General features: G+C 46.8%; 1 protein-coding gene across 1 annotated transcript; it reads left to right on the top strand.

The window, feature by feature from the left end:
- Window positions 1-330: 330 nt before the first annotated feature.
- SLC25A20 (solute carrier family 25 member 20) lies at window positions 331-85,779 on the top strand. Its single transcript, XM_082266594.1, has 9 exons — window positions 331-543; window positions 10,411-10,503; window positions 14,581-14,708; window positions 30,905-30,995; window positions 45,806-45,923; window positions 63,883-63,955; window positions 69,086-69,195; window positions 71,444-71,568; window positions 85,515-85,779. The coding sequence occupies exons 1-9, from the start codon at window positions 439-441 to the stop codon at window positions 85,575-85,577; spliced, it is 906 nt and encodes a 301-aa protein (XP_082122720.1). The 5' UTR covers window positions 331-438; the 3' UTR covers window positions 85,578-85,779.
- Window positions 85,780-120,376: the final 34,597 nt, after the last annotated feature.

The raw sequence follows: 120,376 nt of genomic DNA on the forward strand, positions 1-120,376 counted from the left end.
TCTGTACCATGTGACCGGTCACATGGTCTACTGACATCACCAGGGTCCTCCTACTGGGCAGGAACTAGCCGCTACCTATGAATGGCTGGGGCTCACTCACTGCTGCGGGACTACAGAAAAATGTCTCCTGTGTACGGGACATTGAGAATAAATGTCACTTACACTCTAGTGATGAGAACACGAAGATCTTACTCTAGATGGGCGGGGTCTAGGGGAGATGAGTACGTTGATAGGTGGATATGACTGTCACTGGAAGATGGGGGCGGAAATAATGGATGGCGGCGCTGGTGATTGGTGGAGTGTTGTTTGTCAGCCTGTGTGGTGATTGGTCAGCTTGGGGTAGTGTAGTAAATAGGGCAAAGGTCGGCCGGGTAAACCTTGTCCGGGGAGAGATCTCGGCTGTCAGTCCCGGCCACACCGACCCCTCTCCGCCTCACCATGTCTGACAATCCGCAGGCCGTCAGCCCGCTGAAGAACTTCTTCGCTGGAGGGTTCGGAGGTGTGTGCCTGGTGTTCGCCGGACATCCTCTGGACACCATCAAGGTGAGACCACTGGGGGAGGGGGTCCTGTGTGATAATGGGGGCAGTGTGGGGGAGGTGGGTCCTGTGTAATAATGGGGGCAGTGTGGGGGAGGGGGGTCCTGTGTAATAATGGGGGCAGTGTGGGGGGAGGTCCTGTGTAATAATGGGGGCAGTGTGGGGGAGGGGGGTCCTGTGTAATAATGGAGGGGGGGGGGTCCTGTGTAATAATTGGGGGCAGTGTGGGGGAGGGGGTCCTGTGTAATAATGGGGGGAGGGGGGTCCTGTGTAATAATGGGGGCAGTGTGGGGGAGGGGGTCCTGTGTAATAATGGGGGTAGTGTGGGGGGGGGGGAGGCCTGTGTAATAATGGGGACAGTGTGGGGGGAGGGGGGAGTCCTGTGTAATAATGGGGGTAGTGTAGGGGAGGGGGTCCTGTGTAATAATGGGGGCAGTGTGGGGGGAGGGGGTCCTGTGTAATAATGGGGGTAGTGTGGGGGGGGGGAGGCCTGTGCAATAATGGGGACAGTGTGGGGGAGGGGGGAGTCCTGTGTAATAATGGGGGCAGTGTGGGGGAGGGGGTCCTGTGTAATAATTGGGGGCAGTGTGGGGGAGGGGGTCCTGTGTAATAATGGGGGTAGTGTGGGGGGGGGGGAGGCCTGTGCAATAATGGGGACAGTGTGGGGGAGGGGGGAGTCCTGTGTAATAATGGGGGTAGTGTGGGGGAGGGGGTCCTGTGTAATAATGGGGGTAGTGTGGGGGGGGGGGCCTGTGTAATAATGGGGGTAGTGTGGGGGAGGGGGTCCTGTGTAATAATGGGGGGCAGTGTGGGGGAGGGGGTCCTGTGTAATAATGGGGGTAGTGTGGGGGGGGGGGGAGTCCTGTGTAATAATGGGGGCAGTGTGGGGGAGGGGGGTCCTGTGTAATAATGGGGGCAGTGTGGGGGAGGGGGGTCCTGTGTAATAATGGAGGGGGGGGGTCCTGTGTAATAATTGGGGGCAGTGTGGGGGAGGGGGTCCTGTGTAATAATGGGGGGAGGGGGGTCCTGTGTAATAATGGGGGCAGTGTGGGGGAGGGGGTCCTGTGTAATAATGGGGGTAGTGTGGGGGGGGGGGAGGCCTGTGTAATAATGGGGACAGTGTGGGGGAGGGGGGAGTCCTGTGTAATAATGGGGGTAGTGTGGGGGAGGGGGTCCTGTGTAATAATGGGGGCAGTGTGGGGGGAGGGGGTCCTGTGTAATAATGGGGGTAGTGTGGGGGGGGGGGGAGGCCTGTGTAATAATGGGGACAGTGTGGGGGAGGGGGGAGTCCTGTGTAATAATGGGGGTAGTGTGGAGGAGGGGGTCCTGTGTAATAATGGGGGGCAGTGTGGGGGAGGGGGTCCTGTGTAATAATGGGGGTAGTGTGGGGGGGGGAGTCCTGTGTAATAATGGGGGCAGTGTGGGGGGAGGGGGGTCCTGTGTAATAATGGGGGCAGTATGGGGGGTCCTGTGTAATAATGGAGGTAGTGGGGGGAGGGGTTCCTGTGTAATAATGGGGGCAGTATGGGGGTCCTGTGTAATAATGGGGGGCAGTGTGGGGGAGGGGGTCCTGTGTAATAATGGGGGCAGTATGGGGGTCCTGTGTAATAATGGAGGTAGTGGGGGGAGGGGGTCCTGTGTAATAATGGGGGCAGTATGGGGGGTCCTGTGTAATAATGGAGGTAGTGGGGGGAGGGGGTCCTGTGTAATAATGGGGGCAGTATGGGGGTCCTGTGTAATAATGGGGGCAGTATGGGGGGTCCTGTGTAATAATGGAGGTAGTGGGGGGAGGGGGTCCTGTGTAATAATGGGGGCAGTATGGGGGAGGGGGTCCTGTGTAATAATGGGGGTAGTGTGGGGGAGGGGGTCCTGTGTAATAATGGGGGTAGTGTGGGGGAGGGGGTCCTGTGTAATAATGGGGGTAGTGTAGGGGAGGGGGGTCCTGTGTAATAATGGGGGTAGTGTGGGGGGGGGGGGAGTCCTGTGTAATAATGGGGGCAGTGTGGGGGAGGGGGGTCCTGTGTAATAATGGGGGCAGTGTGGGGGAGGGGGGTCCTGTGTAATAATGGAGGGGGGGGGTCCTGTGTAATAATTGGGGGCAGTGTGGGGGAGGGGGTCCTGTGTAATAATGGGGGGAGGGGGGTCCTGTGTAATAATGGGGGCAGTGTGGGGGAGGGGGTCCTGTGTAATAATGGGGGTAGTGTGGGGGGGGGGGAGGCCTGTGTAATAATGGGGACAGTGTGGGGGAGGGGGGAGTCCTGTGTAATAATGGGGGTAGTGTGGGGGAGGGGGGTCCTGTGTAATAATGGGGGCAGTGTGGGGGGAGGGGGTCCTGTGTAATAATGGGGGTAGTGTGGGGGGGGGGGGAGGCCTGTGTAATAATGGGGACAGTGTGGGGGAGGGGGGAGTCCTGTGTAATAATGGGGGTAGTGTGGAGGAGGGGGTCCTGTGTAATAATGGGGGGCAGTGTGGGGGAGGGGGTCCTGTGTAATAATGGGGGTAGTGTGGGGGGGGGGAGTCCTGTGTAATAATGGGGGCAGTGTGGGGGAGGGGGGTCCTGTGTAATAATGGGGGCAGTATGGGGGGTCCTGTGTAATAATGGAGGTAGTGGGGGGAGGGGTTCCTGTGTAATAATGGGGGCAGTATGGGGGTCCTGTGTAATAATGGGGGGCAGTGTGGGGGAGGGGGTCCTGTGTAATAATGGGGGCAGTATGGGGGTCCTGTGTAATAATGGAGGTAGTGGGGGGAGGGGGTCCTGTGTAATAATGGGGGCAGTATGGGGGGTCCTGTGTAATAATGGAGGTAGTGGGGGGAGGGGGTCCTGTGTAATAATGGGGGCAGTATGGGGGTCCTGTGTAATAATGGGGGCAGTATGGGGGGTCCTGTGTAATAATGGAGGTAGTGGGGGGAGGGGGTCCTGTGTAATAATGGGGGCAGTATGGGGGGTCCTGTGTAATAATGGAGGTAGTGGGGGGAGGGGGTCCTGTGTAATAATGGGGGAGGGGGGTCCTGTGTAATAATGGGGGCAGTGTGGGGGAGGGGGGTCCTGTGTAATAATGGGGGCAGTGTGGGGGAGGGGGGTCCTGTGTAATAATGGGGGCAGTGTGGGGGAGGGGGGTCCTGTGTAATAATGGGGGCAGTGTGGGGGAGGGGGGTCCTGTGTAATAATGGGGGGCAGTGTGGGGGAGGGGGGGTCCTGTGTAATAATGGGGGCAGTATGGGGGGTCCTGTGTACAGACAAGTGCAAACATTATAAAATGTTCCACATGAGTTTACAATAGCACCGCCATATACAGGAGAGCATCAATACACAGCCATTCATGTTAATGACAGACTGTCCGCTGCACCTGGGCTGCCCTGGCAGAGCGAAGATGGCTGCCCGTGTACAAGAGCCCATAGGGGTCACTGACATCCCATATATAGCTAATGAACCAGGGGTTACCTCTTGGTGAGTGACTGCTTGTGAGGGGTTCCCTTTTGGCCCTCCTAGGAGAAATGCCTTGGACCGGGAATCAGGATCTGGGAAATCCTTAAGGCTCCGTTCACATGTAGGCGTTTTTGGGGCGTTTTTCTGCTTTAGGATCAGCTCTCAAAACGCCCAACAAGACAAATCCTATTCATTTCAATGGCCCCTGTTCACATCTGAGCGTTTTGAAGCTGTATACAAAACGCCCAACGCTCAAAAAAGTACATGAGCTTCTTTTTGGGCAGATTACAGGCGTTTTCCATTGATCTCTATTGAATCTAAAAACGCCTGCACAAAAATCGCGGTAAAAAACGCCGCAAAAATCGCGGTAAAATCGCGGTAAAAACGCGCGAAAAACGCTACGCTCAGGTGTGAATGTAGCCTAAAGGATAACTTCACCTTTTCATGAAAAATGAAGAGGGGGGCTGACTGCAGATACAGCGCATCCAGAAAGTATTCACAGTGCTCCACTTTTTCCACATTTTGTTATGTTACAGCCTTATTCCAAAATAGATGAAATTCAATATTTTCTTCAAAATTCTGCAAACAATCCCCCATAATTACAATGTGAAAGAAGTTTGTTTGAAATCTTAGCAAATTTAATAAAAAAAGAAGAAATCCCATGTAGATAAATATTCACAGCCTTTGCTCAATACTTTGTTGAAGCACCTTTGGCACCAATTACAGCCTCAAGTCTTTTTGAGTATGAGGCTACAAGCTTGGCACTCCTATTTCTGGACAGTTTCTCCCATTCTTCTTTGCAGGACCTCCCAAGTTCCATCAGGTTGGATGAGGAGCGTCGGTGCACAGCTATTTTCATATCTCTCCAGAGATGTTTAATCGGGTTCAAGTCTGGGCTCTGGCTGGGACATTCACAGAGTTGTCCTGTAGCCACTCCTTTGTTATCTTGGCTGTGTGCTTAGGGTCATTGTCCTGTTGGAAGATGAACCTTCGCCCCAGTTTGAGGTCCAGAGCGCTCTGGAGCAGGTTTTCATCAATGTCATCTCTGTATATTGCTGCATTCATCTTTCCCTCGATCCTGACTAGTCTCCTAGTTCCTGCAGCTGAAAAACATCCCCACAGCATGATGCTGCCACCACCATGCTTCACTGTAGGGATGGTATTGGCCAGGTGATGAGCAGTGCCTGTTTTTCTTCAGCTCTGACACTTGCCATTCAGGCCAAAGAGTTCAATCTTTGTGTCATCAGACCAGATAAGTATTTTTCTCATGGTCTGAGAGTCCTTCAGGTGCCTTTTGGCAATCTCCAGGAGGGCTGTCGGGTGCCTTTTACTGAGGAGTGGCCACTCTACCATACAGACTGGTGGGGTGCTGCAGAGATGGTTGTTTTTCTGGAAGGTTCTCCTCTCTCCACAGAGAAATGCTGGAGCTCTGTCAGCTTGATTCTTGGTCACCCCACTGACTAAGGCCTTTCTCCCCCGGTCGCTCAGTTTGGCCAGGTGACCCGGTCTAGGAAGAGTCCCAGGGGTTCCATTTATGGATAATGGAGGCCACTGTGCTCATTGGGACCTTCAATGCTGCAGAAATGTTTCTGCACCCTTCCCCAGATCCGTGCCTCCATACAATCCGGTCTCGGAGGTCTACAGACAATTCCTTGGTCTTCATGGCTTGGTTTGTGCTCTGACATGCACTGTGAGACCTTGTATAGACAGGGGTGCGTCTTTCCAAATCATGTCCAATCAACTGAATTTACCACAGGTGGACTCCAATCAAGTTGTAGAAACATCTCAAGGATGATCAGTGGAAACAGGATGCACCTGAGGTCAATTTTGAGCGTCATGGCAAAGTGTATGTATATATATATATATTTGTACATTCACATCAGTCCCTACACTCATGGAATTTCCAATCTAAGGTCCCTAACCCACATTCATTCATTCAGTCATACATACATATACTAGGGCAGGCCTCGACAAATCCCGGGCGCCAGGTCGCATTTGCGACTAGAATTAGCGACCTGGCGCCTGGGGTGCCCTGCTTGAGCTGTCCTGTCCCTTTTGCGCCCCCCACCTCCTCTTCGAGTTCACGGACTTCCACGCCGTCCAGAAATTTAGTCCCCGGCTTTTCGGCCTTCTTCTGTGAGATGAGAAGCTAGGGGAACTGGCGCCCTCTTGTGGTGGCCGGGAGTAATGCATGTTCTCAATGCCTTTTCTTCTCCTTCCAAAGAGGAGAAGAGAGGGAAGTTTTTTAAGGCTTCATCTCTCTGTCCAGTTACCTTTGCTTAAAGGTAAGTGGACAGGGAGTGTGGTTATTATTAATTTATTTTTTAAATGTAAAAAAAATAATTTTTTCTTTTTTTTTTTTAATTATTAAAAAAAAAAATAAAAAAATGTTTTCTTTTTTTTTCTTCAATTCTTATTAAAAAAAAATATATATATATATAAATATATATATATATATATCTTTTTTTTTTTTTCCTCATCGCCGTGCCACAGCCAAAGGCCCCTTTCACACGGGCTGTCTGATCAGGTCCGCCTGTCAGTTTTTCAGGCAGACCTGATCGGACCGTTCAGTCTCCTCTATGGAGCGGTAATCTGCCGCCATCTGACCCTGCCCGCCAAAAACAGACGGATGGTGGTTCTATTTTCTATCCATCCCGTGGATCCGATCAGATGGCATCGGATGGAAAGAGACAGACAGTCTGTTTCCATCCAATTGCGCTATATAGGAGAGTGGGGTTCTAGTCGTATTTATGTGTAAATCGGATGGAAAGAGACAGACAGTCTGTTTCCATCCAATTGCGCTATATAGAGTGGGGTTCTAGTCGTATTTATGTGTAAATTTAGTATCACCAAAAACAGACGGATGGTGGTTCTATTTTCTATCCATCCCGTGGATCCGATCAGATGGCATCGGATGGAAAGAGACAGACAGTCTGTTTCCATCCAATTGCGCTATATAGGAGAGTGGGGTTCTAGTCGTATTTATGTGTAAATTTAGTATCAGTTTTATTAAATAAAGCTTGGTTGTTAGTTTAAAAAAAAAAAAAAACTGGCTCCTAACTTTTTTAGCTGGCTCCTAGATTTCAGGCAAATTTGTCAAGCCCTGTACTAGGGCCAGATAGACAGGATCTAATTATCCTACCAGCATGTCTTTGGAGTGTGGGAGGAAACCCATGACGGCTCAGGGAGAACATGCAAACTTTGTGCAGGTAGTGCAGTGATTGAGATTTGAAACGATAACCCCAGTGCAGCCAGGCAGAAGTGCTAACCCAATCTTTCTCAACTATTTCCAACACAGAGGAACCCTTGAAAGACATTTCCAGTTTCACAGTGGAAAGTGATCACAGATGTCATGTGATCCTGCTATATAGGATCACCTGTCTCTGTGATGACTTCTTAAGCCACGCCCCACCCCACAGTTAAAATCACACCCTTAGGGTCACATTTAACCCCTTGATCACCAATATTGTTAACCCCTTCCCTGCCAATGTCATTAACAGTGCATATTTTTAGCACTGATTACTGTAGTAATGTCATTGGGGGTACCAAAACTGTCAAAAATGTCAGTTAGGGGTCCGATCTGTCCGCCACAATGTCGCAGTCCCGCAAAAAAAAACGCAGATCGCCACCATTACTAGTAAAAAAAAAAAAAACAATAAAAATGACATAAATCTTTCCTTTAGTTAGTATATGCAACAACTTTTGCGCAAACCAATCAAAATATGCTTATTGCTTGCTTTTTTTTTTTTTTTTCTACCAAAAATATGTAGCAGAAAACAAATTGGCCTAAAATGTTAAAACATTTTGATTTTTAATTTCTTTATTTTTTTTCTTTGAGAGTTTCATATAAAAGAATGTGAAAAATATTATAGCACTGATTACTGTAGTAATGTCATTGGTACCCCCAAAAGTGTCAAAAATGTCAGTTAGGGGTCCGATCTGTCCGCCGCAATGTCGTCGCAGTCCCGCAAAAAATCGCAGATCGCCGCCATTACTAGTTAAAAAAAAAAACGATAAAAATGACAAATCTTTCCCGTAGTTAGTAAACGCAATAACTTTTTTTTTTTTTTTACCAAAAATATGTAGCAGAAAACAAATTGGCCTAAAATGTTAAAAAAAAATTGATTTTTACATTTTTTTTTTTTTTTTGAGCATTTCATATAAATAAAAATGTGAAAAATATTGTTATTTTTTCAAAATTGTCGCTCTTTTTGTTTATAGCGCAAAAAAATAAAAATTGCACAGGTGATCAAATACCACCAAAAGAAAGCTCTGTTTTTGGGAAAAAAAGGACGTCCATTTCGTTTGGGTACAGCGTCACAGGACTGCGCAGTTGTCCGTTAAAGTCACGCAGTGCCGTATCGCACTCGGTCTTTGAGCAGCCAAATCCTCCGGGTCTGAAAGTGGTTAAACCAGGCAGTGAGGAGGCAACATATATCGCCTATGAAAAGCAATCAGCAGCTGATTGCTATTTATAGGGGCAGCAAGGGCTATGGTGCATGTGATTGAGCCCTCACACTGTACTTGATTGAAGAGAACAGCCTAAGGTGACGAATGTTTGGAGGTTTGTGTACAACTCAGAAAGTAACAAGTCGAGAGTAACCGGTGTATCCACCAGATGGTACATGAAAATGATCACCTGAACTGCAGATGGGGGGATGGAAGTATTCCAGAGCATGCAGAACATGTTCATTATCTGCAGCATTAGTGAAGCCGGTTTTACGTGTTCCGATAGCTTTGATCTTGCAGCTAAAATTACAGGAACAGCTGACCTGCATCTTGGCCCTAAAAGAACCAATTCAAAGGTGACCCCTGCAGTGTGGCTGCTGTCCTGCAGGGGGCAGTCATGTGAGTTTACACCCTCTAGTACATGTGGCTGCTTTACAGTTCTCTAGGTGAAAGGTGAAGGGTGCTGAATATCAGACTTGTCAGCATATAGAAACATTTCTAAGATAAAGGTACGATCGCTCTGGAATTGCTGCAGTGCTCAGACATCGGTTGCTTATCTGTAACTGGGTCATCTCTAGCCAGTTAAGCCCCGGAAGATTTTACCCCCTTCCTGACCAGGGCCTATTTTGCGATTTGGCACTGCGTGACTTTAACTGACAATTGCGCGGTCGTGCGACGCTGTACACAAATGAATTTGATGTCCTTTTTTTCCCACAAACAGAGCTTTCTTTTGGTGGTATTTGATCACCTGTGCGATTTTTTTTTTTTTTTTTTTTTTTTTTTTTTTTTTTTTTTTTTTTTTTTTTTTTTTTTGATCATGCGCTATAAACAAAAAAAAAAAAAAGCGACAATTTTGCAAAAATAACAATATTTTTCACATTTTTTTTTTTTTATATGGAATTCCCCCCCAAAAATGTAAAAATCTAATTTTTTTTATTTTAGGCCAATTTGTTTTATGCTACATATGTTTGATCGCAAAAAGCGTATTTTGATGGGTTTGCGCAAAAGTTATTGCGTTTACTAACTAAGGGAAAGATTTTTGTTGTTGTTTTTTTTTTAACGCGTAATGGCGGCGATCTGCGATTTATTTATTTATTTTTTGCGACATTGCGGCGGACAGATCGGACCCTTGACTGACATTTTTGACACTTTTTTGGGGTTACCAGTGACATTACTACAGTAATCAGTGCTATACATATGCACTGTTACTGTAAAATGACACTGGCAGGGAAGGGGTTAACTTTTTTGGAGAGGGAGGGATTAAGTGTGTCCCTAGGGGCGTGCTTCTAACTGTGATTGGCTGCTGCTTGAGGTGTAGGAACAGTGATCAACGGTCCTACATAGTAGAACCGTATGATCACTATTCCTACACAGGGGAGAATGACAGGCGGCTTGTTTACATTAGCCGCCTGCCTTTCTCCTGCTCTAACGGACGATCATGAGTGACCGGCGGACATCGGGTCCGCCTGGCACATGCGCAGGGGGGGGGGGGTCCGTGACCGCAGGGGAGCGCGCCTCCGGCGGCCCGCGCTCGCTCCCTAGACCCTCACAGGCTAGCGACGTACCCCCTACGTCGCTTTGCCTGTGAGGGGCTGACCGCCGCCGTAAATAGTCGTGCGGCGGTCGGCAAGCGGTTAAAGTTCTAATTGCATCCTGAATCCGTGGAATGGCAGGCAGCAAATCTCATAGTTCAATGATTTGTTCTGTGGACTCGTCAGGGAATAAATATGCAACGTTCTGTTCTGCGTGTTTATGCACGAAGCATATGATCCTGGCACCAGCTTATGGGCTCCTTCCCAGCAATGGGGCGGATGTGTGTTGCCCTATGCATAGACCTGGCAAAAAAAAAATGTTTCAATTAAGTTTATAATAAAAAAAAGAGTCTACATTGTGGGGGGGGGGGGGGGGGACAAGTGATTAGTTTGATGCCTGGAGTTTTGCTTTTAATATTTATTATTTATTTCACATTTCTGTAATTATGTCTGCTCATTTCACAGGTTCGAATTCAAACCCAACCAAAACCAACACCAGGAATCAAACCATTATACTCCGGAACCTTCGACTGCTTTAAAAAAACACTTGTAAATGAGGTGAGCGGGTTTGTTTGCTAGTTTTTCTGTTCTGGTAATTTTACAATCCAACATCAATATGGCGCAGTGTGTCACTAGCATTAAAGAGGAGGTAAACTTCCCCCCCCCCCCCCCCCAAACAAAATGTAAAAAACAAACCCTGTAAGACAAAGGCATAATGAGCTAGTATGCATTGAATACTAATCAATATTGTTATTTTTTCAAAATTCGCTCATTTTTTGTTTATAGCGCAAAAAATAAAAATCGCACAGGTGATCAAATACCTCCAAAAGAAAGCTTTGTTTGTTGGGGGGGGGAAGTAAATTTCGTTTGGATACAGCGTCGCGCGACCGCGCAATTGTCCGGTAAAATCATGCAGTGCCGAATCGCAAAATAGGGCCTGGTCTTTGAGCAGCCAAATCTTCCGGGGCTAAAGTGGTTAAAGTGGGTTTACCACCACTTGAACACTTTTAACTTTTTCCTGTCGGTCCTGGAAAAAGCACATTTTATATATATATATATATATATATATATATATATATATATATATAAAAATAAATACATTTTTTTTAAATGGATACTATTATTAAGAATTGCATGTATTGTTCTGTTTATGAGATAGAGGGTAGCACCACTGTTGCAAGGTAGAGCTCTGTAATTATATGGTATGTGCACAAATTAAATAATAAAGAACGTGAAGTACCTAGATTATTTTTAACACACTGTGTTCCATAAGACAAAACAATTTTACAGTATTTAGGGATAAACTGATTATTGGCAAAGTAGATATATCGAGGGCCGATATGCACTTTTCTCCGATATATCGGAATCGGCCCCTGAGATTACCGATATTGCCGATATTTCGGGAAAGTGCTTGTACCGGAGTGATGACTGCAGCTAGAGGCATCATCCTGGTACCGGCGTCCAAAGCAGATGGTCGCCTGTCTTGTAATGACAACGGATGCGGCTGAGAAGCCGCTCGGCTGTCATTACAAGGAGTGGGAGGGGCCTTCCGCGGCTCGCCCGGGTCTCCCGTCCCACCCGGAGACTTGGGCAACCAGCCTGCACGGCCACCGAAGACCCCCATCAAAGCCGAATTTGGCTCTGATCAGCTCTCCATGCAAAAACCCGGAAGTGATGTCATGACATCCGGGTACTCAGCGCCAGATTTAAAAAATGGACAGCATTCAAAACTGCCAAACTTGGCGTTTTTAAATGCTTTTAAGTGCAGAGGAGGGGTTGGGGGTCTTTTAGACCCCCAGATCCCTCCACAAGAGTACCTGTCAAGTGCTAAAAATAAAGATATTCAATGGCCAAAATATCGGTATCTGCAACGGAAAACCGATATTTGTCGATCACTAGTATTAATCATAAATTGGTCTGAAAATAAAATCAGCCAGGCTCCCTTTCATTGGTCAGTAACTACAAATAAGGCTGGGCTCTGAACACCATTGCAAGCATGTATATGTAACCAGTCAGGTGCGTTTTTTTTTTATTTTTTTTACACTGGAGCGCCTGTTTAGTGTTCTTCCTTCCCTTTCATTGGTGGCCATTGGAGAATTGACTCCTTCATTGGTGTTCAGTGAAGGGTCTCCTTACATTGTGGTCAGTGGAGGAAGTGTCCCCTTTCTGGTGGTCATTGAAGTAGTGACCCCCCACACATAATTGTCAGCAAGAGTGCCGCCTCTTTACATTTATGTTTAGAAAGAGGACAACACCCCCTATGTTGGTGGTTAGTGGAAACAATGTATCCATCATTGTGGGGCAGTGAAAAAAACACCCCGTACATTGGTGGTCAGTGGGATGAATGGAAACCTTGCCTCAGCGGTGGTCAACGTATGCGCTAAAGGGGGCCTCAAATGTGGGCCCTGACATCACCAAAGGGCCACACATAATGTTTAATATATGTAATGCTGGAGAGGATTGTCAGACACTGCAGACCTAATAGAGGAATGGAGGGTCAGAGAGTGTGGACAGGATACATTGTTGGCTGGGGATATGCTACAGAAGACAATACAAATACATGAGGCTAGTAGAGATCAATGCAATCCATGAGGCTAGTAGAGATCCATGCAATACGTGAGGCTAGTAGAGATCCATGCAATACGTGAGGCTAGATGAGATCCATGCAATACGTGAGGCTAGTAGAGATCCATGCAATACGTGAGGCTAGTAGAGATCCATGCAATACATGAGGCTAGTAGAGATCCATGCAATACGTGAGGCTAGTAGAGATCCATGCAATACGTGAGGCTAGTAGAGATCCATGCAATACGTGAGGCTAGTAGAGATCCATGCAATACGTGAGGCTAGTAGAGATCCGTGCAATACGTGAGGCTAGTAGAGATCAATGCAATACATGAGGCTAGTAGAGATCAATGCAATACATGAGGCTAGTAGAGATCAATGCAATACATGAGGCTAGTAGAGATCCATGCAATACGTGAGGCTAGTAGAGATCAATGCAATACATGAGGCTAGTAGAGATCCATGCAATACGTGAGGCTAGTAGAGATCCATGCAATACGTGAGGCTAGTAGAGATCCGTGCAATACGTGAGGCTAGTAGAGATCAATGCAATACATGAGGCTAGTAGAGATCAATGCAATACATGAGGCTAGTAGAGATCCATGCAATACGTGAGGCTAGTAGAGATCCGTGCAATACGTGAGGCTAGTAGAGATCCGTGCAATACGTGAGGCTAGTAGAGATCAATGCAATACATGAGGCTAGTAGAGATCAATGCAATACATGAGGCTAGTAGAGATCCATGCAATACATGAGGCTAGTAGAGATCCATGCAATACATGAGGCTAGTAGAGATCCGTGCAATACGTGAGGCTAGTAGAGATCCGTGCAATACGTGAGGCTAGTAGAGATCCATGCAATACGTGAGGCTAGTAGAGATCAATGCAATACATGAGGCTAGTAGAGATCAATGCAATACATGAGGCTAGTAGAGATCAATGCAATACATGAGGCTAGTAGAGATCCATGCAATACATGAGGCTAGTAGAGATCAATGCAATACATGAGGCTAGTAGAGATCCATGCAATACATGAGGCTAGTAGAGATCCGTGCAATACGTGAGGCTAGTAGAGATCCATGCAATACGTGAGGCTAGTAGAGATCCATGCAATACATGAGGCTAGTAGAGATCAATGCTATTACCCTAATCAATGTTCCCACTTCAGACTGCCACTGCACAAGGAACCTTTAGGCTGCATTCACATGTCAGCGTATTGATCGCGGGCAGAATCGCTGCGATTCCGCCCATGATCCGGAAATCATTGCAAATCGCAGGACGCATGTGCGTTGCCCGTGATTTGCAATAGCACCCCAAACGCTGTGCGATGTTGCCACGATTTCCGCCTGCCGAATCGCGGTAACATCACGCAAAAAAAATTGCGGGACGCATTACGCTCCAAAGAAGCTCTTGTACTTTTTTGGGCGTAATGCGTCCCGCGATTTTTTTTTTTTTTTTGCGCGATGTTACCGCGATTCGGCAGGCGGAAATCGCTGCAACATCGCACAGCATTTGGGGTGCTATTGCAAATCACGGGCAACGCACATGCGTCCCGCGATTTGCAATGATTTTCGAATCACGGCGATTCTGCCCGCGATCAATATGCTGACATGTGAATGCAGCCTTAGCAACCTCTTTAGGAGCCCTAAAGCCGGCTAAAGGTTGCCGAGATTGGAACCATGTATGGGCAGGCTGAGTGTACCCTAGTCAATCCATTGATCAACTTGGATAAAACCAGCATGTCCGTTTTTTACGATGCGATTTAATGCCGTAATATTAATCCTTGTGTTCTCTCACCTGGGGCGGCTCCCCGCCGGGAGAACCCCAGAGCTCTGCTGGAGGACTTCCCCCATCAACACTGACTGTGAATGGAGTGATTTTCTTTCGGGTAACCTATAGTTCCAGGAAAGAGAACTCATCCTAGCTGCTCTATACTGTTTGTTATCCTCCTGCAGATTATTAACACATTCAGTTGTGTCTGCCTTTTCATTTCTCTTCATACTAACAGACCTTTAAAAGGAACTACCCTTTTATTATCAAGGTGTCATGCTTATTGCTTTGTATGTTGCAGGGCATCAAGGGTCTCTACAAGGGGATGGCAGCGCCCATTATCGGAGTGACTCCCATGTTCGCCGTCTGTTTTTTTGGTTTCGGCTTAGGAAAAAAGCTCCAGCAAAAACACCCGGAGGAAGTATTAACGTAAGTGCTGTACACAGAGCATTCTGCAGATGTCTCCATCTTTAGACCACAGAGTGGACAGACATCACTACGCTGCCACTTGCAGATTAAAGAATGAAATCAACTTTACATAAAAAAAAAAAAAAATGAAGAAATTTAAAAATAAGATGTTTTTGTTTTCTACCTGGGTGAAGTATTTTTAACAGTGCAGAAAATGAATAATAATTTCTCCAGTTCTGGTGTGGTGTATAAGAGAACATATCCTGAAACCCTTTAGTTGTGCATGATTATGCCTGCATGGGGATTAGGGGGCTGTAGGCATGCAAAGCTTTCTTTTAAAGAACCATTACTGCAAACTTTCTGTAATGTCTTCTCATGCTTAACATAGTGGATCTTTTTGATGCTCTAACCAAAACCAAAAAGTTATTGGTAAAGCTTACTTTAGTTGCTTACGGTTCTGGAATGATGGTTATAGGGAATAGCCTGAGCCATTTGCTCTGTTAGAGCGCCCAGGGCATTCCTTTATCTAAATGTTTAGACCTACCTTTTTTCATTTTTTTTTTTTTTTTTTGTCCCAGGGCAATCCCTAAAATCTTCTGTTCTGAAGAAACACTTACTACAGCTACTTAAAGTGGTAGTATTCTCCGCTTTTTAACTTTTACCGTATATACTCGAGTATAAGCCAAGTTTTTCAGCACATTTTTTTGTGCTGAAAACGTCCCCCTTGGCTTATACTCGAGTCAAGAAAAAAAAAAAGTCCCTGGCCGTTTCGACGTGCTTAAGCTTTAGAAATGGCGCCGCCCGGCGCATACATGTCACCACGCACGCGCCGCCGCCGCTCCGGAGAGGCGAAATAGCCGAAAGTATACGAGCGGCGCGTGCGCAATGACATGTCGGCGCCGGGCGGTGCCATTTTTAAAATGAAGGCGCCTCTGGAACTGGTAAGTGAAACAGCTGCACTACCTGCCATTATGCAGGGCTGCGGGCATACTACAAGGGATGCAGTGCTGTGGGCATGGTCCACCTGGACCATGCCCACAGCACTGCATCTCCTGTAGTATGCCCACAACCCCGGATCCTCTTGTACCATGCCAGTACCCTGCATTCTCCTGCACCATGCCAGTACCATGGCGTCAATGGCTTACATTGGTGGTCAGTAGGAAAAATCCAACGGTTAGCCTTGGTTCACACATATGCGATACAGGACCCAGCGTGATTCTAGGGCATGTTCCCGCATTTCATCTGCCCTCTGTAAAACACTGTGGGTGTCAATACAAAGTTAATGGCGCCCCCAGATTGGTTCGCAGTGCGAACTGTGAATTCGGAGAGGAATTGGATCGCATGGGTGTGAATACCCATGCAATCTGACTCCAGTGCGAGGTGAAAAAAGGTTCCTACACCTTTTTTTTTTTTTTCTCCAATGCGAGTTCAGCCATACAACTGTGCGCAAATTTGAAGCATGACATGTTGGGTATCTATTTACTCGGCATAACATTATCTTTCACATTATAGAAAAAGGAATTGGGCCAACTTTACTGTTTTTTGTTCTTATTTTTTAATTAATAGTGTATTTTTTCCCAAAAAACTGTGTTTGTAAGACCGCTGTGCAAATACTGTGTGATAAAAAATATTGCAACAATCTCCATTTTATTCTCTAGGGTCCGTGAAAAAAAATATGTGATGTTTGAGGGTTCTAAGTAATTTTCTAGCAAAAAAAAAAATTATTTTAACTTGTAAACAGCAAGTGTCAGGCCCTAAGTGGTTAACAGTTAAGGTCAGAATGCAACGCTAATGGATAGCTGAAAAAATAATGGTGTCTTGCTGTTGGCTTTACCAAGTGGTGTTGGCCCGAAAACTATGCAGGCATTCTATGCAGGAACGATTGCAATTATCAAGTTTTCCAGGGTGACTTGTTTTGTATTTTCAGGACTGAGCTCAGCAAGAGCAAACATTTTTGAGCTCATCCTTGCAACAAGCATATACAATATATTGCACTTTGTCTGTTTCAGGAGTTAGGGGTCCTTTTACACGAACTATCAGATCTGCCTGTCAGTTTTTCAGGCGGACCTGATTGGATGCTCCATGCATCCCTATGGGGCAGCGGATGTCAGCGGAGACCTCTCCACTGACACCCGCTGCTATCCAATTCGGATCCTATCCATAAAATCCAGACCGATGGAAAAGCCTATTTCTCTTACGTCCTCCGACAGTCGCCGCCGCCTCTAAGTCATCACTATTGGGTATTGACTTCCGCTCCGCAGGAGTAGCTAGGCATAAGACTTAGTCAAAAAGAACAAAGGCATTTGCATATACACACCCTTGGGGGCTGTCCCACTAGGTCAATACCCCCCTGCAGTGACCACTCCCAACTCAGTTTCTTTCTGCCTAGCATCAGGCGTAGTTAGGCTTCCCTGTGCTGGGGCTACAGTCTCAGCCTTTCTATTCTTTTTTTTTTTTTTTTTTTTTTTTTATTTGATTTTCTTTAAAAATGTCAGTTTTTTTTCTTTGATTTACTAGCTGTTTATTTGTCACCTTTAGTTTAGTCGACTCTTCGGATGAAGATGGATTCATGCGGAGCTGGGATTCGGACTGACCGCCCTGGTTCTCCAGGGCAGGAGGGTCAGATGGACCCCCAGCCCGCCATCGAGCGTTCAGCCATGGTTCGTCTTGGCATTATGAACGACCCATCCCTGCTCGCAGCAGGGATGCAGCCGTGAGGTGGCTATCTCACTGGACACATCTGCGGTGCTGCAGTGTAATGTCCCTGGCTAACGACATTCCCTGTCAGTTGAGGACAGCGGCTTTCCGTTCTGAGAGGCTCCCCACGCCATCTGGTACAGGTAAGTACTTCTGTGTGGGGCCTCTGTTTGGGGTGGCAGTCCTGAGTTGCTGTGTGTCCCCCATGTCTGTGCCGGTGTGGGCCTCCCTGTTTGGTGATCCCTGTGGGGTCTGTTTGCACATACACTGCGACGCTGTGTGTTTGTGGGAGCCCTTTTCCCTGTGTCACTTAGGTGTTTTCACTGGGGGTGCAGACTGCGTGTGTGGCGACCGCAGCGGGTAAAACCGCGCTCTTCGCCATTTTAGGTATGGGCAAGCATGTTTGGCTTCACTATGGGCATTACTTCATGCTGTTTTGGCGCCATCCGACGCCATCTTGCGGTGGCAAAACGTTCGGTCCGACCGCATGTTCGGCGGCCATTTTGCCGGAGCCTTCCATTCAGTCCTATGGAGCAGCCATTTTCCCTGAGTCATTGCAGCTTATAATTCAGCCTTTTTCTGACATCACTTCCTTTTCCTCTGAGGCAGCGACATCGGTGGTAACACTCTGCGGGGCTCTGCAGACTATCTCTCTCACCCTTCTGTATTGTTCATTTCTGGCTCAGTTTTTTTCTCCTGTTTGGGGGTCTTTTGTCACTGTACCTGTAGCGGTGGGCTGCGCATTCCGCAGCGGTTTTAAAGGGGCAGTACCAATTTTTTGCACTGTTTCGTCTTGGGCAATGGATTCTCAGGACAGCAAATTCCCCCCAGCCTTGGTGGGGGGCCCCGGTTCTCCTGTGGCCCCTCTGAAACCTGATTTGGCCGCTGTAGTGGTGACCTTGGTGTCCAATATGGAGGTGCTGATGGCTGAACGTGCTGCTAGGAAGAGGCCCAGATTGTCTCTCTCCTCTGATTCAGATGGTGATATGGTTGCTGCGGCGAGCGTGCCCTTTTCAGGGTCTCGCTCATCCTTGGACCCGCTGGGGTCTGAGGGGGAGGTGGAGGGGGTTGATACCTCCTCCCCGTGGTCGCCTGCAGAGCGCGCGACCATGGATGAGTTGATTGTTTCTGTAAAGGAAACACGGCATTTGGTGGATGAGCCCAGTCCTCCGGGCATTGTGTCCTCCTTTGGGACACACAGGACCCGCAAGGCGGCTCAGGTCTTTCCCTGTCCCGCTGAGTTTCATTACACTGTTAATGAACTGTGGCGCACTTTAAAACGTCCATTCGTGGTTCCTAGTCGGTTCAAATTGCTTTATCCTTATGCGCCGGCTACGGAATCACGATGGTGTGTGCCTCCGCAGGTAGATCACACTGTGGCCGTCTTAAACAAGGCTACCTTGGTTCCTTCGGAGGATACCCCGGTTTTTCGGGATCCCACAGACCGGCGGTTAGAGTCTCTAGCCCGCCATTCCTATACGGTGGCGGGCTCGTTGCTCAAACATATTTTCGCGTCCGTTTTGGTGGCTTAGGCGGTGGCTGATTGGATTAAGGTGCTTAGGAACAACCTTGTGTCTGATGCTGTTCCACGTGCCCGGCTGGATATGGTGGATCAAATTAACCAAGGAATCATGTATTTGTGTGATGCGGCCTTAAATGAGGCCCCTTTGGCAGCGAGCCTATATAGTGTCTCAGGGCCTAACCGTCGACTGATCTGGCTGAAGAGCTGGTCGGCTGACCAGTCCTCGCGGAAAACGGTTGCCGATTTTTCCTAAGCTGGTTCTCGCCTTTTTGGCGACGCATTGGATACCCTGGTAAAAGGCGTCACAGGGGGCAAGAGCACAATGCTGCCCCAGAACCCGAAGACCAAGTCCTTTCGTGGCAAGCGGGGTTCTGCGTCTCGATCCACTCAGGGGTCCTTTCGTGCCTTTCGAAAACCAATCGAAGGGCAAGCCCTTCAAGGGCCAGGGTAGTCAGAAGAATCCCTGGACGGGCAAGCAGAAGTCAGGCAATGCCGGCTCGGCGGGTCCATCCGCCTGAAGGGGCGCACTCACCCAATTCTGGGGTGGGGGGACGTTTGCGCGGTTTCCTCCAACCTTGGCTGCTCCGGATTTCGGACAGGTGGGTTCAGGAAATCTTTCGATCGGGGTACAAGATCGAATTCCTATCCCGGCCAGGGAACAGATTTTTTGCCTCAAATCTTCATTTGCCTCCTGGGCGCCTGCAGGACCTGCACCAAGCGGTGCGGGACCTTCTTGCTCAGGGGGTGATCGTCCCGGTGCCTCATCGGGACAGATTTCGAGGATTTTATTCAAATCTGTTTACTGTGCCCAGGAAGGAGGACAAAGTACGTCCTATTCTGGACTTGAAAGCGCTGAACCTTATTTTGTCTTTAAAGGATAAGTTCACCTTTTGTAACATGTTACATTCATGTTACGAACAGACCGGCCCCCGTACCTCCCTGACCTGACAGGTAGCGGGGTTCTTTCCACTTTCCCCCCTCCCGCTAGTTGTCACAATTCAAAAAAAGAAATTGTGGCTGGAAACTGGTTAAAGTGAGTCTACATGTTTTTCATCTTCATGCACTCTCTACATTAAAGTAAAAAAAAAAAACATCCTCCATCTGCCCCCCTCACCCCTACCCTAAACACTTGACTCCATGTCACCGCTCCAGCACAGTCTCGGGCTCCCCGCATTTCTGTTTTCACAGAAGAAATTGAGGGCAGATTAGAGCCATAGGCTCTAACTGCCATCAAACTCCTGTGAGGAGGTAGTGGCTTACTTGTGCTGTTTGTGGCTATGGACGCACACAGCCCGGCTTTGGAGTGCACATGCGTGGGTACCATCTTAACACCCGACATGCTATAGGAGGCACTCGAAAGATGAAGGAGCAGACCTTACTGTCAAGGACTGCCAGAAGAGGAGGCAAGTGAAGTATTAATATCACCTTAGCTATGGTGGCTGCGTTGTTTTTTTTTTTTTTTGTTCCTATTTTGACCCGGTAATCCTGCCAGTAACAAACTTCCTTTCTTAGGGTGAGAACACTCAGACAATGCATTGTATCTGTGGATCAGCGTTGTTTTCACACTAGAACAGGAAGTGTGAGGACTACAAGTTACCCTTCCCTCTCCTCTGTAACATGGGTGGGGTATTTTGTAGTCCATGGCTGGGAACGATGAGGACTGGTAACAGCCAGCACAGGTAGAGTGAATTGTTAGGTTACAAGATGCTCACTGGAATTCTGGCAGGATCAACAGGTATTTTTTTGGAATTTTCATCAGATGTAACAAAATGTTTCCAGGTATTTTTTAAAAAAGAACAAATAATTGTTGTTTTACCTACACTTCTTCAAAAAATAAATTTATATTTTTTGACTCTTCCTATGATGAATAAAGAAACAATGTACTAAAATAATACACATTTACTTTTAAGTGTTCTGCATTGTTTTAATATGTCAGGGGTGGAGTTGGCCTTTAATGTATTGATATATTGGGTTGCCCCTTTGTCATGTGCTAACTAACCTGCTCTTTTATACAGCAAGTACTGGAGGGAGATATTGCTGCAGGCTTTTCCCACTGAGGTGTGTGTGCCCGGCAGTGTACATTGACATGGTGTAAGTGTTATCGTACCTCGGTCAGTGTGTCACCCATCCTCCCATTGTTCCCAAACCTTCTGACTAAGTCTGACGCCAATGCAGTACTATGTTGATGTATTATGCTAGCCACACATGCGTCAGTTTTTCTTCCATCCGATCGAAATGTTTCTGTATCAGGGGTACCCTCCATCCCCTCCATTGGCCACCCATGTCCTTGTGTTTGTGGATCCAATCAAATTTTGATAGAAAACAGCAATCACTGTTGAAGTACCCAGAGGTTCCTCTAGAGGTTGCTGGGGTAGGAGGGGGAGCCTAAGTTTACTCTAGAGCAGAGATGTAAAACTAAATACGTCCTCCGACAGTCGCTGTCTCCTCTAAGTCATCACTGTTGGGTATTGACTTCCGTTCCGCAGGAACAGCTAGGCATAAAGACTTAGTCAAAAGAACAAAGGTATTTGCATATACACACCCATGGGGGCTGTCCCATCTGGTCAATACCCCCCTGCAGTGACCACTCCCAACTCAGTTTCTTTCTGCCTAGCGTCAGGAACAGTTAGGCTTCCCTGTGCTGGGGCTACAGTCTCAGCCTTTCTAATCTTTTTCTTTGATTTTCTTTGAAAATGTCAGTTTTTTTCTTACTTTACTAGCTGTTTATTTTGTCAGCTTTAGTTTTAGTCGACTCTTCGGATGAAGATGGATTCATGCGGCGCTGGGATTAGGACTGACCGCAATTGTTCTCCAGGGCAGAGGGTCAGATGGACCCCCAGCCCGCCATCGAGCGTTCAGCTATGGTTTGCCCTGGCATTATGAATGACCCATCCCTGCTCGCAGCAGGGATGCAGCCGTGAGGTGGCTACCTCACATGGACGCATCTGACCTGCATGCAGTGCAATGTCCCTGGCTAACGGCATTCCCTGTCAGATGAGGACAGCGGCTTTCTGTTCTGAGAGGCTTCCCCACGCCATCTGGTACAGGTAAATACTTCTGTGTGGGGCCTCTGTCTGGGGTGGCAGTCTGTGTTGCTGTGTGTTCCCCATGTCTGTGCCTGTGTGAATCCCTGGTGCGATCCCTGCGGGGATCGCTTGTACATGCACTGCGGTGCTGTGTGTTTTTGGGGGTCCCTGTCCCTGTGTCACTTCGGTGCTTGGGGTGTACAGACTGCGGTGCGGCGACCGCAGCGGGAGAACACCGCGTGGTCCGCCATTTTAAGAATGGGCAGGCATGTTGGGCTTCTTTGTGGGCTAACTACATGCGGTTTTTGGCGCCATCCGCCGCCATTTTGCGGTAGCCGAACGATCGTTCCGACCGCATGTTCGGCGGACATTTTGGAGGAGCCTTCAATGCAATCCAATGGGGTAGCCATTTTCCCTGAGTCGTGCAGCCTCTACGTTCAGCCTAGGACATCGGTGGCAACACTCTGCGGGGCTCTACAGGTTATTGCTCTCAATAATTTTTTCTGTATTGTCATTGTAGCTCAGTTTCTCTAGCGCTCATCGACAGACGTAGTCCTCGGTGATACACCACCTTCGGGTTATGTTACCTCCGCAGGAGCAGGACTAGACAGGAAATTAAAAAGCTCTGGCCACACCCTAGGGGCAGTCCCAGAGGGTATATCCTCTCTCTCTCTGCCTCAGCAAATCAGTTATTTTCTGTCTAGTTAGGAGTAAGGACCTAGATACCTTGCTGGGATCTTAGGTCCTGGCAAGAATTTTTTTCTAAAAGGATTTTTAGACAGCTTTTTTTTTTCTCCAGTGTTCCTGTGAGATCTTCAAGCAAGAAAGCTGAACTGGGCGACGGGCTGGATGTTGAGATCCGGTGGTCACCCCAGTTCAGCCTACGAGCGCGTGCAGGCCATAGCTCCGCGCTGGGTCGGCCGCGACAAAGTCCCATTAAAAGGACTGAACCCGCGAGTTAAACGTCTCGCTGAAACGCCAAAGACCATGAGTCACGGCGTCCGTATCGGTCGACAGCCCTCCCGCCCCGGTGGAGAGGGGTACTGTCAGGAGTTGGTGCCCGCCTGGTTCCGGTATGGTGAGTAGTATGTTCCCCCTTTTTCCCTGACGGGTTTTGTGGTGAACGCGGGCCCCTCTCTGTATGGTAAGAAAGAGTTCTTTCTATCCTATAACATGTCACAAATCCTCCTACTTTGAGTGTGATTTTATGTGTGCAAAAAGCCAGGAGGCTTGGTTTGGGAGCTAACAATCTATTGTATACATGTTTTAAAGATGTAATCTGTGGCATTCTGGGACTCTTATGGGTTAAGTATAAGCTACCTACCAGTCAGAAGCCAGGGACATGTAGACTGCCTTCCAAATCAGATCTCCAGCTATTAGCAGGCCTCCCGAACGGCCATGCGGTCCGCCAGGGCCGGTACCGCCAACCACGCCATATCCCCATGCAGAGAGAGTGTTGTGTGCCCTGCAGCACACCGCTAGTCAGCACAGGCCGCCGCCATTTTTTTTGCTGGATCGCACGAGCCGCCATTTTGGCGTAGCCTCGTGTCTCCAGCATGGGGGCGGCCATGTTTGAGGTGATCCTACACCTCGTGGAGCTTGGGGGAGGCGCCGGAAGGCGTGCAGAGGGGCGGAGCCGCCTCCCTTCTTCCTGGGCAGCCAGCCAAAAGACTTCCTGTTTGTCAAGACAGCGCTGTAAGCTGTTGCAGTTTAACTCTGAGCATCAAGTGGTGAGCCTGGGGGTCTATCTCTCTCTCTCTCGATCGATAGGGATCCCTAGCAGGTAACACTAAGGGGTTTTTTGTGGCGCTGGGGGTCAGAAAAAAAAAAAAAAAAAGTTTTTTTCTTTTGAATTATATTATCCAGGAAGTAACTGGAGTTATTATGGACCCTGCCACACATATTCCCCCACCTGTTTCCCTCGAGGGGGCCTCGGGACCCGCCGGTGCACAGAGTATAGAATCATTTACAGCAATTTTGGAGTCTATGGTGGCTCGGGTGGAGGCGGCCTGTCAGGGACGGGGGTCAAGGAAGCGACCCCCGCCTACCCCTATACCATCTGACACCTCTGACTCAGATTCAGAGATGGTCACGGCAGTTGCAGGTTCCTCTGCAAGGGCTGTTATCCCAGGTAAAGCCCCCTCAGACAGTGAGGAGGACGCTTCTTCTCCTGCTATAATTCAGGAAGAAGCATTGGTGGACGCACTAGTTGTGGCAGTGCAAGAAACCTTAAAACTTGAGGCTTTACCGGCAGAGGCAACTGAAACAGAGAGGCCTTTCGGTACTAATAAGCCCATCAAGATGGCGAAGGCTTTTCCGGTACCTAAATGTTTGGGTAATCAGATTAAAGGAGAATGGGAGCATTCTAAACGTACCTTTACTATTTCCAAGCGTATTGCTAGACGCTATCCGTTTGAGGAATCCATCATTAAGAAATGGACGGTACCACCAGTCGTGGATCCGCCTATTTCCAGGCTGAATAAAGCCACGGTTATCCCAGTGGAGGACACTTCGTCCTTTAAGGATCCGGTGGATCGAAAGATAGAAGCAGAGTCCCGCACTATCTTTTCTCTGATAGGGTCAGCATTTAGACCAGTAATTGTTATTGGTCTAGTTTCCCAGACACTTACGGAATGGGCGAAAATGGTACGCCAAGATCTTAGGGGAAAAGATATTCCCCAGGAGACATCTGATTTGATGGAACAGATCATACAAGGGCTACGGTTTATCTGTGACGCAGCCTTGGACACAACTCCCTTATTAGGGCATGCATCTAAGTTAGCAGTGATCCTCAGACGTGTGCTGTGGTTAAAATGCTGGTCAGCTGACCTAGGTTCCAAAAAGACCTTGACCAATCTCCCTTTTCAGGGGAATCGTCTATTTGGGGCCAACCTAGATGAAATCATTAAGGATGCCACTGGGGGCAAGAGCACTTTCTTGCCACAGGCTGCAAAAGCTAAGGGACCTCGCAACAAGCGAGGACCTTTCTTTACCGCCCATAAAGGGCGCCCGGCTGGTACTAGCGGGAAAGGCAAGACTCCTCCAGGAGGGTTCAAGAAGGGGACCAACCCAGCCAAACCCGAAGCAAAGGAGTACACAGCCTGAAGGTGCGCCCCCACCCGGTTTCAGGGTGGGGGGACGTTTTCACCGGTATTCAGGACATTAGATCGAGCATCAACCACTACTACCGGTGCGATTCTTCCCTTCCAACATTTAAGTACTACAGGAAGCGGTAATTACCGTTCCCTGAAAAGATCTTTTCCTTTACCTTTTCCTAAGATTAGTCCCGATACCTCACAGGAATCGGATCTGGTTGAACAGATAGGCCAAGTAGCCTCTAGTCGGGTGACTTCGGTCCCTGAGGTTCAACCAGAAAAGATCACCTTTCCTGATAACTATCAGGTATCTGATAAATGTGTGGAAACAGAAAACGACCAGACTTTCTCGGATGGTCGGGGCCAGATAGCTCTAGGGACGCCTGGTTCAGATCCAATCAGCGCCAGTGGTCCTAGAAATTCTAGGCTGGCCTCCTCAAGCCGGCCTGGCCGACTTGGACATGCTAGTCGCAGACGTTCCGTGGGAACTTCGTCTCAGGGAGTGTCTGTGGTCTCTAGGACCAAGTTACCTTCGTGCTTTACAGTCGCTGGTTTTAATGGCCTGGCCATTGAGACCCAAGTACTGAAGGACAGAGGTTTGTCTACTTCTGTCATTCCTACCCTTATTAAAGCAAGGAAAGCGACTTCCAGCAAAGTCTATTATCACACATGGAAGACTTATATTGCGTGGTGCGAATCTTTAGGATTTCCTCCACGTACCTATTCGGTGTCTCGAATATTGGCCTTTTTGCAACAAGGGGTTGAGCAGAAGCTAGCCTTGAGCACCATCAAGGGTCAAGTTTCAGCATTAGCAATCTTCTTTCAGAAGCCGTTAGCTACCAAATCCTTGGTGCGGAATTTCATCCAGGGGGTGCGGCACCTGGCTCCTCCAGTCCGCGCGCCCTTACCGCCCTGGGATCTTAATTTGGTTTTGTCGGTTCTACAGAAACCTCCTTTTGAAAACATCAGGGAGATTCCCTTGCTTACTTTATCCCAGAAGGTGGCCTTCTTGGTGGCTATTACTTCTGCTCGCAGGGTGTCAGAACTGGCTGCATTATCATGCCAGTCCCCATACCTAGTGATTCATAGGGATAAGGTAGTACTTCATCCTAAGCCATCTTTTCTTCCTAAGGTGGTTTCAGATTTTCATCTGAATGAAGATATTGTACTACCTTCCTTGTGTCCTCAGCCCAAGCATCATCGGGAACATGCGTTGCATTCCTTAGATGTGGTTCGGGCAATCAGGGTATACCTGAAAGCTACGGAATCATTCCGTAAAACGGATTCACTTTTTGTGATCACGGATGGCCCCAGAAAGGGTTTGCCTGCATCTGCCGCAACCATTGCCAAATGGATTAGACAGATGGTGGTACAGGCTTATTCTATTAAGGGTCAGAGTCCTCCGTTCCCTGTTAGGGCGCACTCCACTCGAGCGCTCAGTACTTCCTGGGCCTTTCGCCATCAGGCGTCAGTGGTCCAGGTATGTAAGGCGGCCACCTGGTCGTCGGTACATACCTTTACAAAATTCTATAAAATTGATGTGACGGCATCGGCGGATGCCTCATTTGGCCGCAAGGTTTTGCAGGCCGCAATTTGAGGAGACCGGTGGTCTACCTCGAGGGTTTTTTTCTGTTTGAAAATTTTTTTGTTGAGTCTCATCATTAAGGATGAGCATTGTAAACTTCTAGTTGGCACCGGTTGGGCCTTCTAGATTGGGATTTGATTTCCATTTTCCCACCCCTCAGTTGTGATACTGCTCTGGGACGTCCCGAAGGTGGTGTATCACCGAGGACTACGTCTGTCGATGAGCGCTAGAGAAAAATGGATTTTTGTAAAATCTTACCGTAAAATCCTTTTCTCTTAGCTCATCGACAGACGTAGTCCCCGCCCCTCTGTTTTGGAGTTGGGTTGGGTTAAATTCTCTAAGCACTGCTTTTTCACATAACTGATTTGCTGAGGCAGAGAGAGAGAGGATATACCCTCTGGGACTGCCCCTAGGGTGTGGCCAGAGCTTTTTAATTTCCTGTCTAGTCCTGCTCCTGCGGAGGTAACATAACCCGAAGGTGGTGTATCACCGAGGACTACGTCTGTCGATGAGCTAAGAGAAAAGGATTTTACGGTAAGATTTTACAAAAATCCATTTTTTTTTGTCTTCTCCTGTTTGGGGGTCTTTTGTCACTGTAGCTGTAGCGGTGGGCTGCGCACTCCGCAGCGCTCTTAAAGGGGCAGTACAAATTTTTTCTTTTGCACTTTGTTTGTCGTTTGAGCAATGGATTATCGGGACAGAATATTCCCCCCCCAACTCTGGGGGTCCCCAATTCTCCTGTGGCCCCTCTGAGACCTGTTTTGGACGCTGTAGTGGCGTCCTTGGTGTCAATCATAGAAATGCTGATGGCTGAACGTGCTGCTAAAAAAGAGGCTCGGATTGTCTCTCTCCTTTGATTCAAATGGTGATATGGCTGCTGCTGCGAGCGTGCCCCTTTCAGGGTCTCGCTCATCCTTGGACCCGCTGGGGTCTAAGGGGGAGGCAGAGGTGGAAGGGGTTAATACCTCTTCCCCGGGGTCGCCTGCAGAGCGGGCGACCATGGTTGATTTAATTGTTTCTGTTACGGAAACACTGCATTTGGAGGATGAGCCCAGTCCTCCGGGCGTTGTGTCCTCATTTGGGACGCACAGGACCCGCAAGTCGGCGCAGGTTTTTTCCTGGCCCGCTGAGTTTCATTACACGGTTAATGAAATATGGCGCACGTTAAAACGTCCATTCCTTTTGAGATCGCGTATCAGCCAGGACCTAGTGCGCGATCTGTCCGCCACGGTACAGGCGCTCCAGTAGTTCGGATGGGCCATCAACGTTCAGAAATCGACGTTGTCTCCATCAGTTCATCTTCCCTATCTGGAAATGATTCTGGACTCTGCTCAGGCAAAGGTGTTCTTGCCGGAGGAAAAGCTCCGGACCTTGCAGGACGAGCTCCAGTGAAAGTAAATGATGCAAATGACTTTGTTCTTTTGACTAAGTCTTTATGCCTAGCTGTTCCTGCGGAACGGAAGTCAATACCCAACAGTGATGACTTAGAGGAGGCGGCGACTGTCGGAGGACTCAGAGAAAGGAATTTTACAGGTAAAATTTTACAAAAATTCCGTTTTTATCGCAGGTCGTATCGGCATTATGGCCGTGCTGAAAGGGCCAATTGTATCTGTGAGACTAGATGTCCAGAACACCCCCCCCCCCCTCCTTTTACATAACAGTGCACCCCTTTTACCATGTGCTTCTGTTGGGTAGCAGCTGGAGGCAGTGCTGGGAAGCAGAAAGTGCAAGGTCTGGAAGAGGACCAGAGGAGGGCTGGGGATGAGGTGGTGCTGCGGCTGCACAGAGAGGTGCAGGATCTGTAAGAAGAGTTCTGACCTCCTCTTTGCTGCTGACTGTGGAGACGAGGGTGCCAGAGCCACATGAAATGGCCTGGAGGGCTGCATTAGGCCTGTGGGCCTTTTGTTTTACACATGTGCTCCTAGTGGTTGCTGGGGTAGGAGGGGGGACCTGAGGGTCATTTTAGAGGTTGCTGGGGGGGCGGGACCCTGGGCTTCCACTAGAGGTTGCTGGGGGACCCTGGGCTTCTTCTTCTAGAGGTTGCTGGGGAGGGAGGGGGGGAGGAGACCTGAGGTTCCTGTAGAGTTTGCTGGGAGGGGGGGGGGGAGGGGGAAACCCGAGGTTCCACTAGAACAGTGGTCTCTAAACCAGCCCTTAGTTTGCTTTTAATCCGGTCCTTGAGGCACTATTTCATCCTTTGACACCAACGATGGGGCATAACTCCTCCCACTGACACAAAGGATGGGGCATCATTTCTCCCAATGATACCATCGATGAGGCACAATTCCACCCAATGACACCAACAATGGGGCACAGTTCCTCCCAGTGACGCCATAGATAGGGCATGAGTCTTCCCATCCTTTGACACCAAAGAAGGGGCAAAAATCCATTCACCGACACAAAAGATGGGGCATTGTTTACTCCCACTGATGCTGGACATTTTCTTCTTCCAATGGCTGCAGTCTGGCCCACCCTAAAGCCTAAAGTAAACTGTCCCTTTGTTTATAAAGTTTTGAGACCTTAGAGGTTGCTGGGGGGACCTCTGCTTTAGAGGTTGCTGGGGGGACCTTGGGGTTCCTGTAGAGCACATGTGTCCAACACCAGGCCTGTGGGCCGAATCTAGCTTTCCAGACCATTTCATGTGGCCCTCGCACCTTTCCTAAAGCTGCAGTAGAGCTCCAGCGCTCCTTCAGGCCTCCTCCCAGACCCGGCACTTTCTGCTTCCCAGCTCTGTCCCTAGCTTCTTCCCAGCAGCAACACAAGGTAAGGGGGTGCACTTTGATGTAAGGGAGGGTTGGGAGGGACTCTTGACATCTGACGTAAGGGGGTTGGGATACTCTGGACATCTAGTATTACAGATACAACCAGCCCTTTGGGGGCATCCATAATGCTGATGTGGCCCTCGATTAAGTTGAGTTTGACACCTCTGCTCTAGAGGTTGTTTGGGGGGGGGGGGAAGCCTGGTGTTCCTCTAGACCAGGGTCTCTAAACTTTCTAAACAAAGCCCCAGTTGACTGTACTTCAAACTTTAGGGGAGCCAGACTGTGGCCATTGGGAGTATAAAATGTCCTGGCGACCAGTGAAAGTAAATGATGCCAAATATTGTCATTAAACCGTGCCCCATAGTTGGTATCAATGAAAATAATTTTGCCCCATCATTGGCCTCAGTGGGAGGAGTTGTTCCCTTTCGTTGGTGTCAGTGGGAGGAATAGTGCCCATTAATAATGTCAGTGAGAGGAATGGTGCCCTATTGCTGAGGTCAATGGAAGGAATTGTGCAGCATCATTAGTGTCAGTGGAAGGAATTGTAACCTTTTGATGGTAACAGTGGTAGAATAGTACCCCATTGTTTGTGTCAGCAACAGGGATTATGCCCCATTGTTGGTGTTGGTGAATGGAATGGTGCCCCAAGGGCTGGAGAAAGACCAGCAAAGGGCCGAAGTTTGGAAACCACTGCTCTAGACATTGCTTGGAGGGTAACCCTGGGGTCTCTCTAGAGATTTCTAGAGGGGGAACCTTGGGGTTCATCCAGATGGTACTGGGGTTCCTTGAGAAGCACTATGATCTACAAACTCTTACCCTCTTTTGGAGGAACATCACAGGTTGCTCAATAAATACTCATTATTTAGCAGGAACCCCAGAGCTTGATTATTAAGTAAACCATATTCTTTACTCTTCTATCAAACTCTTTACATCCTACCGATCATATTACTGCACCATGAGCTGCAGGTCCAATAGTTTAAGTGATGGTTTCCTGAGACCTAAAAACTATTTCAAGGGTTCCTCCGTGGTTTAAAAGTTTGAGAAAGGCTGGTTCAGTGTGTAGAAAGTGCCATCCCAATTGCCAGGTTCTCCATAGTCCTACAACTATTCTACCATTGAATGATACATTTTGTACTGTTAACATATAATAATCCAGGGTTCCGGCAGATTTAACCCACGTTTTTTTTTAGGAGTAAGAGCTTGACCTACTCTGTCCAAATCTTAAAGGGCACTTTAAGGCCACATTCACACTGACTACATGTGAGAACCCCAGTGGGTGTTCCTGGCGATTTGCTATGGGAGGCTGCCGGCTCCTGCAGCTAATTGTGGCCGCTCGCATGTAACTGTGCATGCAGCGATTGGCTGCGAGTGATCAAAAAACAACTGGGAACTTTTTCAGCTTGATTGAGGATGATTTTTCTTAGATTTGATTGGATCAGCCTGACGTTGTAGACCCTTTACATTAGGCACATCTGTCCTGCTTCTCTCTCCTTTTATACATCTAAGTTTTTTTATATATTTTGTTTGAAGGTATCCGCAGCTATTTGCAGCAGGTATGCTGTCGGGAGTTTTCACCACTGGTATCATGGCCCCCGGGGAGAGGATTAAGTGTCTATTACAGGTAAGGACACAGACCTAAGTACAGGATCGAAGGAATCTCTTGTCTTTTTTTTTAATGTTTTTAACCACTTAAGCCCCGGAAGATTTTACCCCCATTCCGACCAGGGGGTATTTTGCGATTCGGCACTGCGTGACTTTAACGGACAATTGCACGGTTGTACGATGCTGTACATAAACGAATTTGGCGTCCTTTTTTTCCCACAAACAGAGCTTTCTTTTGGTGGTATTTGATCACCTGTGCGATTTTTTTGATCACGCGCTATAAACAAAAAAAGAGCGTCAATTTTGCAAAAATAGCAATATTTTTCACATTTTTTTATATGAAATTCCCCCCAAAAAAAATGTAAAAATCAAAATTTTTTAACATTTTCGGCCAATTTGTTTTATGCTACCTATGTTTGGTAAAAAAAATCGCAAAAAGCGTATTTTGATTGGTTTGCGCAAAAGTTATCGCGTTTACTAACAAAGGGAAAGATTTTTGTCATTTTTTGTTGGTTTTTTTTTAACGCGTAATGGCGGCGATCTGCGTTTTTTTTTTTTTTTTTTTTTTTTTTTTTTTTTTTTTTTTTTTTTTTTTGCGGTACTGCGACATTGCGGCGGACAGATCGGACCCTTGACTGACATTTTTGACACTTTTGGGGTTACCAGTGACATTTCTACAGTAATCAGTGCTATATATATGCACTGTTACTGTAAAAATACACTGGTAGTGAAGGGGTTAACTTTATTTGGGAGGGAGGGGCTGTGTGTGTCCCTAGGGGCGTGCTTTCTACTGTGATTGGCTGTGGCTTGAGCTGTAAGGACACTGATCAACGGATCTACATAGTAGATCCATGTGATCAGTGTCTTTACAGCGAGGAGAATGACAGGTGGCTTGTTTACACAAGCTGCCTGACATTCTCCCTCTCCCCCGCCGATCGCCGAGTGGCCGGCGGACATCGGGTCAGCTGGTCACACGCGCGGGGGGGTCCGTGACCACGCGGGGGCGCGCGCTCGCTCCCTAGACCCTCACAAGCAAGCGACGTAGCCCTACGTTAGTTTGCCTGTGAGGGGCTGACCGCCGACGTAGATAGTCGTGCGGCGGTCGGCAAGTGGTTAAGATTTGCATGTGACACATCTTTAAAGCAGACCAAACAAAAATAAGATAAAAATGAAGAGCCCATTAGAAGGTAAGAATACAAATACTTTTTGCTGCAAAATTCACCTATTTATTACTGAGGTTCCCCTGCTACTAGGTGTCATCTGACTGAAGATCAGTATCATTCAGCCCAGGTCCTCCTATACCTCCTTTAGCCTGTGACTGGGCAGTGAGAGCAGAAGTAGCACAGTGGTGAGCTCATATGTCACTCTGCTCTCCCTTCCTATCTGCATGCTGCTTATAACTACATAAACAGGGTTTGACTCCTTGTACTGCTTATTCCTTAAGTGCTCAGCCCCTGTTGTAAAGCGGTTGCAGGAAGTTGATACCAGGCTAAATTCAGATACTTCTGATTTCATGAAACATTAGGTCATGAATATTTACGTGAAGTCATGGAAAAGTCATGGAATTTTATTGGTGAAAATGTGTATGAACCCTGTAACAAGCACATTTAGGAGCTCACGTAACCCCTTGATCACCCCCACAATTATCCCTTCCCTGCCAGTGTCATTTATACAGTAACAGTGCTTATTATTTAGCACTGATTACTGTAGTAATGTCACTGCCCCCCAAAAAGTGTCAAAAATGTCAGTTAGGCGTCCGATCTGTCCGTCGCAATGTCGCAGTCCCACTAAAAATCGCTGATCGCTGCCATTACTAATAAAAAACCCCCCAAAAAAATGAAAAGTCCAAAATTGTTAAAGTATCGCAGTGCCGGATCGCAAAAAATGGCCTGTCATTAAGGGGGTAAAAGCTTCCAGGGCTTAAGTGGGTAAAGAAAGAGGGGGGTAAAAAGACCTACATATATATAGAGCATACCTGAATGCTATCAAATAATTAAAAAAATTACATTTGACTTTGCATTTGGGCCCCACTTTTTTTTTTTTTTTTTCAAAATCTTGATTCTTTATTAAAAGTAAGAAACGGCAGATACAAACATGAGGCATACTCAGCATAAACCAGCATATGGTAAGGTACAAAATCGGAAGCATTAAAGTAAAGCAACAGAATACAAACAATAAGTGCTCACTTAACCGTACATAGAGAAAGGCATGTCAATGGCAGATACCACTATCAGGGTAGCAAATCTCAGAACAGTGGCACAAGATCAAAAGCGTTATCTTAAAAAAGTACAACGGTGTGCATGGAACACAAAACCAAGCATGTATATGAATGCAAAATATGATTGCCATAGGGAAAATAGATGCTTTTTGCTGTATAAGGAAGGGGGGGAGCATAGGGGGGGCAGAGAGACCAAAGCGGCCACTGGAACGGGGAGAGAGGACAGAGGGGGAGAGAAACCTAGACAGGGGGGCAAGAAAATGGGCGTCCCGTACGGGTGACCCCATGACCGATCGTTCAGCAGTCATCAGCAGGACCAGCACTCAGGGTCTGGCCCTCATCCGAGAGTACAAACAAGTTCCAACACTCCCAAGTTTTGGTATATTGTTCCCTTCTACCCAGTGCGGTAAGTACCAGGTCCTCCAAGTCATTGATCGATTTCACCCTTTGGAGCCACATAGAGATCGTGGGCGGGGTTGTGGCCTTCCAAGGGAGGCTAATACATGATTTAGCAGCATTTGTAAGGTGGCAGACAACAGAAGTCTTTTATCGTGTTGGTGAGCTTGCGGAGCAATGGAGCAAGAAGAAGGCAGGGCCGTCAGGGATAACTTATGGCACTTTTCCACTGCAAATACCGGCTCCGCTCCACTCGGCACTTCTTGGCTCGGCTCTGTTTGCTTTTTCACTGCGTGGTACGAGTCGGCACCTTTCGGCACTGTATAGGCTCTACTCAGCTCGGTTTGCTTTTCCACTGCGTGGTACGAGTCGGCACCTTTCGGCACTGTATAGGCTCTACTCAGCTCGGTTTGCTTTTCCACTGTGTGGTACGAGTCGGCACCTTTCGGCACTGTATAGGCTCTACTCAGCTCGGTTTGCTTTTCCACTGTGTGGTACGAGTCGGCACCTTTCGGCACTGTATAGGCTCTACTCAGCTCGGTTTGCTTTTCCACTGCGTGGTACGAGTCGGCACCTTTCGGCACTGTATAGGCTCTACTCAGCTCGGTTTGCTTTTCCACTGCGTGGTACGAGTCGGCACCTTTCGGCACTGTATAGGCTCTACTCAGCTCGGTTTGCTTTTCCACTGTGTGGTACGAGTCGGCACCTTTCGGCACTGTATAGGCTCTACTCAGCTCGGTTTGCTTTTCCACTGTGTGGTACGAGTCGGCACCTTTCGGCACTGTATAGGCTCTACTCAGCTCGGTTTGCTTTTCCACTGCGTGGTACGAGTCGGCACCTTTCGGCACTGTATAGGCTCTACTCAGCTCGGTTTGCTTTTCCACTGCGTGGTACGAGTCGGCACCTTTCGGCACTGTATAGGCTCTACTCAGCTCGGTTTGCTTTTCCACTGTGTGGTACGAGTCGGCACCTTTCGGCACTGTATAGGCTCTACTCAGCTCGGTTTTGCTTTTCCACTGTGTGGTACGAGTCGGCACTGTATAGGCTCTACTCAGCTCGGTTTGCTTTTCCACTGTGTGGTACGAGTCGGCACCTTTCAGCACTGTATAGGCTCTACTCGGCTCGGTTTGCTTTTCCACTAAAGTAGTAAGTGGGTGGGATTACAACTATTCTCTGACCAATCATTGGCTAGTAGTGACAAACAATCAAGGCTGCATGCAAAGGATTGTGGGATATGGTATAGGTACGGAACGCTTGGAACCACAACCGAGGTGGTACTGTTTAAGCGAGCCGTACCATGTAGTGGAAAAGCGCCAAAGCGAGCCAAACCGATCCGTTCCATGCAGTGGAAAAGCGCCAATATTCGGTCATCAGTTGGATAATTCTGCGGACTTCTTGGGCCACACTTTTAATAAAATTAACAATACGACTATATCTTAAAGGGCCTTGAAACCTCAATACCGAACTCGCATGATCAAGCCAAGCTGACCAAATTGCATCAAACCTCTTTAGAGTTAAACCTACAAATATATTGTTTTATCCCCCTGATATTCTCTCTCTTCTCCTTCAATGATAATTTCAGCACTGTATAGCTTCCGTCAGCCTTTCTCTCTAGTTGGGCCAAGACCTACAATCACAAAACAGGGAATGACCCCGGCACTTTACATGAGGTGAGCATGTGGGGTCGGCAATAAAAGATAGATGCAAAGAAATAAATATAATGAATCACAGTTTATTGAAGTGTAAACCGTAACATCATATGATGATGGCACAAGAAAATGTCATAACGGTAAACATGATTGGAGTAAAAGTACTGATAAAAAATGAATACAATCTCATTTACAAGGCATGTTGATCATCAACAGGAGTACATACATAGTAGGTTACATAATTGTTGCTAATACAGTATTGCATCTTGATCCCGACGCGTTTCACGAGCTGTACTCTCTTTTTCAAGAGTGGATGCATAAGAGACACGTCTGAGAGAAAATATATGACAGTGTTGGAGCAAATGAAAGATGAACCAATAAATAAAATGGTCAAGGAATCCAACAAAGGGACTCAATACTTACAAATCGATAATGCTGGAGCCCAATGATAAACCTCCAATGGGTGGTAACTGGATGTGTCTGACCTGGGAGCTAACGGGTGCAAACGGACCTGACCCAGCATGGCAGGCAGGTGGATGGAGTAATGAAGAGGAGTAAAAGACCTCATGGCTGGATATGTACTGTACCCATTTTAATTCTGTACATGGGGGCAGCAATATTTGCAACTTCTGCTTCCTGCTTTGGTGCACGGTGACTGTGCTTTTATGATCTTCGTATCCCATCCCAATCCCACCAGATAGGGTCTGTCTGATTGGACACCCCTTTTGCAGCCTCCATAGAGGCTGCAAAAGAGGTGTTCAATCAGACAGACCCCATCTGGTGGGATTGCGATGGGATAAGATGATCATAAAAGCACAGTCACTGTGAAACGCCCCCATCGCTCCTATTAGAGCAAAGCATGCAATCTTCATATGAAGATGTAGAAATCACGTGCTTTTTAATTTTGTGTGGGGGTTTTTTTTTTTGTTTTTTTTTCTTTACTCCAAATAACAATGTGGTTTAGCAATGCTAGCGTATGCAAATTTTAAATCTGTACTGAAAGAAATATAACAAATGCCTTTGCTGAATCACTATGACCAAAAATGATGGAAGATTTGAACATTTTTAGGGTTGTCACCAGAACGAGGGGAAGGGGAACCATCCATTAGGGCAGGGATCCTTCAAACTACGGCCCCCCCAGCTGTTACAGAACTACACATCCCATGAGGCATTGTAATACTCTGACATTCACAGACATGACTAGGCATGATGGGAATTGTAGTTCCTGAACAGCTGGAGGGCCGTAGTTTTGAAGACCCCTGCATTAGGGGGTACATGCTACATTGTCAGCTAGGAGGGGATTTTCAGTCTCGCTTTCAATTGTGTCACTTGGACAGGAAGTAAAGGAAAATCTTGCCCAGGGACCACAGACATCTAGAAAATAACCAAAACTTCCCATTGGCAAAAAAAGGGGGATTTAACCTCTTCCTTCCCAGCCCCAGCATCCATTTTAACAGGGTCTTTATGCCCGGGGGTAAAGGACTATCTAATCGTGACCACTGTGATTGGTTGTCACATGACCAGGAGCTGGAGAGTCTTTGACACCTTGTGCTAGGGGTGCGCTCGCAGCAAAGAAAGCTCTGCCGTAGGTGCTAAAAGCCACCCTTTTGCCGTCGCACATATAAGTCACATAAGTGGCAAGAGGTCGGTAAACCGAATCGAATAAAGCTGTTTTTTTATTTATTTATTTATTTTTTTTGGGTGCCCCTTGCTTTGGAATGCAAATATAATGGAAACCTAGAGTTGAGCAGTGCTGTTGTACACAAATCTATATCGGCCAATCAGAGCTTTTCTCACAAAGCTGAACTCTTGTCTAAATACAAGAGTCCTGTGTATTCCTGTTTGAATCTTGGTGTGCTTTGTGTATTTCTTCCAGATCTGGGCAGTAATCCAGGGTGAGACTTCTGTAATATAAAGACCGCTGACTGCTGCTCTCTCCTCCTGTGCAGGGTGACTGGTCTTGTCTCCGCCCCCTCCTGCAGTTTTCTGCAGGCAGCTTGTAGTGGGTGGGCCCTGCTGGGCCCTTCCCACAGCTTTGCTCTTTGCACAGGCTATGTATAGCACAGAGATGGTGTCACTGGTACACTTTTATGGTAACCTCTGAGTTTGCAATGACCTTTGGTGCACACAAGGTAGATTTATTTCCATTGTGGCTATAAATGTAGGTTTTTGTGCCCGGAGTTCAGCTTTATCCTAACTGACTCAGTAAAGTTAAATCGTTTCTGTATTTGGTGTGACTTTGCTCTGGCTAGGTCTACTCTGTGCGTTGTGTAGTACCTTCTGACAGCCTGCAGATGTCAGTGTTGTTCTGATTATAAGTAAACAACTCTTGATTCTTCAGCTCTAAATGACTGTACAAGCCTTGCCGAGCAGGATCGCTTATTGGGATTTTCTCCATCGCAGCCGCAATAAAAGCTTATTCCAGATTTGTTAACGTTTTAGACCAACTTGTACGTGATTTTGTGCAAGGTCCTGATGTGATTGGACACAGCAAGAGCCAATCAGCGGGTCCCACTGATCGTTCCCCTATGTGATTTATTTATAATTTTTTTTGGGGTGATCAGTTCTCTTCGAGACATCCAGGGTCCTAAAGGCTCTTCATGCCTCACCTGTACTCCACTGAATGTAATGCATTGCACTGAATTGCATTCTTTCCCGGCTAGGGAAACTGTCAATAGGGCCCTGAAAGTGACGTCATACACGTCACTTCTGGGTCCGCAACAAGAAGGGGAGGAGAGCGGACACAAGTTTCTTCCCCTCTACCCGGCGCTATGCTGGTCCCAGCCCTCCCGCAGATTGGTAACCAAAGCCTGGGTTTCATAGCGGGGCGGCATGCGGGTTGTGTAGAAGTATTCAGGCACAAGGACGCAATCTCTTGTCATAGCGACCTGGCGTCTGGGATTTGCCCATCCCTCTATATATTGTGTATGTATATGTACGTGTGTAATATAAATATATATATATATATATATATATATATATATATATATATATATATATATATATATATATATATATATATATATATATATATATATATATATATAATTTATGTGTATGTATATGTATTATATACATATAAAATTTAATTTATTTCTCTATATGTGTGTGTGTGTGTGTGTGTATGTATGTATGTATGTATATATGTGTGTGTGTGTGTGTATGTATGTATATATGTGTGTGTGTGTATATGTGTGTGTGTGTATATATATATATATATATATATATATATATTAGTGTATCTATCTTAATAAAAGCCCTGTGTCCCTGCGTCCGTCCCTGTGTCCGTGGAAATGCGCTACTGCGCATGTGCACCACGGACAGCCGTTGTGATTGGGACACAGAGAACACTGGGTGGGGATCCCCGCCTATCTTTCAACATCCGCCGGTGTACCGGAGTGTGGAGACTGCGGCCGGCCCGCGCCTTTAGGAGAGGCCGGGGATCGGGCCTGCACGGGGCGCGGCGCCCAGGACGACGGACACCCGGAGGAGGCGCCGGCAGGACTGAAGAGACGCGGGAAGCCAGGGACTGAACGGAAGAGAAGGTAAGTGCACGGGGGGGGGGGGGACGCTGGCATCTCTGCATTGATTGGAACGCTGGCAACTCTGCATTGATTGGGGTCATCGCTGTGGGCACTCTGCAATTGGGGGCATTTCTGTGGGCACTCTGCAATTGGGGCCATCGCTGTGGGCACTCTGCGATTGGGGGCATCGCTGTGGGCACTCTGCGATTGGGGGCATCGCTGTGGGCACTCTGCGATTGGGGCCATCGCTGTGGGCACTCTGCTATTGGGGGCATCGCTGTGGGCACTCTGCTATTTTCGGTCATCGATGTGGGCACTCTGCGATATGGGGGCATCGCTGTGGGCACTCTGCATTGATGTCCCCCCCCCTCCCCCCAATTGCTAGGGATCGGGAAATCTGATGGGGTAGGGAAATCTGATAGAACACCAGGCGAAACTGTTGAAGCGGCGGGTGTGCGCGGGCACGCGGCGGATGTCCGCTCGCACGGACTTACTGCTAAGCGGCAGCGGGTGTTACAAGTGGCGGCGGGCGAGCAATGTCACGCGAGAGCCGCTCGGTCAGCTCTGCGCGTGTCCCCGATGTTGCTAGGGCAACAGGGACGCTATGCGCAGAGCTGGCTACGTCATGCGGCTCTCACATTGTTCGAAAAAAAGAACGAGATAAGCGAGAGCCGCTCAGTCAGCTCTGCGCATGTCCCCGACGTTGCTAGGGCAACAGGGACGCAGAGCTAACAGAGGCTCTTGCTTAACTGTAACAAGTCTGTTTTTACAAATGTTTGACCACATATGTTCTAGCGCCCGTTAATTTAACAGGCTTAATGTCTAGTGTATGTATAATGTGTGTGTGTGTTTGTTTATATTCTCTATATATGTGTGTGTGTATGTATATGTATGTGTGTATATATAATGTATGTACGCTGTGTTCTTTTTGCCTGAACTATAAACATGAAAGGAAGAATCTGATTGGTTGTTTGTAGGAAGAATTGCTTTTGCAGACAGGGCCTGGGGGCGGTTGATTTGGAATTACAGGAATGTCCGTTTGGATGCCCCTGTGCTTTCTCACACTTAGAATGTTCCAAAATATTTTTTCTGCCAAACTGTGTTTATGTATTTCTGGGTCTGTCCATTAAAGGCTGCTCTATTATTGATGTCACTGTTTAAATTTGGGATTCTAAGCTGTCTGCTGTCATATGTTTAAGAGTTCCCGAAGCCCGAACCAGTGGCTGTGATTTCAGCATCATGCTTTCTTTCCCATTGCTCCCGGCCTCTATTCATCTTATTTAATTTCATGGTGATAACATCTGTATGAGAACTCCAAGTATTATTTCCAACTAAACGGGTCGTGTAACATAACTTTGTGTTTATGGGGCCTTAAAGCTGAACTCCAGACAAAAACAAATTGCATTTAAAGGAGAAGTCAAGGCAAAAACCTAACTTTTTTTTTTTTTTTTTTTTTTTTAATTATTTTTTAGAAATTTTCAATTCCACAGAAAGTAAGCAAAAAAAAAAAAAAAGAAATCAACATTACAAACTCATCTTATTCCCTCTATATCCCTCCATCCCCCTACATTCTACTCCCTTCCCCTGTTGCGCTCTACCCCTCCTTTCTATATAGTTTCACATATCCAAGTCTTTGGTTACCCCCCCATCTTTCCATATTTCTATGTTGTTACGGATCAGGGCACCCCTGACCGGGTACCTCCGTTGACAGATGCTCCTAGTGCTTCCCGAGGGCTCCAAGCATTCCACCAGACACCGTAAGCACTTCAGACTCCACAAACCGCCGCAGCTTGGTTAGGGTCTTGGCATCTCCTACCCACCCTGGACCAACGACAAGGCTCCAGGTTCCTGTGGGTGAACCTCTCTTTCCCCAGAGAGTGCAGCACGAACAAGCTCTTACACAAGCTCTTACAAGAGCTTAGTGATTCTCTAAGGGAGTATGGAGGACCATAGCAATCCCTGCAGCAGATTCCCCCAATAACGAGACAAAGCTCCGAGATGAGGGTAAAACAGGAACAACATTTATTGGAAGAACAGAGCACACTTTTATACAGAAATTGGAACATCCTTCCCCCAACAACCGCTTTCCCATTGGTCAATTGTAAAGTACTTGCAGTTCTCACTAAGGTCCTCTCCAGCATATGCAAATGAGGGCTTGAAAATGAGTCAACAGGGATTGGTCAGATAGCTTTGACCAATGCAAGGAGACAGAAGCCCCAGGGGGCAATCAATGTACACAATAGTCAGACACAGAACAATGGTTCCCTAACGAGCCCTCAATACACATTACTCTGAGTGTCAATAGACCGCCCGTCTCCTCAGAACTTCCTGTAATGCCCATATTAGGAGTTGGCTTCCTGTTCCTTACAGTTTACAGGAATACGTTTTAGCTTCCAGGAGAGGCAAGGCTCCATTAGCCACATGTTTAAAGAAACACAAAAAGACACAAAAATGCATAACTCCCAGTCTACTGAACAGAACCCCTACATTCAACCCATCCCCAGATAGCCCGGATCTGAGCGCTCAACATATCCAAACAGCGCTCAGATGCCACAAACACAGTCAAATTGCCATGGGGCCAAAGTCTTTTAAAGCCTGGTCCATATTCCAAAGGCAGCAGGCGGGCAACCAGGCTCCTCCAATGCAATGGGGCGAGATTGGTCTCGTCACATATGTGATCTCTGGTCTTTTTAAAACCTATCTATTTTCCCCATTTATTGGAAAAGCAATCTACTTGTTCTTCATCTCTGCTACACAGGTATTCCTTATATATATATATATATATATATATATATATATATATAATATATATATATATATATATATATATTCACCTCTGCCGCACCACTCCCTTACAGTAGGGCCTTCTTCATCAAGCCATCTTTTTGAGATTGTCCCTTTCGCTGCATTTAGCAGGTTTGGAACTATTGAATTTCTATATTGCTTTAGTGATCTATTTGTTCTATGAAATAAGCATGTCCAGGGGTCATCCATAATATTTTCACTGGTGATTTTATCCAAACCAATTTTATTTGGTTTACAACAACAAATACAGAGTAGATGGTGCAGACATATTCTGGATACAAGTGGCTATTGTTGGCCTCATCCATATCCATTTTACATACAAGTTCATTGTATCTAACGTTAAATCGCCATAACAAGAGGTCGAAACTGAAGAAAACAGGAGGAAACGACAGCAGGTAGCTGTTGGCCTTTTTAACACTGAAGCACTTCTTTGGGATATCAGAGAGAAGACCTAAAATAAAAAAAAGGAAGAAATCTGGTAAGCTTGACTGTCCTCCTACAAATAGTAGAGCTTGAGGGGAATGGACACCATGAGGTCAACCCTTCATACTTAGTACGATACCCTTTACTTCCTACTGGTTACGTACACTATCATGTGTCCCTTCTTCTGGGTTTATGGTGATAATTCAGTGTGGGAACATGTAAAGCGGTGGCGGCCCGTCCATTGGGGGGGGGGGGGGGCGCCCCACATCCATGCGTCTGGCCCCCTAATCTACATTCAGGGCGCCGGACGCATGGATTCCAATGGGGGTTTTTTTTTTTTTTTTTTAAGCACGTGATTAGAGCCAGAGGCTCTAATAGGCTTCAAAAAAAGGGTGGGTTCGAGGCGCAGAGCACTGCGCCCTGAGCCCACCCAGTTGTGTGACAATAGCAAACGAATATTCGCTATTGCCACACTGATTCTCTTCCTGGCCAATCAGGAAGCGGGTCCCGATTGGCCAAAAGGAGAAGCCACGCTATTGGCCAAGGAGGAGGGGGGAGGAGACACAGGGGAAGCCACCACCGCTGCCTGCCCAGGGTGAGTGGGCCGGCGACCAGGGGGGTGGGGGATGTTAGGTGTGCGGGCTGGAGCTGGTGTGGTCCGGAGGGGGGGGGGGGAATGGTGTGGTCCTTCTGCCGCCCCACCCCACCCGGCCCATTGAGCACCAGCCGCCACTGGTGTAAAGCCCAATTTATTGAATATGTTATGCGTTTCAAGTGAATCATTGTGCCAGAAGATGCTGTACGTGACAATTCTTCCACGAGATGTGTTTAACGCTGGGGGGGGGGGGGTGAGGCCTACTGAGTGTGAGGTATGGGGGGGGGGGAGAGAGAACAAGAGAGAAGATTAGAAGGAAGAGAAAATAAAAGGGGGGGTTTGGTTTGTGTTCAGAACGTTGAGCAATTCTGTATGCCTGCAGAGTTTGAACCAGAGGTAGTAACATATGAAAGCACTTTAATAAAATTAGTATTCACCAGTGATTTTAATATCAAGTTGTATCCTTAACCAATATTCCCGGATCTTGGGACATTCCCACCACACATGAACCATTGTGCCCAACAATTGACAGCCCAGGCAAAACCTAACTAACGCTAAACCTGCTCTCTGCAACATTCTAACCCTAATTTATGTAACCCTGTAAAGCAAAAATCGCTGTACTCACCTTTTCTACACCCGATCCGGTCCTTTCTCCAGCGACGGAAGCCGTGTCCAGGAGAGGACCGACCAACGGCTGTGAAATTAATGGGAAGTGACGTCACCCATAGACGTACTATGGGGCTTCCCTTGTCAAGTGCCTCTCCTGTACCCACCTCTACGCTGAAGCCGCCACTGACAGCTCAGCGTAGGACCGCATCAGACTCAGAATAGGCAAGTATAGTGATTTTTTGCTTTACAAGTTTAGAGTAGTTTTATAATGTGGCAGAGAGCAGGTTTAGCTTTTAGTTTTTTGCCTGGACTTATCCCTTATATTTCTCAATAGCCACAAAGGATGTAAATCCACTTTTGCGTGAACCAAATGCCTTTGCAAACCCAGATATTACCTTGTAAGCACATCACTGTGTTGTAAGTAGGCCCCTCCCAATACAGGATGCCTGCAGAAAACTACAGGAGGGGGAGGGGACAAGACCAGCCACTCTGCACAAGGAGAGAGCGCAGCAGTGAGCGGTCTTTATTATAGGACGTCTCATACTGGATTACTGCACAGAGCTGGGAGAAATACACAAAGCACACCGAGACTGATAGCTTGAGCCTTGATACTGGCTTTAAGAGGTGGCAAAAAGCTTTCCAATAAAAGTGCTTGAGCTACTCTAGATCACTTTTTAACAGGGTTCTTAAAGGGGTTGGGGGGCCTCGCCCCTGTGCTGGAATAGTTGAATTTGAGGGCAGGGAAGGCATTGTGCTCTAAGAGACCCCCAATATCTCCATAAAGAGGACCTGTCACCTGCCCGTGCTATCACGTGGGCTTGTTAGACCCCTTGTGATGGCAATAAAGTAAAAAATATAAAAAAAAGACATTTGTGTAAAATAATAATTAAAAGAAAAAAAAAAATGAAGCCCACACACCCCATATAAAAAGTGCAACATAAGGCGAGCACATGTATGTAAATGTTAATGGCGCCACATGTGGGGTATTGTCACAAATGTCAGTGAGTTTTTTTTATTTTTTTAGGATCTTTGTTCACAGTCAACTGTAAACTTATGAATGCGTAAATGCATTTAAAGCGTCACCTAGGACCTTCTTTTTTTTGCGGTTCTACGGATGTATGCAATTTTGCTGCTTGACATGTTTGGTATCTATTTACTCAACCCAACCCCAGTCTCTTCTTTCAGAAAATATATAATTTAATGTGTGCAAAAAAAAAAATTAAACAATTGCCCTGGTAAACAAGAGCTTCATCACCATAATTAAAACAGCCATAGATAATGCCATTTTTCTTTCTTGCTACCACGGGTTGCAGGAAAGAAAATCATTTGATTCCCGAAATCAGCACAGGCAGTGTTGATGGGGGAATCCCTCACGTGGAGCTATTGTGTTTTCTTGGTGGGGGTCGCAGAGAGCCGTCCCTTGCCAGGAGAACAAAGTGATTTATTGGTAGCGAATATTGGCACTGGCAATAATCGCATCCTTAAAATCCGGTGTCCCTGCTTAACCGGCTGGGATTCGAACCACCTATGGCCCTAGGGCCGGCATAAATGAGTTGTTAAGACAAATGTTTTTTTATCTTCATGCATTCTATGCATGAAGATAAAAAGCCTACAGTGTGTAGCAGCCTCCTCAGCACACCCTAATATTTACCTGAGCCCCATCTCTATCCAGCGATGTCCATGAGTCACTCGGCGTCCGGGACTCTCGCTCCTGATTGGCTGTGACACAGCCGCTGTGCCATTGGCTCCCGTGGCTGACGATCAACGTCAGCCCATCAGGAGGGGGGCGGGCAAACTGCAGCCCTGTGTCTGAATGGACACATGGAGCTTCTGCTCGGCTCTTGTGTCCCCATAGCAAGCTGCTTGCAGTGGGGGCACTCAACAGGTGGGAGGGGCCAGCAGCAGCAAAGAGGGACCCGAGAAGAGGAGGATCTGGGCTGCTCTGTACAAAACTACTACACAGAGCAGGTAAGTATAACATGTTTGTTGTTTAAAAACAAACAAAAAAAAGACTTTATAATCACTTTAAGGCCCCGTTCACATAGGGGCGACGCTACTTCGCACCGCGACCTCGGAGCGGCCGCTACGGACTTCATAACATTGAAGTCTATGGTGGTCGCCTCCTGGTCGCCCCAAAGAAGCTCCAGACCCTTTTTCTAAGTCGGAGCGACTTGTGTCGCTCCTATTAGAACGGGTCCACAGCTTCCCTATGGGAGGCGACCTACGGCGACCTGTGAGGCGACCAGGTCGCCTCACAGGTCGCCTTAGTGTGAACGGGGGCTAAGCCTTGCTGTGGGTGAAATGTGGTGGGGGCTTTGCTTTGGGTGGGAGTGAGCAGTGTGTTGTCATTGCAGTAAACCTTGGCTGGAGCTGAACTTTGTCTGTGTGCGGCCCATTATTTGGATGCTCTGTTTGAAGTTGGTATAGATGTACTCTCACGTTAAATTTTTTGGCCCACTTTTAAATTATTCAGGGTCTGGGAAATCCTTTAAACACCAATTCTAACTATACTATTACTCTGGTGATCCTCCTGTTTTTTATAGGCAGGTTTTAGTACAGTTCATCTTTTATAGTATAGCTCATCTTCCATAACCGGTCTTATTGTTCCAGATCCAGGCTGCCTCTGGAGAAACTAAGTATGCTGGACCCATGGACTGTGCCAGGCAGTTGTATAGAGAGGCTGGAATCCGAAACATCTACAAGGGGACTGTGCTGACACTCATGAGAGGTAAGATGGGGGGGTCCGCATTGGAGAAACATGGATAATTGCACACTGTAACATTCTGCAAACACAAATGCGCTATTACAGAGCAAAAGATTTATCACCAGTGGTGTATGTGCGTAAAAGACCGCTTCCGACGAGCATAAAAATGCATAGCTATCCGTAGCGTCTCAGGTGATTGTTGCTGCTGTAAATGCCAAAGTACGGCATGTAGGGCGGCACAGTCAGAGATGTATAGTAACGAAGTAGAACTACTTAAGTACTGTACTTAAGTACCGAAATGCGGTATCTGTACTTTCCTAGAGTAGAATTTTTTTCTCCTACTTCTACTTTTACTTCACTACATTTTTTCGATGATTTTGATACTTCTACTCAAGTATTTTTTTTTTGTGCTGCATAGTTACTCGTTACTTTTAAAAAAATTACCACTGCCAGAACAGTAGATGGCAGGTTGCATAAAGCTCAAAAAAATGTGTATAATGTCATTTGTAAATCAGCGCATACGAAAATAAAGGCTGTGTATAATAAAAGCTGCTATACCAAATCTTTCCAATAAAAAGAAAATATGAAACAAACAAATAAATGGTGCTACAGCGCTTAAAGTGCATCAAGAAACTACTAACAAACACAGGTTAATCATTTGAATAAATCATTTGAAATAATAAAAAACAATATGATGTTCAAACGTTTGACTTCTTTCTTTAATAACTACATAACACAGTACTTGTACTTCTACTTTCAGTACTTGAGTAGAATTTTTTTTTCAAAACTACTGGTACTTTTTACTTTTAGTACTTAAGTAGCAAATTTTTTGAAAAAACTACTTGCAATACTTAAGTAAAAAAAATGTTGAATACTTTAGTACTTCTACTTAAGTAACTTTTTCTGTGAGCACTTCCACTTCTACTCAAGTCACTTTTTGATCGAGCACTTGTACTTTTACTCAAGTAGAAATTTCGAGTACTTTATACAAGTCTGGGCACAGTGGTGTAGTGGTTAGCACTTTCACCTAGCAGCAAGAGGGTCGCTGGTTCAAATCCCAACCACGACACTACCTGCCTGGAGTTTGCATGTTCTCCCTGTGCCTGCGTGGAGTTTCCTCCGGGTACTCTGGTTTCCTCCCACACTCCAAAGACCTGCTGGTAGGTTAATTGGATACTGTATATAAAAAAAAAATTGGCCCTACTGTGTATGCATGTGAGTTAGGGACCTTAGATTGTAAGCTCTTTAAAAAAAAAAAAAAGTACGGCATGTATGGACAGACAATGGAAATTCTTCCTCTGATTTTAAGCTGAACCTTCTCACCAGACCCTGAGCACTGGGGAGCAAATAGAGCCATCCATGCTTCAAATAAGGAATCAAATAGGCCGCCGCATACCAATGATGTCACTGTAATCAAGGTTGCACAGATAGGCACAGTAGCAGCCCCTGCCCAAGGCCAACCCTCTAACGCATTTCACCCAGTAGTGCGTATTCATAGATGGCTAAGCCCTATTGGGGAAAACATGTCAAAGGGGCGGTCCTTAGCCACAGTAGCAGTCCCTGTCCAAGGCTGACCACTTTTTACAGGTTTCACCCAATAGGGCTTAGTCGTCCGTTATAAAAAAAAATGGTTAAAATGTTGGTTCTTATGTGGGCGGTCATTAGTCACAGGTGCAGTCCCTACCCAAGGACCACCCCTCTAATGCGTTTCACTCAATAGGGTTTTGTCATAGATGGCCAAGCCCTATTGGGTGAAGCACATTGGGGGTGGGGGGGTGGTCCTTTGCCAGACTAACAGTCCCTACTTAAGGACTAAGGTGCTTCATGCAATAGGGGTTGATTGTCTGAATAAGCCTTATTGGGTGAAGCGCATTAGTGGGGACTGCGACACTGGCTATCTGTGCAATAAACTTTGATTGCAGTGACATCATCGATGTGTTGCTGGCTTTCTTCTTTCCTTTTTTTTTTTTTTCTTTTTATTCGCACTTCCCGCCAGCGCTATAGCCAAAAGACAGCTGCAGCGAGGGTTTAAAATGTAGGGAGGGCATCCATGGACATCCTCACATGCTCGTGCTTTCCGCCGCCCCCTGCGGGGTGCGCTGTGATCACCGAGTCCTTGGGACTCCTTGATCAGACATTGGGGTAAAGGGTCAATCACAGCCCTTTACCATGTAATTAGCTGTCAGCCAATGACAGCTGATCACACGAAGGAAACAGAAGCTGGTTATCTGCTTTTTTTTTTTTTTTTTTTTTTTTTTTTTTTCCCTCACGCTGACCGCATGAGGATAAAATAAAGCTGATTACCGTCTTCTGTAAAAGAGACATCAGTCCCAACATTTGCCCACCAGTGCTGCTAACCAGTGCCATCTATTAGTGCCCATCAGTACTGCTAAACAGTGCCCACCCATGCCACCTATTAGTGCCTCCTGATCAGTGCACATCAACAAAGGAGAAAAACGACCTGTTTGCAAAATTTTGTAACAGACTATGAAAATGTATTTATTTATTTTTTTAAATATCTGTCTTTTTTTGTTTAGCAAAAAGTAAAAAACCCAGTGGTGATTAAATGCCACCAAAAGAAAGCTCTATTTGTGTGAAAAGAAAATGATAAAAATGTCATATGGGTACAATGCTGTATAACCGCATAATTGTCATTCAAAATGTGAGAGCGCTGATGCTGAAAATTGGCCTGGGCAGGAAGGGGGGGGGGGTATAAGTGCCCAGGAAGCAAGTGATTAAACTAACTGTTTATACTGCCCAGAGTGGCTGGAGATGTGCATAGGTGGGGCTATTTCACTAGTGAAGGTGTTTAAATACCCAAAGCCCACCCTGTGAATTAAAACCCTCCTCACCACAAGTCCCAGCCTGCCGTAGCAGCCAGTGCTTTGTGTGATTCATACACTTGCATATATATAAAGGAGGTAAATGTGATCTTAAGGATACCTGTACCTTTTTAATATAATTTTGCATTTGGCCTCCATGTGCTGTCCTATCAACTCCTAGTTCTAATGCAGACCTAAGTTATAGACTAAACACTCTCCCCCTGCCATGGCCTGTCCTTGGCATGCAATGTGTATCTCTGATTTCCTCTTCGTTTCCTGTACTGGTACATTTCAGCTGTTCAGTGCATGTCTACTTCTTGGGCTGCCGCAGTCGGAAGGACGGTGAGAGATGAACTACGGACAGCCTGGGGCGGTGACGTGAAGCTTACTCTGCATCTGAGGTCTGTATTAGGAGGGCTGTTTACAGAAATTGTATTAAAGGTACAGTAAACCTTTAAAGCTCAAAATGACGTGGGTGTTTAAAGCACATGTCAACGCGGAGCCTGCCTTTTAAAAACCACCTATCCTAAATGTGTACTGTACAGGATACAGGCTGAATATTCGTAGATCCTAGGTTATAGGCTGGTGCTTTCAGGTGATTGGACACTGGTAAGCTTTTGAAAACGGGCCTACTGGGCATCCTCCCCTATAACCCTCCCCCACTCTGTGAGTCCTCAGTTTTTTGCTATTGTCCTAAGCTGGTGGCCCTTTTTCCCCCTTACGGAAAAATCGCTCTGAGCACATTCCGCTTTTTACCACCTCCCTTTAGATTGTAAACTCCATGAGCAGAGCCCCCCTATTCCTTTTGTATTGGACTGTATTGTAATTGTACTGTCCCCCTTTATATTGTAAAGTGCGGATTGCATGGTTCCGCAGTATTGCACAGTGCGTTTTTGAAAATTGGTGCTGCATAACTTTTGGTGCAATTTAAGCCCACTGCATCGAGTCGCATAGTGAATCACACAGACGCAGAGAGCGGTCCTGTGCGATTCAAGTGTGAACCGGCCCTAAATCAACTGTTTACTGTCTGCTAATGCAACAAATAGAAGCCATGCAACCTTAGTAAAATCTTGGGAGCCATACCCAGACCCCACACTATGGGAAGGGTTTCTAATGTTGCTTAAGGGAACTGGATCCTGCACAGACGCTCCTCTCGACAAGGCGACCTGTGTAGTTAGCCGCAAGGTGCAATACAGGTCCAAGGCTGTGGTAAATTCCTATGGAACCCAGAGCCTGAAAGGGTCTTTGACCTTTGTAATAGAATTATCCCAAAAATGGCTACCTGACTGCTATCTGGAACAAATGACCGTGAGGCTCCGTAGGTGCATCTGTCAATCAAGTGCGTTGAACCACTCCATGAAGCAGGGAAATAGGCAGCTGAGAGCGTCACAAACACAATAAGCCGTAGACATTACTTTTTTTTTTTTATGTAGATCTGGAGCATGTAAAATGCAGTGGCAACACTACAAAGTCTTGGAAGAGTGAGTGACTGGCAAGATCAACGGGTATTTTCAGCTAAATACAAACTATATAATAAAAAAAACTCATACACTGTTATTACATTTTACATATTTTCTTTTTTTAAGGTTTGTAAACGCTTTAAGTGGAAGTTCACCTTTTACAGAAAATCTGTAAGGTGAACTTCCACTGGAACCCCCCCCCCCCACTCTAGTTCCGCTATACAGGAGTCTCGCCATCACCCGCTGTCAGAGTTGCCGATTCGCCGGTCTGGGGATTTAAAACCCCTGCGGCTTAATCTAATCGTGTACAGATAGGAGACATTCTAATTGGACGGCGCTGACCAATCGGAAGCCGCCTAGCCCGTCCTGTCAGTGCTGAAGAGGAGAGAGAGCCAGGAGGATTTCAAATCCCCAGACTGGTAAAGCGGCATCCCAGTGTCCCACAGCGGGTGATCATGGGACTCCTGTATAATGGGACCGGGGATGGGTAGGGGGTCAAGTGTAAGTTCACCTTACAGATTTTCTGTAAAGGTGAACTTAATCTTTAACAACCCTGTCTTATTAACGTGGAGCTACATACTGTATCTGAGCACCACAAACCAAAAGTGCTTTTTAGTTCATTTTTAATATTCAAAGTAAACTCGCCCATCCATCCATGTCTCCATGCTTTATTTTGTTGACAAATCACTTAGAACCCCTCCCCCCCAGCATTTATGGCCATGGCCATCTTGAGTAAGTGCTCCAAAAGAAATTTGCGATGCTTAGCACCTAACTCCTGCGCTCAGATACAAGGCTCCCAGACCACTCTATCACGGGACTCATACTTGGCATCCTGAATGACTAGGCCTTGCTGCCCTCTACGACCGGGGTGGTCAACGGATTACTGCAAACAAAAAACAAAGGGCGCAACAGCCTAGCGCATTATCCTCAGTAAGGTTTTATTCATTGCAAAATAAAAAAATGTCTACTCACAAACAAATGATGTAAACCAGCATTTCATATACAAATAACGTGTCCATAGTTATAGAGTCCACAGTCTTTGTTGGAACAGCTGCTAACGCGTTTCCAGGCTTCGCCTCTTCATCAGAGCCCTGATGAATAGGCGAAGCTTCAAAACAGGACAAATAGAGTTGGGTGAATTTCCCTAACGGGGGGCACAGACAGCAATATAAACTGAAAGGGACTCTAATTCACCTCTGCTCAAAACCTAACAAAAAGGTTTTGCCTTTAGTTATACTCGCAGAACACAATTGCTAGCAGATGAGCCACTTTGTAAAGCAAGTCATGCTTACTCTGCGTATATGGTAAGACACAATATAGTACAAACACTGAGACGGCCTTCATAGGCTCCCGTGCGGTTCAGGGAGGACTCAGAAGGCTGTGGATGGTGTAAGCTGTAATGCAAAGAGATAAATCTTCCAGCTCTGGAATTCCTCGCCAGGGTTCTTGCATAAGCCACAGAGTGACGTGTATATCGGACTAAAGATTTATTATGCAGCCCTGAAGTGGTCACCACACATTCTTCTTCTTTATTTGTGATGCCGAGACAGAAGTTAGGGGAAATCCAAAGTTTTAAAGTTGCTGTCAGGACAGGAATAGAGGGGAATTTTCTAATAGAGACACTGTTCTGGTGATATGGGACGTAGATGAAAAAGGCGCTGGTGATCTTTTATATTTACTGGAATAAAACTTGTTCAGGGTAGCATGTGTATTAAATATATATTAAAAGTGCTTGTTGGTGAATTATTATAATTGAAGGTAATACGCACAGATGCGAAATGCATTGTGGTTACTGACAAACCCGGAAGCAAAACATACAGGCATTCGTAGCAGAGGCAGGGACGCTCGCCGACCGCCGCACACAGCACAGTGAGAGGAAAACTAAGAGGAAGCTGCAGATCCTCGGATACGATTCCCCACTATTGAAAGATTTTGTGTACTGCCGAATTGCCCAGTGCCAGGAGGGCACAACTAATAGTAAGGGACCAACTGTATACCTTTTTTATTAATTTTCAAATAAAGCATACAATATTTCACTATTGGAGGCTTTTTTTGTTTATCTTTATGCGGACTATATGGTCCATACATGCCTAATGTAGGAGCAGATATCCATCCCAAAAGAGATCGAGGAGAGGTCTGATCCACCCAATTAAAGGGATCACAGGCGTTGGGAGTCATTGTGACTCATTGGAAGCTGGTAAGAGGCCACGTGTGTCACACCCCACCACCTGAAGCACTTTAAGGAACATATTTTTTGCACGAATTACAGAGACACTTGCTATATAATTATTATTTTTTCACTGGAGAGCATGAACTTATTTGCTTATATTTGACGAGTTTTTTTATGCACGCACTATTAAGCACTTTTATTTGTTTGCTGCACGGAATATTATATATTATATATTTATATAATTGATTTGCTTGTTGCATGTACAATATATCTATTTATTTATATATAATTACTTATATATTTATTTATCAATAAGTAACAGAAATATTTTTTTAATTTTGAGTTGTGCACTTTAAAAAATATTTATTACCTTCAATTATAATAATTCACCAACAAGCACTTTTAATATATATTTAATACACATGCTACCCTGAACAAGTTTTATTCCAGTAAATATAAAAGATCACCAGCGCCTTTTTCATCTACGTCCCATATTTTATATTGTTTTTACAATTAAAAGGGCAGCAGGTTCAGACATATCTTTAAAAAGAGCCAGGCGCCTTCCTATAATTTGCTACTGTTCTGGTGATAAATTATCATCATTTTGGGGAGATTTCCCTTCACTTTTTTTTTTTTTTTTTGGAGGCAACAGGGATTTGCTACAAAGGGACACAGATGGGGTTTCAACTGTCTTTACCCTTTTCAAAAGGAGAGCGGTTTTGGCTGTTGAAACGCTCGTTTACACCAGCTTTGGCCTCTGAAGAGTGATCTGCATTTACTCTTGTCTATATTCCCCTTGCACATGTTCCTGGGAACGAGGCTCATAGTGTGTGCTGCAGCCACTACCAGCTTGTTACTGGAAACATCACAGATAAATGCACAAAATCGCCAGCACACTCAAGGATCCTCAAACGTCCTCCAAAGGTTTTTATAAGAGATCGACCGATTATCGGATATATCGAGGGCCGATATGCACTTTCCCCGATATATCGGAATCGGCCTTTGATTTACCGATATTGCCAATATTTTGGGAAAGTGCTTGTACTGTGGCTAGAGGCATCACCCCGGTACCGGTGTCCATAGCTGACGGTCGGCTGTCTTGTAATGACAACCAATGCGGCTGAGAAGCCGCTCGGCTGTCATTCCAAGGAGCGGCAGGGGACGTCTCCCCCCCTCCCGCCGCCTTCTGCAGCTCGCCCGGATTTCCCTTCCCACCGGGAGACCTGGGCATCCTACCTTCACCGCCGCCGTCTGACCCGGGTCTCCGATTCTTTGAATTTGGCGCCGCGTACCCGGAAGTGATGTCATGACATGACATCACTTCCGGGTACTGGCGGCGCCGAATTAAAAAAACTTACAGCATTCAAAACAGCCAAACTTGGCATTTTTTTTAATGCTTTTAAGTGCAGAGGAGGGATTTGGGGTCTTTTAGACCCCCAGATCCCTCCACCACAGTACCTGTAGAGATTAAAATAGAAATAAATTTTTTTTTTTCAATGTCCCAAAATATCGGCCGATACCGATATCCGATGACCAAAATATCGGTATCGGCGGTAAATAAAAAACGAAATTGGTCAATCACTAGTTTTTATTGCAGAAATATCACATCACAGGAGCAAGTGCAACGTTTCGGAGCAGGACCCCTTCGTCAGGCATATGATGATGTGATGAAGGGGTCCTACGAGGCTCCAAAACGTTGAACTTGCTCTTGTGATGTAATCTTTCTGCAATAAAAACCTTGTGACGACATTTGAGGATCTTTGGTGTGCTGGCGAAAAATGTGCATTGGTCTGCTGCATTCACATCCAGTGCAAAGAAAAATAAACTGCACTAACAAAAAATAAAAAAAGCCGCTAGCACATACAACTGACAAAAAAGTTGATAAATGTAAAAATATAGTGCAGCACTAAGTGCCTGTTCACACTACCGCGACGCTACTTCCCGGGGCGACCTCCGAGATCGCGGTGCGAGCAGCGCGCCGCGACCTCGGAGCGGCCGCCACGGACTTCATAACATTGAAGTCTATGGCAGTCGCCTCCTGGTCGCCCCAAAGAAGCTGCGGACCCTTTTTCTAGGTCGGAGCGACTTATGTCGCTCCTATTAGAACGGGTCCGCAGCTTCCCTATGGGAGGCGACCTGTGAGGCGACCAGGTCGCCTCACAGGTCGCCCTAGTGTGAACCGAGGCTAAAAACAGGAAATTAACCAGAAAGTCCACTGAAGATAAACAAATGTTGAAGAATAATATATAGATGTAAATCGTAGAAAGTCCCATATGTAAAGGTGAAATTAATATCCACAGTGATGTATGTGGTCGCAGTGGTAGCCAGATCCCAACACCATCAAAAGGAATAAAATATGCGCTCACCGGATGCTGTGGACCCAAATTACCATATAGTAAGTAGGTCACATAGGGCTCATATAATAAATCCTATGTTCCTCCGACTGATGCAGTAACCGCGGGTGCTCGGATAGGTACAATGTCCCATAAAATTAAGGAAGGATGGAACTCTAAATCAACAATATAAAAAAAAAAACATAGACCAAGGGAGGCAAACATAGTGTAAGTCCGCAAATAATCACTTTAATAAATAAACGGAGATGCACTTACAAAAGTCCAGTGGTACAGGCAAAAGAAATGAACAAAGCAATGCAGGCTGTCTATAATGCAATCCTGCATTCACATCGCTCTTCAGGGAACATTTAATAGGCAGTGAGGAGCAGTGCCATCTTAAGAGCATTAAAGGGCCCCGGGCAATGCAGTGCACTGGGGCCCCCGCCTATACAATCACCCACGAGAATAAAAATGCAAATTATGGATAAGGCGATATTTATTGGTACAGCAGTGCCAGGCTAATGACTGCTCCCAAGTTCGGTGGCTGGGTTCGGTGAACACACACACGGACGGGAGTCAGACTCGACTGTCCTGGGTGCGCCTGTTTCCGTGGAGGCGGACAGGCATTCCTGCAGTTGTGGGCTCCCCCTCCACGGCCCAAGGGGCCTGACAGCAGCACAGGGCCAACAGGCACTTGCCACCTGCTAAGTTCGGGGGCGGAATGCACATGGAAATCGGGACTAATGCTTGGCTGGGTCCTGGGTTTAGTAACACTTTAACTTGCAGGGAGAAGACTTGTTTTTGCTTTCTTAACCACTTCTGGACCAGAAGGATTTGCCCCCTTAATGACCAGGCCATATTTTGCAATTCGGCACTGTGTTACTCTAACGGACAATTGTGCGGTCGTGCGACGCTGTACCTAAATAATATTAATGTCCTTTTTTCCCACAAATAGAGATTTATTTTGGTGGTATTTGATCCCCTCGGCAATTTTTTTTTTTTTTTTTTTTTTGGCTATAAACAAAAAAAGAGCAACAATTCTGAAAAAAACAATATTTTTCACATTCTGCTGTATAACATTCCCAAAAAAAAAAATGTAAAAATCAAAAATTTTTAACATTTTAGGTCAATTTGTTTTCTGCTACATATTTTTGGTAAAAACAAATCGCAATAAGCGTATTTTGATTGGTTTGTGCAAAAGTTATCGCGTCTACTAACTACAGGAAAGATTTATGTCATTTTTATTTGTTTTTGTTGTTTTTTTAACTAGTAATGGCGATCTGCGATTTTATTATTTTTTTTTTTTTGGTACTGCGACATTGCGGCGGACAGATCGGACCCCTGACTGACATTTATGACACTTTTGGGGGGACCAGTGACATTACTACAGCAGTCAGTGCTAAAAATATGCACTGTTACTGTACTAATGACACTGGCAGGGAAGGGGTTAACAGTGTGGGTGATCAAGGGGTTAAATGTCTACCTAGGGGCGCGTTTCTAACTGTGGGGGGGCGTGGCTTGTGAAATGATCATAAAGACCTGTGATCCTATATAGAAGGATCACAGGCGCCCTGTGATCATTCCAGAGAGAAGAACGGTCAGCTGGGTTTTACAACAGCTGACCGTTCTTCTCTCTGTGGGGAACGATCGTGGGCGTCCGGTGGCAATCGGAGCCGCCTGCCCCAGACATCGGAGTACCCCTTGCCGAGTGGGGGCGGGAGCGTGCCGCCGGTGGATCTGTGATCATTCCAGAGAGAACGGTCAGCTGTGTTTACAACAGCTGACCGTCCTTCTCTCTCAGCGGGGTACGAATGCGGGGGTCAGGCGGCAGTCAGAGCCGCCTGCCCTGTGCATCGGCTTCCCCGCTGACGAGCGGGGGGCAGGAGCGCGCCAGCGGCGGCACATGCTTGCCCGCCCCCTAGCTCCCTGCGTGCAACCGACATATACCTATGGTGGTTTGCGTTGGAGCGGCTGCCTGCCGCAGTATAACTGCGGCGGGCGGAAGTAAAGTGGTTAACACAATAGTAATCACCTAAAAGAACCAGTTCTGACCATGGAATCACAGTTTGGATACTTTTCTGCATGCATGTTTTTGATGCATTCTGGTTCATTTTTTTTTTTTTCCACCTCAAATAAGGACATTTGTGTTCCAGTGCGTTTTTGATGCATATTACTGCATTCCAGTACAGTTCAATGCAGAAAAAATGTAACGTGTTCTACTTTTACTGGAACGCACTGGAACTGACCGCACTGGTGTGAACTATGCCATTAAAAACCATATAATCTGCTATCCGTGCGTTTTGGATGCAGCAAAAAAAGCACTAGACTGCATGTGGTGTGAACTGGCCCTAATACCGCTTTATCTCTTCCATACTATTTAAACCTAATATTAAAAAAAAAAAAGTTCTTGGAAAAACCAGGACTGCAAGTTTCCTCTACCGGCCACATGTTTTGGAAGTTTGTTCCTTATGTTTTTAGTGCTGCCTGCTCTGGCCATTTTTAAGTCTTTCCAGATCCTCTTGTTTGCCCAGCTCTGGAGTTCTGCAGCTTGTCTGTAGATAATGAGATTCTCTACTAAAGTCTCATCCTTTTTTGTTGATTAAATTTCACATGCTAATCAGAGTGACGGCTGCACCATTCTGCAAATTAGACTCTAAAAAGAAAAAGCTAATAAATGATCCAAGGTCACAGAAGTCTCTCCTAGCTAATTGCGTTCTTCACGCCACTCCATACGTTACAACAATCTGGATGCTCCGCCGCCAATGTGCCGGAGAAAACTCTTCCACTTACAGCAAATGCCACATGCGAGCGCCAACATTCAGCTGGGTTCTCTGTCTGTCACGTAGCTTAACCACTTCTGGACCGGAAGGATTTGCCCCCTTTAATGACCAGGCCATATTTTGCGATTCGGCACTGCGTTATTTTAACGGACAATTGCACGGTCATGCGATGCTGTACCCAAATGACGTCCTTTTTTTTTTCTCACAAATAGAGCTTTCTTTTGGTGGAATTTGATCACCACTGGGATTTTTTTTTTTTTTTGCGCAAAAACAAAAAAAAAAAAAACAATATTTTTCACATTCTGCTATATAACATTCCCCAAAAAAAATGTAAAAATCAAAATTTTTTAACCTTTTAGGCCAATTTGTTTTCTGCTACATATGTTTGGTAAAAAAAAAAAATCGCTAAAAGCGTATTTTGATTGGTTTGCGCAAAAGTTATTGTGTCTACTAACTACAGGAAAGATTTGTCATTTTTATTGTTTTTTTTTTTTTTTTTTACTAGTAATGGCGGCGATCAGCGATTTTTAGCGGGACTGCGACATTGCGGCGGATAGATCGGACCCCTAACTGACATTTTTGACACTTTTGGGGAGACCAGTGACATTACTACAGTAATCAGTGCTAAAAATATACACTGTTACTGTAATAATGGTACTGGCAGGGAAGGGGTTAACACTGTGGGTGATCAAGGGGTTAAATGTGTACCTAGGGGAGTGATTCTAACTGTGAGGGGGCGGGGCTTGTGAAATGATCATAGAGACATGTGTTCCTATATAGAAGGATCACAGGAGCTCTGTGATCATTCCAGAGAGAAGAACGGTCGGCTGTGTTTACAACAGCTGACCGTTGTTCTCTCTCAGTGGGAAGCGATTGCGGGTGTCAGGTGGCAATCGGAGCCGCCTGCCCCATGCATTGGAGTCCCCGCTGCCGAGTGGGGGAGGGAGCGTGCCGCCGGTGGCGCGCACTCGCCCCCTAGCTGCAGGCGTGTGATCGACGTAGCCCTACGCCCGTACGCGCAGGAGGGCCAGCCTGTCTTAGTATATATGCGGTGGGCGGTCAGGAACCAGTTAGAGTTCCACCCTGCAGGAAAAAATATAATTCTAATATATTACTTAAGCTGCTAACTTTGAAATATTAGAACTTGTCCAGGGAGCCTGTGATGTCAGCACCCAAAGCCGATTTTTTTCAGGGTAAGGTAACCAGACAGTGAAGCTTTTCGGCTTCACATCGTTTCCTACTGCGCACTTTCTAATTAGCCCGGCAGTGGAGGAGGGGGGGGGGGCGAATTTTTAGAGACAGCGCCGTGGCACTGTCTCCTGGAATGGTGGAAGTGGACCTGTCAAAAACAGGTACCCCCCACCCCCCCTCAAAGGTGCCAAATGTGGCACCAGAGGGGGGAGGAACCATATAAGCAGAAGTTCCACTTTTGGGTGGAACTCCGCTTTTAAGGAGGTTATGGTTGGAAGGCGGTAAAGGCACAGTTCAACCGCCAGGTTTTATCACCCCGTAGTCTCATGTGTGAACGAGCCCAGGTACTACCACTACTAAGTTGCAGATAGCACTATATGACACCATTGGCTCTCCATGGTGTTAGCGGATTCTCAACCGATTTTACTCTATATGGACTCTGCTATATTATTTTGCCCTTCTTCCTGTGAACAGCCTGTGATTGGTTCTGTAATTTCATGCGTCTTCAGCAGTTTGTCTTACCAATGCCTCTGGCTGAATATATACTATATACAGTAGGTGTATGTCTTGGTTGGTGTTGATATTGTTACTCTGGCCATTTTATTAAAAATAATTAATTTTGGGTTAAATAAAAAAAGTGTGTAAATCTCTTTTTTTTTATTTATTTATTTATTTTTAATGGTTATTTGTTTAAAATATATAAATAATGTTGTAGAGATCTGAGAATGTGTGGTTGAGTAGTTTAGCCAAAGAAACTGGGCAGGGCTGACACCACTAATGCTGTGTTGTCAGCCCACAACTGGACTTATGAGCTCAGTGCATTTCTGGCTGATCAATGGGTATTTTGTGCTACTTGCAGGATCTTCAAAGAGATCAATCACAGGGAAATAAGCATGGGTTTATTATATTTATTTTTTTTGCCTTTTACATATGCTTTAAAGTGGTTGTAAATCCTTCCATATACCCAGTGAAGTGACAGACCTCCGGTGATACAGAGATCAAATAAACCCTCCTACATAAGGTGTACCAGTTTATCTGCAGACCTCACTACTCTACATCCATTTTAAAGTCCAGAATTTATACAGCTTGTCTGAGCTTTCAGAAAACAGGGGGCGGGGAGCTGAAATTACACTTTATAGAACTCAGTGAGAGCTTTTTAGGGGAAAGGGACAAAATCCCTCCCACCCCCCACACCACAGCACACAGGAACAGAACTGAGGCTGACAATCACAGGCTGTGTGCTGGAGCTCCATCCCCTGTCACAATTTTTTTCCTGGTGTTCAGAAGTGACTCATAGCTAATAGTAGAGGAAGGAGGCAGCATACAGAAATGGCACTTTGTATCCTGGATTGAGACAAGTACACAGTATAGAGCAGTGATGGTGAACCTTGGCATTACAGATGTTTTGGAACTACATTTCCCATGATGCTCATGCACTCTGCGGTGTAGCTGAGCATCATGGGTTCCAAAACATCTGGGGTGCCAAGGTTTACTGCTACTACCGTCACTGCTATAGAGCATATGGTGTCAGTAGAGCAGTAGAAATGTCAGTAGGGGCAGAGGTTGGTGTCAGTAGGGGCAGAGGATGGTGTCAGAGCAGTGGACATGTCAGTAGGGGCAGAGGTTGGTGTCAGTAGGGGCAGAGGATGGTGTCAGAGCAGTGGACATGTCAGTAGGGGCAGAGGTTGGTGTCAGTAGGGGCAGAGGATGGTGTCAGAGCAGTGGACATGTCAGTAAGGGCAGAGGTTGGTGTCTGTAGAGCAGTGGACATGTCAGTAGGGGGGCTGAGGTTGGTGTCGGTAGAGAAGTGGACATGTCAGTAGGGGCAGAGGTTGGTGTCAGGATAGTGGATGGTGTCAGTCAGTAGGGCAGAGGTTGGTGTCAGGACAATTCGATTGTGTCAGTCAGTAGAACAGTGGATGGTGTCTGTAGTTTTTATTATATTTTACCACTTCATTTTTTTTATTCATTTATTTATTACAATTTTTGCTGAAATTCCAGGGGTCTAAACTGAGGACAGAGCTTCCCCAGTCCCTTTTTTTCTGCAGCCTCAGCTGCGCTCGATGGTGAGTGAATGTGCTCTGTGCTGTGCTGGGCTCTGTGCTGTGCAGCTTCCTATTCATTCACAAACTGAAGAATAGTAAACAGAGTTGACTATGCTTCATTTTTAAATGAACACAGTGAGTGATCATTACCAATCAATCACTGTGTTCATTCAGAAAAGGAAGGTACAGTAAAACCTTGGTTTGAGAGTAACTTGGTTTAAGAGCGCTTTGCAAGACCAGCAACATTTTCAAATAAATTTTGACTTGATATACAAGTGATGTCTTGATATACAAGTAGCCTCAAGTCACAGCTGAGTATAAAAGGGAAGAGAGGCGCCTCTAAGTGTAGCAATATGGTTACATTTAATGAAGGAACAACATTTAGCAACTCGCATGGTTTTTGATTGGAACAGGCACATCTAAGGATGCAGGCATCAGGGGTAAAGCTGTCCACATAGACCGTCCTCCGCACCACCATCTACGTCATCCCTTCCATGCTGCCCCTCGCTATCAGATCGCTTTACTGCAGGGTGGTCTTCCTGGTCAGAATTACAGACTGGTAGCCGGCGGTGCAGAAGATGGTCTATGTGGACAGCTTTACCCCGGATGCCTGCATACTTAGATGTGCCTGTTTTATTCATCAACCATGTGAGTTGCTAAATGTTGTACCTTCATTAAATGGAACCATATTGCTACACTTAGAGGCGCCTCTCTTCTCTTTGATACTCTGTAGCTCCTGCTGGATTTTGATTCCAATCCCCTGGAAGCGGCAATTTGTGGATGGACATTTTATGGTTATGTAGCGGGGTTAAACATGCCTAAAGACACTGTTTGATATGTGGGAAGGAACTAGGCTCCCTCTAGTGGTAGCTGCATGGAATTTCCCGGGCTGTGACTTCCTTTTCACAAGATGAAGAAACTACATCTCCCAGGCTGCTTTGCAAGATCCAGGAACTAGGCTCCCTCTAGTGGTAGCTGCATGGAATTTCCCGGGCTGTGACTTCCTTTTCACAAGATGAAGAAACTACATCTCCCAGGCTGCTTTGCAAGATCCAGGGTGCACGGCTGCACCGCACGGCACTATGGGGGAGGTTATTTAAAGGAAGAGAGAAGCGCGCGAAGGGGGGGGGGCCTTTCTGCGCTGGACTCTGAGGAACCAGCGAGCGAGAGTGAAGGACTGACACTGGATATTGGGCCAGAGCCTTTTAGCCTGGAGGGACGACGTGGAACCGTCCCATCTCAAGCACGAGGCACATTCCTGGAGGTCATACTGCTGTTTGCCGAGACCGGAAGTCATCCGCCAGAAGGACCCCGCGCGGCTGGCACATAGCCAAAGGACTGAGACCGCAGTGGAGGCGCGCGAAGGAGAAACTTCTGTTGGTGAGAGGGCACATGCCCAATAACTGACTTTATCTGCTGAAGAGACAGTTTTATCTACAGATAGCGGTAGCGCAGCAGGAGGTGATAAAACCCCGGGGTTTATCACCATACTCTCTCAGGAGACTCATAGACAAACAATAAGGTCTGTAAAGGAGTCGCCAGAGGCTTATCTCTCTCGCAGAAGTTATTGCTCAGTTACGCAGACACCCTGCGGTGACAACTAACAGCTCGTTGTTTTTTCTTTCTTGATCTTTATTCCTAATCTGGATTACAAATGAGCTCTATTCAATAACCTTGCTAGCGAAGATCAACAAGAAAGAAGAGAACTCTGGGGGAGGGACTCAGATAGGCCCACCTACCTGGTACTGTGTCTAGCCTTAATGCAGGAGGAGTGTGGGGGTATTCTTTTACCTTTTTAAAGCTGTTTTAAATAACCTTTTATGGACTTGTATTGTATTGTATTGTATCTCCCCTATTCAATTTGATATATAGTAAACTAAGTTTGGTTAATTACAATCTTGTGCGTTGTTCCATTGTGTCACCCAGAAGGACTACTATTCAAGAAGGTAACAAGGTATTGTTGCATAGTGAAGTATTGTATTCCAACCTGTGTATCTATTTGATAGTCCAGTCCTATTCTGGGTCAGTTGTGCCTGAGGAGGGATCGAGCCAATTTGATTGGGTTGTTAGGCAGGGTGTAGACCCAATAATATAATCAGCAGCTCCTGCGGGGGTGGTGCTACAGTTACACAACCTATCGCAATGCTATCATCTTTTATATGGACTATAAATTGAAGGATTTATGAATAAATGGTTGTGGAACGAATCATCTGAGTTTCCATTATTTCTTATGGGGAAATTCGCTTTGATATAAGAGTGCTTTGGATTACAAGCATGTTTCCGGAACGAATTATGCTCGCAATCCATGGTTTTACTGTACTGGTGAACTACATATTTACCAGCCTCTTCCCTGCTCTCTCTCCTGAAACGATCTCCTGCAGAAGCCAGTGGGAGGGGAGGGGAAGCTGGCAGCACTGCCGGAGGAGGGGGGTTGGGGTGGGGAACCAGGGGAGCACACCGAAGGGCCTGGGCAGCACAGGGAAGAGGAACAGGGACTGGAGGGAAGTACACACTATAGAGGGATTATCTTCATATCTGAGGTTTACAACCACTTTAATGCATCTATGTTATATATATCATATTAAATCTCACTCTTTGGGTTGAGGTTTAATTTTAGAACTGAACTCCAGCCTGGCCTGTATCATTAACCCCTCTTGGTCAGAATGCAGCTACTCCCATCTCTGTGCACACTGTGGGGTGGGGGCTGTAACAGTGTGCATTTGAAGCTGCATTATAGTTTTATTACAGATCTGTCGCTGCCCAGGAAGAAATGGGGAGAAAAAAAAACAATTAATGTGCACACCGCGGTTGTACAGACACATGTGAATGTGTGCTGATTGCGCAAGCTCCATGCAGATAGCAGCAGCGGTGGCGGGACTGAATGCAGGACCACAATGCTGCAAGACCACTTCAGTGCCATTCCTGCTACCGGGTTACTGTTGACTTTAGACGTGGATGAAGCTATCATTTAATCATTTTAAATGAGTTGGTGATTTACAGCTTTTTGTGCACAAGATAAGTTTCTTTTTCATGTGATAATTGTTATATGGTTATGACGTTGGAACTGAGCACACAATTTTTTTGTTGCTGAGATACCTGGGAATCTGAAAGTGTATAATCTGATAACGAGACCAGTTTTATGACGGCGTTCTTGTTTTTTTTTTTCTCTTCTTCTTCTTTAGATGTACCAGCCAGCGGAATGTACTTTATGACCTACGAGTGGCTGAAAAAGGTTCTCACGCCGGAAGGCCGCAGGTAATCGCTGGTCCTCGTTACTTTTTTATCTATGATCAGAAATAAAGGGAAAACTTTTACCTGTGACTATTTTTAGCTGGTTAATCCTAATGAAGGTTGTGAAGGAAACGGGCAACCCGACATCCCCGCCTTTCCCTCCTTATGTCCTCAACCTTCTGAATACATTCCAGGTGCTATAAAACACAAATTGCCCGTGTCTCACAGTTCCCCTTTTTTTTCTCTAAAAGTAAAAGTAAAAAAAGCCTCTTCCCTGCCAGCGTGCTGCAGAGAAGGATCTTTGCTCTCTGTATAGAAGCAGTGGTCTCTCTGCAGAGGTTGGGCACAACCCACCACCTATTGAGTCAGACCTACAGCCATATGCGTGCATTAGGGTGTGCACCCCAAAACATAAATGCGTATGTCTTTAATGTGTACATATGTGCACACACACTTTTATAAATATAAACAAACATTTTACAATGTACTAAAACATGGACGGTGTCAGTAGGACAGTAGATGGTGTCAGTCAGAAGAACAGTGGACATGTCAGTAGGGGCAGAGGTTGGTGTCAGTAGGATGGTGTCAGTCAGGGGCAGAGGTTGGTGTCAGTAGAGCAGTGGACATGTCAGTAGGGGCAGAGGTTGGTGTTTGTAGGACAGCAGTTGGTATCAGTCAGGGCAGAAGTTGGTGTCAGGACAGTAGATAGTGATGGTCAGTAGAACAGTGGACATGTCTGTAGGGGCAGAGGTTGGTGTCAGTAGGATGGTGGATGGTGTCAGTCAGTAGGGCAGAGGTTGGTGTTAGTAGGACAGCAGTTGGTGTCAGTCAGTAGAGTCGTGGACATGTCAGTAGGGGCAGAGGTTGGTGTCAGTAGGATGGTGGATGGTGTCAGTCAGTAGGGCAGAGGTTGGTGTCAGTAGGGCAGAGGTTGGTGTTAGGACAGCAGTTGGTGTCAGTCAGTAAAGCAGTGGACATGTCTGTAGGGGCAGAGGTTGGTGTCAGTAGGATGGTGGATGGTGTCAGTCAGTAGGGCAGAGGTTGGTGTTAGTAGGACAGCATTTGGTGTCAGTCAGTAGAGCAGTGGACATGTCAGTAGGGCAGAGGTTGGTGTCAGTCAGTAGGGCAGAGGTTGGTGTTTGTAGGACAGCAGTTGGTGTCAGTCAGCAGAGGTTGGTATCAGTCAGGGCAGAGGTTGGTGTCAGGACAATAGATAGTGATGGTCATTAGAACAGTGGACATGTCGGTAGGGCAGAAGTTGGTGTTAGTAGCACAGCAGTTGGTGTCGGTAGAGCAGAGGACATGTCAGTAGGGGCAGAGGTTGGTGTCAGTCAGTAGGGCAGAGGTTGGTGTCAGGACAGTAGATAGTGATGGTCAGTAGAACAGTGGACATGTCAGTAGGGCAGAGGTTGGTGTTAGTAGGACAGCAGTTGGTGTCAGTCAGTAGAGTCGTGGACATGTCAGTAGGGGCAGAGGTTGGTGTCAGTAGGGCAGAGGTTGGTGTTAGTAGGACAGCAGTTGATGTCAGTCAGTAGAGCAGTGGACATGTCAGTAGGGCAGAGGTTGGTGTCAGTCAGTAGGGCAGAGGTTGGTGTTTGTAGGACAGCAGTTGGTGTCAGTCAGCAGAGGTTGGTATCAGTCAGGGCAGAGGTTGGTGTCAGGACAATAGATAGTGATGGTCATTAGAACAGTGTACATGTCGGTAGGGCAGAGGTTGGTGTTAGTAGCACAGCAGTTGGTGTCAGTAGAGCAGAGGACATGTCAGTAGGGGCAGAGATTGGTGTCAGTAGAATAGTGGATGGTGTCAGGACAGTAGATGGCGTCAGTCAGTAGAACAGTGGACATGTCAGTAGGGCAAAGGATGCTGCCAGTCAGTAGATCAGTGGATGGCGTCGGTAGTTTTTTATTTTTTTACTATTTAATTTTTTTTTTTTTTTTTATTTTAATTTTTTTTTTTTTTTTTTACAATTTTTGCTGAAATTCCAGGGTCTAAACAGAGATTCCTCAGTCCCTTTTCCTGCAGCCTCAGCTGTGCTGGACAGTGAGTGAATGGGATGTGCTCTGTGTTGAGCGGCTTCCTATTCATTCACAAACTGAAGGATAGTTAACAGGGTTTACTATGCTTCATTTCAAAATGAACACAGTGAGTGATTATTACCAATCAATCTTTTTGTTCATTCAGAAAAGGAAGGTATTGATGAATTACATATTTACTGGCCCCTTCCCTGCTCTCTATCCTGAAACGATCCCCTGCAGAAGCCAGCGGGAGGGGAAGCTGGCAGCGCTGCGGGAGGAGAGGGGGGTGGGAACCAGGGAAGCACACCGAAGGGCCTAGGCAGCACAAGGAAGAGGAACAGGGATTGGAGGGGGCATCGTGGGGCTACATATACGGGTACCGATCAACTATATTCTCCTGAAAGACAAAACCAGAGAACTTTCCCAGCTCAACTCGCAAACCAGTTTGCTTACCAACCAAATTAACCTGTCGCAACAGTATGTGTTAAAAACAGTCGTTTAGTTAACACGCATTTTGCAAACGCATGCATAAGCTGCAAGGCCCCTTCATGGCACCCTGTCTCACTGTATATTCTCCTCCTGTGCTAGTTGAATGCTGGCAGGAGTGAGAAGGGGAGAAGCTTACTTTCAGCTGCTGCAGGAGCAAAATACAGATCGGTTCCAGTAAATGCTGAATGTGTACCGAAAAGCTCCCGATGCATACTTGCGATCAGTAGCTTTCCGATCATGTGACAGCCAATCACAGCGGTCATATGATCTGAATGCCTGCCTCCACCCCGGCATTTAAATCCTCTTAACCACTTTACCGCTGCTCACTAGAGCTCTACTGCGGCAAAGTGGCTCTTGTAGGTCTGACGACGTAGACCTACGTCGGCAGACACCCCCCCTTCTCGGCGGCGCACGCGCGCCACCTGAGGCTCGCTCCCACTGTATTCAGTCACAGCGGGAGTCGGGCCAGGGGAGGAGCAGCAGCGATCGTCAGGGAATCGAGTCTGGAGATCCGCCCGCTTGTGTAAACAAAGCGGGCGGATCTCCTAAGTGACAGGCAGGGTCAGATTGCAGGGTTCAGCAAAGCTGAACCTGCGATCTGTCCCTGTGTCGTTCAGTCACCTCCCCCCACACACGTCAGTAAGCACCAGGCATACATTAACCCCTCCCTCTCCAATAAATTTAACCCCTTCCCTGCCAGTGTCATTTTTACAGTAACAGTGCATATATATAGCACTGATTACTGTAGTAATGTCACTGGTACCCCCAAAAGTGTTAAAAATGTCAGTCAAGGGTCCGATCTGTCCGCTGCAATGTCGCAGTCCTGCAAAAAAAAATCGCAGATCGCCGTCATTACTCGTTAAAAAAAAAACCCACCAAAAATTACAGAAATCTTTCCCTTGGTAAACGCAATAACTTTTGCGCAAACCAATCAAAATTTGCTCATTGCGATTTTTTTTTTTTTTTTTTTTTTTTTTTTTACCAAAAATATGTAGCAGAAAACAAATTGGCCTAAAATGATAAAAAATTTTGATTTTTACATTTTTGTTTTTTTGGGGGGGGGGGGGGGGGGGGATTTTATATAAAAAATGTGAAAAATATTTTTATTTTTTCAAAATTGTCACTATTTTTTTGTTTATAGCTCAAAAAGTAAAAATCGTACAGGTGATCAAATACCACCAAACGAAAGCTCTATTTGTGGGGAAAAAAAGGATGTAAATATCATTTGGGTAAGGCGTTGCATGACTGCGCAATTGTCCATTAAAGTCGCACAGTGCCGTATCGCAAAAAGTGGCCCAGACGTAAGACAGCAAAATCCTCCGGTGGTAAAGTGCTTAAAGGACCCAGAGGCTGCGGCGGGAGGGGCTGAAAAATTATTATTATTTTTTTTCTACTAGAGTGGGTTAGGACCCATCAGGCTTTTACTACTTTGTGGGGCTCTGTTGGGGACATTTCCCTCACTTCCTGTTCTTCTGACAAAGGTTTCACCTAAGAGGAAGTGAGGGGAATTCTCCCACAACAAAACAGACTGTAATAATGCTTTACATTAGTATGGAAATAGGTAAGGCTAGAATTTGTTTTTGTCTCCGTGACAGATTTTTTTCTTTCTTCCTGTCTTGTGACCCCCATTGTCAGCAGGACAGGAAGTTAATAGTATAAATCTCTAACGAAACCCCGGATAGCAGGAAAAACCTGACAGGAGTTTGAATTCTTCCCTTTTCTATACAAAAATAGAAGAGCGTTTTGCTGTACATAGCTTTATGAAAACATCACGCCACCCGGCCTCGGTACTCCTTTAAGAGTCCTGATCCAAGCAGTGGGCTGGCTCTTGGGAGGAGTTATGCAAATATCAGAATGCCTCTGTGGGTGGGTGTCTGGAGGAGTGGGCGTTCCCAGCCATGCAAACCACCCTAGGTAGCGCCCACACGCAATACTAATGCCTCGTTTCCACTGAGCGGAATGGTTCGGGTCGGTACAGTTTGGAAGGGTTAGAATGGTCCGGCCTATTCAGGTGAGCGTTTCCACTACAAGTCGGGCCACCAGGGACCATGCGGGGTTTACACCAAATGAGGTGTTTGTTTTGCTCCTTCATTTGACGTGAGCATTGAAGTTTTCCTGTCCGCCAATCAGTGGAATCTATCGTGTGACGCCAGTAGCTCCGCCCTAACCGTACCGTACCATTTCCTAAGGCCCTACATCTGAAGCAGGACCAGGAATGGTGCGGTTGTATGGGCCACTTTCATAATGGAAACACTCAAATTAGCGTACCGTACCGAACCGATCCGCTCAGTGGAAACGAGGCATAAGCCTCCATGATTGAAAGAACTGAAATCCAATAAATGAAAGCATGATTCCCAAAAGCAGAGGCATGATGGGACTTGCAGTTCTGCAACAGCTAGAGGGCCACCAGTTGGACATCCCAGTGCTTGATGATGCTGGATGTCCTGCAGCCTGTGAGTGAGGCGGGCTCTATCTGGCTTGCTCTTGCTTCTAATGCACATTGTGTGAAGCTCACAGTGTGCGGTAAAATCAGAGTATGCAATTTCAAAACAGGAGATAAGCCTGTACATCTGTGCCAGACTGAAGGGAACTCCGGAGTTCAGCTTTAACTGTTTTTTTTTTTTTTTTTTCCTCTCCCTGCTCTGACAGTGTAAACGATCTTAGCGTTCCTCGGATCCTCTTTGCTGGAGGAATGGCCGGAATCTTTAACTGGGCTGTTGCAATTCCCCCAGACGTGCTAAAATCTCGCTTCCAGACAGGTGGGTGAATGACTGGCCTCACTGTGAGGCTCTGCAGGCGTTTCCATTAATGTAAGACTTGTGTTACATCGAATTCCCCGGTATATTCTTTCCTCCCTCTTCTTTCCACTTCTCAGAGTGCAGATAATGTGCGGCCTGCAGGGCCCTGAATTGGGAGTCTGTGGGGCTGTTAATTACACAGGATTGCCTACGAAAGTTGATATCATTTACATTTTCCAATTTTCCATTAAAGTGATGTTTTGCCCCCCCCCCCCCCCAAAAAAAAATTAAAAGTCAGCAGCTACACATACTGTACACATACTGTGACTTTTAATATTAGGACACTTACCTGTCCTGGAGTCCAGCGATGTCGGCACCGCGGCCGATGTTTCCATCGGCTGTCAGGTGCTGCCACTGCCATTGCTGGTAAGGGAACCCGGCCGTGAAGCCTTGAGGCTTCACGGCCGAGTCCCTACTGCGCATGCACGAAGCGTGCTGCGCTTGGTTAATGGCCTAGGGGGAGCAGGAGGGGGCCAAACTTCTGACGTACCTCTCCGTGGCAAGGTCCGATGGAAGGGGAAACAGTTACCTGCTCCCCCCCCCCCCCCCCCCAAAAGGTGCCAAATGTGGAGGGGGGGGAGGAGACAGCTAAGCGGAAGTTCCACTTTTGAGTGGAACTCCACTTTAAAGCGGAGTTCCACCCAAAAGTGGAACTTCGCTTTAGGTATTCTAACCCCCTGACATGCCACATTTGGCATGTCATTTTTTTTGGGGGGGGGAGCGGGTACCTAGTTTTGACAGGTACCCGCTCCCACTTCCGCGCTCCGAGGAAGTTCTCCTCTCCCCCTCCCTCCCTGCAATCTTCTGGGACATGTCAGAGGTCCCAGAAGATTGCCGGCCAATCAAGACGCGCAGCGCGACTCGCGCATGCGCAGTGGGTACCCGGCTGTGAAGCCGCAAACTGTCACAGCCGGGTGCCCACAGCAGTGATGCCGGCGCCGCCGAGACCAGAGGGAGAGGATCGAGGCTTCGGGCGGCCGCATCGCTGGACCGTTGGACAGGTGAGTGAAAAGGCTGGAACTCCGCTTTAAGGTAACCCCTTCCTCACCAGTAATGATAAATCTTCACCCCTGGGGCCCAACCTGTAGCCCCCTTCAGGCTGTAGTCTGTAGTGGTATTATTTGCCTAGGATCAGTGATGGTGAACCTTGGCACCCCAGATGTTTTGGAACTACATTTCTCATGATGCTCAACTACACTGCAGAGTGCATGAGCATCATGGGAAATGTAGTTCCAAAACGTCTGCGGTGCCAAGGTTAGCCGCCTAGGTGCTTACATAAAGATAGCTGGGGCTCGTAAAAAACACTTGCTTTGATCCCTAAAGTGTGATCTGTGTTCGGATCACTCTTCAGAAAGCATTTGACAGGCAGCGTGGTGGTATTGTATCACCTCCTCACTGCCTTCTTGAGCCCCGCACTAAGGCGTGCAATGTGCATGGTTGCAGGGCGCTTGCTGAGCAATCCTATGCACTTGAGTGGGTCACACTGGTTGGGCACTGACTGAAGGTGACTGTGGGTATAATTCCTGCACCACCAGCCACAGCTAAGGTGGGGGGGGGGGGGGTGGTATAAAAATGCAGCTCGACCGATAATGTGACCAAACCCTTGAAGTTTCATTATATCAGACTTTAACCCCTTGGCACCAGGGTTTCAGATGCCCCGAGACAGGGAAGGGTTTCTGGTACAATCCTATTTATTGTAAAAAAGCATAACAGCAAAACGACCATTCACCCACTCAGGAGTGCAAGATATTAGACTTGGCATCAAGACATGGGCAAGAAAACATAGGAGCAGTAACTTTTGAGGAATTATTGTCTACTGAGCGACCTAGGGGGGCAAGCCGCACGTCCACATATGTTGCCTGGGCCAACAAAGGGAGCCCGTGTATCAGGCGCACTAGTTTGCATCAAGGGGAAAAGCGCCTATAGGTCTACTGGACACCCCCAATGGGGGGGGGGGTCAGGATGAGTGACTAGAAGCGGAGAGGGATAAGAGGGAGCTTATCCAGTAGAACTACTCAGCGAGAAAAACGCAAAAAGATTGACCTGGCAGGACTAACCGCAAGTCAACAACAATGCCCTAGGATAGTACACATATATATTATTTTATTTTAGCTGTGGAGCAATACACACAAGGGGTTGGGGACTGTTTCAATATTCCTAGACACACTGATGAAGTCCTGTTCATGATTTGTTGTTTCCTTTTACACAGCCCCAGCTGGAAAGTATCCTAATGGATTCCGGGACGTTTTACGGGAGTTGATCCGAGAGGAAGGAATAGGATCTCTTTATAAAGGATTCACAGCAGTCATGCTTCGGGCCTTCCCAGCTAACGCGGTACGTCATTGGTTATTACCATTGCTTGTACAGTCATAAGACGTGTGATCTGAATTGTATGTACGACATCACTTTAAGATATTTAATTGGAGGTCATTGAGTGGGATTATATAACTGAGCTTTCTGATTAAAATGTGCCACATGACCACCCAGCCGTTCTCATCTAATTACCTAATATACAGTAAGTGGAGATTTCTAAGGCAACCTCCTGCCCCCCCTCCTTTCCTTATCCTTCCCTGGGCCAAGACAGTATTTACATCCTTCTAGGAACTGGCTGCCTCTGCTGCAGAGCACACATGTCACTGCCAACCATGGGATATGGAAACACATTGAGCCAGCTAAGGGGTGTAAGGGAATACTTAGACGTCTGCTACATTGTGTAAGTTTATTAATAAGACCCTGTTCACACCTGTGCGTTTATAGGTGCATCATGTTAAAGAATATTGCTGCTTGCTACATGTTTGATGCGCTTTTATCAAAACGCATGTTATATTGAGTTCAATGGTAACGCCTAAAATGTTTGTGACCTGAAACTGTTTGGTGTGCTGCTCAAGCTCTCTGGAACGGGGTATGAGTCTCAGACATCCGCCGCTGGGAGTGCCGCCACGGGAGGGAGCTCGTCCCCAGCTCCTGTAATCACTTGAGGCAAAGAAAGGTCTCCCTGCAGCCGCACATCCACGCTGTGCCTTGAATGAGTGTGCAACCTCAGCCTGGACTCGGACAAGGCCATGTACCCCTACGCATTTCGCTCCTCCGATCGGAGCTTAGTCATGGGGATCCCTATGACTTCGCTCCAAGGGGCAGAGCGAAACGCGTTTGAAGTGACCTGGCCGAAAATGCATGTACTACGCCCCTAAATGCAACACACTTGCATAAACGGTGCAAGTTTAGGAGATATTTATAGCACCTATAGGTAAGCCTTAATATAGGCTTACCTATAGGTAAAAGACTTTAGAGTGGGTTTACACCCACTTTAATCTTAAATAATTTTAGTTGCACACTGGGCCGTCTGCAGTGTTTAATTTTAATCATAACCAGTTAATGCTGTATCAAGCTCAATTATCAATCATTAGATTCAGTGGATGTGTTGGTGTTCCATTTTTTAAGCCCCCCCCCCCCCCCCCTTATGTTTTCACATGCTGATCTGGCCACTAACACACCTCCTGTATTAGAGCAACCCCCCCCCCCCCCCCCGCTCTGGATGAAGGAGCACAAAGGGCACAGCAGCATTGTCAGTCTGGGGATAGGGGAGTGTTGGATGTTTTAGCAGGTTAAATACACTAAAATAGAAGCCAAACTCCAGTTCACACTTTATTCTCGGTTACAGCAACATTTTTTACATAACATAACTATAAAGCTGATGATTAGAAGCACCCCTGCCACTGGTCTGTTTCATCCCTGTAAACGGAAAACCTCTGAAAGAGAGCTTATTCGTTGTACCGGCTGGATCACCAGGTGAAAATAAAGGAAAGAAAGCCTAAAAAAGAAATCGAATGCAGCCGTTACTTAGGAGAGTTAATAAGCTGCAATATAGTAAAGGTTTGCTTTTGGGTTTAATATCACTTTAAAAGAGGTAAGAGATTACTTCGAAGAGACAGTTACCTTGCCTATTCAGAGTATAGTGATGGCGTCTTTGTAAGGACTTGTGTAGACAGGCTCCTATTTGCTTCAAGTAGATTTTTGCATTCCAATCCAAGTCTATGGGAATATAAAACCTTCTTGACGCAGGTCGGATGCACCTGTCATCAAACTGAATGATCTCAGAAGCGTATCAAACGAATTCCATTGGTATTGTCAATGTGTGAAATTACCGTATATACTCGAGTGTAAGCCGAGTTTTTCAGCACATTTTTTTTGTGCTGAAAACGTACCCCTCGGCTTATACTCGAGTCAACAAAAAAAAAAAAAGTTCCCGGCCGCTCCAACGTGTGTAAGATTTAAAAATGGTGCCGCCCGGCATATACATGTCACCGCTCATGCGCCGCCACCGCTCGGGACAGGTCGGAAATAGCCGAACGTATAGCAGCTTTCCCGAGCGGCGGCGCAACGTGCGCAATGATGTGTCGGCGCCAGGCGGCACCATTTTTAAAATGAAGGCGCCTCTGGAACAGGTAAGTGAAACACAGCTGCACTAGTATGCCCGCAACCCCGCATCCTCTTGTACCATGCCAGCCACACTGCATTCTCCTGTACCATGCCAGCCACACTGCATTCTCCTGTACCATGCCAGCCACCCTGCATTCTCCTGTACCATGCCAGCCACCCTGCATTCTCCTGTACCATGCCAGCCACCCTGCATTCTCCTGTACCATGCCAGCCACCCTGCATTCTCCTGTACCATGCCAGCCACCCTGCATTCTCCTGTACCATGCCAGCCACCCTGCATTCTCCTGTACCATGCCCGCCACCCTGCATTCTCACCCTAGGCTTATACTCGAGTCAATCATTTTTCCCATCTTTTTGTGGTAAAAGTAGGGGCCTCGGCTTATACTCGGGTCGGCTTATACTCGAGTATATACGGTAGGTCTTGTATAGAATGCCTAGGAATTCTGTAGAATGCGGAAAATGGGACGTCAAAGTATGAAACGCTTAATACTGCAGACCTTTCCTGGGCATTCTATGCAACGCCAAAAGGCAAACTGGCAATGTAGAAAATACTAGCTTTCCTCAATGCAACAAACAGGTCAATGTTGGTCTTTTTCTCTGTAGTCCTGTACTTTGTATTTCTTCCTACATTCTTATGTACGTCTTTTTTTTTTTCCAATAAAGGCTTTTTCTTGGCTCTTTTTATACTTCGCATTAATAGCGCTTGTCGCTCTGTATAATGTTTATGTCAGGGTTTCTCAACCAGGGTTCCATGGAATTCAAGGGTTCTTCCAGAGGTTGCTGGGGGTTCCTTGAGCAATTTCTGCCTCAGGAAAGTTCCCACTGACACCATTCATCATTTTAGCTATATGTAAGGGGAGAATTCTTCCCAATGACCACAAGTGTAAGGAGCATTCTTCCCACTGACTGTCACACTAATGTATCATGAGTTGCAGATAGAGCATTTTTAGCAGGGGTTTCCTGAAACTGGAAATGTATTTCAAGGGTTCCTCTGTGTTGAAAAGGTTGAGAAAGATTGGTCTAGGTCTTATATACAATGCCTAGGGAAGGTATATTGAATATTAACCACTTCAATACCGGGCACTTTCACCCCCTTCCTGCCCAGGCCAATTTTCCCCTTTTAGCGCTGTTGCATTTTGAATGACAATTGCGCGGTCATGCAACACTGTACCTAAACCAAATTTATGTCATTTTCCCCCCTCAAATAGAGCTTTCTTTTGGTGGTATTTGATCACCTATGGGTTTTTTCCTTTTTGCTAAACAAATAAAAGAAGACCGAAAAGTTTGAAGAAAAAAAAAGTTTTTTTGTTTATGTTATACAATTTTGTAAATAAATACGTTTTTTCCTGCACTGATGGGGTGGCACTGATGGGGTGGCACTGATGGGGTGGCACTGATGGGGTAGCACTGATGAGGCGGCACTGCTGGGCACTGATAGGCGGCACTTATCGGCACTAATGGGCTCTGATAGGCGGCACTGGTGGGAAATAATGGGCACTGGTGGTCGACACTGATAGATGGCAGTGATGGGTACTGGTGGGCAGCACTGATAGGGAGGGCACTGGTGGGCAGCACTGATGGGGAGGGCAATGGTGGGCTCCCCAAGCTCTGATTTCCATCCCTGGTGGCCATAGTGGGCATCCCTGGGGTCATGGAGGGCATCCCTGGGGTCATGGGTGGGCATCCCTGGTGGTTCTAGTGGCACCCCCCCCCCCCCCCCGAGGGTCTGCACTGGTAATCAATGATCTGATTACCAGTGCCGACCCCCCCCCCTGTCAGGGGAGCCGCCGATCGGCGCTCCTTTTACTCGTCAGGCACGAACTAAGGAAAGCCGATCAACGGCAATTCCTGTTTACTATGACCAGCCGTGATTGGACATGGCTGGTCACATGGTAAAGAGCCTACGTCAGTAGGCTCTTTACCGAGATCGGAGATGCAGGGTGTCAGGCTGACACCTCGCATCACCGATCGCCGCTCTGCGCCCCCCGTCATATGACGTCCGGTCAGGATAATACAACCACATTCCCGCCGTCAATCTGCTATAGGGCGGGCGGGAAGTGGATAAAATGACAGACATTTCACGTCACACAATATTGAGATTTCCTTGGCATTCTATACAATGCCAGCTTTTCACACATTGCAAGTAACACCATCAGCACAAACCCAAAGCCCCCCCCCCCTCCCTCCCTGCACCTGATATACTTGCTATGTCAACTCTCCATTTCGAACGCTGCCTCTATCGCATTTGGTGACATTACCTGCCAATTGTTATACAGAAACACTGTCACATGACTGTGGGGAGTGACATCACTGCTTCCCCTGGAATCCAGCCTTTTGGATTGTGGTGCCGGCTGCAGTGGGAGCATAAAATGCACAAAGCTCTGGTAAGAAGAGTATAACTAGCTCCTTCATGGGCAAGATAGCAGTATCTCTTTAAAGTGTAAGTCCAGTCAAAAACAAACTAACTCTAAACCTGCTCTCTGCCACAATCTAAACCTAGTCTAACCCTGTAAAACAAAAATCGCTGCACTTGCGTATTCTGGAGCCCGGTTTCTAGTGGCGGAAGCTGTGTGCAGGAGGGGGACCGACAACCGCTGTGAAATGCCTGGGAAGTGACATTACCCATAGAGTTACTATGGGGCTTCTGTTGTTGGCTGCCTCTCCTACACCCGCCTACACACTGAAGCCGCCGCTGACAGCTGATGCTGGGACCGGACCGGCTGCAGAATAGGTAAGTATGGCAATTTTTGCTTTACAGGGTTACATAGATTGGGTTGAGAATGTGGCAGAGAGTTGGTTTAGCGTTAGCTAGGTTTTGCCTGAACTTCCACTTTAACCACTTCCTGTCTGTGCTATAGCTGAAAGACTGCTACAGTGCAGTCCATGGACGTCCTCCCAGAACCCCAGCTCCTGTGCGCCCCCTGGGCCGTGAATCGGACTCACTCTGTGATCGCTGTGTTCTTTGGACAGTGTCTAATCACAGCAGATCACATGTAAACTGAGGTGCCAGTTATCAGAAGTCCTTTCCACACACGCTGTGTCTGTGTGAGAAAGAGAGCCGATAACCAGCAAGGCTTGTCGGCACATTGTTTACACTGATCATCAGGGCACTGTTTATCAGTGCCGCTTAATCAGTGCCCGTCGGTGCCGCTTAATCAGCGCCCGTCGGTGCCACTTAATCAGCGCCCATCGGTACCGCTTAATCAGCGCCCATCGGTACCGCTTAATCAGCGCCCATCAGTGAAGAATAAAAATTACTTTTCTCTTTCGTTCATTGACAGACACAGCTCCTGATCTTCTTAATCACTTGGGTTATACTGCCCCCTAGAGGAGTAGAACACTAGGCAGAAAAAAAGTCTGGCTATGCCTATGGGCAGTCCCAGGGGTATACTGCCCCTCTCTGCTAAAGGTACTCATTTTTTTTTTTTTTTTTTTCTGCCTAGTCAGGAGTAGGGACCTAGTTCCTTGCTGGGATCTCTGGTCCTAGCAATTTTATCTTTTTAGATTTTTTATTTTTTTTCCTTGTGAGATCTACAATCAACTGCTAGACTGGGAGACGGGCTTAATAATCTAGATCCAGTGGTCGCCCTAGTCTGACCTCCAGCTCCGCGCTAGGTCGGCCATGACATAGCCCCACCGGATGAGGGCTGGCCTGCGGGTTCAACTCCTCGTTAGGTCGCATATGACCTGGTCTCGGCTAGAGTCGCAGCGTTCCTCCTGGCCGACAGCCCCCCATTTAGATGGAGAGTAGGTTCTATCTGGACCGGTGTCCGTCTGGTTCCTGGTATGCTAAGTAACTGCTTCCCCTGGAGGGTTTTGGGGTAGACATGGGCTCCTCCATGGGACTGTCGGACCCCCGGGTTCCCCTCCTAATCGGTCTGGTGGTCCCTGTGGGCCATCTTGCCCCTCCATCCTTCACTTATTCTGGGGCTGTGGGGTGGTCTTGTCCACCTCCTGGGGTGGGGGCAAGGTGCTGTGCTGGCAATGGGGAGGGGGTATGCAACCGGGCAATCTGCTGTTGGGGGAGGGCAGTACCTGGTGGGGGCTCCTGCCAGAGCCCCCCTTCCTGCCTGTGCAGTTTTCTGAAGCCTAGGGATCCCTCCTGGGAGCCTCGTGGTGCCGCCGGGGCTGTCATTTTGCTGTAGTCTGTGCGCTTAATGCACGGTGGCCATGTTGGTGCAGTCCGGCGTCCAAACAGCGGCGCCCATGACAGTGGAGCCCTCTGGGCAGCGATTTCGGTGCTGGGAGCCCCTCCTCATCCCCTGGTGCTTACTGCTGGATCATTTCATTTCCTGATAGCTGCACGTGAAGTGCAGATTATCTTCATGGCTGCAGGTGCCTGTGAGTCTGGTGGGGTCCTCTTCCCTCTCTGCTGAGGATTGATTGGTGCTTTGTTACTGGTGACCAGGTGGTGCTGCCGGAGCAGTGGGGGTGTCCCTTTTTTTTTTTTTTTAAACACCCTTTTTTGTGGGGTCCCCCTATTGACTCATGGAGTCTTTGGAGCACATTTCCCCACCTGATTTCTCCCCCCCCCCCCCTCCCTCAGAAGCTACCCTCCGGGTCGTAACATCCATTGATGCATTGATGGTGGTCCTGGAGTCCTTTGTTTTCTGGGTGGGGGTGGTTTTTGGGCGACGGGCTAGCAAAAAGCGCCCCCCGCCTTCCCCATATGTCTCCTCAGATCCTGAGTTCTCAGATGGTTCCGCCACCCCTGTAGCCGCGCCAAAAAAAAAAAAAAGGCGCTGGTGGATACACTGATTGTATCTGTGCGTGAGACCTTAAAGATGGAGGATGCATCTAAAGCTGCGACGGAGGTGTCGGTTCATGAAAGAAAAGAAAAAGGAGGCGCAAACACCTAGTGAATTACCCGTAGTCACCGTTTATAAAATTTTTAATAAAATGCCAAATGCATACTCAGACAAGAAGAGTGTTAAAATCGTATTCCAAGAATCCACCACACATGGAATGGAACATGTCCTTGTAGATAGGACCGCTAACGTGTTTCGGGAGTCGAGCTCCCTTCATCAGACTGGAGGTGTCGGTTCCCTTTTGGCACTCACAAGCCATCCAGAGCAGCAAAGGTCTTTCCTTTCCCCCTCCTATTTTGACAGATTTGTCGCTAAAGAGTGGGAACGACCAAAACATGACCTTTGCTATACATTACCCTTATGAGGAGTCCCTTCTTAAAAAGTGGACTGTTCCACCAGTGGTGGACCCTCTGGTTTCCAGATTGAACAAGGCAACCATGATTCTGGTTGAGGAGTCTCTGGCCTTTAAGGACCCGGCTAACAGGAAGGCAGAGGCTGTGGCCCGCAATATGTACACTGTGGCTGGCTCGGCACTGAGGCCGGTATTCACCATTGCCCTGGTGTTGCAAACTCTGACCGAGTGGGTTAAGCTTTTACGCCGTGACCTGGAGGGGGAGCAGCTCCCTCCTGCCTTTGCTAAGCTGGCGGACCAGTTGGTCCAGGGGCTGCAGTTTATCTGTGATGCCTCATTGGATGCGGCTCCCCTAGTTGCTAGGCTCTGTGTTTCGGGAGTGGCCCTAAGGGTGTATTTTTTGGGCTCAAATGCTGGTCTGCGGACCAGACTTCTAAAAAGGCCTCGACTGATTTCCCTGTATAAGGGCATTGCCTGTTTGGGGCTACCCTGGATGACTACATTAAAGGTGTCATTGTAGACGTGGGCCATCCTTCTTGGCTCAGGGGCGACTAATAAAGGTACAAAGCTTTTCAGGGCCTCCTCCGGTGGATCCAAGTGAACTTGGTCTGGCAAGTCGAGAGCGGGCTTTTCCAGACCCGCGGACAAGGCTCCTTCAGTATGAAGGTGCACCCTCACCCGTATCTGGGGTGGGGGGGATGTCTTCGCTGGTTTCCGAACCAGTGGACTTCCCTGGTACAAGACAAGTGGGTCCACAAAGTCATACGGTCAGGCTACAAGATCGAGTTTCATTCTTACCCTCCGGAAAGCTTCTTTCCTTCCAACTTGCGCCTGTCCCCGGCCTGCTTACAGGGTCTTTTTGGGGAGGTGCAAGGCTTGTTACTCCAAGGGGGTGATTGTCCGGGTTTCGGCATCGGAGTGTTTACAGGGGTTTTACTCAAACCTGTTTACAGTTACCAGGAAGGAAGGCAAGGTGCATTCAATTCTGGACGTCAAGGTGCTGAACTGCTTTGTGGGGGTGCAGAAGTTCAGAATGGAGTCCCATTTGCACGGTTGTGGCATCCTTGCATCAGGGGGATTTTCTTGCCTCGAAATAAAGGATGCCTACCTTCACATTCCAATGTGTTCCGGTCACCAGCGATTCCTCCAGTATGCCGTAGGAGATGAGCTTTATCCGTCTATGGCGTCACCCTTTGGTCTCGCCGCTGCTCCTCAGGTCTTCACGAAAGTGTTGGTCCCAGTGCTAGCATTGTTACATCAGCGGGGGATCGCAGTACTGGGCTTCTTGGACGACCACCTTCTGCGAGCGGAGTCGCCTTCTGCTCTGGTAGAAAACCTGGGGTTCACCATACGAACTCTGAGGGAGTTCAGCTGGATTCTAAATTTTCAGAAGTCTGCTCTGGTTCCGTCCACAAAGCTGGACTATCTGGGTCTGACTCTGGACTCTGCCTTAGCCAGATTGTTCCTTCCTCTGGACAAACTCCAGAAACTGCAGGCTGCAATTCGTCTCCTGCCTTCCAGCAGATGGTCATCCCTCCGGACTTGCGTGCGGGCAGTGGCGTAGCGTGGGTTGTCAGCACCCGGGGCAAGGCAAGTAATTTGCGCCCCCTAACACGCAGGATTTTAGCACTTGAGTCTCTTCCACTAGATTAGTTAAAGAAACCCTTACCCCCTAAGCACATGTATTGTTTGTTATGAAAATACTGATGTAATTAAAGTAAAATGCATCTAAATAAAAGTTTGAATGACCAGCGTGCCCCCTTTCAATGCAGAGAGACCAGCATGCCCCCTTTCAATGCAGAGAGACCAGCGTGCCCCCATTCAATGCAGAATGACCAGCGTGCCCCCTTTCAATGCAGAGACACCAGCATGCCCCCTTTCAATGCAGAGAGACCAGCGTGCCCCCTTTCAATGCAGAGTGACCAGCGTGTCCCCTTTCAGTGCAAAGTGACCAGTGTGCCCCCTTTAAATGCAGAATGACCAGCATGCCCCCTTTCAATGCAGAATGACCAGTGTGCCCCCTTTCAATGCAGAATGACCAGCGTGCCCCCTTTCAATGCAGAATGACCAGCGTGCCCCCTGTCATTGCAGAATGACCAGCGTGCCCCCTTTCAATGCAGAATGACCAGCGTGCCCCCTTTCAATGCAGAATGACCAGCGTGCCCCCTTTCAATGCAGAGTGACCAGCGTGCCCCCTTTCAATGCAGAGTGACCAGCGTGCCCCCTTTCAATGCAGAGTGACCAGCGTGCCCCCTTTCAATGCAGAGTGACCAGCGTGCCCCCTTTCATTGCAGAGAGACCAGCGTGCCCCCTTTCAATGCAGAATGACCAGCTTGCCCCCCTTCATTGCAGACAGACCAGCGTGCCCCCTTTCAATGCAGAATGAGCAGCATGCCCCCATTCAATGCAGAGAGACCAGCGTGCCCCCTTTCAATGCAGAATGACCAGCGCGCCCCCTTTCAATGCAGAATGACCAGCGCGCCCCCTTTCAATGCAGAATGACCAGCGTGTCCCCTTTCAATGCAGAATTACCAGCGTGCCCACATTCAATGCAGAGTGACCAGCGTGCCCCCATTCAATGCAGAATGACCAGCGTGCCCCCATTCAATGCAGAGTGACCAGCGTGCCCCCATTCAATGCAGAATGACCAGCGTGCCCCCTTTCAATGCAGACAGACCAGCATGCCCCCTTCAATGCAGAGAGACTTACCTGCAACGGCAGCTTCTCCTCAGTTCCCCGCATCTCCTCGAGTCCTCCCGCCTCCTCCTCCACCAATGGCATGACTTCGCCTTCCGGCCAATCAGGAAGCGGGTCTCGGACCCACTTCCTGATTGGCCAGGAGGAGGATCTGTGTGACAATAGCGAATTATCATTCGCTATTGTCACACAATGGGTGGGCTCGGGTCGCACTGCTCTGCGCCCTAGGTCCACCCTTTTTTGAAGCCTATTAGAGCGTCTGGCTCTAATCAGGTGATTAAAAAGAAAAAAACCCCACTCTGTGACAGCGCCAGGCTGCTGACTCACTCGCTGCTAAACTGACTGAGCAGTGAGGAGAGGCGGCATAGACGGGGCTTGGCTTGTAATGCCACCCCACCCTAGACCAATGGACAGTTGAGGCACAGTCCAGCCCCGACCTGCCATTTTCAGCCATAGGGCGGCCACGCTGGACATCTCCCAGCCTAAAGATGGAGGCAGCCGCAGACAGTGTGTGAACTGTGTATGTCAGAGTCAGACAGACAGAGTGACACTGCGGATGCGCCCCCCCAGATGTTGCGCCCGGTGCGGCCGGCCCCCCCTGCACCCCCCACGCTACGCCACTGCGTGCGGGTGCTGGGCCTGATGGTTGTCTACCTTTGAGGTGGTTCCGTTTGCACAGTTCCATACGAGGTCCCTGCAAAGGGAGATTCTGAGCAAATGGGACAAGAATCAGCAGTCTCTGGACAATCAGATCCGGCTGAGTCGGGGAACGAAAGAGTCCCTGATGTTCTCCGGCGCTTCGGCTGGGCAAATCCTTTCCTCCCCTTGTATTGGACAATGATCACGACGGATGCCAGCCTGTCTGGCTGGGGAGGTGTCCTGGGCAAAAATTCTGCTCAGGGGATCTGGACACTGGAAGAGTCCAGACTACTGATCAATGTCTTGGAACTACGAGCGATCAGACTGTGCCTGGAACATTGGACGGATCGTCTTCAGGGATGTCAAGTGCGCATTCAATCGGACAATGCCACGGTCATGGCTTATGTCAATCACCAGGGGGGCATAAGAAGTGTCCTGGCAGCTCTGGAGGTAGCCAGCTTTTTAATTTAAGGTGGACCGAACGGTTTGTTCCAGCCCTCTTCATCGTACACATTCCCGGGGTGGAAAACTGGCAGGCGGATTACGTCAGTCAGCAGGCGTTGGACCAAGGGGAGTGGTCCCTTCATCTGGAGGTGTTTCATCAGTTGTGTCTCTGGTGGGGCATCCCCAAGGTGGATCTGTTGGTGTCCTTGCTCAACAGAAAGGTGCAGAGGTTTGTGGCTCGGTCAAGGGATCCTCTGGCAGACACGCTGGTGGCTCTGTGGGGTCAGTATCGTCTGATCTATGCCTTCCCTCCTCTCAAGCTTCTGCCCAGACTACTACGCAGGATAATGGCAGAAGGGATTCCGGTCATCCTAGTGGCACCGGACTATCCTCGCCAGGCCTGGTACGCCAATCTAGTGCGGCTGGTCGCCAACGTACCTTGGAAGCTTCCTTTTAGGGAGGATCTGCTGTCCCAAGGACCAATCTTCCATCCTGCTTTACCGTTGCTGGCTTTGACGGCTTGGCTGTTGAACGCCAGGTGCTAAAGGATAGGGGTTTGTCTGCGTTAGTGATTCCTACATTGTTAAAAACTAGGAAATCTACCTCGTGCAAGATGTACATTGCGTGGTGAGTCTTCTTGGAGTTCATCCTCACTCCTCGTGGCTCGGATCTTAACGTTCCTTCAACGGGGGGTTAAACAGAATTTGGCCTTGAGTACCATCAAGGACCAGGTATCGGTTTTGGTGGTCTTCTGCCAACAAACTTTGGCCACACACTCCCTGATGCATACCTTGGTGATTTACAAGGATGAGGTGGTGCTTCGCCCCTGTCTGTCATTCCTTCCTAAGGTGGTCTCTGACTTTCATTTGAATGAAGATATTGTGTTACCTTCTCTGTGTCCCAGGCTTAAATAGCTGAAGGAAATTGCCTTGGATGTGGTCTGGGCAATTTGGGTGTACCTGGCAGTTAGGGAGTCTTTCAGGAAGTCACTCTCTATTTGTGCTCACTGATGGATCTCGCATAGGGTTTTCCGCTTCCTCTGCGACCATTTCCAGAGGGATCAGACAGACTTTGGTTCAGGCCTAGTCCATCAGGGGTCAGGTTCCTCCTTTCCCTGTCAAGGCGCACTCTACCTGGGCGCTTAGTGCCTCCTGGGCCTTCCGTCATCAAGCGCCAGTGACGCAGGTTTGCAAGGCCGCCACCTAGTCGTCGGTGCTCACTCTTACATTTTATATAGTGGATGTGTTGGCATCTGTGGATGCTTCCTTTGGCCGCAAGGTTTTGCAGACTGCTGTTAATACACCCTCAAAGAGGATCAGGTCCTCTTGTTGTTTTTTTTTTTTTTTTTTTTCAAGTGGGCTCTAGTTGTTTTGGTTGAGCCCCTGTCGCCTGGTTGGCTACTGTTTAGCCTTGGGAATTCTTTGCTGTCCCCCCCCCCCCCCCCCTCACGTTTGACACTGCTTTGGGACGTCCCACTGGTCAAGAATGACAGGAGCTGTGTCCGTCAACGAACGAAAGAGAAAATGGGATTTTTAACTTACTGCAAAACCCATTTCTCTGATGTTCATTGACGGACACAGCACCCACCCCTCTGTGGAGTTATAATTCTCCTGACACTGCTTGTGACAAAACTGAGTGACTATTATTATTATTTCAGGTACTTGTATAGCGCTATCAATTTACGCAGCGCTTTACATATACATTAGCAGGGACTATAGCTAGAAGAGGGATTATACCCCCCTGGGACTGACAGGAGCTGTGTCAGTCAATAAAAATCAGAGAAATGGATTTTACGGTAAGTAAATAAAAAATCCCATTATTCCTCCCCCTAGTGGCAACGTTGAGGCACTGTTCCTCCTCTCCCCCCCTAGTCCCGACGATGGGGCACTGTTCCTCCTCTCCCCCCCCCCCCCCCTAGTCCCGACGATGGGGCACTGTCCCCCCCCCCCCCCCTCCTGGTCCCAATGATGGGGCACTGTTACCCCCCCCCAGTCCTGATGATGGGGCACCGTTCCTCCTCCTCCCCCCCCCCTCCCCTTCCTAGTCCAGATGATGGGGCATCGTTCCTCCCCCCCGTCCTAGTCCCGATGATGGGGCACCGCCCCCTCCTCCCTAGTCCAGATGTTAGGGCACCGTTCCCCCCCCCCCCCCCAGTCCCGATGATGGGGCACTGCTCCCCCCCCCAGTCCTGATGATGAGGCACTGTTCTTCCCCCCCCCCCCCCCCAGTCCCGATAATGGTGTATTGTCGTTGTCTCCCTAGTCCTGACGACGGGGCACTGTTCCTCTTCCCCCCCCCCCCCCCAGTTCTGACGATGGGGCACTGTTCCTCCCCCCCCCCTTAGTCCCAATGATGGGGCACTGTTCCTCTCACCCCCCCCCCTTCTAGTCCCGACGATGGGGCATTGTTTCTCCCCCACCAGTTCCGAATGATGGGCCACTGTTCCTTTCGCCTACTGTTGACAGGACATGTTTTTTTACTAGAGTATGGAAGACAGGTAAACTGGCCCTTTTGTTTATTATTATTTTTTTTTTTTAGAATGTTTAGTGACCCCTGCTGTAGCTGGCCAATTAAAAAAAAAAAAGAAAAGTGAATTCTTGTGAGCACTCCTCCAGGGTTTTACACATCCCAAAGTACGTGTGCTGCTTTCCGAACATTTAAATACATGGCAGTAGAAGTAAGCATGGAGAACATGATCAGAGTCTGAAAAATCATTAGTGCTTTCTAAACCAGCCCCCAGTGACTGCTGATAATCTGGATTAACGGATTTCCATGTTTGAGCAGACTTTTTTAATCCCGCTCTCATTGCTTTCTCAATCAGTAGGTCTTAATTGAAAAGGTTTGTAAAGTAAAACGGTTTAATTACTAAGCTTGTCCTCCCTTCTGTTTTCTTTCCCCAGGCTTGCTTCTTAGGATTTGAAGTCGCCATGAAGTTCCTAAACTGGGCAGTGCCAAGCTTGTGAAAGCCACCGCAAAAGAAGATCGCTGACTTGTGTACGCGATGACCGCAGTGCCGGAACACCTCTCAGTCAATGAAAAAACACCTTGCCTTACACACGTCCCACCCTGTAGGGGGCGTGGCTCTTCTAATCTACAAGCCATTCTTGCCAATGGCGGAAACAAAAACTTGAAAAAAAAATGAATGTTGATGATTTTCATGTGAAATGAGTTTAGCTGCTCATATTTTTTTATATGAACTGCAATAGATCTTAACAATTTTATTATCTTATAAATCAGTAAAATACCTTATTGCTGCTGACTTCACCTTAAAGTGGTAGTAAACGCTTATTTTTTTAACTTGTATCCACAGGTAAGCTTACCATCAGGCTTACCTGTGGGTACATAGACGATCTCTTAAATGTGTACTGTTTAGGAAATTTTCAGATTGGCAACAGCTGGTGACGTCACCTGCTCATGCGCAGTGACACTTTGCTTTTAGGGCATAAGACCTTCTTTCTGGGCTCGCAGGTCCCAGGCATATGAATGGGCAGGGCCACAATGACATCACTCCCACACATGCTAGCCGGAAACACGGCACAACCCTCAGCATTTCACAGCACACTGTATTCCCTGAAAGCAGGCTGCTGTTTGCATGCTCGCTGCCATGGTGTGCTTCAGGGACTTGGCAGGCAAGATGGCCGCTGTGGCAAGATGGTCGCCGGAATGCGAAGTGGAGAGGACGCACAGCTTATGAGCTCCGTTCCTGCCTTATCTACCATAATCCTGACAGCACATATCACCGTCATTTGAGCTCGCGATATGGCTACCTTACTCTGTGGCTTGTGGCTCGATCCTGGCTGCTTCTATCTCAACCAGTAAGCTCTGCTCCGGTCCCTTGGCAGAAAGCTCTCTGGTGCCGTGGCCACGGCGGCCATCTTGCCTGCCAAGTCCCTGAAGCACACCATGGCAGCGAGCACGCAAACAGCAGCCTGCTTTCAGGGAAAACAGTGTGCTGTGAAATGCTTAGGGTTGTGCCGTGGTTCCGGCAAACATGTGTGGGAGTGATGTCATTGTGGCCCTGGCCATTCATATGCCTGGGACCTGCAAGCCCAGAAAGAAGGCCGGGTGAAGATGGAAGCGCCGGGGAACCGTGACAGTGCTGCGCTGCAGGCCTCCGTGTACAGGTAAGTCTGTTATAATGCACAAGTATGCAGTGCATACTAGTACATTATGACCTAAACCTGCAGGGGGCACTATTTTTATTTTTGTGGCGGTTTACCGCCTCTTTAAGCACTCTTTGGGCCTGTGCTTATTAGGGCCCATCTGTATTGTTTAAGGCCATGAAAAACCAAAAACACATTTATCATTATGTCCTGGTTCACACTGCCGCAACTTTAAATCTGACATCCCAGAGTAACTTTGCCATGGCTTGCATACGACTTCTTTAACAGAAGTCCATGCAAGTCGTGCCGAAGTCGCACCAAAAGTAGTGCAGGAGCCTTTTGTCTAAGTTGGAGTGACTTGAGTCGCACTTATTTGAACGGTTTCATTGCAGTGACTTGAGAGTTCAAAGTTGCATAACAAATCGCACCCAAGTCGCAGCAGTGTGAACCAGGGCTTATAGTGAAGTGTGGGAAGAGTTAGAACTTCTAACAATGATTTTATTGTAAAAAAAAAAAAAACTCCAGCCCTCTTTTCAGTTTTGCACGGTTGTACCGACTCCTCTCCTGGACTGAAATGACTTGCTTTGATTTCACTGCACACTGTGAGCTTCTCATTGGAAGCTGCAACAATTCCAAGCCTGTCTCATTACCTGGCTTGAGGACGTATCGGTATCATCTAGCTCGTTCCTCCCTAGTCTGACTGTCCCTAACCTGCCCCTTTTCTTTCATAGAAGCTCAGCATCACGTTACCTAGATGCAGTCTTCCTAGGAACGCCCACTCTTTCAGACTGCCATTCAATAAATCTAGACATTCTGATATTTGCAGAACTCCTATGAAGATCCAGCCCACTGCTTACATCAGGACATTTGATAGGCGTTTTGAGGCATGGTGCCGTGATGTTTTCAGGAAGCTATGTACAGCACCTTGCCAGCTCCTCCTACCAGCCATGCATTGTGTTGAGAAGCTCATAGACCCACTGATGACATCACTTGAGCAAAAGTAGGGCATGTCATGAAAAAAAAATAGGCCCATATAGTGTAAAACCCAGAATTTTGGACCCAAAAGGAGCACAGGTGCAGGGCAAAGTTCATTTCCTGGAGCCCAGCAAAATCAATCACAGGACTGTATGCACCCAGGGACGTATTCCCTGAACACCAGAAAGCAAAAAGGGGAGACTAAGGAAATGCTTCCTCCTGCATGCATCAAAGTAATAACTGGGAGATAGGAGACTGAGAAAATGCTTCACCCTGCCTGCATCAGACTAATCCCTGAAGGGATAGGTGACTGAGGAAATGCTTCTTCCTGCCTGCATCAGACTAATCACAGGGGGAGAGGAGACTGAGGAAATGCTTTCTCTTTTCTGCATCAGACTAATCACCAGGGGATAGGCGACTGAGGAAATACTTCTTCCTGCCTGCATCAGACTAATCCTGGGAGGATAGGAGACTGGTCCTTGGGGGAGATGAGACTAAAGAAATGCTTCCTCCTGCCTGCATCAGACTGGTCAATAGGGGAGAGGAGACTGAGGAAAGGCTTCCTCTTTTCTGCATCAGACTGGTCATTGTGGTAGAGGAGACAGATAATATACTTCCTCCTGCATGCATCAGACTGGTCATTAGGTGGGCGAGACTAAAGAAATGCTTCCTCCTGCCTGCATCAGACTAATCACCAGGGGATAGGAGACTGAGGAAATGCTTCTTCCTGCCTGCATAAGACTAATCACAGAGGCATAGGAGACTGAGGAAATGCTGCCTCTTTTCTGCATCAGGCTGGTCACTGTGGGAAAGGAGACGGATGATATACTCCCTCCTGCCTGCATCAGACTGGTCATTGGGGGGGGGCGAGACTAAATAAATGCTTCCTCCTGCCTGCATCAGACTAATCACAGAGGCATAGGAGACTAAGGAAATGTTTCCTCTTTTTTGCATCAGACTGGTCACTGTGGTAGAGGAGACGGATGATATACTTCCTCCTGCCTGCATCAGACTGGTCATTAGGGGGGTGAGACTAAAGAAATGCTTCCTCCTGCCTGCATCAGACTTGTCAATGGGGGAGAGGAGACTGCGGAAATGCTTCCTCCTGCCTGCAGCAGACTGGTCGGGGGGGTATTGAGGAAATGCTTCCTGCTGCCTGCAGCAGTCTAATGGGGGGGGGGGGTATTGAGGAAATGCTTCCTCCTGCCTGCAGAAGACTAATGGGGGGGGGGGTATTGAGGAAATGCTTCCTCCTGCCTGCAGCAGACTGATCACAGGGGGAGAGGAGATTGATGAAATTCTTCCTTCTGCCAGTTAACATCATCTGCGCCTATGCAAACTGACTGGAATGGAGCTCAAGGACCGGTTTTTAACAATAAAAGGCGGAGCTAGTTTTGAAAAAATAATACTGTTGCTTTATATGTGACGTCATGAATTAATTCATACAGACATGAAGTTACGGAAAGATCCACTTTAATTCAAAGACTGCATGCTGCTTGTGTACAAGAGACTACGGGTACGTTTTGATCACAGAGTAGCCTTAGCAATGTTATAAAACAGCCCCAAAATGCCTGGAAACCTGCAGCAAAGTGTTTACTTATATAATTAATAATAGCTGAACTTGGCCCCGCATTTTTGGCACGCTTGCTGTATTTGGGCCCCGCCATCGATAGCACTGAGCACCCACAGCGGGAAGACATTCTTCCTTCGCTCCAGTATGGTGGGGTAACCCGAGCAAGGCGAGCGCCGAACGTATACAGCTGAACAGATTAAATATCTCACACTCTGTGCAGACTATTACATAACTGTTCCTATACATATCAGACTGACCCCCCGGCCCAGGGGGGTGTTATGAATTGCTGAGAGGCCCATGCATTGGAGACTTTCTTTTATACAGATTATATTATTAACAGCAGTAAACCTCTATTCTATCACAACCATTGCCTCTTGTCTTCTTATCTTCCTGCTGAAATTATCTGTTAATACCAAGGAACATAAACATGAAACCAGGAACAGGAGGAGACTCTAAAGTGCTAACAATGAGAATAAAAAGGGCTCATTCATACATAAGGCTCGGTTCACATTAGTGCGACGCCGGAACCCTGCGCATCCACTGCGGGTTCCCGCATCGCACCCGACTCGCAGGCAGTTCACACTGCCATATGCAATCCGCTGGGAGATTTTTGCATTGAAGTCAGTAGGTTGGAGAAGGTCAATGATTGGCCTCCCTTGATGTGCCACATCCCTTAGTACAGTCCCTTTACATTTTATATTGAAGTCAGTAGGGGGCGTTTTTGCATTGAAGTCAATGGGACGCGATTTTGCATTGAAGTCAATGGGATGCGATTTTGCATTGAAGTCAGTAGGTTGCAGAAGTTCAATGATTGGCCTCCCTTGATGTGCCACATCCTTAGTACAGTCCCTTTACATTTTATATTGAAGTCAGTAGGGGGCGTTTTTGCATTGAAGTCAATGGGCCATGATTTAGTATTGAAGTCAATTGGATGAGATTTTGCATTAAAGTCAGTAGGTTGGAGAAGGTCAATGATTTGCCTCCCTTGATGTGCCACATCCCTTAGTACAGTCCCTTTACATTTTCTATTGAAGTCAGTAGGGGGCATTTTTGCATTGAAGTCAATGGGACACAACTTTGCAATGAAGTCAATGGGATGAGATTTTGCATTGAAGTCAGTAGGTTGGAGAAGGTCGATGATTGGCCTCCCTTGATGTGCCACATCCTTAGTACAGTCCCTTTACATTTTATATTGAAGTCAGGAGGGGGCATTTTTGCATTGAAGTCAATGGGACGCAGTGCAGCATACCATTATTGACACTTTTTTTTCTTTTATCAGCAAAATGCTAATAACCCAAAAATAAATGTTAAATAGGAAAAGGTATGGCCAATTTCAATAGTTTCTAGACAGTCTCACAGTTTCTTTGTCCCCACACAGACCTCTTTAACATACAATGCAGGAGGGCAGTTTCTAAATGTTATCCCTTTGTTGGGACAGGCAGTATACTCTATAAGCGTTTACAGCAACCGTTTTTTTACTTTTGGGTTAAAAGCTTTGCATAAATAAGTAGCTGGTTATTGTAAGCACCCCTGTCAGTGTTAAATGGTTTGTCTCAATCCTTAGTCTAGGTTCACACTGTAGCGGGTCTGTGCAGGCACATTTGTGGGGGCAATTAATTCAGTTGAATAGGCTGCTGTACCAGTGTGAAACGCGGGTGAAGTGTCCCAGGCCCTTTTCCAAAAATGCAGCTGCATGGAATTGCATGGTTACTGCTGACAGGCCGGGAGAGGCATTTAAGACCAAAAAGACCACTAGGGTCTCTCCTGTTATAAATACCCTAATTTTGTTTTTATTACCGCTTTACGCCAGCCTGTTCATTATGAATGGGCTGCCAGTGCAACACAAAGGATTGAAAAAAAACACACATTTTTTAGCAACACCGTGCACCACAATACATGGTATGTGTGTTGTTGTGCATCCTGCATTGCACTTTACAATAGTACGTTGGGGTTCTATTCACAAAGAACAGCATGGCACTGTACACAGAGCGGGGGTGTCACCATACGTTGTGGCAGTGTATGTTTTAGTGCTCATTGCCACAAGGCACAAGTGTGTATGGGCCTTGAAAGAGTGGTCACTATGGGATAAGAATGATGCTGGTGTGGCCAGCATGGGATAGAATGAAGCTGGAGTGGTCACTATGAAGAAATAAATAAGCTGAAGTGGTGGCTATGGGAAATAATGATGCTGAGGTGATCACTATGGGGTAAAATTCTGCTAGGGTGGTCACTAAGAGAGAAAACAATGATCATATGGTTACTATGAAGAAGATGATGTTGGAGTGGTCACTATGGGTTATGATGCTGGAATGGTCACTATAGGGAAAAATAATGCTAGAATAGGCAAGATGCAGAAAAATGATACTGAATAGGTAACTATGGGATAAAAATTATACTTGAGTGGTCACTATGGGAAAAAAATGATGCTGGAGTGGTCACTATGTAGGAATATTATGCTGGAGGGGTCACTGTGGAGGAATATGAAGCTGGAGTGGTCACTATGAAGAAATAAATAGGCTGGGGTGGTCGCTATGGGAAATAATGATGCTGAGGTGATCACTATGGGGTAAAATTCTGCTAGGGTGATCACTAAGAGAAAAAAAAATGATATGGTTACTGTGAAGAAAAATGATGTTGGAGTGGTCATGAGTTAACATAAATCTGAAATGGTCACTATAGGGAACTATGGGTAAAAATGATACTTGTGTGGTCACTATGGGGAAAAAAAATGATGCTAGAATGGTTACGTTGAAGAAAAATAATGCTGGAGTCGTTACTATTGGGGTCAGTGGTGATGGAATGGTCACTATAGGGGAAAATGAGGCTGCAGTGGTCACTAAGGGATACAAATGATGCTGGAGTGGTCACTATGAGATAAAAATGATGCTGGAGTGGTCACTATGGAGGAATATGATGCTGGAGTGGTCACTATGTAGGAATATGATGCTGGAGGGGTCACTATGGAGGAATATGATGCTGGAGGGGTCACTATGGAGGAATATGATGCTGGAGTGGTCACTATGTAGGAATATGATGCTGGAGGGGTCACTATGGAGGAATATGATGCTGGAGGGGTCACTATGGAGAAATATGATGCTGGAGGGGTCACTATGTAGGAATATGATGCTGGAGGGGTCACTATAGAGGAATATGATGCTGGGGTGGTCAATATGGGGAAAAATGATTCTGAAGTGGTAACTATGGGAAAATTATGCTGGACTAGTCACTATGAGGAAAAAATCTGCAGTGGTCACGATGAAGAAAAACAACATGGGCTGGAGTGATCGTTACAGGATAAAAATTATGATATTGTGGTCACTCTGGGATAAATGATGCAGGAGTGGTAACTATGGGAAAAATTATACTACAGTAGTCACTACGAAGAAATGGATATGCTGGCGAGAGCTCCATGGGAATTAATGATGTTGAAGTGGTCACTGACAAAAAATGATGCTAGTAAGGTTACTATGAGGAAAAATTATGTTGGAGTGTTCATTATGGGTTAAAATGAGGCTCTGATGGTCACTATAGGGGAAAATAATGCTGAAACAGACACTATGCAGAAGAATGATGCTAAAGTGGTAACTATGGGAAAAATGCTACGGTCACTATGGGATAAAAAGGATGCTGGAGTGGTCACTATGGAGGACAATTTATGCTGGACTAGTCACTAAGGAAAAATGATGCTGCAGTTGTCAATCTGGGATGAAAATGATGCTGGAGTGGCCACTATGGGAATAAATGAGGTTGGAGAGGTCACTATGGGAATAAATAAGGCTGGAGTGGTCACTATGGGAATAAACGAGGCTGGAGTGGTCACTAAGGGAATAAATGAGGCTGGAGAGGTCACTAGGGGAATAAATGAGGCAGGAGTGGTCACTATGGGAATAAGTGAGGTGGAGTGGTCACTATGGGAATAAATTAGGCTGGAGAAGTCACTATGGGAATACATGAGGCTGGAGAGGTCACTATGGGAATAAATGAGGCTGGAGAGGTCACTATGGAAATAAATGAGGCTGGAGAGGTCACTATGGGAATACATGAGACTGGAGTGGTCACTAGGGAAATAAATGAGGCTGGAGTGGTCACTAAGGGAATAAATGAGGCTGGAGAGGTCACTAGGGGAATAAATGAGGCTGGAGAGGTCACTATGGGAATAAATGAGGCAGGAGTGGTCACTAGGGGAATAAATGAGGCTGGAGAGGTCACTATGGGAATAAATGAGGCAGGAGTGGTCACTAGGGGAATAAATGAGGCTGGAGAGGTCACTATGGGAATAAATGAGGCAGGAGTGGTCACTAAGGGAATAAATGAGGCTGGAGAGGTCACTAGGGGAATAAATGAGGCAGGAGTGGTCACTAGGGGAATAAATGAGGCTGGAGAGGTCACTATGGAAATAAAGGAGGCAGGATTGGTCACTAGGGGAATAAATGAGGCTGGAGAGGTCACTAGGGGAATAAATGAGGCAGGAGTGGTCACTAGGGCAATAAATGAGGCTGGAGAGGTCACTAGGGGAATAAATGAGGCTGGAGAGGTCACTAGGGGAATAAATGAAGCTGGAGTGGTCACTATGGGAATAAATAAGACTGGAGTGGCCATTAAGGGAAAACCAATGATGTTGGAGCAGTCTCTATGAGATAAAAATGACGCTTGAGTGGTCATTATGGGAAAATAATAAAGTTGCAGTAGTCACTATGAGGTCCTAACCTAGGTCTGTGTGCTGCCTAGAAACTGGTGCATGCACCATTTTTCATATTACCGCACGCTGTTCTGGTCTGCAGTTGGCATGTGTGTTGGGGTGCCATCCAAATGGAATGATGCCTTGTTGCACCAATGCGTTTAACATTCATTGCTGTGCATTTCGGTAAAGCATGCAATACAGCCGCTGGTGTAAAAGACCTATCAAATATAACCTGACGACCCTGTTCAGGCACATCCTGTTATGGGATGACAACTGTCTCTTAATTGTGCTTCTGTGTTGTCACCCTGTCCCATGCACCTCCAAAAGGGGCCACAAGGCACATTGTGGTGTCATGGTCGCTGTTGTCAGGAAGGCAGTCCAGAGCAATGAATAAGTGACAGTAGACAGGAAGTGGCTTAAAGAGGCTGAAGTAGATCAGCAGCAGTGAGATACAAAAAAAAAAAAGTGGCAATTGTGTATGGAGCACAGAAAGTTATCAAACTAAATGCCATCCAGTTGCGATTTAGATTTTTTTTTTTTTTTTTTAATCATATGCTGGTTATATTAATTACACCACTGACTTTTTTTTTTATTTAAAATAACGTTTAGGTGCCCCTTTAAATAATTTGGCCACCGCACTCCTCTCCAGAATGGAGCATCTTACCTCTGGAGAATCAGTCACCTGACCCTCTCCCGCTGACTCATATGACGGCTGTGGAGGTGTGAGTGGGTGGGAGGAAAGGTATATTTGAAGTAAAATACAACAAAGAGGCAGCAAAATCATCTGCAATTGTTTCTCGTTTAGCATTCCCAATCTGTTCTCTTCACACATCAACTCTTATTTTATTATTACAGTTTAGGGCTGCAGCTCCGCAGGCGACAAACACAGCGGATTTCATGTTTTGTTCCTGACCCAATAATGCCCAAAAAAAAAAACAACCTTGCAAAAAAAGCAAAATAGTGCAAAAAATTCCATGTGAATACAAAACACATTTTTTAATTATTTGCAAAAAGAGAGCATTTATGTAAAGATAACCTTCACACGGGGGTTCACAGACGGTTGAGCCGCGATTTTACCGCGGTAATGCCGTGGTGCCATTGGAAGTCCTGGCAGAAATTTTGCAAATAATGCCTCGTACACACGCAACGATTGTTGGCCGTGAATTTTCGGCCAACGTCCGATCGGCCGATTGTCGGCTTGTTAGTATGATGCTTCCGACAACCGACTGCGACTTTTCGGCCGAACAAAATCTGGTGTGCATGCTATAAAATTTTTGTTGGCCGTCAACAGAACGGCCGATTGTTCGTCAGTCAGTACAGATTTCGGCAGACAAAAATCAGATGAGCGAGACTGGGCATGCTCAGAGAAGAAAAAACACACGGAAAGTTAACCATCACATGACATCACTTCTGAAGTTGGTTTTTGTTGGCCGAAAAAATTTGTGTGCAGTCTAGAGCACATTCCAACCAACACAACAACACTGGACAAAAGGCGACCGATCGGTCGGCCAACAATCGTTGCGTGTGTACGAGGCATAACTTTGTAAGTCCTTTGTAAGTCCACGTTTTCTGGCAGTGGCCATAAAATTGAAACCTTTTTAAAATAGCTCTCTGTTGCCCGGGGTTTCACAAATGTCCCTGGAATAGTCTGTAGAGCCCCTCGTGCCCAACCTGCGGCCTTTTGGTATGTGATGTGTGCCCTTTGGACCTCAGCAGCCTGTAATGGGAACATTGATTAGGGTGATAGCATTGATCTCTACTATAGGGTGAACAGACACCACAGGTTTCCGGGGACAGTCCCTGGACTGAGTCTGTCCCCAGTTTTGTCCCCCGCATTCAGGGCCGGATTAACGTAGACAGGGCATCCCATGCTGTTTGTACACAGGTGAGGGCAGTGGGGGTCAGAGCTGATACAGCTGCATGGAGAGATGGAGAGTTTAGCTGTTGTGGGGGAAGGACTAAGAGGTGGCTGCAGAGATAATCTGTGAGAGAAGGGTGCAGAGGTGAGCTATGGATGTGGAGGCAGAAGTGTCCTCTGTGCATAGCAAACCTCTGAACCCTGAACTCTATGCCCAACACCCTCCTGTGTATTATGTAGTCCTGTGCCCAGCAACCTGTGTATTATGTAGTCCTGTGCCCAGTGCTCTATGTATTATGTAATCCTGTGCCCAGAGCTCTGTGTTTTATGTAGTCCTGTGCCCAGAGCTCTGTGTATTATAAAGTCCTGTGCCCAGCGCTCTGTGTATTATGCAGTCCTTTGCCCAGTGCTCTGTGTATTATGTAGTCCGGTACCCAGCCCTCTGTGTATTATGCAGTCCTGTTCCCAGTGCTCTGTGTATTATGTAGTTCTATACCCAGCCCTCTGTGTATTATGCAGTCCTGTGCCCAGCCCTCTGTGTAATATGCAGTCCTGTGCCCAGCCCTCTGTGTATTATGTAGTCCTGTGCCCAGCACTCTGTGTATTGTGTAGTCCTGTGCCCAGTGCTCTGTGTAATATGCAGTCCTCTGCCCAGTGCTCTGTGTATTATGTAGTCCTGTACCCAGCCCTCTTGTGTATTATGTAGTCCTGTTCCCAGTGCTCTGTGTATTATGTAGTTCTATACCCGGCCCTCTGTGTATTATGCAGTCCTGTGCCCAGCCCTCTGTGTATTATGTAGTCCTGTGCCCAGCGCTCTGTGTATTATGTAGTCCTGTGCCCAGTGCTCTGTGTAATATGCAGTCCTCTGCCCAGTGCTCTGTGTATTATGTAGTCCTGTACCCAGCCCTCTGTGTATTATGCAAACCTGTGCCCAGCCCTCTGTGTATTATATAGTCCTGTGCCCAGCCCTCTGTGTATTATGTAGTCCTGTGCCCTGCGCTCTGTGTTTTATGCAGTCCTCTGCCCAGCGCTCTGTGTATTATGCAGTCCTGTGCCCAGCGCTCTGCGTAATATGCAGTCCTCTGCCCAGTGCTCTGTGTATTATGTAGTCGTGTACCCAGCCCTCTGTGTATTATGCAGTCCTGTTCCCAGTGCTCTGTGTATTATGTAGTCCTGTACCCAGCCCTCTGTGTATTATGCAGTCCTGTGCCCAGCGCTCTGTGTATTATGCAGTCCTGTGCCCAGCGCTCTGTGTATTATGCAGTCCTGTGCCCAGCGCTCTGTGTATTATGCAGTCCTGTGCCCAGCGCTCTGTGCATTATGCAGTCCTGTGCCCAGCGCTCTGTGAATTATGCATTCCTGTGTCCAGCGCTCTGTGTATTATGCAGTCCTGTGCCCAGTGCTCTGTGTATTATGTAGTCCTGTGCCCAGCGCTCTGTGTAATATGCAGTCCTGTGCCCAGCGCTCTGTGTATTATGCAGTCCTGTGCCCAGCGCTCTGTATATTATGCAGTCCTGTGCCCAGCGCTCTGTATTATGCAGTCCTGTGCCATTTGCCAATGAAAAAAAATATATATATGTCCCCGGATTTCATTTTAAAAATCTGGTCACCTTACTCTACAAGTCTCATGTAACGTTCCCAGTTTCATATTGTCTTTTGCGGCAAATCCCCAGCCAACAATGTATCCTGTCCTCACTCTCTGACCCTCCTGCAGTCTCTGACAATCCTCTCCAGCATTACATACATTGAACATTATGTGCGGCCTTTGGTCATGTCAGGGGTCGCTTTTAAGGTCCCCTTTAGCTCATAAGTTGGCAACCATGGATCTAGGGTATCGGAAGGATGACAGCACTACAATGTTAGATAAGTTCAGTAAATGGTTTTATTTAACCCAATACAAAAATAGAAACCAATGTGTTTTGGGAGCACAAAACTTCCCTTTCATCAGGGCTGAGAAATGATATAACGCTAAAAAAAAATAAATTATATATACACTCACCGGCCACTTTATTAGGTACAACTGTTCAATTGCTTGGTAACACAAATTGCCAGAGAAGGCATTCTTGGCTCTAATTCATCCCAAAGGTGTTCCATCGGGTTGAGGTCAGGACTCTGTGCAGGCCAGTTAAGTTCCTCCACCCCAAACTCGCTCATCCATGTCTTTATGGACATTGACCCCGGCCTGCAGTTTGGAGACCACGGATATAAAGTAAATCTAGTAAAATAGTATAAACTCAGTGCTATCGTCACTCAAGGAAGAAATGTGTTCACATGTCTGGCACTGGAGGGAGCCAGGAACAGCATGTTCCCCAGGGAAGTTGAGTCTTTATTTATCCATCCTGGTAAGACCAGGGCTTTTTTTCAGCTGGAACTCGGTTTCACCACCTCTGGCTCAGGCCCTCTGCTCCCCGCTCACCACTATTACTTGTAAACACAGAAGCCGGCTTCCATGCTTACAAATGACAGCTTTTCTCTCAACGGCTCCCACAGATCCGATCTCCTGAGTGGCTCCCATTGAGTGGGATGGGGAAAGGGGAGATGGCGACACCACCACTTGATGACCCCCCGCTGCAAGTGAGAGAGGGGGAGCCAACTATGGTATGCAGGGAGGTACTAGAGCCAACTGAGTGCTTCAATACAACAAAATCAAGACCTGTGAATGACTGTGGAGCTTTTAAGGAGGTGGGAAGAAGATGGGGCAGTGGAGGAGGAGGGGGGGGCAGTGGAGGAGGAGGGAGGGGGGGGGGGGAAGGGGGTTGCATGCAAAGTTCAGAACTGAAAAGGGGGTGAAAGTGAGATGTGGATGGGGCATGCAGAGGTAAGCACCTGTGGAAGAAGTCTGAGCTCTGCACTTTTTGTGTAGCGCCCCCCCCCCCAACTCTGCACTCTTTGTGTAGCGCCCCCCGAACTCTACACTCTTTGTGTAGCGCCACCCGAACTCTGCACTCTTTGTGTAGCGCCACCCGAACTCTGCACTCTTTGTGTAGCACCCCCGAACTCTACACTCTGTGTAGCGCCACCCGAACTCTGCACTCTATGTGTAGCGCCCCCGAACTCTGCACTCTTTGTGTAGCGCCCCCTAACTCTGCACTCTTTGTGTAACGCCACCCAAACTCTGCACTCTTTGTGTAGCGCCACCCGAACTCTGCACTCTATGTGTAGCTCCCCCCGAACTCTGCTCTCTTTTTGAAACGCCACCCAAACTCTGCACTCTTTGTGTAGCGCCCGTCCCGAACTATGCACTCTTTGTGTAGCGCCCGTCCCGAACTATGCACTCTTTGTGTAGTGCCCCCCGAACTCTGCACTCTTTGTGTAGCGCTCCCCGAACTCTGCAATCTTTGTGTAGCGCCCCCCGAACTCTGCACTCTTTGTGTAGCGCCCCCTGAACTCTGCAATCTTTGTGTAGTGCCCCCTGAACTCTGCAATCTCTGTGTAGCGTCCCCCAAACTCTGCACTCTTTGTGTAGCGCCACCCGAATTCTGAACTCTTTGTGTAGCGCCCCCCGGACTCTGCAATCTTTGTGTAGCGCCACCCGAACTCTGCAATCTTTGTGTAGCGCCCGTCCCGAACTATGCACTCTTTGTGTAGTGCCCCCCGAACTCTGCACTCTTTGTGTAGCGCTCCCCGAACTCTGCAATCTTTGTGTAGCGCCCCCCGAACTCTGCACTCTTTGTGTAGCGCCCCCTGAACTCTGCAATCTTTGTGTAGTGCCCCCTGAACTCTGCAATCTCTGTGTAGCGTCCCCCAAACTCTGCACTCTTTGTGTAGCGCCACCCGAATTCTGAACTCTTTGTGTAGCGCCCCCCGGACTCTGCAATCTTTGTGTAGCGCCACCCGAACTCTGCAATCTTTGTGTAGCGCCCCCAAACTCTGCACTCTTTGTGCCCCCTGAACTCTGCAGTCTTTGTGTAGCGCCCCCTGAACTCTGCAATCTTTGTGTAGCGCCCCCGAACTCTGCAATCTTTGTGTAGCGCCCCCGAACTCTGCACTCTTTGTGTAGCGCCCCCTGAACTCTGCAGTCTTTGTGTAGCGCCCCCCGAACTCTGCAATCTTTGTGTAGCGCCCCCTGAACTCTGCACTCTTTGTGTAGCCCCCCCTGAACTCTGCAGTCTTTGTGTAGCGCCCCCTGAACTCTGCAATCTTTGTGTAGCGCCCCCGAACTCTGCAATCTTTGTGTAGCGCCCCCGAACTCTGAACTCTTTGTGTAGCGCCCCCTGAACTCTGCAGTCTTTGTATAGCGCCCCCTGAACTCTGCAATCTTTGTGTAGCGCCCCCGAACTCTGCAATCTTTGTGTAGCGCCCCCGAACTCTGCACTCTTTGTGTAGCGCCCCCTGAACTCTGCAGTCTTTGTGTAGCGCCCCCCGAACTCTGCAATCTTTATGTAGTGTCCCCCCGAACTCTGCAATCTTTGTGTAGTGCCCCCCGAACTCTGCAATCTTTGTGTAGCGCCCCCCGAAATCTGCAATCTTTGTGCAACCCTCTCTCTAAACTCTGCACTATGTACATAATGCACTACTGGTAATAAATGCCCCTTCAGGAACCTCCCACTGTTAGTGAAATTCAACCACACCCACTATTTGATGCGGTTTGGAGGGTGTGTGTAAGGGGGAGGGGGGTTGTGGTTGAGTTCCGGTACCTATTTTCCGGGAAAGAAAAAAAGCCCTGGGTAAGGCTGTCCATCAAGATTTATGTGAGCATTAAAGGATGGATCTGCTTTCATGTTTATTGTTCTCAAATAATATCGTAATCAGGATACGCCGCTTACTACAAAACCACGAAACCCAATATCCACGTCCAACAAGAGCAGGATTAGAGCGGTGAGCGGGATCTGATCAGGGCGTTGCGATAGTAAAAGATCCGTTTAGGTATTTACAATGGCGCTGATGTATGGTGTCACCCGGCAGAGAGAGGAATTAACGATTCACAAGGCTGATTAATATTGCAGTGTACGCCGAGCGGCTGTAAAACAAAGGACCTTGAGGGTGTAGGACACGTTGACAGCTTGTAGCGGGATTAATGTATTACGGGATTATATAAGCGGCTGAGAAGTGACAGGTGACGTCAGAGAACGACAATGAGAAGGGGGGCAATTACACCACAGAGGTAATTAATCCAGCTGCTTGATCGCTCAATTACAATTGTTTCACTAGGCAACGGAACGTGAAAGCGGCTCCTCTCCCGCCAGCGCGCTGACGCCGGATTTAATAACCACGTGTAGTGGGATCGTTGATGCCAATGTGGCACGTTTATCTTAAAGGGGAACTCCGTGTCTCCACTCCAAAAAAGAGAAGAAAAGAAATCCCTAAATGGGAATTTTACATTTACACTCCAAAAAACAGAAGAGGAATGGTTAAATGTCTTAAAGGAGAACTCCATGTCTCCATTCAAGAAAAAGAGAAGAAAATAAATCCTTAAATAGGAACTTTACATTTACACTAAAAAAAAAAAAAATGAGAAAAAGAATGGTTAAATGTCTCCATTCAAAAAAAAAAAAAAGAAACCACTTCTGGAACGGAAGGATTTGCCCCCTTAATGACCAGGCCATTTTTTTTTTGATTCGGCACTGCGTTATTTTAACCGAAAATTGCGCAGTCGTGCGACGTTGTATCAGAAAAAAAAAAATTGATGTCCCTTTTTCACACAAATACAGCTTTCTTTTGGTGGTATTTGATCACCTGTGTGATTTTAATTTTTTTGCGCTATAAACCAAAAAAAGAGCGACAATTCAGAAAAAAAAAAAAAAAAAAATATTTTTCACTTTCTGCTATACTGTATATAGGATCACATGTCACTATGATCATTTCATAAGCCACAACCCCCAGAGTTAGAAACACGCCCCTAGGTACACTTTTAACCCCTTGATCACACACAGTGTTAACCCCTTCCCTGCCAGTGTAATTATTACAGTAACAGTGCATATTTTTAGCATTGATTACTGTAGTGAGGTCACTGGTCCGCCCAAAAGTGTAAAAAATGTCAGTTAGGGGTCCGATCTGTCCGCCGCAATGTCACAGTCCTGCAAAAAATCGCAGATTGCCGCCATTACTAGTAAACAAAAAAAAAAAAAAACAATAAAAATGACATAAATCTTTCCCGTAGTTTGTAGATGTGATAACTTTTGCGCAAACCAATCAAAATACGCTTATTGCGATTTTTTTTTTTTACCCAAAATTTGTAGCAGAAAACAAATTGGCCTAAAATGTTTTTTTTTTTTTGAGAATGTTATATAGCAGAAAAATGTGAAAAATATTGTTTTATTTTCAGAATTGTCGCTCTTTTTTTGTTTATAGCGCAAATAATAAAAATCGCAAAGGTGATTAAATACCACCAAAAGAAAGCTCTATTTGTGGGGAAAAAAGGACATCAATTTTATTTGGGTACAGCGTCGCATGACCGCACAATTGTCCATTAAATTAACGCAGCGCCGAATCACAAAATATGGCCTGGTCATTAAGGGGGCAAATCCTTCCGGTCCAGAAGTGGTTAAACAGTGTGTGTTTAGTATCACTTTAAATGTCTTAAAGGGGAACTCCATGTTTCTACACCAAAAGACAGTAGAAGAGAAAATAAATGCTTAAGGCTGGGTTCACACTTACATCGGATGCGAATCACAGCAGGGGTCCGGTGCGTCCCTGGTCTCTGTTTCAGGGATGAATCAGGCCCAAATTTTTGTCTGAATTCGGACTTGAAGCGGACCAGAAGACGCACCGGACCCCTGTGCAATCCGCTCCGCAGCCGCAATGGAGATGTGTGAACCACATCCAATTCCCACTAGTGTGAACCCAGCCTAAGTCTCTCGTTTCCACTGAGCAGTACGGTACGGTTCGGTTCGGTACGCTATTTTTGCCGTTTCCATTGTGAATGGTACCCTAATTCTGAACCGTACCGTACCACTTTTTTGGGACCCTTTCGTTGGGGTACCAAGCACATTAGTACCGTACCAACAGGGTGGAACTACACTCTGCAGAACTTTGATTGGTTGACAGAGAATCGTCAATCACAGCTTTCCTGCTACACCACGCCTATCATGAAAGGGTACTATTGGCAGTGGAAACACAAGGTGGACCGTTCCGAACCGTACTGAACCAAACCGCACTGAACCGTACTGAACCAAACCGAACCGTACCGTACTGAACCAAACCGAAAAGAACAAAAAAGGGCGCACCGACCTAGCGCATTATCCTCAATAAAAGGCTTTATTTAAATAACATAAAAAATGGCTACTCACAGACGTAGATAAAAGTAAAGCATATCAAGCTGGATTGCTCGAAAGTCCGTGTTTTAGTCCATATGGTTGTCCATGATGAGATGACTTGACGCGACATGAAGAGGCTCTGAGGAAGAGGCTAGGCCTCGAAACGCGTCAAGTCATCTCATCATGGACAACCATATGGACTAAAACACGGACTTTCGAGCAATCCAGCTTGATATGCTTTACTTTTATCTACGTCTGTGAGTAGCCATTTTTTATGTTATTTAAATAAAGCCTTTTATTGAGGATAATGCGCTAGGTCGGTGCGCCCTTTTTTGTTCTTTTTGCTTCTAGTATTGGTGGACTACCCCAGTCCGACAAGGGCAGCAAGATCCTAGCCATCTGAGAAGCCAGTTGTCAGTCCCGTGAAGTGTGTGGCCAAGGGACCTGGATACCAAGCGCAGGAGAAGGGTGGTTACACCTTATTGTTTTTTAGAACTGAACCGAACCGTACTGAACCATACTGAACCGAACCGTACCGTACTGAACCGAACCGTACCGTACTGAACCGAACCGTACCGTACCACTCAGTGGAAACGAGGCAGGTTCACACTTGTGCAGGCGGTGCATGCGCATTGATGGCGGCGCATTAATTTGATTAATTGGCAGTGGAAACGCAAGGTGGACCGTTCCGAACCGTACCGTACTGAACCGAACCGTACCGTACTGAACCGTACAGAACCGAACCGTACCGAACCGTACTGAACCGAACTGTACCGTACTGAACCGAACTGTACCGAACCGTACTGAACCGAACCGAACCGTACCGTACCGAACCGTACTGAACCGAACCGTACTGAACCGAACTGTACCGTACTGAACCGAACTGTACTGAACCGAACCGTACCGTACTGAACCGAACCGTACCGTACTGAACCGAACCGTACTGAACCGAACCGTACCGTACTGAACTGAACCGTACCGTACCACTCAGTGGAAACGAGGCAGGTTCACACTTGTGCAGGCGGTGCATGCGCATTGATGGCGGCGCATTAATTTGATTAATTGGCAGTGGAAACGCAAGGTGGACCGTTCCGAACCGTACCGTACTGAACCGAAACGTACCGTACTGAACCGAACCGTACCGAACCGTACCGTACTGAACCGAACCGTACCGAACCGTACTGTACTGAACCGAACCGTACTGAACCATACTGAACCGAACCGTACCGTACTGAACCGAACTGTACCGTACTGAACCGAACCGTACCGTACCACTCAGTGGAAACGAGGCAGGTTCACACTTGTGCAGGCGGTGCATGCGCATTGATGGCGGCGCATTAATTTGATTAATTGGCAGTGGAAACGCAAGGTGGACCGTTCCGAACCGTACCGTACTGAACCGAACCGTACCGAACCGTACTGAACCGAACCGTACCGAACCGTACTGAACCGAACCGAACCGTACTGAACCGAACTGTACCGTACTGAACCGAACTGTACCGAACCGTACTGAACCGAACCGAACCGTACCGTACTGAACCGAACCGTACCGTACTGAACCGAACCGTACCGTACCACTCAGTGGAAACGAGGCAGGTTCACACTTGTGCAGGCGGTGCATGCGCATTGATGGCGGCGCATTAATTTGATTAATTGGCAGTGGAAACGCAAGGTGGACCGTTCCGAACCGTACCGTACTGAACCGAACCGTACCGTACTGAACCGAAACGTACCGTACTGAACCGAACCGTACCGAACCGTACTGAACCGAACCGTACTGAACCGAACCGTACCGTACCACTCAGTGGAAACGAGGCAGGTTCACACTTGTGCAGGCGGTGCATGCACATTGATGGTGGCGCATTAATTTGAAAGGGCTGCTGTACGTGCAAGAAACACGGGGAAAGAAGTCCCCGCCCCTTTTTTAAAAAATGCAACGGCATGGAACCACATGGTGCTGCAGCATGCGAAAATGCGGCACTTCTTTCAATGTGTGGGGGGACACATTCCCCAACCTCACATATGTGAACCTGGGCCTAAAGGGGAACTCCAACAGAAACAGAAACAGAAGAGGAGAAAATAAATCCTTAAAGGTCTTAAACGGAAACTCTACATTTATACTCCAAAAAGAGTGAGAAGAAAAATGCTTAAATGTGTTAAAGGGGAACTCCGTGTTTCCACTCCGAAAAAAACATTAGAGAGGAGAGAGAAGCCATAAATGTGTTAAAGGGGAACTCCGTGTTTCCACTCCGAAAAAAACATTAGAGAGGAGAGAGAAGCCATAAATGTCTCAAAGGGGAACTCCATATTTTGACTCCAAAAAAAAGAGGAGAAAATGCTTAAATGTCTTAAAGGAGAACTCCATATTTCTACCCCTAAAAAGTGGAGGAGAAAATTAAAGCATAAATGCCTCTAAGGGGAACTCCAGGTTTCCACTCCAAAAAAAGTAGAGGGGAAAATGTTTCAATGTCCTAAAGGGAAACTCCATATTTATACTCCAAAAAAACAATAGAGGAGGAAATGACTTAAAGGGGAACTCTATATTTCCACTCCAAAAAAGTAGAGGAGAAAATAAATCCTTAAATGTGTTAAAGGGGAGCTCCATATTTCTACTCCAAAAAAGTAGAAGAGAAAATAAAGGCCTGTAAGGAAAAATCCATAATTCCACAAAAAAATAAAAAAAGTAGGGGAGAAAGTGTTTCAATTTCTTAAAGGGGAACTCCATGTTTATACTCCAAAAAAATAATAGAGGAGAAAATGCCTTAAATGGGAACTCCATATTTCCACTCCAAAAAAAAAGTAGAGTAGAAAAAAAAAATTATATATCCTAAAGGGGAACTCCATGTTTCCACCACCCCAGAAGACAGTCGAGGAGAAAATGCTTAAATATCTTAAAGTAGAACTCCGTGTTTCCACTCCAAAAAAAAACATTAAGGAGGAGAGAGAAGCCATTAATGTGTTAAAGGGGAACTCCATTTTTTTACTCCAAAAAAAGAGGAGAAAAAGGGAACTCCATAATCCCACTCCAAAAAAAAAAAGTAGAGGAGAAAGTATTTCAATGTCCTAAAGGGGAACTCCATATTTAGGCTCCAAAAAAACAGTAGAGGAGAAAATGCCTTAAAGTAGAACTCCATGGTTCCACTCCAAAAAAAAAATTAGAGAGGAGAGAGAAGCCATAAATGTCTTAAAGGGGAACTCCATTTTTTGATGCAAAAAAAGTGGAGAGAAAATTCTTAAATGTCTTACAGTGGGAACTCCATAATTCCACTCCAAAAATGTAGAGGAGAAAATAAAGACAAAAAAAGTAGAGGAGAAAATGCTTAAATGTCCTATAGTGAGAACTCCATATTTCTACTAGTAGAGGAGAAAATAAAGGCATAAATACCTTTAAAGGGAACTCCATAATTCCACTCCAAAAAAAAAAAAAAAACAATAGAGGAGAAAGTGATTCAATGTCCTAAAGGGGGACTCCATATTTATACTCCAAAAAAAACAGTAGAGGAGAAAATAACTTAAAGGGGAACTCTATTTTTCCACTCAAAAAAAGTAGAGGAGAAAATAAATCCTTAAATGTGTTAAAGGGGAACTCCATATTGCTACTCCAAAAAAGTAGAGGCAAAAATGAATCCCAAAATGTGTTAAATGGGAACTCAATATTCCCACTCCAAAAAACAATTGAGAAGAAAATGCTTCAATGTTCTAAAGGGGAACTCCATATTTCCACTCCAAAAAAAGTAGAGGAGAAAGCAAACGCCTAAAGGCCTTAAAGGGGAACTCCATGTTCCACATTGACTTAGTATCAGCCTCTTTGACTCCCTGTACAGCAGAGCTCAGAAGCAGCACAAGGAGCCAATCCACCGTGCTCATGTGCTAACACGCTGCATGCTGACAGGAGAAGAGAGCAGAGTGGATGAGCTCATCAGTCTGCTGCTTCTCCTTTCCCTGTCCAGTCACAGGCTGGGGGAGGGACAGGACCTGTAAGTGGTACTGAACTGCAGAAGAGAAAAATCAGGTCTGAGTCCTGTCAAATAGGGCTGTGCTGGGTGGCAGAGCTGTGTAAAACTCAGGACTGGACGGATGGAAATACAAACACAACAGCTCCCATGATTGTTTTTTATCTGTTTGATTCGCTGTTTACAATGAATGTTTTTTGCATTCTTTGTGTATCTCCAGTTCCTTTCACAGATCCGCAGGGTCCCTTCCAGCGGTAATCTGTATTTCTCTCCATTTCAATGAACGCTCTACAAGTCGGGGGATTGTCAGGCCAGCCTCCAGTTTTAGGTTTTTACACAATGCCGCTTTCCCTATATAACCTTTTCTCGGTGGCGGATTACGTGGCGTCAAACACCGAAAGACGATTAGCAGCTTTACATAGCGCAAGATTAGAAAGTCCTTTCAAATTTAAATCTATAGAATTAGCGGGGCTTTGTTCCGCTTTTAGGGAACGCCGGGCGCAGGCCATTTAAACGCTGTTTATTGATGGGCGTGAACTATTAAAGTGTATGTCAGGGCAAACTGTAAAAGAAAAAAATATTATTCATAAAGAACATATTGGATCCTCATAGTGGGGGATTTTTTAGGCAACCCAAACAAATTTATATAAAAATAGAAATTTTATTCATGAAATATATCTTAGAAAAAGACAAACAGCAATCGAAGGATAAAAAACATGAGTTATATACTTGTGTAGTGTTGACATAGATAATAAGAAAAAATGGTTACAAATTAACTCAAGTGATAAAATGGCGTTCAGGAGCTCGGCTGAAAACAGCTAGAGTATGGTCACAGCAGGGGGAAATCCAACGCGTTTCGAAATGTAAAAATGAAAAATTCTTCTTCAGGGATTTTTCTGCCATTTGTTTTCAATGAGACCATTTGGTATGAATTAGTGATCGACCGATATCGTTTTTTTTATTGCCGATACCGATATTTTGGACATAGCATATCGGTATCGGCTGATATTGGACAATATTTTTGTACATTAAAAAATTATTATTTTTTTTTTTTTTTACAGGTACTCTTATGGAGGGATCTGGGGGTCTAAAAGACCCCAAACCCCTCCTCTGCCCTTACAGGTACTCTTATGGAGGGATCTGGGGGTCTAAAAGACCTCAAACCCCTCCTCTGCACTTAAAAGCATTAAAAACGCCAAGTTTGGCTGTTTTGAATGCTGTATTTTTAATTTGCCGCCGAGTACCCAGAAGTGATGTCATGACATCACTTCCGGGTTTTTACATGGAGACCCGATCAGAGTCGAATGCGGCTTTGATTGGGTCTTCTCTTCGGCAGCCGTGCAGTCTGGTTACCCGGGTCTCCTGGTGGAACGGGTGAGCCGCGGAAGGCAGCAGGAGGGGGGAACCTCCCCTCTAGCTCCTTGTAATGACAGCCAAGCGGCTTCTCAGCCGCATTGGTTGTCATTACAAGACAGCCGACCATCGGCTATGGATGCCGGTACCGGGGTGATGCCTCTAGCTGCAGGCATCACTCCGGTACATGTACTTTCCAAAATATCGGCAATATTGGTAACCTCCGGGGCCGATTCCGATATATCGGGGAAAGTGCATATCAGCCCTCGATATATCAGCTTCGCCAATAATCGGTCGATCTCTAGTATGAATGCATCGATGAGCCAGGAGACCTCCTAGCTATGATCAAATGTTGCAAAAAAGGATTGCTGGAGACAAGATCCCATTCCAAAACCCAAATAGTGATAAAGGGGGGGCTGAGCCAAGTATAACAGCACTGAGCTTAAAGCACTGAAGTCCACCCACACTTGGGTGGCTAAAGAGCCGATCAAAAGAATGACACCCTCAAATCTTCTACGAGTAGCAGGAAGATGAACTTGGCAATCCAGAGATCAAACATTTGGTTCCCCTCGTCCACACGAGGAGAGGACAGGAAAAAAATATTATTAACCCCTTTTCACCCAGCCTTGGCGTCCCTTTAACAGGATGTTTACACCAGACCCAGGGTGGGAAGGACTTGCCTGATCAAATGAGCACTGCGATTGGCTATGACAGTGGTCACATGATTGGGAGGCGGTCCCGCAAGCTCCCAATCCTTACTATTGCTGGGAATGAGCACAAAAAACCTCGACCGCCCATAGACGCATATATGCAGCATGTGGACATTAAAGTGTTACTAAACCCAGGAGCCTGCAGTCACTATATCTGATCTCCCACAGTACACAGAACATGGAAATGCAATTATTTTAGAAACTATAAACTGCTAAATATCTTTTCTCATCAGCAGTATATAGCAGTCTTGTGACTTCTCTCAGTGTCTGATTAAAGCTTGTAGGAGGAGTTTTCATTCTACTCTGACTGTCCTATGAGGCTTCATGCCCCTGACCCTCTTTCTGGACAGTGCTGATTGGCCCTGTGCTGATCACATGCACTCCCCCCCACCAAAAAAAAAAAAATCCTCTCCTGCAATACACATCAAACTTTGCACATGCAGCTTGCCTCAAAAGGCTTTGTCTTCACAGGAGATGGATTAGGGACAGTGGAAGAAAGGGAGGATCAGAGAAGACAGGATCAAATAGCCTTTTTACACAATGCGGAAGATTAACCCCTTAGATTCCACAGTGAGTATAACAAGCATGCTTTACTGCATATACAGACTGATTTTCCTGTTGTGGGTTTAGAAACACTTTAAAGCCCACCCTCTTTGCCATGTTACATGGGCAGCAAGAGGTACATCTCTCTAGTACATGCACATTTTCACTTGTTTTATCCTTTTAGGAACACTGAAAGTACTAAAAAAATACCTGTTGAGTCGTCAAAAATCTAGTGTGCGCCACTTCCTGTTTGGGCTGATAACACACCGCCTCTGCTGCTCTGAAATCCCAAGCAGTGTTGTCAGCCCCACCAACCGGCCTACAGAACCCTGCCCATCCCTGCCCTTCTCAGTTCCTCTTCACATGCATACATTGATTTCTTTGCCAGCAAAACAATGCTGTTGCCTTGATTCCCAAGAGCTCTGCCCATGCACCGTGTATAGGGAAAGGGCTGTTGGGAGACGTAGTTCTGGGGGCGTCCTTACAATAATAGGAAATGTAGATGGCTCTGCAAGAATTTTACAATCCTGTTGATGTTAGTAATAAAAACTCTTTCTCCCTACAGGAACAAAGTAGATTGGACATAGCCGATCACATGGGTGAAGAGTCATGTCATTGATTCTTTACCAAGATCAGGGTTGCGCCGTGTCCTAGCAACACGGCGTGGCCACGATCGCCGCTCCGAGAGAGGCAGAGAGGCAGTTCTGGTGCGCCGTCATATGACGGCATCCCAGAACAAAGGATAAACCACTCTGCCGTCACTTGACGGCGGGCGGGTAAGAAGTGGTTAAGGAACATTCATATCTCCCAGTTTCTGAGTTTCTCCCTATAGCCAGCTTGACCATCAGCTCCCCAGCTAGCCCTGTCTGTGATGGGTCTATTATCCCCATGGGTAAGGATATTATCTATGTACTCATTCACTATTTGAAAATTTGGACTATTACTTAGCTACAGTACCCTTATGCTGGGATGCATAGTCATACATACAGTGGGTACGTAAAGTATTCAGACCCCCTTAATTTTTCACTCTTTGTTATATTGCAGCCATTTGCTAAAATCATTTAAGTTCATTCTTCTTCCTCATGAATGTACACATAGCACCCCATACTGACAGAAAAACACAGAATTGTTGACATTGTTGCAGATTTATTAAAAAAGAAAAACTGAAATATCACATGGTCCTAAGTATTCAGACCCTTTGCTGTGACACTCATATATTTAACTCAGGTGCTTTCCATTTCTTCTGATCATCCTTGAGATGGTTCTACACCTTCATTTGAGTCCAGCTGTGTTTGATTATACTGATTGGACTTGATTAGGAAAGCCACACACCTGTCTATATAAGACCTTCCAGATCACAATGCATGTCAGAGCAAATGAGAATCATGAGGTCAAAGGAACTGCCTGAAGAGCTCAGAGACAGAATTGTGGCAAGGCACAGATCTGGCCAAGGTTACAAAGATTTCTGCTGCACTTAAGGTTCCTAAGAGCACAGTGGCCTCCATAATCCTCAAATGGAAGATGTTTGGGACGACCAGAGCTGGCCGTCCGGCCAAACTGAGCTATCGGGGGAGAAGAGCCTTGGTGAGAGAGGTAAAGAAGAACCCAAAGATCACTGTGTCTGAGCTCCAGAGATGCAGTCAGGAGATGAGAGAAAGTTGTAGAAAGTCAACCATCACTGCAGCCCTCCACCAGTCGGGGCTTTATGGCAGAGTGGCCCGACGGAAGCCTCTCCTCAGTGTAAGACACATGAAAGCCCGCATGGAGTTTGCTAAAAAAACACCTGAAGGACTCCAAGATGGTGAGAAATAAGATTCTCTGGTCTGATGAGACCAAAATAGAACTTTTTGGCCTTAATTCTAAGCGGTATGTGTGGAGAAAACCAGGCACTGCTCATCACCTGTCCAATACAGTCCCAACAGTGAAGCATGGTGGTGGCAGCATCATGCTGTGGGGGGGTGTTTTTCAGCTGCAGGGACAGGACGACTGGTTGCAATCGAGGGAAAGATGAATGCGGCCAAGTACAGGGATATCCTGGACAAAAACCTTCTCCAGAGTGCTCTGGACCTCAGACTGGGCCGAAGGTTTACCTTCCAACAAGACAATGACCCTAAGCACACAGCTAAAATAACGAAGGAGTGGCTTCACAACAACTCCGTGACTGTTCTTGAATGGCCCAGCCAGAGCCCTGACTTAAACCCAATTGAGCATCTCTGGAGAGACCTAAAAATGGCTGTCCACCAACGTTTACCATCCAACCTGACAGAACTGGAGAGGATCTGCAAGGAGGAATGGCAGAGGATCCCCAAATCCAGGTGTGAAAGACTTGTTGCATCTTTCCCAAAAAGACTCCTGGCTGTATTAGATCAAAAGGGGGCTTCTACTAAATACTGAGCAAAGGGTCTGAATACTTAGGACCATGTGATATTTCAGTTTTTCTTTTTTAATAAATCTGCAACAATGTCAACAATTCTGTGTTTTTCTGTCAGTATGGCAGGGGTGGGGAACCTTTTTTCTGCCAAGGGCCATTTGGGTATTTATAAAACCATTCGGGGGCCGTACAAAATTATCACCTTAAAAATTAGCCTGTTATATTTGGTCAAACATTTAATTAACTCATCCCTAATGTGATGGCTGCAACTGCTTCTCTTTGGTGAAGTATGTGATGTTAACTGGTATTGATGATGTTGCTACTCGCAACAGGTTTTCCAGGTTTGAATCGGTCAGTCTGGAGCGCAGACGACTTTTTTGTGGTGATAAGTTTTGAAAAGAACTACTGGCAGGTACTGCCGGTGGGTATAGCTGGCTGGTACTGCTGTGGGTACTGCTGGCTCAGGCTGGTACTGCTGGCTTGTACTGTGCTGTGAGTACTGCTGGATGGAACTGCTGGTTCAGGCTGATACTGCTGTGGGTACTGCTGACTCAGGCTGGTACTGTGCTGTAGGTACTGCTGGCTGGTACTGTGCTGTGGGTACTGCTGGCTGGTACTGCTGGCTCAGGTGGGTACTGCTGGCTCAGGCTGGTACTGCTGGCATGTACTGCTGGCTGGTATTGCTGTGGGTACTGCTGGCTGGTACTGTTCTGTAGGTACTGCTGGCTGGTACTGTTGTAGGTACTGCTGACTCTGGCTGGTACTGCTGGTACTGCTGGCTAGTACTGCTGGCTCTGCTGTGGGTACTGCTGGTTCTGGCTGGTACTTCTGTGTGTTCTGCTGGTACTGCTGCGAGTACTGCTGGCTCTGGCTGGTATTGCTGGCTCTGGCTGGTACTGCTGTGTGTGCTGCTGGCTAGGAGAAGTGTAGCAGCGCCACGCTGGAGGAAGAGGTGATGTTTCCTGTATTGGTCACAGGCGGAGTGCATTTAATATCACTCCGCCTGTTACTCACTCAGACTGTCATAACGGATCAGGAACTATACAGGAAGCATTGGCTCCATTCTGACAGATCAGCTGAGAGACACAGACTCAGCTGCATGGGGGGCCGGACCAGATCACTTCGGGGGCCGCATACGGCCCCCGAACCATAGGTTCCCCACCCCTGCAGTATGGGGTGCTATGTGTACATTCATGAGGAAGAAGAATGAACTTAAATGATTTTAGCAAATGGCTGCAATATAACAAAGAGTGAAACATTTAAGGGGGTCTGAATTCTTTCCGTACCCACTGTAGGTCTATTTTATTTATGTTTAGATGTACCAACTGTATGTAACTTTACTTTACCACCCCTTTTTCCTCTCCTATTTAGGTCCAGTTATCTGGACACTCTATTACAAGCTTCCAGTCATATTCTTATTTTGGTCCCTTTTCTGGCTGCTCCCATGCTCGCCCCGGGGGGAGACCCTACACCTTGTGGCCCTTCGGCCTTTCTACCTAGCTAGCCGGCGACGGTTTTTAAGGTGGGTTTGGTTTTGGTGTTGAGACCCCTGGCCCTCTGGAGATCCGCATACACATTGTTTGATTTATTGCTTTTGTATTTTTGTTTAATATTATGTATTTACATTTTCCTTCTCTCTCACTTTATACCTAGTATTGTCTATATTATGACTATTGTGCACCATCTTCACCGGCCTTGAAGAAGCAGTTCCCGCAAAACACGTTGGGCATTGTTGGGCACCTTTGTTACTACATTTAGCTGACTATATTCCATTTTGGATAAATTGTCCTATTATGCAGTTTGACAATTACTGTATTATTGAGTTTTTTCCTTGTTTCCATATTATATGTCTGTATTGTCTATTCACCCATAGACAATACAATTTTAACATTGTAATGTGTTAATAAACGTTTTCGATATTTTAATACAATGATTCATCTATTTGTCAAAGACGGTACCCTGTAAAAGTCCCCCTAGCCCCTCCCTTGTTCCAATTTTTCTTGTATTTTTGGGACGTAGGTACCTTTATTTTGATTTTCTTTCTTTTTTGAGCTTACCTTATCTAAAGAAGTTAAGTGCACGTGCTCAGCGTCATATCCAGAGGTTGTCTTTGGAAATAGACGTGTAGCACTGCCCCCGTAGGGACTCTGCGGACTCCCCTGGTTACCAACACACGGTCATAAGTAAATACAGTTCCTATATTCCTCTCGGCTCTTCACTTCAATAAACAGTCCATGGTTATTGAGTTTTTTGTTGTTTATTTTGTAATGGGGATAGGAGAAGGGAATACAGTAATCCCCCGCTCCATCGCGGTTCAGTTTTTGCGGTCCCGGTAATTCGCGTTTTTTTTTGGGTAATGTTATTTTACTATATAAATCATTAAAAATTAAATATTTTTGTGTTTTCCATAGCTCTTGCTCTGTCTCCTAGTATCTTTTATGTGTTTAAATTAGTTTCTATTGTTTTAAAAGTGTGTTAAAAGACCTTAAAATGCTTTTACACGTACAGTGACAGTGAAAAAATCATGCCTACAATGCATTTTAATAGGGTTTTTCTATTTCGCGAAATTTCACTTTTCGCGGCTGGGTCCGGAACGTAACCCCCGCAATGGAGGGGGGTTTACTGTAGTGGGATACTCCAATTTAACTATTCACAATATCTGAGGACTTCTATCTTCACTACTTCACTTGTAGATATGGAACAGCCAGGCCGTTTATTCACCCTGCCACCTTAGATGAATGGGAGTAAGTCTCTTGCTTTCTTTATCCTCTCTCTCAAAGACTTAATGAACAATATTTTATCTTCAGGATACTCTTCCTAGCATCCTCTTTCTGATGACACCCATCCACTGCCTATCCTATGAGCAGGGTTGCCCCCCCTCAGGTCAGGCCCCTTGACACGAGTTCCTTTACTCACGATACTGCAGAAACAGGACCTCCAGTGTCTCCCCTCTCAGTCAGATTCCCTGGACCTCAAGGTTCAGCTCCTCTCAACCGCTCCTCTAGCCGTCAGGACGACCTCCTGCGACTGCATGGCACCTCTACAGAGGAGGAGGCAGCCGCCCTCTCCCTACAGGACTCCACTCACCAACGAAAGACCCCAAGCACATGTGCTCATGGATTTTATACAGTATCCCAGCATGCCCTCTGCCAATAATCAGGACTACATCAAAAGCTTATGCACCAATTCGTCTGGTTTCCTCCAACATGCCTCCCTTTTGGACCAGCGTAAAACACTAGACTGAATGAATCGTATACTGAGCACAATGAGCAGACCTCACTAACAGATCCTGCTCTCTGGTAGGCAGAGAACAATATAGATTTACCTGCAGCCCCTCTGTTAAGCAGACAGAGCTCAAAACTATACTCTCTCACTAGCACCTACCTAAGAGGGTGCTACAGACATATGAGTGTTGCCAGCATTGCTGCAGAGGTTGAAGGGGTGAGGGGTCAGCCTATCAGTGCTCAGACCATACGAACAGAGCATGATCCCCTCCCTTCGGAGACTGGGCCGCGGGGCAGTATTCCAACATGATAATGACCCCCAAACACACCTCCAAGACGACCACTGCCTTGCTAAAGAAGCTGAGGGTAAAGGTGATGGACTGGCCAAGCATGTCTCCAGACCTAAACCCTATTGAGCATCTGTGGGGCATCCTCAAATGGAAGGTGGAGGAACGCAAGGTCTCTAACACCCAACAGCCCTGTGTTGTCGTCATGGAGGAGTGGAAGAGGATTCCAGTGGCAGCCTGTGAAGCTCTGGAGAACTCCATGCCAAAGAAGGTTAAGGCAGTGCTGGAAAAAAATGATGGCCACACAAAATATTGACACTTTTGGCCCAATTTTAAACTTTTACTTGGGCGTGTACTCACTTTTGTTTCCAGCGGTTTAGACATTAATGGCTGTGTTTTGAGTTATTTAGAGGGGACAGCAAATTTACACTGTTATACTACTTTACATTGTAGCAAAGTGTCATTTCTTCAGTGTTGTCACATATATATATATATATATATATATATATATATATATATATATATATATATATATAATAAAATATTTGCAAAAATGTGAGGGGTGTACTTTTTTGTGAGATACTGTGTGTGTATATATATATATATATATATATATATATATATAGTGTGTATATATATATAATGTACAGTGTATGAGGCCAAGTGCCATGAGATTCTCACACGGCTTGGTAAGAAGATCTGTACATAAGAGTTCAGCAAACAAGAATCAGCATGAAGAGTTGCGTATGAGCCCTGTGGCGAAGACACTGGAAGAATTTATTCCGCAGAGCGAAGCACATGGCTTTCACAAGTTAAACAAATATTTGCTGCCATGAGGGTAATCCAGCAACACCCCATTGTCAGCAGGCTCCCAGGGAATGAAATGACATTGCAAAACAGGCAAAATTTGCCCACACTGAGGAATACACACATGTTATGTACACTTCTCTAGGAAAATATAGTCTGGGTCCTTCACAGAGGAAGATATATACTGTATATACAATGTACACACTATGAGCTGATAGCAATATTCCTGTATGTACACTTCATATACCAGGCCAGGAATTGTGGGTGATACAATTAGTTGTCAAGGAGTGTTTGGCAGGTATGGGGACTACACTGTCAACACACCTGTTTGATGTCTGTACATCGTATGTGACCTTTCTCTGCTCTCCTCAATTGCCTCCTTTCTCCTTATTCTCTTCTATTCCATTGCCTCACCCCTATTTTCACTTTGCTTTCCTACAGAGCCTCCCCCTAAACTTACTCTGCTCTCCATCTTAGTCCCCGCCCCCCCCTCCCGTCCCCTGCACACTCCTACCCGTCCCCTGCACACTCCTACTCTGCTTTTCTTCATAGTCTCCTAATTCATCCTACTCTGCTCTCCTACATTCACTCCTCCTACTGTTACTCCTCCTGCATATCCTCTCCCTATTCTTACTCTGCGCTCTTACATAACACCCCCTTTGTTTACTCTGCTCTCCTCTATAGCCTCATTTCTCCTCTCACTCTGTTCTCCTTCAAAATCTCCTCTTACCCTGATCTCCTTCATAGCCCCCTTCTCTTACTCTTCTTTCCTTTGTAGCCTCTTCTTATTGTGTTTTCCTTCATAGCCTCCTCTCTCCTCTTGCTTTTCTTTCCTCCATAACCTGCATATTATGTTTTCCATAGCCTTCTCTCCCCTTAAATCTTTTCTCTTCCTTAGCCTCTCTTCCTCTTACTCTGCTCTCTTCGTAGTCTCCTTCCTTTTACTCTACTCTCCTCCATAGTCAACCCTCACCTTTTACTCTGCTCTCCTCAACAGTCTCCTCTTTCCTCCTACTCTGCTCTCCTCCATTCATGTCTCCTACTCTTACGCTTAATACATATCCTCTCCCTATTCTTACTCTGCTCTCTTACATAGCAACCCTTTATTTACTCTGCTCTCCTCCATAGCCTCTTCTCTCCTCTTACTCTGTTCTCCTTCATAATCTCCTCTTACTCTGCTCTCCTCCCTAGTCCCCTCCTCCACTTACTCTTCTTTCCTCTGTCTGTATTTTCCTTCATAGCCTCCTCTCTCCTCTTGCTTTTCTTTCCTCCATAGCCTCCTCTCACTGTGTTATTTATAGCCTTCTCTCCCCTTAACTCTCTTGTCTATTATAGCCTCTCCTCCTCTTACTCTGCTCTCCTCCATAGTCTCCCCTCTAATTTTTCTCTGCTCTCCCCCATAGTCTCCCTTCTACTTTTACTCTGCTCTCCCCCATAGTCTCCCCTCTACTTTTTTCTCTGCTCTCCTCCATAGTCTCCCCTCTACTTTTACTCTGCTCTCCTCCATAGTCTCATCTCTCCTTTTACTCTGGTCTTGTCCATAGTCTTCTTTCACCTCTTACTCTGTTCTCCTTTATAGCCTTGCTTGTCTTCTTAGTTTGCCCTCCTCCATAGTCTCCTCTCTCCTTTTACTCTGCTCTCCTCCATAGCTTCCTCTCTCCTATTACTCTGCTCTCTTAGACAGCCTCCTCTCCCATTTCTCTCTTCTCTTCCTTAGGCTTTCCACTGTTCTCACTTTCCTTTTCTCCACAGCGGCTCCCCCCCCCCCCTCAAATTTAAGACGGCCATAGATAGAGCGAAATACATCCTGTTCAGTGGGGACCAGCAGAATTTTGATTGTATCATCAATCGTCTTGTGTACAACTAGCCTGTCAGGTTTTTCCTGAAAGATTTGTGCCACTGGCTAAAGCCGGCTACACTAATCATTGTGTTCTGCTGGCAGGGAAGGCTCCGCTGCCAGTAGAACACAATAGCGTTGCGGGAGGGATTCCCCCATCAACACAGTCAGGGGTGGAAGGGAAGATGATTTCATATTGTATGACCTGCTTTACTTGTCTTTCCTACATATCCTCTCCATTTTCTTACTTTGCTCTCCTCTATAGCCTCTTCTCTCCTCTCTTCTTACTCTGCTCTCCTCCATAGCCCCCTCCTGCTCTTAATTTTCTTTCCTCCATAGCCTCCTCTTACTGTGTTTTCTTTCATAGCACCCTCCTCTTCTTACTCTTCTTTCCTCCATACCCTGCTTATATGGATGGGCCAAACTCCCCCCTGTTCGGCTCACACCAGAACATCTCGAATAGGGAAAAAGTTCTAGCGAACATGCGAACTCTATTAAAGTCTATAGGACACAAACATGAAAAATCAAAAGTCCCAATTTTAAAGGCTTATATGCAAGTTTTTGCCATAAAAAGTGTATAGGGGCCTGGGTACTCCCCTGGGGGACATGTATCAATGCAAAATTTTTTTTTTAAAAGGATCGTTTTACAGGAGCAGTGATTTTAATGAGGCTTAAAGTGAAACAATAAAAATGAAAACTTCCTTTAAATATCATGCCTGGGGGGTCCCCTCTCTCTGTCTCTGTAAAGTGGTGCATCTGTACGATGTATGGAGCCTGTTGCAGCAATACTGACATTTCTAATGGAAAAATGTAATTTAAACTTTCTTGCGGCTGTAACGTATTATCAGTTCCCGGCAATACCGATAAAAAAAATGAAAAAAAGCAGCATAGGTTCCCCCCAGTCCCCCAGACCCCCGGGTCTGGTTTGGAACTTATGGGGAACGCCAACATTTTAAAAAAACGGCATAGGGTCCCCCCAAGATCCATACCAGACCCTTATCCAAGCATGCAGCCTGGCAGGTCAGGAAAGGGAGGGGGGCGAGCGAAAAAGACCCCCCCCTCCTGAGCCATACCAGGCCATACCAGGGGGACAAGGATTTTTTCCCCACAACCCTGGGCTGTGGTTGTCGGGGTCTGTGGACGGGGGTCTTATCGGAATCTGGAAGCCCACTTTAAAAAGGAAGCCCCCAGATCCCGGCTACCCCCCCCCCCCATGTGAATGTGTATCAGGTACACCGTAACCCTACCTTTTCACCAAAAAAATGTACCAAAAAAAAATAAACACATAGGACAGTTTTTATTCAAAAATAAAAATAGTGTCCCCCCGATGTAAACTCATTGTCAATCATGTCACCCGCCGCACCCGCCGACTCGAAAGAAAAAAAAAAAAAAAAAGCTCTGCTCTCGGTGAAAGCTTCCCGCAGACTGCCTATTTCCGGTTTGACAGTTCTTATATAGGGAATGGGTGGGGCCACCCCAGTGACATCACCGGGTGGTCCCTCTCCTCGTGACGTCACGGACCAGTGCATGCTGGGTCGGTGATGTCGCGAGGGGCGGGGCTGCCAATTGATATCATTGGTGTAGCCCCACCCATTCTCTATATAAGAACTGTCAAAACGCGAATAGGCAGTCCACAGGAAGCGTTCACCAAGAGCAGAGCTTTTTTTTTTTTCTTTTTTTGTGTCGGCGGGTGCGGCGGGCAGTGTGATTAACGATGAATTTACATCAGGGGACACTATTTTTTTATTTTTAAAGGACATGTCAAAAACTTGTCTTGTGTTTTTTTTTTTTTGTACACTTTTTTGGTGACTGGGTAGGGGTACGATGTACTGGATACCCATTCACATGGGGGGGTGGGATCTGGGGGCCCCCTTGTAAATCAGGGATTCCAGATTCCGATAAGCCCCCCACCCGCAGATCCCCACAACCACAGCCCAGGGTTGTCGGGAAGAGGTCCTTGTCCCCATTGACATGGGGACAAGGTGCTTTGGGGGGCCTGGTATGGATTTTGGGGGGGCCCCACGCTGTTGTTTTTTTGTTAATTCTGTCATTGGGTTCCCCTTAAAAGCCATACAGGGGTCCCCAATTTATTTTAATTTACATTTTCTTTTTACATTTTTTTTAATTTAGCTCTCAGCAGAGAATCCTTAACAACCTATTGACTGTGCGCTCAGTGGGCGAACATCCCGCTAAGTGCCGAGAAGGTTCAGGTGTTAGGTGAGTACCTGAATGGGCGATGTTTAGGCCAAATTTATGCTCGGCCCAAACTGTTCACCCATCCCTGAACATTG

Source organism: Pelophylax lessonae, assembly GCF_965119305.1.
Source record: "Pelophylax lessonae genome assembly, chromosome: 8".
In the NCBI taxonomy this organism is placed as follows: Eukaryota; Metazoa; Chordata; class Amphibia; order Anura; family Ranidae; genus Pelophylax; species Pelophylax lessonae.

Bases quoted from the DNA above. Each gene is read 5' to 3' on its own strand.
- SLC25A20 (XM_082266594.1), top strand. From the start codon at position 439: ATGTCTGACAATCCGCAGGCCGTCAGCCCGCTGAAGAACTTCTTCGCT. The intron at 544-10,410 runs GTGAGACCACTG...CTCATTTCACAG, and splicing joins ATCCTCTGGACACCATCAAG to GTTCGAATTCAAACCCAACC. The intron at 10,504-14,580 runs GTGAGCGGGTTT...TGTATGTTGCAG, and splicing joins AAAAAACACTTGTAAATGAG to GGCATCAAGGGTCTCTACAA.